The sequence below is a fragment of the Bubalus bubalis genome, chromosome 3 (assembly GCF_019923935.1).
Source record: "Bubalus bubalis isolate 160015118507 breed Murrah chromosome 3, NDDB_SH_1, whole genome shotgun sequence".
Taxonomy (NCBI): Eukaryota; Metazoa; Chordata; class Mammalia; order Artiodactyla; family Bovidae; genus Bubalus; species Bubalus bubalis.
In genome coordinates, this window is record NC_059159.1 from 2049264 (window position 1) to 2161321 (window position 112058).

Sequence of the window (112058 nt, forward strand, 5' to 3'; positions counted from 1 at the left end):
AGAGAACCCACCTGCCAATGCAGGAGACCCGGGTTCCATCCCTGGGTCAGGAAGGTGCCCTCCAGCGTTCTTGCCTGGGAAGGCCCATGGACAGAGGAGCCTGGCGGGCTACAGCCCAGGGATCACAGAGTCGGACACGACTGTGCACTGAACGACAGCAAAAGCCCAAAAGGTCAAAGCACGAACATAAAACAGTCCCCAGGACAGGTGCCAGCCTGCTCTCTGAGGTGAGACCGGGCTTTGCGCTTCTCACCCTTGAGAAGCTCCGATCCTTACCCGAGCTGCCTCACCTGCGTGATGCGTCTCTGCCTCGGGTTATCGAGAGCTGGACTTCAGTGACCTCTAATGGCTTTATTTAGCAAATGCTATGACCCTGGCGAGGTCCGTGTGGAGACATGGGGGAAATAATTAATTACTATTTTTGATAATAAATAATAATTGATATTCTTTGGAAGTCTGCATTTAAGCAAGAGTGGCAGCAAGACTTCTAATCATGTAGCTTTGTGTATGTGCAGCTGTTTTTATGCTGCATAAAATTAATCTAATTAATTAGATTTGCAAGAACTGCTTAGGTCCTTGAGAAACATTGGTTCATTAAATTCAAAATCTTATCTAAGTGTTGAATCAATTTATTTAAATATTCTAAGGAAAATGATATATATTCAATATTTGGAAATAATTTAATCTGTTAAATGTAATAAAATGTAAGCAACAATGATTGCTTTATATTTTTACAAAATAGATTTGAGATAAAAAAGATCTACAAGAATGTCTAGTTTAAAATATGAATGTGAACTAAAACACAGGTGACTGTCAATGCTGGGCTGGATGAAGCACAAGCTGGAATCAAGATTGCCGGAGAACTATCATCAACTTCAGATACACAGGTGAAGGTGAAGTCGCTTAGTCGTGTCCGACTCTTTGCGACCCCATGGACTGTAGCCTACCAGGCTCCTCCATCCATGGGATTTTCCAGGCAAGAGTACTGGAGTGGGGTGCCATTTCCTTCTCCAGGGGATCTTCCCAACCCGGGGATCGAACCCGGGTCTCCCACATTGTAGGTAGACGCTCTTACCGTCTGAGCCACCAGGGAAGCCCTTATAATTAGTTTTATTATAAAGGATTCAAACGAGGATCAACCAAATGAAGACACATGGACGATGAGGTAAGGTCTGGGAGGAAACGCAGAGCTTCCACACCCTTTCTTTGTGGAATCGAGGCTCATTGCTGCTGCAGGTGAAGGAGGAGAGTGAAAAAGTTGGCTTAAAACTCAACATTAAAAAAAAAAAAGATCATGGCATCTGGTCCCATCACTTCATGGCAAGTAGATGGGGATAAAGGGGCAACAGTGAGAGATTTTATTTTTTGGCTCCAAAGTCACTTCGGATGGTGACTCCAGCCATGAAATTAAAAGACGCATGCTACTTGGAAGAAAAGCTATGACCAACCTAAACAGCATATTAAAAAGCAGAGACATCACTTTGTCAACTAAGGTCCATATAGTCAAAGCTATGGTTTTTCCAGGAGTCATGTACAGATGAGAGAGTTAGACCATAAAGAAGGCTGAGTGTCAAAGAATTGATTCTTTTCCAACTGTGGTGGTGGAGAAGACTCTTGAGAATCCCTTGGACAGCAAGGAAATCAACCCTGAATACTCTTTAGAAGGACTGATGCGAAAACTGAAGCTCCAATACTTTGGCCATCTGATGTGAAGAGCTGACTCACTGGAAAAGACCCTGATGCTGGGAAAGACTGAGGGCAGGAGAAGCAGATGACAGAGGATGAGATGGTTGGATGGCATCACCAACTCAATGGACATGAGTTTGAGCAAGCTTGGGGAGAGAGTAAAGGACAAGGAAGCCTGGCATGCTACAGTCCATGAGGCTGCAAAGAGTCGGACATGACAGCGACTGAGTAATAACAACTATCAGTGTTCCTTCTTGAACATTCTTGAAAACACTGAACAGATACTAAAAATAAATTACTAACAATTTCAGGGCCAGGTTTTTCCTTCATTTTTAATATACGCTAAGTAACAAAGTATCCATTTCGTACAAAATGAAAAGCTGTGTTAAATTTTCAGTTCTTAAAGCTTATTACTAATACTATAATATTTACTTTTCTTAAATGGGTGCATTGAGAATTACATGTAACGAATTATGAATAAAAAAGAAGTAAACTTTTACCTTATAAGAATAGCTGATATAAAAATTATTCACCTGAGAACAGATTTTTTCATTTTATGTAACATATTCTTTCGGGAAAGAAAATGAAAAATCATTTAGCAATATTACAAATACATTAGAGAGGAGCATTTCTATTTTTAAAAGATGAACATCTATTAATGCATTACATAAAAATACAGCATGTTTTGTCAGATTCTTAGTACAACCAGAAGAAAATGTGTAGCCAATAGAACAATAAAAGCAGGACACCACTAACCCTCAGTAGAACTGTGCCCCAACAAAATATTGTTCAGCCAGCAAAGCACCATCATATTGTATCAGAGTTAGGACCCAAGTACCTGGGGGCTTCTCTGGGGGCTCAAGGGTGAAGAACAGGCCTACCACTGCCGGAGATGCAGGTTCCATCCCTGGATCAGGAAGATCCCTGGAGAAGGAAATGGCAACCTACTCCAGTGTTCTTGCCTGGAAAATGCCATGGACAGAGGAGCCTGGTGGGCTGCATTCATGGGGTTGCAGAGTCGGACACGACTGAGTGCTAAATAACCGAAGTTTCTAACGTCCTCCTACTGGACTGTAAGATCTTACAAGGCCAAAGTGGAGAGTTAACAGTTTTATCCAAAGACCCACAGCTTGAAACATGATCACTAAAATGTCAGTGGAATTAAATTACTCTAAAAACATTTTAATGATAAAAATACTGGTTTTAGATAGTTTGGGGCGATTTAAAGGAAAGAAGGCGTTTAGGGGAACCTGCAGCCTTTTACTGAGAACAAACCCGCCGGAAAGCTAAAGTGGCTCAGGGAGGGACAGAGTGGAGTCTGCGCATTGCTGTGCTCCTCCCGCCTCCTTCCTGGGGCTGCAGACGGACCTTTGCCAAGTTGGTCACTGACCACCGCCACTCCGTGAAGTCCAGCCTTTACTGTTAAAATCTGACTGTGGACGGAAAACATAAGCCAGGGCGTGTGGCTTTTTTCCTAGCTTCTTCCTAATATATGTATTTATATTTATTTGCATTGATACAAAAAAAAATAAGCTTTGAGGTTATAATTTAAGACATTTGAACTGTACAGTCAGTAAAGCTAAACTCTGTATTTGACTTGCTGTGCCCTTTTCTTCCTACTCCACTCACCCTGGTTTTCCTAAGCAGTAGTTAAACCGTACTTCTGATTAGGAAAAATGCTCCTACTGTGAAAAAATGGGAACAGAACATTCCTATGAATAATGCATGACCAAGATGTATCCACTCGAAGTATGTAAATACTTAAAAAAAATTTTTTTTTTAAATGCTTACAAGAGCACAATAACAGTACAATAATGAACCAGACAGATGCGAATTATGACCGGTGAGCACAACTGCAAAACTGTATCCCCAAAGAGAAGCCCCGGGTGTTACATTAACATTAGACACTAAAAGATATCTCTTTAAATTTACAGCAACCAATTTGCCATGACTTGCTTAGAAAGTACAGTGTGTTGCTTATTAATTTATCTATAAAGGGAAAGGTCTTCCCTCAAATGTTTCTGGACTTGTATTCATCATGCAGTGCTACAGTTTAAAAGTGACAGCTTTTACTAAAGATTCTAAGAGTGAGATTCTCAGGTGAAGAACCAAAGGTTAGTAGCGGGAGGTGAGTGCCGTGATAACAGGAGGTTAGACCCTAGTGCCAACTGAATCCTACAAGGAGAAATAACTTTGATGTGGGTTGCAGATGCCAGTGGAGGCTCTAAGACAGCTCGTTTAGTTAGAAGGAAGACCTGAGACACCAGGCAAGGTCCCTGTACTGTTAGGAATGTGACGGGAACAGCAGAGGAAATTGCCAGTCGCGCACTTGTCCTGAGGCTGAGGAAGGTGCTCCGCTGTATCCTCAGCTGCACAGCCGGACTCACAGCTGTCTCACCGCACAGCACAGCGAAAAGTTCAGGTTCACCACGTGAGTTAGCAGCCTCATCAAAGGGTTTGCATCTTCAGAGAAACTCGGCACCAAACCCTTCTGTTGTGACTGCTGTTCTCTAAGACTCTCTGTCACACAGTATAGTCACACCCCAATATACCTGTTTTCCCGAAGTTGGTAACTCTCATTCATCTGGTTGAGATATAATGTCAACTGGGACTTCCCAGGTGGCACAGTGGTAAAGAACACGCCTGCCAACGCAGGAGACACAAGAGACACAGGTTTGATCCCTGGATTGGTTAGATCCCCTGGAGGAGGGCATGGCAACCCACTCCAGCGTCCTTGCCTGGAGAATTCCATGGACAGAGGAGCCTGGTGGGCGACAGTCCAGGGGGCTGCAGGGAGTCAGACACGACCGAGCAACTGAGCTCACAGCACAGTATGCTTTACATTATATCCCTACCGTCCACACACGGGGTCTACACAGAAGTATTTGTACGGATACCTTAACCAAAATCTCACTTCAACTCTTGTCATACAAGGAAACTGGTTTCTTATTAAAGAGAATTGTGTAGAATTTACTTTTCCTTAATTTAATGACCACAAGTTTATCTATGTTCCACCATATTCCAAAGTGAATCTGAGGTGAGTAACTAAACAAATTCACAGTGATATACTTAAAACTCTACAAAGGAGAGATATTCAAACAACAAAGTTCATTTATAGACTAAAACATATTCTTTGTAATGAAGAAGACAAAAGATTTCCATTTTCCGTCAGGGTGGAGGAGAAGGTATGGATTAATTCTTGCAGCCCTATAGATGTCTGTCATTCTAGCCCCAAACAACCGAAGGATCAGATTGGTACATGGTAAGAGTCTAGACACAGTCTTCCACAATAACTGAAACATCTCTGAATTTTACCGTAAGCAAAGGAACTGTACCTGAGTTACTTACGTCTACAGTCACCTACCAGAGCAAGGTCTCATTTCAGTTATTTCGGCGAATGCATCTCGCCCAGTGAACGCCATGGCCTGCAAACCTCTCTCTGCAAGCAGCCTGTCCAGTGTTTAGCTTTTTAGGAGGCCAACTTCCATTCAGTTTCTCTTAGAAATTAAAAAGGAGAGTGGACTTTCGCTTTATGCCTCTGTTCTACGTACTTGTCTTCTTATTTAGATTGGGGCATTACATGCTTATGTAACTAGATGGTATAAACTTACAGATAGCTACTCAAAATAAAATGATTCTATCACTATGTCTTCAAATCATAAATTCACAAGCACTGCTTCTGAAAAGTGAACAAGGACATAGCCAACTTCACGCACAGACTATAGCACCACACACTGCAGACGCCAACGCGCAGGCTCACGTGGCTGCACGCAAGTTTATTTGAAGAAAAGCGAAACACACAGCTGATGGCATCAAGGGAGTGAGGGAAACCCCAAGTGCTCTCTCGGCTCTTCGACTATTGTTCAAGCAATAAACTGTTAAACCAAAAACTAAATCGTAAACGAAAGAAATGCGGGAAGCGGGGTGAGCAGCATGAATTCAAAACACGACTCTGTCCTCCTGCGCCCTTTCCCACCAGAGCGCGCTGCTCAAGGTGCCACACGTGTTGTCTTCCTCCTCCTGCGCTTTCGTGAGTTCCACAAAAACCTACGTGGAGATAAATGAGTACAGTATTCTGCACTGCGATTATCCTAGGAACACTTTAACTACATCAGCAGTGGCATGAGGCTGTACCTAAATACACGAACCACTCAAGTATCAAGAGATACACTTAATATTATTTAAACAGAATGATCCCCACTAATCTATATACTGATGAATGTCATTTTAGAGGATTAATAGATCATTTTTTTTGACTGATAAAGTAGCACTGTGGTAAAGGATAATTTATAAATATTTAAGCAATATAATTTCAGATGTGCCAATATGAATGCCATCCATCATGACTCATTTTCTTGAAGCTAAAAAAAAAGAGCTATTCAAAACAAACAGATGGAGAACCTCAAGTTGTTGAAAATTCACACAGTTGAGGAACACTCCACAGTAACCGGTCTCTGGCTCACAATCTCCTTCCCTCTCCATAACAAACCTAAACACTTAGATACTGCACTCTTTCTTCTACAGAACTTTTAACAGTTAACTTTGGGGTACCTGTTCCAACGTTGCTTGAGAAAAGCTGTACTCTTCAATAGCGAATGTATGTTTAGCTGTGAAAACACAAAAAGTAGTATTTCACTTAATAATATTTTTGAATAATCAAGTGGCAATACCTACCGAGTGACTAACCACTTGCGCTTTTTTCCTCTCTCCGATCGGCCCACTCAGCTTCAGGCTGTCAGTGACGTCACCCCCTACCGGCCTCCCCTCCCCCGCCCGCGGCCGCCGCACAGCCCGGGGCCCCACAGCCCGGGGGCGGGCTCACGGGGGCGCGGGCTCACGGGGCCGCCGCACAGCCCGGGGGCGGGCTCACGGGGGCGCGGGCTCACGGGGCCGCCGCACAGCCCGGGGCCCCACAGCCCGGGGGCGGGCTCACGGGGGCGCGGGCTCACGGGGGCGCGGGCTCACGGGGGCGCCGCACAGCCCGGGGCCCCACAGCCCGGGGCGCGGGCTCACGGGGGCGCGGGCTCACGGGGGCGCGGGCTCACGGGGCCGCCGCACAGCCCGGGGCGCGGGCTCACGGGGCCGCCCCACAGCCCTGGGCACAGGCTCATAGGGCCGCGCAGGGTCACGAGACCGCGCAGGCTCACGGGGCCGCCCCACAGCCCTGGGCACGAGCTCATGGGGGCACGCGGGTTCACGGGCCACACCACAGCCCGGGGCGCGGACTGAAGGCCGCGTCCCGCTGCCCATTCTCCCAGCAGCTCCTCGACCCCTCCTCCGCTTCTGCCGCGTTACTCCTTTTGGTTCATGCTTCTGTTGATCCCTGCTCTCTATCTCCCACCCCCACAATTCCAGCACAGTCTGTCCTGGACTTCTGCAACTAGATTCCGGATATCAGTTCTGTGTCCATATACTTCTTTATATTTATTTTAGATCCTTTTGCAATCTAATCCAGTATCAAAGTTCTGGTTTTCTATTCACTCCCTTAATTCTCCCGCATTACTTCTAATGTCCCCTTTAATCATAAAGCAAGCACCAGGAAACATAGGCTGCTTCATGGTTTTCAGGTACTTTTTTATAAACTGACCTGGACCTGAACACATGCCCGTCCAGAAGATGCCTCTCTCTCCTGGTGAGGGGTCTGTATCCCACCTAACATTTATCTTTAAAACGCTGACATCCCACAAACGTCTCTGCAGGTCGGTTCAGGAAGGCCCACCCTTCTGCACCATGAACTCTCCTCTCCTTTCTCCTGCTGCCCCTGGGTCTTGCTCCCATGGCTCCTTCCATGGCCTAATACAAAGTGAGGACTCAAGAAATCCAATGCTCTGGCTTCTGGACTGAACTGCTGCTGCTACTGCTAAGTTTCGTCAGTCGTGTCCGACTCTGTGTGACCCCATAGATGGCAGCCGGTGCACCAGGCTCCCCCGTCCCTGGGATTCTCCAGGCAAGAACACTGCAGTGGGTTGCCATTTCCTTCTCCAATGCATGAGAGTGAAAAATGAAAGTGAAGTCACTCAGTCGTGTCCGACTCTTAGCAACCCCGTGGACTGTAGCCCACCAGGCTCCTCCATCCATGGGATTTTCCAGGCAAGAGTACTGGAGTGGGGTGCCATTGCCTTCTCCGCTGGACTGAACTAGTGCGGGCTAATTAAATTGAACTTTCTCAGACGCAACGTAAAAGCTGGGGTGACGTCCTCTCAAGAGGGTGAAAGGCTTACACGACAACACAGCTCATCGACAAAATCCCAGGCTGTATTTTCCTATAGCTTAGATTCAGTTAACAGAAGGTCATCTTACTGTAGTTTCTGCAGTAAACTGAGACCCAACTTCTAAACTTTTTCATAAAATTCCCTCATAATTTGAAAGCCACCTCACAGTGTTTTTCAAATTATTACTCACCTTCTTCCAGCTTAGAAAAAGACTGTGAAAGGGACTGAACGTCTTCCTTAGGAACTTTATAAGCCAGAATAGTAGAAAAACTGAAAGCAAAGATGAAGGAAAATTCAGAAGTGACCACTAACTGTGTGTTCCAAAGCCAAAATTCAATACTTTAAAACTTCAAAATAAAACTCCCATAATTTGACACTTATTTAGATAAAAATCATTTTAAATCTTAAAATATTTCCACACACAATAAAATAACTCTTTCCTTACTACCAAATAAAAGCTGTCAAAACTTTAAATACTATCACATATTGAAAGATCTAACATTAAAAATAAGTTAAATGTGAAGGCCATTCATCAAACTACATTAGTCCAATAATGACAGCATTTCCCCCCCAATCCTTAATACAGTAACCAATTTTCATGATTACTGCTCTATAGAGAAATGCAACTACATTTTTAAAAACTTCACCTTTCCTGACGGCTTGCGTTTGGGAAAATACACTGAATTTCTCTTTGAAGACGGTCTACTTCCAGGTCTTCTATCCAATCCTTTAATTTGATTTCCAAAAAGTATCCTTTTCCATATTTACTCTTCAGATGCTGGACTGTCCCAATACACCTGTAGTGAATTTTAAAAGAATGTATAGATATGAAAGAACCTGATAGTTTCAAAGGTATTTCTCACTTAAGGATAATTTAGGACTTCTGTGGTGGTCCAGTGGTTAGTCTGCCAGTCACCGCCGGGGACATAAGCTCAGTCCCTGGTCTTGTTCCAACTAAGCCCGTGGCCGCAGCAAGCCCGTGTGCCTCCACCAGAGAAGCCACCGCAGGGAGAAGCCCACACCCGCCGTCGAGTAGCCTCCTCCTCACAACTAGAGGAAGCCTGCTCACAGCAACAGATCCAGCGCAACCAAAAATAAAGTTCATTATAGAGAAAAGAACAGATGAGTAAAATTCTTATGCTGGAGTCCTTGGCCAATTTATGTAAAAGTTGCAAAGGTTAGAGAGAACAGGGAGTCTGCACCGGCAGAACAGCTGGCCAATTTTTGGGAGAAGTAACACATTCCCAAGTAATTCTATGGAAAGCTGATTAAACAAGGAAGCATGTCTCAACACTTAAACTGATACGGATCATACGACCTCTCTGAAATGCCGCCGCCGCAGCCCATACCCCGCCTCCCACCGGCTGACGCCCACCTCAGCCGCCCAGACACCATGATGGCCACTCGGTCGCAGACGGCCTCCGCCTCCTCCATGTAGTGAGTGGTCAGGATAGCGGCCCGCTTCCTGTTTTTGAATGCGGTTCTAATCGCTCTCCTACAAAATACAAATGAAACGAACAGAAGGGAAGATGGCACCTGAATGTTAACGAAAACACCCAAGTTTTTAAAAATCCAGCTCTTGGGGTCACAGATTTACCAAATATCAACTGCTATACTTATTATACTCTGCCCAGCTATGATTCCTCTATCCTAACTAATTTACCTTATTTCTGAAAGCCTGTCAAGTGGAAAGAAAAGTTCATGATTTCAAGTGTCCCTATGGGTTGAAAGTGTGTTAACCAACCAGTTATACAAACTGAAGAACTTTCATGTTAGAAGAACATAAACAGCCACAGAATCACAGGGAAATCTTAACATGTGTCTGACCCAAACCTCACATTTCACAGACGTGGAAACCTAGGCTCAAACAGTCTGTCAGCTACTTAGCAGAGAGTTTCAATGCACATAATGTACATTCTAGACAGTAGGTTATGAGATGTTCACTTACGTATGTTACTTTAGACGAGAAGAAAACCATGTAAAAACTATTCAGACAACACTATTCTCATTTTGGTCCCAGAATACATAATGTATTGTTAACACTTCATGAAAAATATGATTAAGTTTAAGGGGATCTCTAGAAACCCTTAATCACAATTTTTCCTTCCGTGCAGGACTTTGAATGAGTATGTACCCGTAACTGACAGGAACCCGAGTGACGGCGTCCCCGCCTCCCCGCCTCACACTCACCACATGTGCTGCTTGGCTTTGGGATCCATGCCTGTGGATGGCTCGTCCAGCAGCGTGACCGGGGGGTTCCCCAGCATGCTCAGGGCGAAGCACAGCTGGGGGACGACAAACACGGGGGGCTGTAAAACACTCGCCGGCGCGGTGCTGGGCGCTGGGCTGCACGCGCGCGGTCTGCAAACGCACCTTGCGCCTGATTCCTGCAGGAAGTTTCTTCACCGTTTTCTGCAGGTGTTCTTTTAGATCAAGTGCATTTGTTATTCTGCAAAAGAAATGGCATGAAATGAGCATGCCATGATACCCACAGATACAATTAATAATACAGACTGTGGTCCCTGAGGCTGTTTTTTCTTCTTAAAACAGTTGGTGGAAGCTCATTTCAAATAAATCAACATCATGACTATAAGTTTCGCTTTAAATTAAAATAGGTTTCGTGGCAATTCATAAGTACATTTATTCTATATTCAGAAACAGAAGTGTTTTCATTTTCATAGCTGTCATAAGTTGGTAAAAGAATACATGGAAAAGTAATGATCTTTTTCCATGAAAACTATGATCCAGGGAAATGCCTGTTGTGAAATTTTGAAACTGTGTGTCATGACCTTCCGCAGGTGACAGAGGGTGCTGAAGGCAGGGCCTTACCGATCCGTGACCTCCTGCACGTCACTGGCTCTCATCCCTTTCACAGCTCCGTAGATCTGGAGGTGCTCCTGCAGGGTGATGTCTCGCCACAGGGGGTTGATCTGGGGACAGTAGCCCATACACCTCACAGAGTCGTCATCTTCAGCTGGGTGTGGAGAGTAGTCGCCTAGGAAGACCTGCAGAAAGACAAACTGAGTGCAAGGACTGCTTCTGGTTCACCCAACGTCAAAAAGGAAGTGGCCGGTGGATTGACTGACTCCTTCCCGGAGTCAGGATAACGCCAGGTCAGACTCTCTCTCCTTTCTGAGGAAGATGGGACCTACACTGCTGAGCTGGAGGTGAGTGACCTGGTCAGAAACGGGGACCAGGGATGCAGGGCTTGAGGTGTGGGGGAAAGAGGCACAGATTTAACCACGAGGGTCAGGGGCTAGTTTTATGTGTTCATTTATTTATTTATTTATTTCCGGCTGTGCTGGGTCTGTGTTGCTGCAACAGCCTTTGCCCAGTGGCAGCGAGCAGGTTTCTTACCACGGTGGTCTCTCTTGCTGTGGGGCACCGGCTCGAGGGCACGTGGGGCTCAGTAATGTGGCTCCTAGGCTCTCGAGCACATGCTCAGATGCAGCGCACGAGCTTAGTTGCTCGGCGGCACGTGGGATCTTCCCAGATCAGGGATCAAACCTGGGTCTCCTGCATTGACAGGTGGATTCTTTACTGCTGAGCCACCAGGGAAACCCTGAAAGGTGCTATTTGGGCCAAGGAAATAAGTGAACTTGATCACCTGGTTTTCTATGGGATAAGGAATAGCCAACATAAGCAACACCCAAGGCAACAGAGTCAGGTGTGCTGGATGTTTTCTGGGAAAGCAGTGAGCCAGAGCCGCTGGCGAGGAGGAAGCGGGAGGTGGGATCAGGGCAGTCGTGCAAAGTTCATGCAGAGAGCTCAGGAGGCGCACCCGTCACCAAAGGCTGGCTGAGGGCAGGCTCAGCTCCGCTCCTCCACTTCCTGAGGTCAACACAGGGGTGGTTGTTAAAGTCAGGGGACGAGCCACCTGGGCTTGTAATCACCACAAAACAGGAACACTGTATACATGTGTGCTCTGCATGTCCACACGGAAAGTTCACTATGTACAGTATTCTCACAAAGAGAGCATAATTTGATCAAGCTCTCCTAAAAAATTAACACCAAAACCATAAAATTTGAGCACTGAAATCCCATTTGTCACTGTCATATTGTTAGTCTGTCACTAAGTCGTGCCTGTTTCTTTTCGACTCCATGGACTGCAGCACGCCAGGCTCCTCTGTCCTTTACCATCTCCCAGAGTTTGCTCAGATTCACGTCCATTGAGTTGGTGATGCTATCTAACTATCTCATCCTCTGTCATCCCCTTCTCCTCTGGCCCTCAACCTTTCCCAACATCAGGGTCTTTTCCAATGAGTCGGCTCTTCTGATCAAGTGGCCAAAGTATTGGAGCTTCAGCTTCAGCATCAGTAGTTCCAATGAATATTCAGGACTGATTTCCTTTAGGATGGACTGGTTTGATCTCCTTGCTGTTTCAGGGACTCTCAATAGTCTTTTCCAGCACCAATTCGAAAGCATCAATTCTTTGATGCTCAGCGTTTTTTATAGTCCCAACTCTCACAGCCATACATGACTACTGGGAAAAAAACACAAACTGTATTCAATATAGGCCACACCCTAGACCATACCTGGCCTGAAGTTGGCTCAATGTCACCAACCAGGATATTAATAATCGTGCTTTTGCCTGCGCCATTTGGACCCAACAGTCCCAAGATCTCTCCTGAGGGAATGAGAAGAAAAGTCATCAAATGCAAATCAAACTGAAAAATGAGAATTACTCTTCTGGGAAAGTTATTTAAGAAAAAAATAATTAAATACCAGCCTTTTTTCACACAGAAGGAGACATATTTATTTGCCACTTTCTTTACTTTTCTTGTAGGAAGAAAATCTTTCTTGTCTTCATATTCTTTATGCAGATTATTGACCATAATGGCTGGTTTCTAATAAGGAAAATAGGATTTTAAAAGAGAGTTATAAATCAAATATCTATCACTAAATGAAAGGCAGTATACACCTCATGTCCATGTCATAAGAACTGTATTTCCTAATGAGGGGTACTATACAAATAAATATCCCATTTATGGCTGAAGTAATGGCTTACTCAAAAGTAAGTGGACAAAAATAGTTTTTCAAAGACAGGACTTTTTCCAGATTGATGCATATGAAAGAGGACTGTTTTTCCAGGTTAATTCCTGTGCGCGAGGAGCTGACCATTGCTGACCACTGCAGACAACCCAGCGCTAAAGACTAACTCACCTCCTCACAACACTGACAGCTCATCAGCTCTTTGACCTTCAGCCTTTCAGCTTTGACATCTTCATCTTCATCCTCATTGTTGGGTGGTTCTGAAAACTTTCTGTGTTTGGACTTTGTCGAAAGAGTCCTAGAAGTATAAACAGATTTTCAGGTAATACTAAGAAATTCAAGCACTAAGTACAGAAAAGACCGGGAAGAAAAAAAAACAACACATCAACATGAGCTCTGATGTTAGAGAGAGCTCTGTTAACCAGGTAAGGAAACTGGAGTGGATTGCCATCTCCTCCTCCAGTGGATCTTCCCGACCCAGGGATCGAACCTGCATCTCTTGTTTCTCCTGCATTCTATACGGCTGAGCCTCCTGGGAAGCCTCTACAAGGTAGCATCACTTGGCAAAAACAAACAAACAGGTAGTGACGTCCTGCCACCAGCTTCAGCGTGGGTGAGTTTTCAGGACATTATGCTAAGTACAAGAAGCAGACAGGAAAAGGCCACGCCTTGTGTAAGTGCACTTATGTGACTGTGAAACTGGAAGACGTGCAGACAGGAAGCAGGTGAGCGCTTAGAGAGGCTGAGGGGAAGCTGAGGGGGAAGGAAGTGACACCTAACGTGTACGAGGTTTCTTTTTGGGTGGGGGTGATGCAAATGAGAAAGTAAAGTGAAAGTCACTCAGTCATGTCCGACTCTTTGTGACCCCATGGACCATACAGTCCATGGAATCCTCCAGGCCAGAATACTGGAGTGGGTAGCCTTTCCCTTCTCCAGGGGATCTTCCCAACCCAGGGATCAAACCCAGGTCTCTTTCACATTGCAGGCAGATTCTTTACTAGCTGAGCCACAAGGAAGGCCAAGAAAACTGGAATGGGTAGCCTATCCCTTCTCCAGTGGATCTTCCCAACCCAGGAATTGAAGCAGGGTCTCCTGCATTGAAGCCGGATTTTTTACCAACTGAGCTATGAGGGAATTAGATGACGGTGTGGTTGAACAGCTTTGTCAATATGCTAAAAAAAAAAAAAAACCATGAAAATTAAAAACTGACCTGAAAAAGGGATCCTTCCTTAACGATCTGCCACCATATTTTTTCTCGTAGTACTGCAGGAGAAAGACCCACAGCACACAGTGCAGGTACGGCTGAAAGAAAAACAGCTCGTGACTGGACAATTGTTGGTTATTTTTTCTCCTGCCTGTACCAACAAAACCGAAAACCACCATCAATACATCAGGTTCCTTACCATCACTGAGAACATTCATCATCTTTTTTTTGCATGTAATACAGTGAGGCAGAGATGAATGTGAATGCAAACCAAGGCAGACCTTTAGTAACGATCTCTGTGTAGTTTTCTACTGGAAGGTTCATTTGCTGTCAGCTTCGTAAATTATAGAATTTTTCTAAAAAAGCTGTTTTTTGCTTCTATGGAAGCCAGATTTATTGTTAAATAGAATTAGTGGCATGTCAAAAAGCCCAGTGTATTAAAGTGGGTGTGTGCAACATGCAAAGCACACATTAGGCAGCAGAACTCACACGCCTAACTCCCCATGTGCCTTGTTTCTATGCAGCGGGATAACAGCTGAACACAGGGTTAGGACCTCTTGACCAAACTATGGTCAAGTGACTTCTTACCGATATAACAGCCACCAGAAGGCTATCCCACGGGTCGTAGGTGTCCTCATTTCTCTGAAGATTCTTCCAAGTAATCTGAGACAAGAATGTTTGGAAATTTGTATGCAGCTGTAACACTGTGATGCAATGCGATCTGGTGTCTGTCCACAGTCCCTGGCACAAAACTTCTAAAGCCCTTGGGGTTTCCCAAGTGACAGGTGAGGAGAACCAGCCCCTTCCTGCTCACGGAGTCTCTGCTCCTGATGGGACCCTCCGGGGACGCAGGCTGACCGCCAGAGGAGCCAGCCAGACCCGAGAGCTGGCACTGCCGGTCTGGGCCACCGTCCCGGAGGGGAGGAGGGCCTGGAGACTCATCACTGCCTCCTCGCCAAGGGACGGAGCCACCCGGGGCTCAGGGAGCACCCCAGGCGGGGGGCGGCTCACCGCCGACGGCACGGGGGCAGGAGCCCTGCCTGCGGCCCTCGGTCCCTGGGGTCTACTGCAGGTCCACTGTGACACTCTGGGACGGGAATCCAGGGCTCCCCTGAGTTCTGGGAGCCGCTGGGGCAAATCACCGAACCTCCTAGAAGGGGGTCCAAGTCAGAGAGAAGGTGGGTGACGGGGGGCACCCACAACCTGCGTCTGGAGTCTGAGGTGGGGGGCAGCCTGCAGGATTGACCCCTCGACCCCCTGAGTCTGCACTAACTCTGCTCAGGGTCAGAACGGCAGCACGCGAGGGAAAAGCCCACATGTTTGGTGTTAGAAGCACTGTGAGTAGAGGAGACCATTTTCTTTGCTGCAATGTGTAGAAATAGTTGGATTAAAATTTTTAAAAAATGTATTTAATAGCAAACATGTCTCCTCCATAAACTAGCTAGCTATTCATATTAATGGCCATGTTTTGTAGTTAGATGAAAATCTTCCTCACTCCAAAATATGCCTGTCAGGGCAGGTATAAATTAAACCTATAAACTGAAGCTAAAAAAGGGGAGGGGAGGAAAGTAGATACATGGGCAGAATTAATCAGCAATCATCCCAAACTAAGAACTCATCACTTAATTTTTTTCTAATCACATAGCAATTGTATTCAATTAACTAGGCTTAATAAAATTTTTATATATTTTTCCTCAAGAAAAATTCTCTCACCCCTTTAATACAATGTTTAATCTTTGAAAAACTCCTCCCAGACAAATACTGACTGCAGTCAGATCATCATTCTAATTTAGGTACATTGTTTTGGGGCATAAAAGATGTCATAATGAATACAATCCTTCTCCTTTGAGAACTGACAGCTTAAATATATGCCTGAAAAGATTCCAGTCATTTTAAACTGCTGCATTAATAACATTTTAATCAAGTAGAAGCAGCTAACTTGATTTTTTTATTATTTCAGTACAAGAATTAAGATCCCAAAGATTTAGGCAGTATTCATTTATGCTTTTCTAAAAATATTCAAACATCGAAGAGACCTACCTTTATGAAACTAATCAGGCAACCTAGAAGCGGATAGATTGGAATGGTAATGCAAAAGATATAATGAAGAATAACTGTAGCTGTGTTTCCCATGAAGTAAGTTATTTCGGTGACTGCAATGCAAGCCAACGCTGTCTAGAGAGAACGACGAGAGAACAGGTGAACAGGTGTTTAGAAATTTCATACAAACTTCCTGTGTGCCTCACCATTAACTGAGCCTTGACTGCTCAAATAAAACAAGGAACCATAGTAGATGTTTGGCCAGGAAGCACCAGTTAGCTGATACCAGCTGTTTGTGGCTGGCACCTTGGCATTTGGTTGCTGTTGTTCAATTGCTGAGTCTGTCTGTGTAAGTCTATACTGTTGACTCTCTGCGAGCCCCGTGGACTGCAGTTCCTCCACTATCTCCCGGAGTTTGCTCAGATTCATGGCCATTGAGTCGGTGATGCCATCTAACCATCTCATCCTCTGTCATCCCCTCTCCTTTTGCCTTCAACCTTTCCCAGCATCAGCGTCTTTTCTAATGAGTGGGCTCTTCACATCGGGTGACCCTGGGCATGCTACGTGCAGAATGCAACAAAATACCATCCTGTCTTGGAATGGATGGGGCTGAAAACAAGCAGATACACAGACAGACGTTGCCAGCCAGCTATCTAAGTTCTGTGCTTAGAAAAGACACAGCAACCTTTATGAATGTAACCACAAAAAGGAAAAGAGCTTGTGACTCTCAAATTGTGTGCTATGGAAAGCTGAGACAAAATAGTATAAAATGTGACTTACCACAGAATAGATAAATGACCAAAATTCTTTGGTATTTACAATTTTTTTAAAGGTGAAAGACGTAATGTAGGTAAACAGAACAACTGATGGAACATAACCGATAAGACAAAAAACCTGGAAAACAGAAATTTGTATTTTTATTTAAAAATGAGTAGCTAACCATACATATGATGTAAAATACCAGTCACATTAAAGTATCAAGGAATAATTATTTTTCAAGTTTTACTGCTCTACAAATCACTCCAAAAACTGAAATTGTGGTAACCTAAGGTGTTATCATCCACCCATCCACATTTCTCCTAAATCAATAAACCTCATGTTTTCAACTGTTCATACAACCTTGAATAAGTCATTTAAAATGAAATACTATTTGTAGTTCTTTTTTATGCCAAGTAAAATACTAGTTCATCATTTTATTACAAAAAAAAAACAAGCATAATGAGTTACAATTAATCTCAAATAAACTATTAGCTTCTACTTTAATATACAGCACTTAATGCATTTTATAAATTTGTAAGAAAAACATTTATTAATTTATAAAGTAGAAATTAACATGCAAGGTCAGTATGGTCCCTGGTTAAAGCTGCCATGTTTATTTTCAGCAAATCTAACTGACCAACCTCTGTCTTCCCTTTTTCCTAATATAATTCACAGGAAATTATCCAGTATCAGTCACTCACTGACATACAAATATGAATCCAAGTCATTTTCCTCCTTAGTATTTTAAGCCATATTTTAAACTATGGAATAAAAGAGCTTCCTCTTCATGAAATTATTCTCAGGCACAGAGACAAAGGAAATATTTAAAGAAAAAACTGTTTACGTGTTCCTGACAACGTACCAGTAGGCCCTCTGCATGAAGGATCACCTCAGCTCCGAGGAATTATTTTATAATGGTGAAATCATTGTTTTTAAAAGCCACTTAGGGCAATACAACCTGCACTGGTTATAGGTACCATATACAATAATTAAACAGACACTGGTTCTGTTTTCTGGAACATCATAATTACTTAATCAGACAACTGTCACATCTATAAACATTTAGCTTTTTAAGATAACATTTTATTTATAGATAGCATAAGCACAACTGATGTTAACTTACCACAGAAAGGAACTTGACAGCATAAAAATATAATCCATAATGAAATGCAAACAAACTGCCTATCATCAAAGTAAGGACCACAAAAAATAAGGGGATGTCAACAATAGCCTGTCCGAGCCAATATGCAGAAGGCAAGAGACCTGAGAGTTTAAGCTGAGTATAAGCTTTGATCTAAAAAAAAAAAAAGGAATAATTGATTATAATTTGAAACATACTACAAACAAAAATCTCTAGCAAATGATTGCAGAACTCCTAATTTTACATCAACAAGAAGGGTCACATTGCATCAGTAGGTAATAAAAGCCCTCTGACAGCTAAATATAAATTCCATTTAGCCTTTAATCTGGTTCATTGTTTCTGAGAAATAACAATCTCAGCAGCATTTTTCAGCATCAGAACGCAGCAGTGCCGCTAAGAAACAAAGCTAAAATAAAATAAAAGGGCCACGGGAGTCACAGTTGAGCAAACAGCGAGCTGCCGAAATGAGACTGTTCTGAAATTCTGTGAAACAGAAAAAACATGTTTAGGAAACAGGATGCTTACTTTTAAACATTGACCTTTCATGAAAACACTAATAAATGGCCGAGTATCATCAGACTTACACAGGGCTTTCAGCTTAAGTGTGAAACTTGTACGTGGATGCATCTGAAACCTCTTATGCATTCGTGTGTAGAACAAGAGTGTCAATTGTGATTATTACCACGAGGGAATACCATTTTCACCTGTATGAACAGGTGAAAATTTAAACAATCATTGTTTTCCTAACATTCTCATTATATAATTTGAAATTTTAAGATCTTCCATAAATGCAAATACCTAACAATCCTGTTCAGGTGATTTTTGTCATCTATAAAAACATCTACTCATAATAAAAAAAAATCTACTCCTAGTAATTCAATGTCTGATATGAAAGAGCTGGCCACAGAGGATGAAAGAGGGATATAAACATTTGTTAAGAAGAAGAAATGATTTTCTGGGCTATAAACATTAGTTAAAAAGAAGAAATGATTTTATAAGCGGACAACATTAGTGTTCAATGAACACAGGAACAAAAATATTAATTCCAATATACATATAAAAACATAAAGCACGTCAAATACAATCATTTTTTGAAAATTCACGTTACTGTCCCTCATACGCTGCTGGTGGGAGTGTAAAAGGCTTTTATCCACCCTGAAAAACAGATCAACGATGTCTTATGGAACTAAACATGTGATCACCATGTGACACGGCAGGTGTGCTCACAGGCGTTCACGCCAGAGAAAAGAAAACACGTTCACCCAGGAGCCTGCAGCAAACGTCCAGAGCAGCTTAGTTCATAACAGTCAAAGCTGAAACAGTTCAGATCCGCACCCTGGAACACTTTTAAAGTGCACGACAAGCGTGCAAATAATAAGTGACAGTTGTTACTCTTACTGTAATAAACATACTTATGCTCCATTTACTTACTCTCGAAATAACAGCTGCACATAAGTCTTGCACTCACACAGAAAAGCTCAGTCTCTTGTCTGAGAATTCTTTTTTTTTTTTTTGTCTGAGAATTCTTAGCAGTCAATTGCACCTGTGATTTTTAACTGAGTCATTACCTTGTGATTCTCTGCATTTTCCATGGCGAAGTAAGGAGGCATTGCGGTAACAATAACCCCAAGTAAAGCTGCTTGGAAGTACAGCTCGATTTTGAAAACGATGTCTGTGATTTCCTGAAAGACAACCTCAGAGTGAGAAACAGAATGGAGGATCACTTTATATCAAGTTACTAAATACTTTCTAACAGCCCATCAGAACTGAAGAAACACACCAGGGTACCAGCCCTGGACAAAGTCTCTGTGAAGAGACAGGTGCAGAGTAGTTAACATGCAGCGGCTCCAGTGCCAACTCCAGTGCAGTCGCTCAGTCGGGGGCCGACTCTTCGCGACCCCATGAACTGCAGCACACCAGGCCTCCCTGTCCATCACCAACTCCCAGAGTTTACCCAAACCCATGTCCATCGAGTCGGTGATGCCATCCAACCATCTCATCCTGTGTTTTGCCTTCTCCTTCTGCCCTCAATCTTTCCCAGCATCAGGATCTTTTCAAATGAGTCAGCTCTTTGCATGAGGTGGCCAAAGTACTGGAGTTTCAGCTTCAACACCAGTCCTTCCAACGAACACCCAGGACTGATCTCCTTTAGGATGGACTGGTTAGATCTCCTTGCAGTCCAAGGGACTCTCAAGAGTCTTCTCCAACACCACAGTTCAAAAGCATCAATTCTTCAGGGCTTGCTTTCTTTATACTCCAACTTTCACATCCATACATGACCACTGGAAGAACCAAAGCCTTGACTAGATGGACCTTTGTTGGTAAAGTAATGTCTCTGCTTTTGAATATGCTGTCTAGGGTGGTCATAACTTTCCTTCCAAGGAGTAAGTGTCTTTTAATTTCATGGCTGCAATCACCATCTGCAGTGACTCGGGAGCCCCGCAAAATAAAGTCAGCCACTGTTTCTACTGTTTCCCCATCTATTTCCCATGAAGTGATGGGACTGGATGCCATGATCTTAATTTTCTGAATGTTGAGCTTTAAGCCAACTTTTTCACTTTGCTCTTTCACTTTCATCACCAACTTGGTGCTCATTAAATAGCTGTGTGATCCTGGGCAAATTATTGTACTTTTGTGTTCTTACAGATGTATACAGGATAATATAGCATATTAATTAACATTCACCATTTATTTAAAAACAATAGTGCACGTGAAGTGCAGTTAACCTGTGCCCGAGTGGTTCTAGCAATGAACGTGACTCTCACAAAGTCTTCACTGATGCCTGGACTATAAGCCAGCAGGCATCCTGGAGACTCCTCTTTTCCACTAGGAAAGTCACGCCCAAGCTCAGTTACCGGTGGAGCCAGGAGCTTCATATTCCCAGCAGGGTGGATTGTGGCTCCGTCAGGCCCGTGGATCCAGGTGCAGACAGCAGATGCTTCAGACAACCTGGTAACCAGCGGGTGCCCCAAACAAACTACCCAGAACCACTCTCAGCAAAGCCGTCTTCCAACCTGAGCCGGTCCTGCAGCAGACCCCAGACCCAGGATGTGAACCACCCCCAACTCAAGTTTTAAGAAGAGGAGACATCACAAGATGAATGTCTATAGGTTTCATTTGTTATTATCACTGGTTATTTCATACACACACACACACACACACACACACACAAGCACACACACACACACACACACACACACACTCTTCCACATTTGCTCACCTGAAAGAATGGGGTATTCCAGACCTGGATGCTTTCAGTGACGTTTGAATGGTAAAGATAGTAGTTACTAATGATATTCATCAACACGGGTAAAGAGTAAACCATAGAACTGTTGAAAACAGCAGTAAAAACATAGTCCTACAATTCAAAAAAAGAGAGTTGTTATACATAGCATATATGTAAATGGATGTATGATGCTGTGTACCCAGCACATGAACATGATTGCTTTTCTCACCAGCTAAGTTAGAGAAGACCCTACACGTGACATCACCAGATGGTCAACACGGAAATCAGACTGACTATATTCTTTGCAGCCAAAGATGGAGAAGCTCTATACACTCAGCAAAAACAAGACCAGGAGCTGACTGTGGCTCAGATCATGAACTCCTTATTGCCAAATTCAGACTTAAATTGAAGAAAGTAGGGAAAACTACTAGACCATTCAGGTGTGACCTAAATCAAATCCCTTATGATTATACAGTGGAAGTGAGAAATAGACTTAAGGGCCTAGATCTGATAGATAGAGTGCCTGATGAACTATGGACAGAGGTTCGTGACATTGTACAGGAATCAGGGATCAAGACCATCCCCATGAAAAAGAAATGCAAAAGAGCAAAATGACTGTCTGGGGAGGCCTTACAAATAGCTGTGAAAAGAAGAGAAGCGAAAAGCAAAGGAGAAAACGAAAGATATAAGCATCTGAATGCAGAGTTCCAAAGAATAGCAAGAAGAGATAAGAAAGCCTTCCTTAGCGATCAATGCCAAGAAATAGGGGAAAACAACAGAATGGGAAAGACTAGAGATCTCCTCAAGAAAATTAGAGATACCAAGGGAACATTTCATGCAAAGATGGGCTTGATAAAGGACAGAAATGGTATGAACCTAACAGAAGCACAAGATATTAAGAAGAGGTGGCAAGAATACACAGAAGAACTATACAAAAAAGATCTTCACAACCCAGATAATCACGATGTTATGCTCACTCACACTCACCTAGAGCCAGACATTCTGGAATGTGAAGTCAAGTGGGCCTTAGAAAGCATCACTACAAACAAAGCTAGTGGAGGTGATGGAATTCCAGTTGAGCTATTTCAAATCCTAAAAGATGATGCTGTGAAAGTGCTGCACTCAATATGCCAGCAAATTTGGAAAACTCAGCAGTGACCACAGGACTGGAAAAGGTCAGTTTTCATTCCAATCCCAAAGAAAGGCAGTGCCAAAGAATGCTCAAACTACTGCACAATTGCACTCATCTCACACGCTAGTAAAGTAATGCTCAAAATTCTCCAAGCCAGGCTTCAGTAATCCGTGAACTGTGAACTTCCAGATGGTCAAGCTGGTTTTAGAAAAGGCAGAGGAACAAGAGATCAAATTGCCAACATCTGCTGGATCATTGAAAAAGCAAGAGAGTTCCAGAAAAACATCTATTTCTGTTTTATTGACTATGCCAAAGCCTTTGACTGTGTGGATCACAATAAATTGTGGAAAATTCTGAAAGAGATGGGGATACCAGACCACCTGACCTGCCTCTTGAGAAACTTATATGCAGGTCAGGAAGCAACAGTTCGAACTGGACATGGAACAACAGACTGGTTCCAAATAGGAAAAGGAGTACATCAAGGCTGTATACTGTCACCCTGCTTATTTATTTATTTATTTATTTTTATTAATTAATTTTATTTTATTTTTAAACTTTACATAACTGTATTAGTTTATTTAACTTATATGCAGAGTACATGATGAGAAACGCTGGGCTGGAAGAAGCACAAGCTGGAATCAAGATTGCCGGGAGAAATAGCAATAACCTCAGATATGCAGATGATACCACCCTTATGGCAGAAAGTGAAGAGGAACTAAAGAGCCTCTTGATGAAAGTGAAAGAGGAGAGTGAAAAGGTTGGCTTAAAGCTCAACATTCAGAAAAGAAAGATCGTGGCATCTGGTCCCATCACTTCATGGGAAATAGATGGGGAAACAGTGGTAACAGTGTCAGACTTTATTTTTCTGGGCTCCAAAATTACTGCAGATGGTGACTGCAGCCATGAAATTAAAAGACGCTTACTCCTGGGAAGGAAAGTTATGACCAACCTAGATAGCATATTCAAAAGCAGAGACATTACTTTGTCAACAAAGGTCCATCTAGTCAAGGCTGTGGTTTTTCCAGTGGTCATGTACGGATGTGAGAGTTGGACTGTGAAGAAAGCTGAGCGCCGAAGAATTGATGCTTTTGAACTGTGGTGTTGGAGAAGACTCTTGAGAGTCCCTTGGACTGCAAGGAGATCCAACCAGTCAATTCTAGAGGAGATCAGCCCTGGGTGTTCTTTGGAAGGAATGATGCTAAAGCTGAAACTCCAGTACTTTGGCCACCTCCTGTGAAGAGTTGACTCACTGGAAAAGACTCTGATGCTGGGAGGGGCTGGGGGCAGGAGGAGAAGGGGACAACAGAGGATGAGATGGCTGGATGGCATCACCGACTCGATGGACGTGAGTTTGAGTGAACTCCGGGAGTTGGTGATGGACAGGGAGGCCTGTGTGCTGCGATTCATGGGGTCGCAAAGAGTCGGACACAACTGAGCGACTGAACTGAACTGAAGTTAATTCTCACCAACTATATTTAAAACTGATGCAACAAATCATAGAAATAATACTTAATGATAGATAAAAATAACCTAATTTGGAATCTAGATATTCTGATATTTTAAGCAAAAAAAATATGATAAATATAATTGTATTCCTCATAGCTTTATATATTGGTTTTCCATCATGGCATAAAATATATTACAAGTAAACACAGCAAGCTATTTCCCAAAGTAAATTTTAATTTCCAACTCATAAGGTCAATCAGCAAACGATTAATTTTAGAGGAAAGACTTCAATCACATGCAATGCTCTCACCCTTTCTGACCGCACCACGTTCAGAGCTGCGCTGTGGGGAGCGGCGGACATGTAGTCAGTGTCATTAAACATCGTCACCATTATGTTCTGATTTGTGAAAAAGCTAAGAAGGTCACTGATATCCGAGTCTGGTATCAGAAAAGAAGCAAATGATAAACCATTAGCTTAAATGAAAAACAGACATGGGCTTTTAATAATGTTGCAAAGCGCTCCTTTCTGAAGACCTTTTTCCTGTTAGGTAAGACGTGAGTAAGAACACTGGCTCTGCAGCCTGTCTGCTGAATCCAAACCCACATCGATGCACACTGACCTCAGAGCAGAGGCTGACACGCAGCAACTGTGCCACGCTCAGCTGCTGCTGCTGCTGCCGTGACTCACGCTGAAAGTGGCCCATCACATAAGAAATCCGGCTGAAGACTGCTCCAACCAGACTTTTGTGAGAACAAAAGTCCACCTGGCAATTTTATGTAACGAGGTAACCTACCAGGCTCAGAGATGCCGAAGCCAGGGTCAGGGTTAGGTAACATCCCACCTGGAGGGCTGCTGAGTGTTCTGAACAAACTGTATGGACGTCAACTGCCTTCAAACAGTGACACTCAGATGCAGGTCTCCATCTACAGCCTTCAGGACGCGTGGAGCCCAAGGGAGATGCCGTGTCCTGCCCGAAGCCTAGCCTGTACCATAACACCTGGGGAGTGGGAAGAGTTCTCTGTCCATCACCGGAAAGGCCAGGATTCAAGCAAGAACGAGTGTGAATTTGAGAGGAACCAAAATCAAACAAATGAAAACTCTATGGGTGACTGAGTGGTACAGCCGGTAGCTCAGACTCAGCAACAAGTGTTTTAGTGTCAGAGACGGGCGCTTCTGTGACATGATCTCTACTGATTCAGTGCGTTAACAGCACATGATTCAGAGTCAGAGAGAAGGGCCCTTCCTGTGATATGGTCTCTACTCCAAATCCAGTGTGTTAACAACACAAGTTTCAGGTTCAGAGAGACGGGCGCTTCCTGTGACATGGTCTCTACTCCTGATCCAGTGTGTTAACAATAAGTGTTTTAGTGTTAGAGAGACAGACGCTTCCAGTGATACGGTCTCTACTGATTCAGTGCATTAACAACACTTGATTCAGAGTCAGAGAGAAGGGCCCTTCCAGTGATACGGTCTCTACTGTAATCGAGTGTGTTAACATGCATTTTAGTGTCAGAGAGACGGGCGCTTCCTGGGATATGGTCTCTACTCTAATCCAGTGTTAACCACCTCCCATTTCCAAATACTAGAGCGGTTCTGTCTTCTCGAGACAGCACTGCATCACCCATGATACAGAAAGCCTCGCCAGGAGGGTAGGGTGCCCACCAAGACACAGACTCAGAGGCCATGATTCCTAGAGGAAATGAACCTTTAGGACCAACAGCAAGGCCTGGGAGATGTGAGATAGACAGATAAATAGACCGATAGGTAGATGGCTGGGTGGATGGACAGATACGTGGAGAGACAGACAGACTGATAGTGTAAGTAATTCTAGATATACTTAAAAATATCAAATGGGACAAAACCTTGAAACCACTAGAATTTTTGGAGATCAGTGAGAGTGAAATCCAGGCAGAAATACTTGAGATGACATACAATTCCTCAAATACCAAAAAACGGTCACAGCGTCACAGTGTAGGGCTCCATGTGGTCCTGCATTTCAGCAACGTGGAGTGGATATTAAAACCAGAACAAGAATTCTAATGAAAGAAATGAAAAACACAACGCTTTCTATTCAAGTGTGTTTTCTATCACTACATACCTTCTTCCTCCAAAAGAAGAGAGGTTACATCATAAACTGATAGTTAGAATTTAGGAGCGATGATTTTAACAGTCGTCTGTAATCATCCCAAACTGTGATTATAATGCAGGGCAAAAGTTTTTGGCTGATAGTGAATCAAAAAGGAAAGATATGAGAATATAGGTGAAGTGCTGGGAAGTGTTAAACTACAGAGAATTTGTGAGTGTACAAGGAGTCCAAGAAATGCAACTCTCCAATGTGTTTCGGCAAGATAAGCAAAGAAGCCGCTTGTGTTGTACTGAAAATTTGTATTGTTAGCTCACTTTAACTTCCTCCTCAAGAACCTTGGGACAATAAACCATCTACACAGATAGGAGATGTTGTAGCAACATCTAATTCACGTCAAATTCTGAATTAGGTTTTAACGTTTTGAAAATCAAAGTCTTGTTTATTGGGTTTTTAAAATTTTATTCTGAGCTTTGCTCAAAGCCATGGGCTTTAAATTTTCTTTCATACTGGATACTTATGTGATAAAAATAATAACAAATCCAAAAATATCCACTGTAAATTCAGTGTATTTGATTATAGAGATTTCCATGACAACTGTCCTTTATTCTAATTTTTCAGATAGTCCTTAAAAACTGTTTAAACACTTCTTTGTAGATATGTAAGTACATTAAATATTGTATGTCGTAACTCTAAAGAGTTTTCAAGTTCTGAAGTTTCTTTTGCTCATTATAAACTTTTGAGATGAATTACGCTGCTCTGAGAATAATGCCACTATTAAAAAAGGAAATTTTATGAGTATCAACAACATATATCAAGATATTTTAAAAAGTGTTTGATCAGTCCTGGGTGTTCACTGGAAGGACTGATGCTGAAGCTGAAAGTCCAATACTTTGGCCACCTGATGTGAAGAGCTGACTCTTTTGAAAAGACCCTGATGCTGGGAAAGATCGAGGGTGGGAGGAGAAGGGGACGACAGAGGATAAGATGGCTGGATGGCATCACCGACTCAATGGACATGAGTTTGAGTAGGCTCCAGGAGTTGGTGATGGACAGGGAGGCCTGGCGTGCTGCAGTCCATGGGGCAAAGAGTCGGACATGACTAAGCGACTGAACTGAACACTTAAACCAAAATTTCCTTAATCTATTACTCAGCATCAATGAGGGGTTTTATTTAACGTAGGTTTGTGCAGACAGACCATGCCTTTATCTTAGGTGTATTTCTAAAATCCAAATCTCTGACCTATGTCTACCCCTCACCCCAGGCGGACAAGCACACGCTCACAAACCTTCACACACTCTCACCAGTGGAGTTCTGAAGGAGCAGACTGGTTCTGTATTTATCGGGTTGATCTCCGGGTTTGAGGAAGTATAAGTCTGGAACAAGTCTGATGGGAACCACAGCATTTTTCAAAGAGTGATGTACCAAAAACATGAAAATCTGAACTGTGAAAAATATTAAAAGTAGAAGCAACCTGAAAGGAAAAAAAAATACAATTGAAAGCATATTAACATGTAAATATACAAAATAATCTTCCTTTCCATGACAGTTAAAAGGTACTCATTTGAAAAAGAAGCTTCTCACCAGCTCTCTGCTTCCCACGAGAGTACGTGATGTTGGGGCCACTCTCTCCCCTTGCCGCCCCGCCCCGAACCTGCGTCTACAGGCCCGTCATCTGCATCTGGGCCTCTGCTCCTCCCCTGTGAGCAGGCTCATCTGTGCCACGTTTCAGGATTCCACAGATATGTGTTACTAGCGTTACTCGCGTTTCTCTTTCTGACTCACTTTGCTCTGTGCAACAGGCGGAAGGCTCTCCCACCTCATAGAAGCGACTCAGTGTGTTCCTGTTACGGCTGATACAGGGTGGCTTGGAGGGAGGGGACTTATGTATACTTAGGGCTGATTCAGGCTGTGGTACAGCAGAAACCAATACAACACTGTAAAGCAATTTTCCTCCCATTAAAAAATAAAAAAAGAAAAAGAAAGAAAAATCTTAAATTGAAAAAACCCCAGCTCCTCGGGCAGGAGAGTGCCTGTGCTTACACAGATCTCAGGGACTTGCTTTCACGTCTCAAGTTGAGGAAGTGAAACCTGGCGATGGTGAACACCTGCTGCCTCCAGAGGCCCTTGGCGCTCACCAGAGCAGCCTTACTTTCGGAGAGAATAAGCAAGCTCTGCTCCATCTCGTCGAAGGATTTTGAATCCAACTCTTCCTCTTGCGGCTGCTGAGAAAACACGCTGTAATCTATGTGCCGAAACAGAAGGATGGAAAGTTATGTTATCGCCCTTCAGAAGATGGAAACCTTCTTGAAGCATGTAAATTTCAAAGCAGCACATGCCTGGTGGGGAGCGACACGGGACGGAGGGGCTGTCACGGACTTTGGCTACAAGATCGAAACTGAACGTGTGCACAGCTCATGACCAGGACGTGCTCTCTCTGGTAGGAGCCCAACAGAATTAGATGCAGAGGCTCACGGAAACACACGGACAAGAACATCTGTAGCCAGTGCCCTACCCAGCAGCCACACGTGGGACGGAACCCACATGTCCATCAACAGGCGAGAGCATAAAAAGCCATGAAGTTCACCTGTAACAGAACAGTGTAAAGCTACGAAAGTGAACAAACTATTGTATAACTGTAACAGCTTGATCTTACAAGCATTATATTAAGTAAAAGAAACCAGAATATATATAAGTAAGAGACACGTTATATGGTTGATGCCAAGAGACTGAAACCAGGTGAAACGTCTTGATGGGGATAAAAAAGAGTGATTCAAAATTAAAAGATGTGAAAAATAATAAAAGGAGATGAAGACTGGCTTCAGCATGAAGAAGGACTTAAAGGTGCTGTAGAAAAAGCCAGCAACACCTGAACAGAGCACAAGCCTCTTATCTCCATTCCCACGACACAGACATTTTCTAGAAACCGCCTTGTGTCCCTCAGGCTGTTAGCACCACACACACGAGCGCCTTCCGCGTGGCGTGCTCTGTCAGCCCCAGGATCACACCTGCTCACCGACAGCGCACGGCGTCCTGACGCAGACTCCCTCTGTCGCCCCTGCTCCCACACCTGTGTCTCTGCTCAACTCCATCGAACTGACGAATGCCCGCACCTCTCCAGCTGTCTGAGATCTAGAGACTTCCTGTGAGCTTTCCTTCTCTAATCACTATATAAAGGAGGGACTTACAGACACAGTGGGGGAAGGAGAGAGAGGGACAAATGGGGAAAGCAGTGTGGACATGCATAGCTACCACGTGTAAACAGGCAGCTAGTGGAAGAAGCCGCACAGCAGGGAGGCTCGGCTCGGGGCTCTGCGACGACCGAGAGGCTGGGCCGGGGAGGTGGGGAGGGGCACACATGCACTCAGCTGATCTACCTCATGTGCAGCGGACACAGACAACACTGTACCGCAACTTCCCTCCAATTAAAAAACCAACAGGAAGATTACAGTCTGACACCACGTTCTCATCGTAAAGTGACTTTCCTCCACGACCGAGAGGACCACCCCACACCCACCCTGCTGCGGTCAACCCTCCACTCAGCCTCACCCTGAGACGCACTCATCTCAGCCGCGCCATTGACGGTACGTCAAGCTCACGACCGGCTTCCGCACTTCCAAGTTTCTCCATCTTCTACGTTACCAAAACCACCCTTTCTGTTATCACCCAATTCTCACAGCGATCAGCAAGAAGCAACCGCCTTCTTTCCTTAAACACCACGTGGTCCTGGTTCCCGCCTCTCTTGTGAAGAAAGAAAGCGCAATAATGGTGCCTTCCCACCAGCGCTTCCTGCCCTTCACTGCCCACGCTCGGGCGGCCCCTCTACTCCGTCTAAGGGGCCGTCTACACACAAGGGGCCGCAGAGTGCGTGTCTTTGGCCCTAGCAGCCTCTCCTGGCTCTAAGCATGTGCGTCACAGCCCATGGGCATCTCACAGGGATGTCTACCAAGCGTCTCAAACAACACAAACGAAATCACGCCTGGAATCCTTCTTTCCAGGAACTGGCTGCTCCCCTTTGGTCAGGAAACGGCGATTCCATTTCCAATTCTCAGGCTGAAAGCTTAGACACCTTCTTGACTCCACCCTTCCCCAGCCCCCGACAGGAGCCCAGCAGTAGGTCACCACCATGCCTCTAACAGGACCCAAATCTGTTTGTGTTTCCCAGTTTTCACAGCCATCCAAGTTCAAACAAGGATCAGCAGTAATAGCTTTCTGACCGCTCTTCCTGCTTCCAGACTTCCTTCAAAATCCATCCATCATCCAACAGCCGGAATGTGCTTGTTGAAGAAGCGTATCAGCTCATGTTGTCCCTTTGCTCTGGAACTCTCTGCGAGCTGCACATCACACAGCACAGAGCCACACGGAGCGCTCTTGCAGAGCTTCGGGGGCTGCACATGCCCCTCCCTTGCCTGCACCTCCGAGCTCCTCACGCCATGCTCTCCCTGGCGCTCTGGCAGCCTTTCTCTGTCACCAAAAACATCCAACCCATTCCTGAGTCAACACTGCTATGGCGGCACTCCCTCTACCTGGGAGGCTCTGCAATACAACCTGACCTTTCCTGCCTCTGGATCTCACTTTAAGTATCGTCTCCTCACATTCCCCTGAGATACAACCTAAGTTACCTGCTTCCCCAGACCGCCCCACTTTCCTTCACAGCGCCTACCACTACCCGTAAACATCGGAGCTACTTATTTACCTGCTTACTCCTACCCTTTCTTTCCCCAAGTAGACATTCCACATGCTTACACAATCACTGTCTGGATCACTACCTGTCTCGTTCACTGCCTGAAATGTTCTGTTAGATTTGTTTTTACCTGCTTGGTCAATTTCCGCTTCAACTTCTAGCTTTAAGAATACATCTTCCAAAGTCGTCATGGAGACACCATAAGAAATAACACCTAAGTTTGAATGACTGTCTAGAGCAGAAAATAAGCCTAAAAGGAAAAAAATGAAAGAACTTTGTGTAGCTAAGCATGCCGTCACGAATGATTCTCGAATGCCCTTTAAAAGTAGAAAAGGACGAATTTACTGTGCTGCCACCATGGTTCCCAAACTTTCTGGTCTCAGAACCCCTTCAACATTCCTAGAAATTGCTGAGGGCCCCACAGAATGCTGCTCAGGGACACGTACCTGTTAGATGTGAACCATGACATAAATTAAAACTAAGGAATGTTTTACAGACAGAATGATAGGCAGAGTACACTACGTTGACATGTACACTTAAGTTAATTAGTGATTCCTTTTCTTCAAACTAATTCAACTAACATAGAAAATTTCTACCTAACTATAGGAATGCGATGGGATTTCTGTATAACTTATATTCAGCAGTAATATCCTTATGGTTATTAAGAGATCCCTCAACAGATAAAGGAGACTGAGCTTGAGTTCCTCATCAGAATGCAGAAAATTAAGGCTACAAATAAGATAATTCAAGAGTTTACTGTATAATAATGTAATTCGTTATGAAATCATGAAACTGAAAAGGCAACTGAGGGCTTACACAACCATATATATGTGTGTGTTGTGTGTATATGTGTACACATTTGTGTATATACACATTTGCATGGGTATATATGTGTGTACACATTTGTATGCGTGTGAGTGCATGTGTGTATGTATGTGTGTACATATTTGTATGCACGTGTGTATGTATATATGTGTGTATATTTATATTCTTATTCCCAGGGGACCTACAAAGGGAGCAGTTTCTTTCCTGATAACACAAGCAATTATTTACATAAGTTAACATACTAGTTAGGAATTTCTTGCATGACATTTATGAAAAAAAAAAGAGACGCTGGCTTACAGCATTTCTGGTTGCCAAAAGTAAAATAAAAACAGAATATTAACTCTGGGTACCTGGGAGCATGTAAATATTACACAGAAAAATAAACCAAGTAAAAAACCAAGTAAATTAAGAGTACTGGTTCCCAAGGCAGGATCTTAGTTTAGCAATCATGAAACCAGAAGTAGGGAATACCTGAAAATTTGTCCATGTCCTTGAAAGGCAAGCTGTACACAAGTTGCTGCTCATTCTGTTGCAACAAAGTGGCCGCAGGTATATGTTGTTTAACCAGAGAAGAAAGAGATTCTGTGGCACAGTATCTGTCTATGTACATGCTGGAGAAAACCAAAACCATGATTTCTTATGATGACTCTGAACAGCCCAAAGTAAATTCTGAATGCTTTTAGCAAAAGTCTGTGCCACAGGGCTTCCCTGCTGGCTCAGTGGTAAAGAATCCAACTGCCAAAGCAGGAGACACGGGTTTGATCCCGAATCCAAGAAGGTCCCCTATGCCCGGGAGCAGCTAAGCCGTGCGCATCACAACCACTGCGCCCGTGCCGAGGAGCCGCACTACTGAAGCCTGCGCGCCCTAAAGCCTGAGCTCCGCACGCGAGGCCACGGCGATGAGAAGCCGCACACCGCGCTGAACAGCAGCCCCTGCTCGCGGAAAATGGGGGAAGCCCGCACAGCAGGGGAGACCCTGCAGCCAAAAATTTAATAAACAAAAATAATTCAAAAAAAAAAAAGAAGGAACGATACCTCAGCCGGTAGCCAATTCCCCATTTGCTTTTGAGAAAAATTGAAGAACCAACACATTTTAACATTCCTTGTGATATGACAGCCTTCCTATCTGCAAAGAGAGATTGGCGTTTCAATTTTACCATCTGTGACAGCATTAATAACTAGTATTTGCATTTTCTGGATTATCCTATGAGACACCAATGTTAATACGGTAAATTATCACATTAATTATCATTACATTGTTAAAACAACTTCCCACACGGTGGAACTGCGTGCGTCCTGGGCGATTCTGTGGGAGGGGCCCCCTGGAAGTGTGTCTGGTTCCCACACAGGGTCAGCAAAGCCTCTGCTCTCTGCTGACCCTGCCCTGCACCCTGTCCGCTTCACTGTAGTAACTCATGCTGGGAGTGGGACTGCGTGGGGTCCTGTAAGCTTTCGTGGCAGATTGCTGAACCTGGAGGGTCAGGGGCTCGCCCCCAACATGAAAACGTGATTTTAAAAGCAGTATAATAATACCTTTTTGGTAAAAAACGCACAATTTATTTACTCCTCAGAATTTAGCATTTCTATGTCTAATTCCCATTTGGCCCCAAGACCTCATCCTTTAAAAAAGCAAGTAACAAATCTCACCAGCAAGAATGTCGGCTTCATCCATGAAGTGAGTGCTAAGCACTGTCACCCGGTCCGCTTTTCTGTGTTTCAGAAGATTCCAGACAATGTGACGAGAACACGGGTCCATTCCAGCTGTTGGCTCGTCCAACAGCAGCACCTGCGTGCAAAGGGGTGGGGGAGGGAAGGAAGCCTCAGGAAAATGAAAGTATATAAAATCTATGTGGACCCTGAAAAGCCTCCCCATTTAAAGTTACTGTATTAAAATGTATTAGATCTGAGTTTTTCACTCACACGTGAGTTAGCATCAATTTAAAAAGTCATCAGTTTGGCATGTGAATCCTTTCTTGGTCTTAATTTTAAAAGACTAGTGTCTGTAATATATAAGTTGTAAGTATAACAACAACCAGATAAATAAACTGAGAAACAAAACACTGAAAAATAAACTGAGAAACAATGTTGAGTGTATCGCTTTTGGCTAAACAGTTAAATTCTGTAGATGTAACAACTGCTCGTTAGAGGATTATGTTCTACATTACCTCAAGGAAAGCAGTTTAAGACTATTTTTCATTTCAGAAACATGGAGGAGGAGGGACTGCCATGAGCCGGGACCCCGGGTCCGCCCCGGCCACAGCAGCGGGGTAAACAGGGCAGGGTGGAGGACCCCAGGGCTCCTGGCTGCAGGCGGGCACGTGGAAGCCTTCTGACCCAGGGCCCAGCCCAGCTTCTACAGGACTGAGAACAGCACGGAACAGACATGAGCAGAAGCAGGCCAACAGAACAGTGGACGAGTCCTTCAATTCTGTCCAATAAGGACAGAATTAGATTATTACTGTAACCGTAACAAACGTACAGAAAACTGCAGAGAGGAACAGAACAGTACTTCTACAGCCACCACCGAAATGTAACAAATGTTAGTTTACTTCAGATCTTTTTTCAGAGAAATAAAAATAAGTGAAGTCCATCTGACCCCTTCCCCTTCTGAGAGATGACTGCTGTCTTCAAGAGGTTGTGTATCTTTCTGACTTCAGTTTTAAAACTTTATTATTATAATTACATCCATAATAATGTATAGTATTTTATGTACGTTTCATATACTGTGTCTATGTATATATTTCTACAACTTGCTTTTTTATTCAAATTAATTTAAAACTATCTCATCGGCAACACTATTATCTGCTCACCTTTGGGTTCCCGAGAATAGCGATTCCTAAAGACAGTTTTCTTTTTTGGCCACCACTTAACTTTTTAGCCTGATTATCCTTGATAGCCTGCATGTCTAAATCCAGTAAGACTCTCTGCACCTATGAAAGGCAAGTGTGAATAAAAGTTGTTTAAATCTCATTATTTACATAATTATCAACACTACTTTCTAAGTGTTCCAATTTAATATCAACCTTTAAACTGTTCTCCCGGTATAGAATTTAACTTTGACATATCGCTGCTGTTGTCTAGTCACTAAGTCTCATCTGACTCTGCAACCCCAGGGACAGAGGAGCCTGGCGGGCCACAGCCCATGGGGTTCTCCAGGCAGGGACCCTGGAGTGGGTTGCCGTGTCCTCCTCCACGGGATCTTCTCAACCCAGGGATGGAACCCATGTCTCCTTCATTGGCAGGCAGATTCTTTACTGCTGACCCACCAGGAGAAGCCCAATTTGGACACATACCCACCTATAATTTTGAAATAAAAAAAAGATTCCTGATGGGAGGGCCTGTTTTACTTCTGTAATCCCTGGCCAGTGGGGAGAAGGGGGTCAGTGCATAGGCTCAGTGTGTATGCGTTTGTCTGGCAGGGGAAACCGGTAGGAGTGAAAAGAAAAGAAACCCACACGGAGAGACTGGAGTCCTCCAGACGGAATGAGGACGTTTTCTATGCGTTGCAACTTTTGCTCCAAATTCCATCTGATTCTTTATGATGACTTTCTGCTCACTGGCTCAGAAGAGGTTTTTATATTTAGATTTTCAAGCATATTTTCATTACACAGGTTACTGCAAAAGGTTACTAATTTATAGTGAATAAGAGTAATGGTTTCTACACAGATAACATACTTCCTGTATGACATCATTGGCTGGTATTCCTTTGATTGATGCCAAAATGGACAAGTTTTCCTCTACCGTCAGGACATCAAAGTGTATGTCTAGCTGTGGACAAATGCCGATCATTTTCCTGGCTTCAAACATTTCATCTATTTCTGAGACTCTGTGTCCATATATGGATGCGAACCCTAAAAAGCAAAAAATACATTTACATTAAATATATTAAATACTAATACGTATGTTTTCAGATCAGATCAGTCGCTCAGTCGTGTCCGACTCTTTGCGACCCCATGAATCGCAGCACGCCAGGCCTCCCTGTCCAACACCAACTCCCGGAGTTCACTCAGACTCACGTCCATTGAGTCGGTGATGCCATCCAGCCATCTCATCCTCTGTCGTCCGCTTCTCCTCCTGCCCCCAATCCCTCCCAGCATCAGAGTCTTTTCCAATGAGTCAACTCTTCACATGAGTGGTCAAAGGACTGGAGTTTCAGCTTTAGCATCATTCCTTCCAAAGAAATCCCAGGGCTGATCTCCTTCAGAATGGACTGGTTGGATCTCCTTGCAGTCCAAGGGACTCTCAAGAGTCTTCTCCAACACCACAGTTCAAAAGCATCAATTCTTCGGTGCTCAGCTTTCTTCACAGTCCAACTCTCACATCCATACATGACCACTGGAAAAACCACAGCCTTGACTAGATGGACCTTTGTTGACAAAGTAATGTCTCTGCTTTTGAATATGCTATCTAGGTTGGTCATAACTTTCCTTCCCAGGAGTAAGCGTCTTTTAATTTCATGGCTGCAGTCACCATCTGCAGTGATTTTGGAGCCCAGAAAAATAAAGTCTGACACTGTTTCCACTGGTTCCCCATCTATTTCCCATGAAGTGATGGGACCGGATGCCATGATCTTCGTTTTCTGAATGTTGAGCTTTAAGCCAACTTTTTCACTCTCCTCTTTCACTTTCATCAAGAGGCTTTTTAGTTCCCCTTCACTTTCTGCCATAAGGGTGGTGTCATCTGCATATCTGAGGTTATTGATAATTCTCCCAGCAATCTTGATTCCAGCTTGCGTTTCTTCCAGTCCAGCATTTCTCATGACCTACTCTGCATATAAGTTAAATAAACAGGGTGACAGTATACAGCCTTGACGTACTCCTTTTCCTATTTGGAACCAGTCTGTTGTTCCATGTCCAGTTCGAACTGTTGCCTCCTGACTTGCATACAAATTTCTCAAGAGGCAGGTCAGGTGGTCTGGTATTCCCATCTCTTTCAGAATTTCCCACAGTTTATTGTGATCCATACAGTCAAAGGCTTTGGCATAGTCAATAAAGCAGAAATAGATGTTTTTCTGGAACTCTCTTGCTTTTTCCATGATCCAGCGGATGTTGGCAATTTGATCTCTTGTTCCTCTGCCTTTTCTAAAACCAGCTTGAACATCAGGAAGTTCACGGTTCACATATTGCTGAAGCCTGGCTTGGAGAATTTTGAGCATTACTTTACTAGCGTGTGAGATGAGCGCAATTGTGCGGTAGTTTGAGCATTCTTTGGCACTGCCTTTCTTTGGGATTGGAATGAAAACGGACCTTTTCCAGTCCTGTGGCCACTGCTGAGTTTTCCAAATTTGCTGGCATATTGAGTGCAGCACTTTCACAGCATCATCTTTCAGGATTTGGAATAGCTCAACTGGAATTCCATCACCTCCACTAGCTTTGTTTGTAGTGATGCTTTCTAAGGCCCACTTGACTTCACATTCCAGGATGTCTGGCTCTAGGTCAGTGATCACACCATTGTGATTATCTGGGTCGTGAAGATCTTTTTTGTACAGTTCTTCTGTGTATTCTTGCCATCTCTTTTTAACATCTTCTGCTTCTGTTAGGTCCATACCATTTCTGTCCTTTATCGAGCCCATCTTTGCATGAAATTTTCCTTTGGTATCTCTGATTTCCTTGAAGAGATCTCTAGTCTTTCCCATTCGGTTGTTTTCCTCTATTTCTTTGCATTGATTGCTGAAGAAGGCTTTCTTATCTCTTCTTGCTATTCTTTGGAACTCTGCATTCAGATGTTTATATCTTTCCTTTTCTCCTTTGCTTTTTGCTTTTCTTCTTTTCACAGCTATTTGTAAGGCCTCCCCAGACAGCCATTTTGCTCTTTTGCATTTCTTTTCCATGGGGATGGTCTTGATCCCTGTGTATACTAATAATTCAGTTATTTGTATGTATTAATAACAGACATAAAATAAGAGTTAGTATACAGCTGGAAGACACAACACACCCTGATTTCTATACAAATGGTGATCTGCTTCCACTTATATTCCAGCCTCATTTATATTCCCTATAAATGGCCTTCATTTTCAGGGCATATTACAGAGCAGAGAGAGCAAGGGGTCAGAGGTTTCACACTAACTGCCCACTGATGCATGACTTACACTATTAACAATACTCCAGCAACAATTTCCCCTCATTTCTAAGCACTACGCAGTGGCAAAGAGAACAAAGAAGTTAAAATTTACCCCTGACCAGCTGCGTGACTTTGGGAAAATCACCTGATCTAAATTCGAGCCTTGTTATCCTATAAGCTGAATATTAATACATCCCGCTTTACTTAAGAACTAAGTAAATCAGTGTGATAGTGTGGGAAATTGTATCAAAAATACACAAATCCTTACATCAATGAAAGATATTATAAATACCATCAGAGAGTGACACAGAGATAAGAGACAAAATCAAACTAATTTAAAAAGTCAAACCCCTGCTGGTGTGTGGCAGAGGCCGACACAAGATGGTACAGCAGTTACCCTCCAATTTAAAAAAAAAGTTAAACCACATCTAAAAAGATGCAGATTCGATACACGGACACTCGGCCCCTTCTTAAAGTGAAATATTTACCGCCCTGCAGCTCTATGTGATTGTGGAAAACCGGAGCTGCTGTACTAGATTCTTGCCTACAGGGCAGCCGCACGCAGCAATTACACATGTGAGGTATTGCTCTAAAAGCTAAGGAGACTGTGCTGACATTCGTCATTCTTTCCTTCTGAACTGACTGGTGCTCACTTAGAAATGTTCATCTTCTCAACCAAAATGTCTATAGGCCTCATTTAATTTCCAATTAATTGGTTTAATCCTTCCTTGAAAATGAACAATAAATATAAACACAAGTAAAACATCTGATAAAACAGGCACAAAATTAGATCATTTTTACTTAAATATGACTGAATCATCTTTATTTTCTGCTGAAGAACAAACGAGTGTAATAAAAAGGAGAAAAAAATGAACACAGAAGTTGATACCAAATCACTGACAAAAATCAATCAGTACATATTTCAAGGATAAGTAAATGATCACGGTCCCTTAGTTACTAACCCTAATAAAACAAATTAACAGATTCTTAAGTCAGAAAACTCTTACCCTCCGAGGGCGGGCACAGCCCGCACAGAATATTCATCAGGGTGCTCTTTCCTGTTCCGCTGTGGCCAAGCAGGGCAGTGATCTGGCCCTCGTATATGTCAAACGATAAACCTAGTGCAGGGAAAAAGGACATTCAAATGTGATCTTTATTTGCTGAGTCTTGCACAATAAGATAAATCATAATACTTGGGCAATCTTGAAATAAGTCAATAGATTTAAAGACAGAAGTTACCAGCATATTTAATAATATAAGATTTAATATTGTAATACAACAATAATTCTTTCTTATAGTCAACAGTATGAACAGTAAGAAAAGGTAACACAAAATAAACTTTTATTTTTTTGTTACACTGACAGAGTCAGAGGGGGCACAAAATATCGGGAGGGAGGTTTCTAGGTACCCACTTTTGGGAACTCCCGAGGGTATTAAGAAAGCCCATGGACAGAAGGAGCCTAGTGGGCTAGTCCATAGGGTCACAGAAGAGTCAGACACGACTGAGCGACTAAACAACAAAGGGAATTAAAACAAAGAGAAGAACAAAAGTTTGTTTCCAAAGGTATTTAGAGGCATGTTAAAAATATTGGCAAAAAATTATGAGTTAACCAACAGCATTTTGTTGGACTCACTACGTCGAGTCTGACTCTGCGTCCCCGTGGACTGTAGCGCACCAGGCTGCTCTGTCCATGGGACTCTCCAGGCAGGAATGCTGGAGTGGGTTCCCATGCCCTCCTCTAGGGGATCTTCCCGTCCCAGGGACCGCAGCCGAGTCTCACGCCTCCTGCGCTGGCAGGCGGGCTCCTTACCACCAGTGCCGCCTGGCAAGCCCTGTGTACACATGCGTGACAGTAAGGTTAAGAAGGACACAGATTTGTTTTAAGAATTGACAACTTTTCATCTTAGTAGATATTCCTTTTTTCTTTTACTACTTTGACGTTGAACTTTTCATCTTAGTAGATATTACTTTTTTCTTTTACTACTTTGACATTGTTAAATTTATTCTGAACATTAATCACATAAAGAAAGTATCTCTAGAGAAAAGATAGAAAATTGTGGTAAAGGAGTTTAAATTTTCCATTTGTACCTTAATCCTACAGACTGAACACTAGGAGAGTTACTCACTTCTCAAAGCCTCTACATTTTCACCTTTCTTTCTGTGGGTCTTCTGAATACCACTGATTCTGAAAAACACCATTTACTACTTTAAGTATTTAAAGCAATCTCCAAGTGTGTGTCTCTGTGCATGATATTTTTAATCAAAGCTGTCATATTTAATGGGAATGAAGTATCTTCCTACTAAAACAATAAATCAAAGAAACCTGGCAACAATAATAAAAGTATTTTAAAGAAACTACAAGAAAAGAGTATATTACTTCTCTCCATTTTAAGTGTAATTCATTCATTTTTCATGACAAGCCAACCTCTAAAAAGAAACGGAAACATTTGACTTAAGCAATTTACAGATTTCTTATTTCATATTTGATTCTTTTCCATTTGTAATTAACACTTGTCATGTCGGTTAAGGGAGCTTAAAAATCAGATGCTATTTCACATCAGTACATGTTTCAAACTGTCTTGAAGTGATTCTCTCATTGCACTTGAAATGTTTTACATAATTTTTTAAAGAATTAACAGTCTTGCTCATTAGTTTAATTTTTACTCTTAAGAAGGCTGACCACCAGTCCACTGATTGCATCTTAAATACCTAATTCTCCTTTGCATTTATATGTTTTTCTTAAATTTAAAAAACACAAACTATACTCTACTTTTTCTTTCACTTTTCTCTTTTCTCCTTCTCCTTATTTTTTTAAATTTGGTTTTGACTGAACTAGTAAGGAATAGTTATGAATTTCTCTGGTTCTCTGAAATTAAGCCGGTGTGACAAGTTAATTATGTCACAGTTTCTAAGGGTCTATCAAATTAACAGCACAGTTTAATGTCTGGCATGTCTCAGACAATGCAGCTCGAATAGAAATAGAAAACTAGTATCTATTGCTTTAATTTACATGGTTTTAGTAGCTAAGTAGTGTCCAACTCTTGTGACCCCATGGACTGTGGCCTACCAGGCTCCTCTGTCCATGGCATTTTCCAGGCAAGCGTATTGGAGTGGGTTGCCATTTCCTTCTCCAGGAGATCTTTTCAACCCAGGAATTGAACCCAGGTCTCCTGCATTGCAGGCAGATTCTTTATCAACTGAGCTATGAGTGAATCCCTCTTAATTTATATAATGAAGAAATTTTAAAATGGCTTAATTTTATAAATACTAGATTTTATTACTTAAAAAATTTTCTATTCAAACGTAAAATGTCAAACCCAGCAGAAAATTTATTCTAAATGGTTACAAAGAAAATAAAAACTTAAAAGAGAATTAGCCCTTGATACTGTTTTTTAAAAATCACAAAATGTGCACCAAATCTCCTAAAATACCATGCTTACATACATTACATAAAAGACAGGATTTACACATGGCATGTCCCATGAGCAGTTCTTAAAACCTAAACTGCCAGAGATTAAATCATACCTGATGGCTTCTTTTCCTATAAATTCTGAAGAAACAGGCTCAACAATTTCACTAAAACTAACATTCCCATTCACGTTGCCCTCTGATAACTCCTTATAATTCCTTTTGCTCTTCGACCAATATGATGGCTTCAGAAAATAAAATGATGATCTCCGTAAGCCAAATTCTCCTGAAAAATAGAGGAAAAAAAAACACACACACACACACACACACAACTGAGTTAACCTAACAAATTATTTCTGAAAACTAGTGTTTAAATCAGAAAGGCAGTCTGTGTAAACTAAGACAACCTAAAGTTCAGACATAAATTACTAAGTCATCAATGTGAGAGAAAAAGAAGTCTTACTGACAGATAACTCTTATCCATAAAGAGTTTCAGGGCTGCTGCGAGTCCATGGAATGTAAAAGGTAAGCAAAGCACATTTTCCAGCCTAGAGACTTCCCTCATCACGAGGACACGCACACACCTAACGGCTAGCACGCGGCGCACCACGTGCGGCATGAGCGCCGGCAAGAGCTCAGAAGGGGAAGCGTGCACATCGCGGTGTTGTGAAGGCTTGAGTCAGCATCAGCTTAGTCTTTGGGAGCAGACAGTATTTGGAAAGGCTGCTACAGCTCACAGAAAGGACTTTTTAGATGCAGGAGAGTAACAGGGCAGGACCAACACAGGAGACTCCAGTCTAGCTAGCTGCCCACGGCACAGGCGGACTTTCTCCCTTTCTCCCCAAGGAACCAACATTCCCCATCCTTTCTAACACGCCCCCCACTGATGACCACATTTCAGAGGGAGCCGCTCCCAACTAGAGAGAGTCCAGTGGACCAGATGGGCACCATGCAGGCTCTGGTGACTCCTCTGCTTCAGCCACAAGCAGGCACCAACTAAAGAGAAGAGAAGGGCTTGCTGGGCACAAGTCTCCTGTCCCTCTCCCACTGGATGTGAACGAAGAAGTGCAACCCTGTGCAGGCACGAGGAGATAAATCCACCAGACTCTGAGACAGGAGCAGCAACATGGAGAAGGTGGCACCCTGATGACACAGCCAAGCAAGGCAACCCACTGGGAGCCCACCCTGACTCTGGACTCTGAATGAAGAGATTGATTTCCTTCTTGTTTAAGACAATTAAAAAAAGGTCCTCTGTTACATGAGTAACTAAACATAATCTAACTGATACACTGGAGATGTGTTTAAATAAACAGGACTGAATGGATGGATATAAAATACAATAAGGAGAGGGTAACAGTGGTAACAAGGGACTGAATGTATAAAAGCATCGTGCAGGACATCAACACTCGACAAGTTTCTTTTTAATTCACCAGGATGTGCTCAGCAAGGTTTCTGAGCAGGTGATCAGTTTGACTAAAGGCAATGGCAAGGTTCTTAGACAGACTTGAGGTAGGTAATTAGATGAGCACTACTGCAATGGTCTAGAACAGTGCAACCAAACAGGACTTTCCAACAGTGGACAAGACCTCGTCTGCGTTGTAACCAGTGACCAGGCGCAGCTGCTGACCCCTCGGCAGGTGCCTGCGCTGCTCCCTGGGGGCTCAGCTGGTAAAGAATCTGCTGGCAACGTGGGAGACCTGGGTTCAACCCGTGTCAGGAAGATCCCCTGGAGGAGGGCGAATCTGCCAGCACTGCGGGAGACCTGAGTTCAACCCCTGGGTCAGGAAGATCCCCTGGAGGAGGGAAAATCTCCCGGCACCGAGGGAGACCGGAGTTCCATCCCTGGGTGGGGAGGATCCCCTGGAGGAGGGTGAAGCTGCCGTCAACACAGGAGACCTGGGTTCCATCCCTGGGTCGGGAAGATCCCCTGGAGGAGGGCATGGCTGTCCACTCCAGTATTTTGGCCTGGAGAATCCCGTGGACAGAGGAGCCTGGCAGGCTACAGTCCATGGGGTCACCAAGAGTGGGACACGACTGAGCGACTGAAACAACATTCGCCCTGCTGAGGAAGGAATTGCTCATTTGTTCAATTATAAGTAATTAAAACTTAAAAGTCACGTGTGTCTTGTCATGTAAGACTGCAGATCAAGAACACAGACAAAATGAACGAGGAACTCAAGGGGGAAAGGAAAGAGGGCAGGAGTTATTTAACAATATTTTGAACCTGCACAGGTTTGAGGTAGGTGGAGGATAAGAGACACGGGGATGGGAGAGGTTACAAGGTTGCTCCACTGTCTCAGACCTTAGAGGGTACAATAGTGAAGCGCTTCAGCCACAAAAGTGGACATGGGGAAGGACTGAGTTAAGAAATTCAATTAGGGATTTAAGGCTTTCAAAACACTGGTCTCTTTTTGCCCAGTCTCCTTACATTCACTGGAAGTTAAGGTATAAGGTACAAGATACAATTACAATTAAATTAAAAGCTGTTAACAGTGAAAACGACTTAGAGTGCTGCTAAGTCACTTCAGTCGTGTCCAACTCTGTGTGACCCCACAGATGGCAGCCCACCAGGCTCCCCCGTCCCTGGGATTCTCCAGGCAAGAACACTGGAGTGGGTTGCCATTTCCTTCTCCAATGCATGAAAGTGAAAAGTGAAAGTGAAGTTGCTCAGTTGTGTCCAACTCTTAGCGACCCCATGGACCACAGCCTACCAGGCTCCTCCATCCATGGGATTTTCCAGGCAAGAGTACTGGAGTGGGGTGCCATTGCCTTCTCCACGACTTAAGAGTACTCAGCTAGAAAAAAGCTAAAATTAGGTTAACCCACAGGGAGCTCAACCTGGTGCTCTGTGACAACCCAGAGGGGTGGGATGGAGAGGGAGGTGGGAGGGAGGCTCAAAAGGGAGGGGACATGAATACATGTGGCTGATTCATGTTGACGTATGGCAGAAACCAACACTATATTGCAAAGCAATTATCCCACAATTAAAAATAAATGAATATTTCAAAAAGAATATTAAAAAATCAAAAACAATAAACCATTAATCTTGTAAGAAAAAAAAATTAAGGTAACTTTAGGTGGACAAAAACCTGAAAAATCTTTCAAGTAAAATTCAGTGACTATCTGCGTACCTGGAACAACTTGATCAAGATAAACAGCCAAGAGGGCGTAGAAAATGCTGTTAAGAATCAGCATCATAATAGCAATGATTAGAGGACACGGGCCTTCAGCCAAATTAGAAACTAAAGCACCTTCATCAACGTCTTCTAAATGCATGACCTGAAAAACAGAAATGTCCACCCGATAATACAAAAATAGTCAAAAAATAAGCAAAAGCTAACATTATGTCCAGAGTCAAGAAACTGGGCCGCTTAGGAGATTAAATGGTCTAGCCAATGAGTAATATGAACTTACAAAGAAAACAATAAAAACTTGACCAAAATATGAGTTAATCACAACCCTTTCTGATCCTGTTTTTAAAGCTGTGTGTCGGTTCTTGCAGCATGTCTCTTTAGTGCTATGGCTATCAAATGAAATGAAAACTGATGCTAGCAAAAGGGTTTACGGTCCAGAGAAGTCAAACAAGTTATCAGAGGATAAACTTATGGTCAGCACCTTTCAACCCTGAAAAAGGAGAAGGTTCTATAACTAATTAACGCTATTAAATTATTCATAGCAGATGTACTGACAGAGCAGGGGGAAGGACAGTAGTGCTGAGGTCTCGCCCAGGTTGCAGGCCCACCATGAGGCAAACAGACTCTAACTGCACATGGAGGGTTTCAGCATCCCCGTCCGTGAAATGAAGGTGGATTATGTGGCACCGAAAGTCCTTCCCACTCAACACAAACCCGTGAACCTATAATCCTGTCTTCCTCAGTGAAGGGGAATGCAGTGGATACTCAGAACATGCAACACCAGCTTTGAGGTCTCAAATAATTCACATCCGTTAGATTTGATATTCACCAACAATTCAAGTCCTGCAAATAGAAGTCTATCCAGCCAATGTGAATAATCTCTTATATGAAGTAATCACATTTTTTCTTATTTACACATTAACTAAATATATGTTCTAATATATAAAGCAGTTTTTTGTGAGAATTTTCCTCTTAGAACCTCACTGCTCTTAAAAAACTAAGAAAAATCACATTATAAACACCAATGAAAATGAAAGAGAAAGTTGCTCAGTCATGTCCAACTCTTTGCGACCCCATGGACTATACAGTCCATGGAATTCTCCAGGCCAGAATACTAGAGTGGGTAACCTTTCCTTTTTCCCAGGGATCTTCCCAATCCAGGGATCAAACCCAGGTCTCCCGCATTGCGGGTGGATTCTTTACCAGCTGAGCCACAAGGGAAGTCCATAAACACCAATACTATTCAGGTAAAGACAATCCCCTGAGTCCTGGACTTATAAAATCCACCAGGGTTTCCCTGGTGGCTCAGATGGTAAAGAACGTGCCTGCCAATGCAGGAGACCTGGCTTCAATCCCTGGGTCAGGAAGACACATTTTTCATGACCGTAGTAGTGAGATAAGAACTGTGGTTGTCCAGGTACTAAGTCGTGTCCGACTCTTTGCAACCCCATGGACTGTAGCCTGCCAGGCTCTTCTGTCCATGGGATTTCCCAGCCAAGAATACTGCATGGAAGAGGGTTGCCATTTCCTCTTCCAGGGGATCTTTCCAACCCAGGGGTCAAAGCTGTGTCTCCTGCGTTGGGAGGTGAATTCTGTACAACTGAGCCACCTGGTGTTTTAACCAGTGACTTCTAACAAGCTGAGTTGTTCCAATGAAACAGACTACTGAGTTTCATTAAAACAAAAAGTGGAGAGCTCGTTGATAAAAAGGTCATACAAATGAAAACCTTAAAAATGGAGAAAATATAAATGAAATCAATATAAAACGTTCTCTGGTTTTCAAATAGCATCCTTTCCCATGTTTATTGTAAAATAACTTTTTGCAAACCAAAGGCAGGATTCATGGTAGTATAATACGCTGCATGGAAGTGGAGAGAAAGCAAGCATCTGGGAAAGCAGGATTAAACACTTCACGTACCTGTGCGATGCCAATCAGGAAAGTGCACTGACAGAAGGGACTGAGGAGCCACACTAACGATGGGGGGAAACTTTCCATGAGGACTATCAAGAGGCCAACAAATCCAAAAGCCACCGTGACTAAAAATTCAACTATTCCCACATGCTTTGATTTTTTAAAAAGAGGCGTCAGCATTAAAGCAAAAAATACCTGTAAGATACAAATGTTAATGTTAATGCATTGTTCATATACACTGATGTAAAAACAAGATTAAATTTTTGCTTGTGAAAATACAAGCTATTTTCATTAGAAACTACATTCACTAAAATTCAATTAATTTCTAATTAATTCCTTGGTGGCTCAGTGGTAAAGAATCTGTCTGCCAATGCAAGAGACACAGGTTTGATTTCTGGGTTGGGAAGATCCCCAGAGGAGGAAGTGGCCACCCACTCCAGCATCCCTGCTCGGGAAATATCAAGGACAAAGGAGCCTGGTGAGCTATAGTCCATGGGGTCCCAAGGAGTTGGACACACATGTCTTAGCAACTAAAGAACAACAAATTTCTAAAGGTCATGCTGAGATATTTAATTTTCATACAAACAGTGCTATACATTAACAATATAAACTGACAAATACTTAAAACTGCTCTTTATCTATGTAATAGGCAAACATGACCATCTCAATTCCACAGAAACCAAAAATTATCAGGCATCTCTGCAGTTAGACATGTTCAAATACGAACAAAACAATTCAGCAAGCTTTCAAATACAGGACCCAGCTTTTAATGTGTTGATAAGAAACAGAGGCAGTTAACAACCATGAAACTATATAGAGAAGCATACACGTTATTTGAGGCAGGCTTCCATGCTGGCTCAGCTGGTAAAGAATCCACCCGCAATGCGGGAGACCTGGGTTCAATCCCTGGATTGGGAAGATCCCCTGGAGAAGGCAAAGGCTACCCACTCTAGTATTCTGGCCTGGAGAATTCCACGGACTGTATAGTCCATGGGGTAGCAAAGAGTCAGACACGACTGAGCAACATTCACTTTCACATACATGTTATTTATAAATTATCATGTTAAAGAGCAGAGATGATAATCAAAATATTTCACAACTGATACAGCATGGGCACGTGAGCCAATCAGAATGGAAACTAGGACCACGGAAAACAAAGGCTGGGGGCTTCTCTGGTGGTCCAGTGGCTAAGACTCCATGCTCCCCATGCAGGGGGCCCAGGTTGGATCCCTGGTCAGGGAACTAGACCCCACAGGCTGCAATTAAGACCCAGCGCAGCCAGATACATCCTTAAAGATTAAGCAAGCAGCGCCTGGTGGTGCACAACCACATTTAGCCAAATACCCGGCCCGTACCAGCACTGTCAAAGAATTAAATTTACAAGGACATATCTTTACCCAGCATCATCCTGTACACATATTACCTTGAAACGTTTAGGATTTCACGAAAACAAAAATACAGTCTAGTACAAGACCATCTTGCTGCTGCTGCTGCTGCGTCGCTTCAGGCGTGTCCGACTCTGTGCGACCCCATAGACGGCAGCCCACCAGGCTCCCCCGTCCCTGGGATTCTCCAGGCAAGAACACTGGAGTGGGGTGCCATTTCCTTCTCCAATGCATAAAAGTGAAAAGTGAAAGTGAAGTCGCTCAGTCGTGTCCAACTCTAGCGACCCCATGGACTGCAGCCCACCAGGCTCCTCCGTCCATGGGATTTTCTAGGCAAAAGTACTGGAGTGGGGTGCCATTGCCGTCTCCACAAGACCATCTTAATGGTGTATAAACCCAGTTATATGAAGATCATAAAAGACAGACTCAGAGGAAATATGTGTGGAATACATCATATGAAAACTAGTTAAATTTAAACTTGAGAATATTTTGTAACTTTCCTAAAAATGAGGAGGTACAATGATACAGCTCATTCATCAGAATTAACCGAGGAACAATCCTGTCTTTCGTGGGAAGTCAACTGGAAGTAAATCAAAACATAAGACTTTACTGTATTAATCAAATATTTTGACAGTTCTTTATTCCCATTTCAAGTGAAAGTACTTACAGATGATAAGCCATAGAGGAAAAAAAGGAGAAATATCACAAAGCAGCTACTCTGAGGGAATAAGGAAGACGCTGTTGCGATGACTGCCATGAGAAGGGACATGAGAAAAATCAAACTTGTGTAGAGAAGAACCCAGGAAAGCCTAAAAGGGGAACAAAGACACAGTTATGGCTAAATACACGGGCCTTAATAATTAAAAAAAATCATTTTAAACAAAACTTCAGCTTTATTTTAGCCGTTTCATTCTTAAATTTAAGCCAATCACTTCATTTCTATGTATGCTCATGTACTGAAAATTAAAGCTCTTGTATGTAATGAAAAATATAGTACTGGTTAAGCTGTAGACAAAATTATCAAGTTATCATCTCATATAGAGATAAAATGGTGATTATCTTTCCAGGAGTCAAAAAAAACTTACAGATTTATAGCAAATCACAATTCATTTAAATCTAGTACTTTCAGAAGTTCAACAATGCACATTCTGATTTTCTTAAAATACAAAAGAGTTTAATGACTGACGATTTTCTTTATGGTACATGCAACAACTGAACTCTAATGGCTTTTGGTACTTTAGATAGTTGTAAAGGCCACCTTGCTAAGCAACAACGTTATTACTATGGAACTCAACGTGAGACCAAGATCAACAACAGATTCATCACAGGACTCAACATTTTCCCTCAAATCAGAGCTCAGGGGAACTGCCCCACAGTCTATTATTTTGCTTTTGTTTTTCAAGTTAGCAGGTAACTTACTGCACAGTATCATAAAAACCACCAAAAGAGGGCCAAAAGATACCTAAACTACCAAAATTAAATCTAGCATTTTACAGAGGCAGAAATGAAGCACTGAGAAACTGATCTGCCTAAATTCTTCCAGCTACTGTCTCCTCACAAAACATTTAATATTCCAGTGTGTCTCAGAGACTGACCATTAGTGATACCCCCAGAGTAAGAAATGAGCAAAGACGATGTCACATGGGATAACCCCATTTGTAATACGGTTCAGCTGCTGCATTGAGCTAAATGGAATAAAATGGTTAATAACAACTCATATTTGATAGTACTAACATCTCCGTCTAGTCAAGGCTATGCTTTTTCCAGTGGTCATGTATGGATGTGAGAGTTGGACTATAAAGAAGGCTGAGTGCAGAAGAATTGATGCTTTTGAACTGTGGTGTTGGAGAAGACTCTTGAGAGTCCCTTGGACTGCAAGGAGATCCAACCAGTCCATCCTAAAGGAGATCAGTCCTGGGTGTTCATTGGAGGGACTGATGTTGAAACTGAAACTCCAATACTTTGGCCACCTCATGTGAAGAGCTGACTCATTTGAAAAGACCCTGATGCTGGGAAAGATTGAGGGCAGGAGGAGAAGGGGACGACAGAGGATGACATGGTTGGATGGCATCACCAATTCAATGGACATGGGTTTGGATGGACTCCGGGCGTTGGTGATGGACAGGGAGGCCTGGCATGCTGCAATTCATGGGGTCGCAAAGAGTCGGAGACGACTGAGTGACTGAACTGAACTGAATGTTTCCCCCAAAGTAAGGTCAAAATAAATGTTCTTACCACATAGTGGGGAAAGTACGGAAAACATACTTGGAATTGTTTAAAAAATTTCATGCCTCTATAAAATTATCATTGTACAAAAATGTTAATGTGCTCATTGGTGAACTTTTTCATTTGCTTCTCTGGAAATAATTATTTGCTGGAGCTTTGTGATGAGTCTCAAACTCCATGACGAAGGTGGGAACTGCAAGAAAAGAGGTTCAGGACCTCGTCGAGTCCAGTGAGTAACAAAACTGCAGTACTGAAGATTTGTAGAACTTTCGCAATTATTAACCACACTAAATAACAAAGTTTTATTAACATACCAAAAGGCCGTGTCATGAAGTCCCATTATCTTTAAAAACTCTTTTAACTTCTTCTCTTTTTCTGCTACGATATGAATTGCCAAAAAGTATCCAAAAGGTGAAAATGCTATAACTAGGTATATTAAAATTACTCCTCGGGGAAAGGTGTCTATTTCTACAACAGCCGTTTCTCCCATAAGAACAGCTTTAGTTGACTCCAGCTCTTTCCAAAAAGAAACATTGGTCTTCATCTACAATCAGAAAATGTAAACACACTCAATTAACTTAGTTCTGAGAGCAGCCCCTGAAATAATGAGACAATCACATCCCCAGAGTTAGTCCATAACCTACTGCAAACACAAGCCTCAAAACACTACAGACCAGAAATCAAGTGGCCGACCCCAGTACCACAGTACTGCATAGAACACTGCTTTCACTCATTCTGGAAGCATGTTAGAAAGTTTAAAGTTTGAAGTTGGGAAGTACACATGTTTTTATTAAATAATTTGTGAAAGAAAATAAAACTGCACAATAACCATCTTTAGTGACAGCTATGTATGCAACTTAATAAAAATACATGTTTATAAAATTGAGGAGTTAAAGAATGATGACAAGTGCCATGAAAGAATAACTCTCTTTTTAAAAAATGTTCGTTTAGGTAGTAAGTTCTTCTATTGTTTACAAAAACATATACATATGCAGCATGCATAGAGACAGGATAATAGAACTGTGCATGCCCTATGGCACTCTTCTGCCTCATGCTCACGTGAGCGGCCACAAGGAGCTCTGCCCCACGTGTTGGGGTGGTGTGGCCTGGGCTGTGGCTCCACCTGTTGGTGTGGTGCGGCCTGGGCTGTGGCTCCACGTGTTGGGGTGGTGTGGCCTGGGCTGTGGCTCCACCTGTTGGGGTGGTGTGGCCTGGGCTGTGGCCCCACCTGTTGGTGTGCTGTGGCCTGGGCTGTGGCCCCACCTGTTGGTGTGGTGTGGCCTGGGCTGTGGCCCCACCTGTTGGTGTGGTGTGGCCTGGGCTGTGGCCCCACCTGTTGGTGTGGTGTGGCCTGGGCTGTGGCTCCACGTGTTGGGGTGGTGTGGCCTGGGCTGTGGCTCCACCTGTTGGGGTGGTGTGGCCTGGGCTGTGGCTCCACGTGTTGGGGTGGTGTGGCCTGGGCTGTGGCTCCACGTGTTGGGGTGGTGTGGCCTGGGCTGTGGCTCCACCTGTTGGGGTGGTGTGGCCTGGGCTGTGGCCCCATCTGTTGGTGTGGTGTGGCCTGGGCTGTGGCCCCACCTGTTGGTGTGGTGTGGCCTGGGCTGTGGCTCCACGTGTTGGGGTGGTGTGGCCTGGGCTGTGGCTCCACCTGTTGGGGTGGTGTGGCCTGGGCTGTGGCTCCACGTGTTGGGGTGGTGTGGCCTGGGCTGTGGCTCCACGTGTTGGGGTGGTGTGGCCTGGGCTGTGGCTCCACCTGTTGGGGTGGTGTGGCCTGGGCTGTGGCTCCACCTGTTGGTGTGGTGTGGCCTGGGCTGTGGCCCCACCTGTTGGTGTGGTGTGGCCTGGGCTGTGGCTCCACGTGTTGGGGTGGTGTGGCCTGGGCTGTGGCTCCACGTGTTGGGGTGGTGTGGCCTGGGCTGTGGCTCCACCTGTTGGGGTGGTGTGGCCTGGGCTGTGGCTCCACCTGTTGGGGTGGTGTGGCCTGGGCTGTGGCTCCACGTGTTGGGGTGGTGTGGCCTGGGCTGTGGCTCCACCTGTTGGTGTGGTGTGGCCTGGGCTGTGGCCCCACCTGTTGGTGTGGTGTGGCCTGGGCTGTGGCTCCACGTGTTGGGGTGGTGTGGCCTGGGCTGTGGCTCCACGTGTTGGGGTGGTGTGGCCTGGGCTGTGGCTCCACCTGTTGGGGTGGTGTGGCCTGGGCTGTGGCCCCACCTGTTGGTGTGGTGTGGCCTGGGCTGTGGCTCCACGTGTTGGGGTGGTGTGGCCTGGGCTGTGGCTCCACGTGTTGGGGTGGTGTGGCCTGGGCTGTGGCTCCACCTGTTGGGGTGGTGTGGCCTGGGCTGTGGCCCCACCTGTTGGTGTGGTGTGGCCTGGGCTGTGGCTCCACGTGTTGGGGTGGTGTGGCCTGGGCTGTGGCTCCACGTGTTGGGGTGGTGTGGCCTGGGCTGTGGCTCCACCTGTTGGGGTGGTGTGGCCTGGGCTGTGGCCCCACCTGTTGGTGTGGTGTGGCCTGGGCTGTGGCTCCACGTGTTGGGGTGGTGTGGCCTGGGCTGTGGCTCCACGTGTTGGGGTGGTGTGGCCTGGGCTGTGGCTCCACCTGTTGGGGTGGTGCGGCCTGGGCTGTGGCTCCACGTGTTGGGGTGGTGCGGCCTGGGCTGTGGCAGCCGAGGTCTTTGGCCAAAACACAAATAGGCACTTCAGCACCGTCGATGCAACACGCCCTCTACTTATTTCACCGTCATCAGCCTGGGCCTGTGTGTTACTGAATACTGTATCTACGATACGTTTCTACCGTGCTGGGAGAGCCCATAGGACACTTGTGTACTGTCTCATGTGGCTCTAACAGCGACCCTGTCCAGTAAGCATTACTTCTGCAGTCGTTTCCCGCATAGCAGTCTAACCACCGACAGTGACAGGGCTCCTACCCAAGGTCTGCGGTTCATTTCTACTCAAACGAGAAACACTGGGTCAGGTCTTCAGAGTCTAAACACAACATTTATACACAATGTTAGTGGCAGTATACTACTAAAACACAGGAACGAGAGCCCAACAGCCACAGTCTGAACTAGCTCTGCCACTGATCCACTGAGGTTTGGAAAGTCACTTCATCTTCCTGTGTGTCAAGTGCATAAATGAAATGCAGATGAGCACCAGCCTCACAGAGGTGTCAAGACTCAACGGGCTGGTGCTAGAACACAAGGGGGAAACAACGTTTTGCAGACGAGTGCCAAATATCTGTTAAAAATAAGATCGACCGCTATGATTAAGATAATAAAGGTGACTTCTTTAAACTAAGTTATTCTTATTCAAGGGGGAACACCTGCAAATACAGGCCTTTCATAAATATTGCCTACAGACAGCACAGACAGGATAACACAGGTATAGACTGCTGAACAGTGTGCTTGGAGACCATGAAACAAAAGTGGGTTTCAAAAAAAATTAAATCAGAAAATATGACTTCTTCCTTCTCTTTTTTTGTAAAGGAGCTGACCTGCGCGATGTACTTTGGTACACGTGACCGCGGTGAAATAAGCGTCAGTGGTGAAGGCGTGGGGCACGGTGTGCACCCTGGCCTTCCTCCAGCACCTTTACCTGTATGATGGCTGCGTCTATCGAGGCCTGCAGAACCGTGAACCCTGAGGACCAGAACTGGACGGCGTCACATGATGGGGAACAGCCAGCTACAGAGGAGACACGTGAGGGGCAAGGCTCAGCACAAGCAGGCAGCACGCAGTGGGCCGCCACAGTGACACAGCTGGCCCAGCTCTAACAGAAGCGAAGGAAAGAAGCAACTGGCCTCCAAGGCAAACAAAGTCTATCACATCCCTTACCGTTTATTTGAAATGTTTGAAATCAGAGAGTTACACGTTTTAGGATACTGAGTAGTAAATGCACACAAATGGAAGCAAAGAAATCAGTGGCTGCTGCTCAGGTGCTAAGTCGTGTCTGACCCTGTGCAACCCCAGGGACAGCAGCATGCCAGGCTCCTCTGTCCTCCACTAACTCCTGGAGCTTGCTCAACTCGTGTCCTTTGAGTCTGTGATGCCGTCCAACCACCTCATGCTCTGCTGCCCCCTTCGCCTTTTGCCTTCAATCTTTCTCAGCATCACGGTCTTTTCCAATGACGTTTTTTAAAACAAGTCACTTTTCTGGCTTAAGGTAAGTCATTCTACAATGAATTATCAGCTTTAAAAGCTTTCCAGATGCAAAGGCAGGTCCCAGTGAAGAGCACAGAAAAAAAGGAAAAGTATCTGAAGGCTTTTTGGAATCAAGTCACAAATGTAAAACTTAATATGGTGACTTTAACATTGTTTCAATAAATGTTTTTGGTTGATAATTATTTTTTCAGAGGCTTAGGCATTGAAGGCTGTTTTCCATGTTTCAAACATAGAATTAATAAAGTTTATTGGTGGAAGAACTTGAGATTTTAAAATATGTACCATACCATGTACAAAAACAATTATGTGGAGAAAAGAACATAGACTTAGAAAGTCATATAACTCAAGATAAAATTGTTTAATATAAATTACGCGTGCATGACTGCTAAGTCACTTAAGTAGTATCAGGCTCTTTGCAACCCCATAGACTATAGCCTGCCAGGGTCTTCTGTCCGTGGTATAATCCAGACAAGAATACTGGAGTGGATTGCCATTCCCTTCTCCAGAGGCTCTTTCCAATCCAGGAATGGAACTGCAGGTGGATTCTTAACCAGTGAGCCACTGGGGAAGCACAATATAAATTATACTTCATATTATATATGTAGCTGTGGATACAAAGATATACACACATGTTCTTATGCTAGAGTTGACAGTCTTCTGATCTGAATAATTATAGTTGGAAATTTCAATGTAGGACTCCATCAAAATTTGCATTTGAACTATGAGCAATAAAAACATGCATTTAATTGATTTTCATTGACCATTTAGGGCTACTTGCCTCTTGAATCCATATAAACAGAAGATACTGGAATTGTATCAGGAAAAAACCGGAGCTCGTAGGACATGAAGTCTTTGAACACAACGCCTACAAAGGTGTCAGACTTGGAAAGACTAGATGTTACCAATTCTTTTTCATCTGCATATTCTTCAATAGTTACGACTATAAAATAACAAAACAAAATCAGCTCAAATACATGAATAGTTTATTATAGTACAACAGACCAAATTTACCTTTATACTTGATGAATGTAGTATTTTATAAGCATTTGTTGAATGCTCTAACTTCTTAGATAATGAATACAGCGCTTCTAAAAACCAAACTAAAAAGTAACAAATATTAAAGTTGTGCAATTTTACAGACACTATTTCTTTCTTATCTGTCATTTGACTATACATAAGTTATGTATCAGTGTAACACATAAGCTATTAACATGATAAATTAGAGCATACACTTTACATGTAATATATGTAGTTCATTTACCTATCTCAAGTGAAACCATGAAATAACTCCTTGATAAATGAATGGATATTTTATTTTCAAATATTCCTTCTTAGGAAGAAAATTCCACAATCCTTCTCAGAAACAAAATGCATATTTTAGTAACTATGATACAACTCTTCTTTGAATAAAAATTGACATTTAAACCCAATATTGCTTCTTTTATCCTATACGAATATGCTTACTTGATAAATGGCCCATGATATAAAATATTAAAACATAAAGTATGCTATAAATGAAAGTTTCACAAGAAACATAGGCCAGCAGAATCAAATGACGTTAACATTTTTATAAAATTCTGTTATGGTGAAAGGATATATACCTAAATGTTAAGACTGGTATTTACTCAATAAAGCAAACAGCACAACACAGAAGAGGCTGTCTGTAAGGGACAGGCCCCACGCCAGCTCACAGTACCGTCAAGAAGGTGATCCACAGACACTTTCTGCATGATGCTCCTCGTGATGTTAGTCGCGGGCGTGAATCCAAGCACGACATTGGTGAGGACGGACGCGTCCAGGGCACTGAGTTCTACATCAGGCACTTCTTCATATTTCTTATTTGGATGCATCATGCTAATTAATATTAACCAAAACAAAAAAAACAGTGGAAAAAGAATTTCCTGCAACAAAGGAAACAAAATGATTACAAAGCATAACAAAGGCAGCAAAAATCATCAAGCTTTCTATGAATATAACTAATACTAAGAAAAAAACATGAAGAACTTGGGTCTCCTTTCTTAAGCACAAAAAGTAAAAGCACTTCTATCCTAAAAGATATATTGTGCTGAACCAAACCCAACAGCAATAATTTTTCCTTTACATTCAATTTCACTAAAATATTTTAAAATTCAAGTCACCATAATATATTTAAGTGACATAAAAGCTAGTATTTAAACATCTGAGATTAATAATATCAAATATAATAATAAATTTATTCATGTATAACTTTAAAGTGACTTACCAATTATCTGTAACTCAAAGACACCATAAAAATGTTTTTGAGTCTGAATTAAGACTTATGTTAAATTATACCTAAATTTCTACTCCTAAAACTATACTCAGTTACATTCAATAGCTGACTTTAATGGGGATGAACTATTGACTGTTTCATCTTGCTGTTTAATTGTTCTGCCGAAAGAATAATACCATTCTGTCCTTTAAAATCATTATTGACTGGTCGTCCAGAGTTCTTACTTCCTTTTATCTCTTAGACCAATGTATGCTAAACAAATAAATATACAATAAAGTGATGCATGCTTGTGGAGACGGATATGTGGCATAATTGTAGTAATCCTGGCCAATTCAACCCAGAGTCCGAAATATGGGAGGCCATGGGGAGGAAATGTGGAATAATGTTCCAGGAAGTTATTTGCAGAATTTATTTTTCACCTCATGAAACAGGAAATACATGAAGTTCAAAATCAAGCACTGACATGAAAAAGTCACTAAATTTGGAAATTTATCAACATTTTTGACATTTAGAAAACGTTGGATAATTTAGGTATTTTTTTCGGAGGCTAACAGTAAGTTTTCACTTCGCAAGCAACATTATGATAAAAGTGCATGCAGCAGAACAAATCATCTCTTAAAGATAGGACATAGTCAGGTGAAACACGCTGCAGCGATGCACGGCGGCCGGGCAGCTCACCTGAGCACTGCTCTTCTTGGTCCTGCATTTCACCAGGTAATTCTTGAGGAGCAGCGTTCTCGTCTGCCTCCAGACCCCGTCTTCCCGAACTGTAGTCGCCATGTTTTCTAGGCTAGTTTAATAGAGAAGGGAGAGTAGAGGGAAAAAACACTGCAACCACACAGTCACGTCTAGGCCATTTTTAATGTTAAAAACAGACAGACAGACAGACAGACAGATGTCTGAGTCGCAGATCAGATAGTTAAGCACACTCCACACCATCTCTCCCACCTGGACAGGATGCACTGAACAAAATGAGAAGGTTCTGAAAGGTAAACAGCAGCACGTGAAACCAGCGAGGGCCCACCAGGAATCTGAAAGCAGCAGGGAGGGCAGATGGGCAGACGAGCTTGGGGAAGCAGACCACTGCCCATGCAGAAGGGTAGCTGGGTGGCACACTTGGGCAGATCCCGGCTGCACTGCAGAGGCTTCTGAAAACTAAACTGAAATTAGACCTGCAGCTCACAGACTGTGGGCAGAAACTTAAGACCCGAACCTAACCAACCAGGTGGACGGCATGTTCGCAGGAGACACCAATGCTCTCTACAGGATGGAAACAAAACTCGAGGTCTCACACCACCCAGCGTCATTCCACTCATGAGGCGTGTGGAAAACATCAACTCTGTTAGGAGAAGAAAACCCATAGATGTCAATACCAAGGTGACGCAGATTTTCAAATTATCTGACAAAAAACCCTAAAGCAGCTGTTTAAGAGGTACTCCAACAAACAATGGTAAGAAGACAATGAAAGAAAACACTCATTTCACTCTCGAAAACGACCCAAGTGTCAGCAAAGAAACAACACTTTAAAAGCAGCACCAAATAGTAATTTCAGAACAGGAAAACACAGTAACAAAGCAAATCCACAGAACGGGCGCAACAGCAGAATGGAGACAAGAGGAAAACAGTCAGTAAACTTGACATAACAAGAGAAGCTATTCAGTCTCAAAAAAAAGAGAGAACAAGCTGTGTGTGTTGTTTTTAAACAATTAACAGTATCGTTTCTCAGAGAACTGAGATAGTAAGAGTCTAACATTCAAATGGCCAGAAAGGGAGAAGTGTGTTAATGCTGGACAAATACTTAAAGAATTAATGGCTAAAAACTTCCACGATGTGGCCAGAGATGAAAAGCCTAAGAGTTTCAAGAAGCTTGACAAAGCCCATACAGGATCAACTGAGGGAGTCCACACTTAGACACATCATAGCCCAACTGCTAAAAGTGAAAGAGAAATCCTGAGAGCAGCCAGAGATTAACCACGTGCTTTGCTACAGGGCAGTGATGCTCCGAATGAGAGCAAATTTCTCATAAGAAACTCTGGGGCTAACGGGGGGCGGGGGCGGGGCAGTCCTTGTACAGAGCTGGCGAGGAGTAGAGAGGTTCCGCTGCTGAGACAAATGCTGCGGCTGGTCCCCGAGGGGAAACCAGAATTCCTGTGTGACTCCACTCCTCCACTTGTAGGTCTTCACCCAAAAGAACTGGAAACAGGGGCACAGACAAATGCATGTGCACGCAGGGCCAGAACTGCCAAGACACGGAAACAGCCTGAATGTCTATCAACAGAGAGGGGGACAAGTGGAGGCGGTGCGCACACACGACTCACTGTTCAGCCGCAAAGAGGAGTGAAGCACTCACACACGCTATGACGTGGGTGAGCCCCCGGAACACTGCAGTGAGCGCTTAACAAGCCAGACCTGAGAGGTCAAGCGTGAGCCCATCTACACGACATTTCCAGAACACAGACATCCATAGACAGGGAATGTGGACAGCTGGTTGCTGGAGCAGAAGGGGAGAAAGCGCTTAGTGAGTCAGGGGTATTACTCTGGAGCAACAGATACAAACCTCATCTCTTTTTTTTTTTTTGAGCTGTATGACCTAAACCACCGCATCACAGGCCCAGTATCCCTCTCCCAGGGTAAGCTGATCCTCTGGGGGCCCTTCTGGGAGTGGACCTCTGTTGGAACTATCTCCGCTCTTCAAAGAGGCTATGTGAAAGCAGCAATCGGAGTGGCCAGCCCCCACCAGTTCCCTCCAGGGGCCCTATCCCCATCTGCTTGCCCCCGTAACCCAGAATGCCTGTAAACTAAAAGGCATTGAGCGGGCAGCTCAGAGGAGATGCTGAGAAGGTTCTGCTAAGCCTCCTTCCGGGGCAGAATTCGCTGCCTTGCTTTATATAAACGCGTCTGATGGGAGCCACTGGGGTGACTCCCGTCCACAACAAGCACCACCTATTCCAGGCTGGCTGGCCACCGCCTCCTAGATAAAAAAGCAGGCGACTTTTTAGAGGCAGCTCATCTTAACCCCCAAAAGTCAATATACATAACTAAAGTTGGGATCAAATAAACATCCTCTTTACAGGTACAGAAGACAGACAAAAGGGTTATTTTTTAAATTTAACGACTGGATTACAGACAACTTTTCTCTGTGCTTTTTTTCTATTTTCCCATCAATATGTGTTCTTTAGACAGTGGGGAAAAAAAACAAATTACACAATTAGACATACTGTAAAAATATGAAATGAGTAAATTAAAAAAAGCAAAATTAAAGCAGTCAGGAAAGGAAGATACACTAAAAATAAATTCTTCTAACAGCCTCATGGATGTTATATCAGATTCTGTAAAGAACTGGTAATCTTCTCGAGGCTGATGAAAGAAAAGAAGAATGGAAGGAGGGGGCTGGGAGGGAGACAGGCAGATGGGTCATACTTGTTCAAGGATGACTTCCTACAAAACAAACATAGAAACACTAACCAGCGGAGCGGCAAGAATGGCCTCAAGTCCTCTGCAAAGCATACTGATTTAGCGTAGTGGGCGCCACTGAATTATTCCTTCGAATTGAACGCTGCATGCTTAGTTCTTTGTTTTTAGAGAATGGGCCCCTCATAAGGCAGCTGACGGACTCCCAGTAGTTTTCCTCCTTTGAGAAGTGCTCCCTGAACTCAATTAGAGTTGATGGCCTTGCCTGAAGTCCAGGAATCTCTGCACCTGCCCACCGCAGTCAGGGCTTCTTAAACCATCACCGTCACCCCTACTGCCACTGAGCTGTGCCAATTAAATCTTCTTCTGGCAGCATGGAAGTTTTAACTAAGAGAGCAGGGCTTGGGGATCGTGGAACAGAGTAATAAAAACATCTAAGAGAGTTCATACGCTCTTGGTACTAAGTTTTCCCCTAAGGTTTGGTACCTACTGTGCCCAAAACTTGATTCTTCTTCCTTGGAGTATGTGAAATGCCCTGATACCCACCCAAAGTACTTCATTTTCCCTGAAGGCAGCCAGACCAGACAGTTCCTGTCTCTGCTATCAATGGACTCAACCAGCGTAACAGGATAATGTGCTCCTAACTCCGTGGTTAGGACACTCCCAAGGGTAACCAAGACTGTCCAAGTGAAGCACGGCAGTAACCCAGAGAGACGCTCCACGCCTGCCCACCTCCCCACCACGAAGGGCAGGGCACTGACGGGCTGAGCGTGCAGGGCGGCAGAAAGCTGAGGACTGCTGCTGCAAAGGTTTTCAAGTGGCTTAAAAAGTGAGATTAACAGGGACGCATCTCTACAGAAGGTGACACAAGACAACTAAGCAAAGAAGTCACGCTGGTGTCTGTTCAGCCTATTTGCCCCTTTCTTCCAAAGCAAAGTCCCAGGGCTTCCCTGGTGGTAAGGTGGTTAAGACTGTGTGCTCCCAAGGCAGGGGGCCCGGGTTTGCTCCCTGGTTGGGGAGCAAGATCCTGCATGCCACAAGTGCAGCCACATACACACACACGCTGACACACGCACAGACACATGCACACACACAGTCCTGCACACACATACACACAGACACACACACACACACACAGTCCTGCTGCACACACACAGACGCGCATACACACACACACACACAGTCCTGTACACACATACACACAGACCCACACAGACACACACACACACAGTCCTGCTGCGCACACACACAGATGCACATACACACACAAACACAGTCCTGCTGCACACACACAGACGCGCATACACACACACAGACACACACAGTCCTGTACACACATACACGCACGCACACAGACCCACACAGACACACACACACACATGCTGACACACGCACAGACACATGCACACACACAGTCCTGCACACACATACACATAGACACACACACACAGTCCTGCTGCACACACACAGACGCGCATACACACACACAGACACACACAGTCCTGTACACACATACACACAGACCCACACAGACACACACACACAGTCCTGCTGCACACACACAGACGTGCATACACACACAGACACACACAGTCCTGTACACACATACACACAGACCCACACAGACACACACACACAGTCCTGCTGCGCACACACACAGACGCACATACACACACAGACACACAAACACAGTCCTGCTGCACACACACAGACGCGTATACACACACACAGACACACACAGTCCTGTACACACATACACGCACGCACACAGACCCACACACACAGACACACAGTCCTGCTGCACACACACACACACAGATGCACACAGACACATACACACAGTCCTGCTGCATACACACACACACACTGACACACACACAGACGTGCACACACACAGACACACAGTCCTGCTGTACACACACACACACACACAGATGTGCACGCACACACTGACACACACAGTCCTGCTGCACACACACACACACACACACACAGATGTGCACGCACACACTGACACACACAGTCCTGCTGCACACACACACACAGTCCTTTCTTCAGCAGGTGCTTTCCCCCTGTCCTCCTCCCGCCCCGAGCTCCATCCCAGATGGACTACCTCCCTATCGCTCTTCCTCAGCCAGAGTGCCCTCCACCACTTTGTGCTCGAGTCTCTCAGGGAGCACGGCTTCCCAAGAGGCTCAGTGGTAAAGCATCCACCTGCAGTGAAGGAGCCCTGGGTTCGACCCCTAGGTCGGGAAGATCCCCTGGAGAAGGAAATAGCAACCCATTCCAGTACCCTGTCTGGGAAATCCCATGGACAGAGGAGCCTGGCGGGCTACAGTTCACACGGCTGCAGAGAGTCAGACATGACTTAGTGACTGAACAACAACAAGAAAAATCTAATGGTTCTAATATTCTAAAACTCTAATCATGTGAAAAATGTAAATGTCAATAACTTTGATGTTCTATCTACTCAAGTTATTAAAGTGAAACATCCTTTTTTTGTTTTTGGTTGTTTACAAACCAGCTGACATTACTTTCTTTGTAGCAGCCTGAAAAAAGACACACTACTCTGAGAATGAAAACATCTTTTTTTTTTTTTTCTATTTTTAAAAAAATTTATTTATTTTACTTTACAATATTGGTTTTGCCATACATTGACTTGAATCCGCCATGAGTGTACATGTGTTCCCCATCCCAAACCTCCCTCCCACCTCCCTCCCTATTCCATCCCTCTGGGTCATCTCAGTGTACCAGCCCTGAGCACCCTGTATCATGCCTCAAACCTGGGCTGGCAATTCGTTTCACATGTGATATTTTACATGTTTCAATGCCATTCTCCCAAATCATCCCACCTTCGCCCTCTCCCACAGAGTCCAGAAGACTGTTCTATACATCTGTGTCTCTTTAGCTGTCTCGCATACAGGGTTATCGTTCAGTTCAGTTCCGTTCAGTTGCTCAGTCGTGTCCGACTCTTTGCGACCCCATGAATCGCAGCACGCGTTACCTTCTTTCTAAATTCCATATATATGTGTTAGTATACTGTATTGGTGTTTTTCGTTCTGGCTTACTTCACTCTGTATAATAGGTTCCAGTTTCATCCACCTCATTAGAACTGATTCAAATGTATTCTTTTTAATGGCTGAGTAATATTTCATTGTGTATACGTACCACAGCTTTCTTATCCATTCATCTGCTGATGGACATCTAGGTTGCTTCCATGTCCTGGCTATTATAAACAATGCTGCACCCTTCTGGTTTCCTCAGTGTGTATGCCCAGCAGTGGGATTGCTGGATCATAAGGCAGTTCTATTTTCAGTTTTTTAAGGAATCTCCACACTGTTCTCCAGTGACTGTACTAGTTTGCATTCCCACCAACAGTGTAAGAGGGTTCCCTTTTCTCCACACCCTCGCCAGCATTTATTGCTTGCAGACTTTTGGATAGCAGCCATTCTGACTGGCGCGAAATGGTACTTCATTGTGGTTTTGATTTGCATTTCTCTGATAATGAGTGATGTTGAGCATATTTTCATGTGTTTGTTAGCCATCTGTATGTCTTCTTTGGAGCAATGTCTGTTTAGTTCTCTGGCCCACTTTTTGATTGTGTCGTTTATTTTTCTGGAATTGAGCTGCAGGAGTTGCTTGTATATTTTTGAGATTAATTCTTTGTTGCTTTGTTTGCTATTATTTTCTCCCATTCTGAAGGCTGTCTTTTCACCTTGCTTATAGTTTCCTTTGTTGTGCAGAAGCTTTTAATTAGGTCCCATTTGTTTATTTTTGCTTTTATTTCCAATATTCTGGGAGGTGGGTCATAGAGGACCCTGCTGTGGTTGATGTTGGACAGTGTTTTGCCTATGTTCTCCTCTAGGAGTTTTATAGTTTCTGGTCTTATGTTTAGATCTTTAATCCACTTTGAGTTTATTTTTGTATATGGTGTTCTATTTTTGTATATGGTGTATATAAGTGTTCTAGTTTCATTCTTTTACAAGTGGTTGACCAGTTTTCCCAGCACCACTTGTTAAAGAGATTGTCTTTTCTCCATTGTATATTCTTGCCTCCTTTGTCAAAGATAAGGTGTCCATAGGTGGGTGGATTTATCTCTGGGCTTTCTATTTTGTTCCATTGATCTATATTTATATTTGTCTTTGTGCCAGTATCATACAGTCTTGATAACTGTGGCTTTGTAGTACAGCCTGAAGTCAGGCAGGTTGATTCCTCCAGTTCCATTCTTCTTTCTCAAGATTGCTTTGGCTATTTGAGGTTTTTTGTATTTCCATTAAAATTGTGAAATTGTTTGTTCTAGTTCTCTGAAAAATACCATTGGCAGCTTGATAGGGAAATGAATTGCACTGAATCTATAGATGGCTTTGGGTAGTATACTCATTTTCACTATATTGATTCTTCTGAGCCATGAACACGGTATATTTCTCCATCTATGTGTCCTCTTTGATCTCTTTCACCAGTGTTTTATAGTTTTCTATATATAGGTCTTTTGTTTCTTTAGGTAGATATATTCCTAAGTATTTTATTCTTTTCGTTGCAGTGGTGAATGGAATTGTTTCCTTAATTTCTCTTTCTGTTTTCTCATTGTTAGTGTATAGGAATACAAGGGATTTCTGTGTGTTAATTTTATATTCTGCAACTTTACTATATTCATTGATTAGCTCTAGTAATTTTGTGGTGGAAAACAAAACATCTTAAAGAAGGAAAATCAACTAACTGCTTGTTTTCTTTGAGATATGAAGTGCCTGGCTGGGCTGTTTGAAAACTCAAAAGAAACATTCTTAATGTCGATTAACTTTTCATGTGCATCTAACTGGGAACTTCAAAGCTGGAGTCGGGTTTTTGTGAGCTGACACAACTCTGATCTTACCTGCCCACCCCTGCGCCCACGCGCGCAGCCATGCTGGTCTAACCAGGTGCACCGTGAAAAGGGCCAGGGGGTGGGGGTGGTCAAGCCGGGAAGGGGGCTCTGCATCGGGATGGGAAGCACCAAGGGCCGTGAGAGCTGCCCGCACATCACAGGTGTGGGGAGATGCCCTGCAGCTTCTTCAAGTGTGAGGACCACAATGTCTCTGGGGGTTCCCTTCTGTCAAGAGGACAGAAGGAAAAGCAACAGAAGAAGGGAGCCTACGCCAGACTGGCAGGATGATCCCAAGTCCCCAGGGTGCCCCCTTGTCCCCACTGTTTAGCAGGTTGGGAAAGAGGGTTCAGGGTGGGGGTGGAGTGTGGGAAGGCAGTGCTGTCTACACTGAAGATCTGGGCCAAAGATAGAGAGACCTGTCTGAGCTGAAACCAAGCCCTACAGGTTGGCGGGGCAGGGAGGTTTCCTGAAAGCTGGGAATCCTCCCCGCAGAGAGGACATGAAAGTGGTTCTTCTGACAGGAGGGCACAGCTGGAAAGGGGGCTGAAAAGCTAGAGATGAGGCGTGGCCAGTGAGGGGATGTCTGTAAAAGCTTTAAAACTTGTGCTGCACCTGTTCTTGGTCCCAAAGAAAACCTGTGTTTAGCATCAAGTTCTAAGTTCCTCCTCTTTCTACACTATGATGCACCTTGATTATTCAAAACATTATAGCCTACGTGTGTATACTCAGCCATGTCCGACTCATTTGCAACCCCATGGACTGTACCCGTCAGGCTCCTCTGTCCATGGGATTCTCCAGGCAAGAATACTGGAGTGGGTTGCCATGCCCTTTTCCAGGAACCTGAGTCTCCTGAATTGACAGGTGGAGTCTTTACCACTGAGCCACCTTGGAAGCCCACAGTCTACGTGGTGGCCTTCAAAAGGACAAAAGAGAAAGGGACTGATGGATGCCTGGCCTGCCCCCCATTTATCACTGGCTGCAAGTGGAAAATAAGCAGAGAGCCAACATCCAGAAGTTCCCCCACTAGGAACACAGTTCACACAAGCCCCGGGCATCCTAAAGAGAGGACAGACAACCACAGAAAGTGGCTTTTTGAGTAGACACCACACCTAAGACCTTCTCTTTTGCAACATATACTAGAAGATGATCCTTAGAAGCATAAGTTGACAATTAAAAGGACAATAAGTCTTCTCGTGGCATGTTTTTAACAAACTGTACTTTTTTGGAAAACTCATAATACTTGATCCAGTTCCCAAGTCTTTCCAATACAGTACCTTGAAAACTCTTTAACAAAGGCAAATTCTCAACTAAAAAAGAACTGGCTAAAGAACTATGACAAAGACAAGGAAATAAGAGCACAAAATTATTTTTATAAACCTCTGAAGTTACTTTCCATTGCTCCACAGTATGTCTGGGGAATGTATTGATACGTTATAGAGCATGAAATGATAATTAAGTAAGTTTTAAACACCCAGTATCCCTGAAGGTGTAATCAAACATTCAACTTCCTGTTGAAGGATGGAGGGGACAAAAAGTGCTCACAGAACCAAGAAAGCTATCTTGAAACCAAGAAACGAGGCAGGAAGCTCTGTGTCATCAGTGGATCAGTTTGTTACAGGGTAACTTTGTCACATGGTGGGCCTGGGGTCAGGAGAGAGGGTGGCAACCTGGAAGCATTTGCAATTTGCACTCCTGGGGCGAGAGGGACAACTTTACAGTTACCCTAGAGTGGTGGTAGGTGGGGCTTCCTTGGTGGCCCTGCCTGAGATGCAGAAGACTCAGGTTTGGTCCAGGTGGGGAAGATCTCCTGGCGAAGGGAATGGAGGTAGGTGCTCGGATAATGGAACGTGCATTTCTAAGTCAAGATTCACGAATGAGTGACGAGACTCATGGACTAACGGAGCACACAGGGCACCTGATCCTAATGATTACTAAACAGTTTCTAGTAACTGCAAAGCCCTTAACAACAGAGAAGTGACCCTCTGCACAGTTCAGTCCTGGGTCAGGGAGGGGATAGCACAGGATCGACTGTAACGGTACAAGATGGCATCAGTGATGCTAACGGCCATATATTTTTCCCAGAGAGAAATGACTCAGAGTAAATCTAATAAGTAGCAAGGAAACTGAAAGCCCACTAAAGCCATCTTCCTTTTCTAATGCATTAATAATTGACTTAAGGACTAAATGTTACAAGGCCCAAAATTCAATATCAGAAATTCATTAATGTATTAAACAAACATTGATTACTACATTAGATGCACTATGAAATATATTTCACCTTTTTCAAAGCAATAAAAAATATGTGCATGACCTTTGGAAATAACTGTTAGGAAAAAAATCATTTGGAATGTATTAATTTTATTTCTGAGAATAACAAATGAAATTACATCCTACAAAACAGAGGAACTGAATCATCTTGAAGTTCATAGCCATCCTGGCAAAAGATGTGGTCAGTCACCTTCTCATCAAGTTTGCAAAGATTCTTGGAAAGGATCTTAGCTGAAGATGTTCCGAAGTCCGCAGCAGAGGACCATTAGATGTGCCTTCTGATCTAACCAAGCAGAACTAGTTATGACTCCTTCGCTCCAATCAAGAAACTGTAACTGCAGTTACCATGCTGTGTCATCGTTATCTGTCTACATCTTAATCTTGAACTTGACCATGAAATCCTTGACAAAGAAGACTGCCTTCTTTATCTTTGCTTCTCTACCACTAATGTTAATACTAAAACCAGTATCATCTCACTGCAAATCCCTCTATCGAGATTCATTGTCTTTACAAATCAAAGGTCTGCAAAGTACAGTGGAGGATGCGGGGGTGAAATGCAGCCCAAAGCCTGCGTGTGTACAGCCCGGGAGCTAAGCCTGTTTTTCACTTGTTTAAATGTATGGGGTTGAGGTGGGAGGGAATCAAAGAACAGTAATATTTTGTGACATGTTAAAATTATATGAAATTCAAATCTCGAGTCTATAAATAAAGGGTTCTTGGAATGGAGCCACGCTCACTTGTTTCTACGCTGCCTACCCCTGCTTTTGTGTGACAATGGCAAAGTCAGGTAGTGAAGAGAGAGACAGTACAGTCCACAAGATCTACAGTATTTATTAGCTGCCTCTTTACGGGAAAAGTCTGCTGACCGCTGTTTACAGATTAAAGGAGGAAGAAAAGTGGCATACTCATTAAACATTTACTGAGGGGTTTACTCAGCAAACATTAAAAAAAAGGAAGTGTTAGACACTGTTACTGACTTTGCAGACAAGATTTAATATAATGTGTTAAGTGCAACTGGGGAAAGCGCTTGGGGACGAGTGGAATGCAAATTCCAGGCAGAGAAAAAAGAATGAAAAAACTAGACTCTGCAAAGTGGCTTGACCTGTGTAAAGAACAGTGGAAGTGTTAGTCGCTCAGCCCGCCAGGCTCTTGTGTCCATGGAATTCTCCAGGCAAGAATCCTGGAGTGGGTAGCCACTCCCTTCTCCAGGGGCTATTCCCCACCCAGAGACCAAACCCAGGTCTCCTGCATTGCAGGTGGATTCTTCACCATCTGAGCCACCAGAGAAGCCCAAGAATACTGGAGTGGTTAGCCTATCCCTTCTCCTGGGGATCTTCCCCAGCCAGGGATCAAATTCAGGTCTCCTGCATTGCAGGTGGATTCTTTACTGTCTGAGCCACCCAGGAAGCCCCGTGTAAAGAACAGGGGGACCTGCCAAGAAGGCAGAAGCCAGGCAAAGTGAACCCAGGACATGGATGGTCAAGTACCTTATGTGCAAAGTTAGATTAAATACTTTTATTTTGCTCATCGCTACTTCCCTGACTTCACTTTTCACATCTGAGAACCGTTTAATTACCGGAATATCCCATATTTCACTCGGAGAAGGCAACGGCACCCCACTCCAGTACTGTTCCCTGGAAAATCCCATGGACGGAGGAGCCTGGTAGGCTGCAGTCCATGGGGTCGCTAGGAGTCGGATACGACTGAGCGACTTCACTTTCACTTTCATGCATTGGAGAAGGAAATGGCAACCCACTCCAGTGTTCTTGCCTGGAGAATCCCAGGGATGGGGGAGCCTGGTGGGCTGCCATCTACGGGGTTGCACAGAGTCAGACACAACTGAAGCGACTTAGCCCATATTTCACTAGCCCTTTCACTCTAATCTCCAAACCTCAAACTTCCACCCACGGCACCACCCTCAGATTATGACTTTGACTGCTACTTTACTGAGCAACTGAAGCCATTGGGAGAAATTTCCTAAATGCCCCATGACCCCTTCTATCCACCCACCTACAGCCATGCCAGAGGCAATGTAACCCATTTCAGCAAGTTACCATTTCTGCCTAAACTAGAGACTCTGTTTCCACTAGGTCTCTGAGCAATAAAGCCTAAATGGAATCTGGTGTTAATGGTACCTTTAAAATTTAAATTTTGGAAGAAGAGGTTAAGAACATCTTTGGCAGAGGACTTGAAAGAAATTCCTGCCCCGCTACACATACCACTGGCTTCTCCATTAATAAAATAAAAGCACTACTGAAATCAAGCTCCTTAACGGGGGATAAATTATAAATGTTCTCTTCTTCTCTAGCATTTTAAAATTTACTGAAAGTAGCGTAATGATAAAAGAAAATAATAACCATCAATATGATTTAACCTAAATTTTTTGACAGTATTTCTCACTGAATGGGAAAATAATGCCAAGGTACCCACATGATAAGTCACACAGTACCTTTTCTTACACAGAGTGTTAGCTGCTCAGTTGTGTCTGACTCTGCAACCCCATGGACTGTCCCTGGAATTCTCCAGGCAAGCATACTGGAGTCAGTTGCCATTTCCTTTGTCAGGGGATCTTCCTGACTCAGGGATTGAACCTGGGTCTCCCACACTGCAGGCAGATTCTTTACTATCTGAGCCACCAGGGAAGCCCTTTCTTATACATAACAGGTTCCTAAAAACTTGTGCTTAAAACTACTCTAATCTGGTTAATTCACACACTAGCAAAGATTCCAATTTATTAGAATACTATGAAATTCTTTTATACAATCATCCCTCTCAAACTCAAGGGCAGAGGTTACAAATTGTCTTTATCTTGGTATTTCTGGCACATAGTTTAGTATATGGAATATAAAAGACACTTGACTAAATCTGTATTAATAAATTTGTTCTTGCCTTGAATGTGAGATTTCTCTATACTAAATCCTGTCTGAAGGAAAATACACTTAAACATCACATATTCGAGGATTAATTGATTTCCTAAAAGAAGTGAACCTTAAATATCCATTGGAAGGACTGATGCTGAAGTTGAAGTTCCAATACTTTGGCCACCTGATGCAAAGAGTAGACTCACTGGAAAAGACCCTAATGCTGGGAAAGTTTGAGGGCAGGAGGAGAAGGGGTCGACAGAGAACGAGATGGTTGGACAGCATCATTGACTCGATGGAAATGAGTTTCAGCAAATCCAGGAGATGGTGAAGGACAAAGAAGCCTGACTTGCTGCAGTCCACGGGGTTGCCAAGAGTCGGAATACGACTTAGCGACTGAACAACAACAATAATGCCTTACAAGTTAGCGTTTAACCCAAATACGCCCAAAGCCCTAACTGCCTAAATAATGTCCTTTTGTATGGAATCTTCCCTAAAAACATGTAATATTGCTCTCTGGTTGGAAGCAAAAGAATTTTGCTAAATTCCATGAGAATTTAGAGTCTGGCATCCCTGGGTTGGAATCTCAGCCATTCTTGCTAGTTGGGACCTAAATAAGTGACTTAATCTTTTGCGGGGACCGTTTTCCACATCTGCCCCGTGGAATAAAACCCCTCCGACCTCAGAAGGATGCAGGCGAGCCTGAGTAAGATAATACTGAACCTCGCCTACGGCCGGGAGTTCAACATACACTCTCTGACTCCCCTTCTGCTCCTGCAGAACCAGCACGTCCTCCCTGGAAAGTCGATTCTTCCAGACTTATTTATTTAGAAACGCCTTATGAATACATTATGACACATTCATGCAACAGAATACCAGGTAACTGTTAAAAAGTTACATATCATATGTACATATGAAACTCTTTGGCCAGGATATCAGAAGAGCCAGAGGTTAAAGCGTCTGCCTGCAATGCGGGAGACCTGGGTTCGATCCCTGGGTCGGGAAGATCCCCTGGAGAAGGAAATGGCAACCCACTCCAGTATTCCTGCCTGGAGAATCCCATGGACGGAGGAGCCTGGTGGGCTACAGTCCACGGGGTCGCAAAGAGTCGTTCACGACTGAACGACTTCACTCATCCACTCCTTGGGAGCCAGGAGCAACCTTGCTGCAGCCCCGAGAGCCTCCAGCCTCCTGAGCGTTCGTATTTTAAGTACTTTCACGCCTGGAGCCCGTCCTGGCGTTTACGGAATGAGAATCGGGTGTTTCTCCCCTGACTGCGCCCGGGCTCTGCGCATCTCCGCAGTCCTCCTGAGGCGCGGGGTGGGGGGGCAACCAAGCCCCCAGGGGACCCCGTTCGGGGCCGGGTCAGAGGACCGTCCTTCTCCACACGTCCCCTCCTAACGACGCCGGAGGATGGAGACCGTCCGGCCGAGCCCGGGGGCCGTCCCGCGGCCGGACGCCCCGAGCCCTGGAGGGGAGCGGGCAGCACCCCCACAGGACGCACCCTCGAGCCTCGGGGCCCATCCTGCCCCCCAGCGCCCGCTCGGCCGCTCCGCGCCCCGGACCCCCGGCTCGCCCGCCGCCCCTCCTCGAGCCCTCACGCCTCCCCGAGGGGTGACAGCTCCACGGCGGGGCTTCCCACGCCGCAGTCCCCAGCGCCCGCCTCACCTCACGGACGGGCCGCGGGGTCCGCGAGCACCTCAGCTTCTAACTGGATCCGAGAGTGCGGCCGCGCGCGCGCCCCCGACGCCGCAGGCCCGCGAGAGGCGGGGCGGGGCGGGCGCGGCGCCGGAAGTCGCGCTCCGCCCCGCGCCCGACGCACCTGGGGGCGGGGCTACCCGAGCACGCAGCCTGCGGGCGCGCGCGCTCCCGCCTCTCGGCCCCGAGAAGCGTGTGGGCGGGGCTACAAGGAGGCGGGGTTACGGGGGAGGCCCTGAGGAGGCGGGGTTACGGGGCGGGGCGAGTGGGCCCGCCCGGTCGCGCGTCCCCGGAGGCCCCTGCTCTTGGGATGTGGGTCCTCCGCGGAGACCTCGCCCCGCTCTCCTTGGAGGCTCAGGCAGAAACCACGGGTTGAGGTCAGGCCTTCAGTTTGAGCCCAAACCCTGCAGCCTCCTGGCGGGTGACTTTGGTCCACACTGCCCTTTTATCTGCCTCCAGAGCCACATCTACTTCAAGACTCCTTTATTTTCTGCTTCCCGGCTTTTGAACGGTCCTCTCCCAGGTTTTCCCAGGAGGCTCAGTGGTAAAGAATCCACCTGTCAATGCTGGAGACGCTGGTTCGATCCCTGGGTGGAAGAGATCCCCTGGAGGAGGAAATGGCAATCACTCCAGTATTCTCACCTGGAGGATCCCATGGACAGAGGAGCCTGGCGGGCTCTAGTCCACGGGGTCATAAAGAGTCGGACACTACTGAGAACTCACTCATGCTCCCACATCTGCGTCCAGCAGCCCCTTTATCCTCCCGTCGCCCGCATGGGGTGCAAGGTGCCCCTGTCCCCACCAGACCCAGACCTAGGACATCTGGACGCCAAGGATGTGGCGTCCTGAGAGTCTGGCATGTGGCAGATCCTGACTCTTCCAAATGGCCTGAGACATATGGCATCTGTGGGAGGTTCTACACTGCAGTTATTTTTGGTAAAAGTGTAAACTGGTGTTCTGAGTTTTATTGCCCAAGTGACCTAAATGCTGGTCAAAATTATTGCAAAGGAAAGAAAAGCTCACAACAGACTTTGTCCCCCAGATTTCTGTAGGGTCACATTTCTTGGCACAGTTTTTCACTTTTGGGGAATTTAAGTTCTAAAAAAATTCCCTTGATCCTGTATACATCAAGTAATTTTTAAAAATCTTATCTTAGTTTTTCTGCTTCTTGAATTTAAACCAAATCTCCACCACAGCCACTCTACTAAGTTCTACCCAAAATATACATAAATATGTATGTGTGTGTGTGTATATATATATATATCAAGAAAACAAATGTTATTTCTCCTATTTAATATGGATTAAATAGGAAATTCAAAGAGCTACAGTGAAATCCATGTTGATTGAAAACCTGACAGTGAGACATGGAAGAAGGGAGATAGAACGTCCTAGGAACTAGGACGTTGGAGAACCGAGGAGGACAAGTAGTGAAAACTATACATGATACATTTTTTTTTCTTGAAATATCTAAGACATTCTAGTTACAAATTCAGAAGAGTACATTCTTAATGCCCTAGGATTTGTGGGCAAGTAAATAAATGGAGGTCAAAAATAAATCTATTAAATAAACAAACCTACCTGTGAAAATGTGTTACTGAAAATATACATTCACCCCAGTTCTCCAGCTGTACTTCTCACTAGTAGCTTCAACCAGCTTTAACATCAGAAGTCTAGGCATCGTTTCTACCGCTATTCTAGACATTTGTTTCCTGGTTTCTTACCCTTGCAATGTTCTCTGTCATTCAGTCTGCTCTTACTTCTACTCTTGCTTCAAGATACCATGACCAAAACCCTAAAAAACTCATCACCCTAGACAAAATGATCTCACTTTCCTCTACTAGACACAGGCAACCCTCTTGTTCACATGGTTTTCCTTATGTACTCTCCCTTCAATTGTATAGATACAGTCTGAGATTAACAACTTTTTTTCCCGCTTCCTTTTTCTTGATTTACTTTTAATTGAAGGATGATTACAATATTGTGTCGGCTTCTGCCATACATCAACATGGATCAGCCACAGGTTTCCATATAACAGCTGTTTCTTGTGCCAACTTAAATCCCCAGGTCTATGTGCATGGTAACAGTGGGCAGTAAATGTTGCGGCTAACCCTGCTGATGAGAAAACGTGTCCAACAGTATGCAAACATTGTCATTAATATTTCCACAAAAGGTCACACCATGCACTGCACAAAATCTACCTAATAAAAGCAAGACATTAAACTCCTCTCAGGGATGGATGAAAAGTTATGATGATGACACGGTTTCTGGAACCCTATAACAGAGAGAATACTAAATAAGACCTTTTTAATAAAAAGACGACTGCAAAGTGATGCACTGGTCATACCATGTTCCACCGTCTCTTTGAGCCAGCTGCTTATCAGCCTGCGTGTACCTTGTAAACAATTTATTCACATCATCTTGATCTACATTTCCATGGTTACCAGGTCCCAGGACTCAATAAGTAACTGCAGGGACGATGTTCCTTTCTGAGACTCTGTCTCTAGGAAACAGCAAACAAGCTATACTGCCTGGTTGTCATGGTGGCAACCCAAATGCCCATATCTCATTAATAGATTTCTAGACAAACAAGTCACACGGGAACACACAGAGCGTAGAAGTCGTAGACTGAGATGCAACAGGTTGCTGGTCAAACAAAATAAATGAGGACACAAAATTTTCATGCATTTAATGTAGAGAAAAAGAATTTGTTTTGCTTGCTGAACACCAGACCTGCTGCTGATGAACAAAGGAGTCTATTTATGTTGCCTTTTTACTTGCTAGAGACCAAAGCCTTTCTTCATGGCTTTTTCATGCTAAGAATTTAAGAACAAAACTGCTAAGTTGTTAGGGCATTTTTTTTCTGACATCAAATCAGTACATTATTTTGCATGCTATCGATACACTGAAATTACACAATCCATTATGTAAATCTATTACTCTGAAACAATTTACTATTATTATTTGTTTTTAAGCGCTTATCATTTCTACAAGCTAAAAAGAGTGCCAAGAGAGAGATGTGGTTTCTAAAGTTAGGGTTTAACTCAGGTGTAACTTTGAAGAATTTCAAATTGGTAGTTTTTTCTAGAGTACAGCAAAAAAAATCAAGAAACACAGCTTTGACCAACAAAGCTGAAAGAGAATCTCTTTAACAATAGATTTAACGATAGTCTTGAAGGATAAATTTCCAAACTACCATCTTTATTGAATTTGTACAATATTGTTTGTTTTCTGTTTTGGTGTTTTTTTGACCATGATGCATGCGGGATCTTAGCTCCCAGACCAGGGACTGAACCCACACCCCCTGAATTGGAAGGCAAAGCCTTAACCCCTGGACCGCCAGGGAAGTCCCCACACTGCCATCTTAAATGGGGCTGAGATTGTTAATAAATGGCTTAGGGAAGTGACTAATGATTGGTGGAAGGTCAGACAAGGGAATGACTTCCAAAGGTAGTTTTAGTTCATTTGGCTTTTAATACTTGCTATTATTACTAATTACCATCATTGTTTTCATTACCTTGAGAAGGATTTCAAGTATTATATTCTTTCTTTGTGTTTCCCCAAATGGAAAAATTACTCAAGAAGATAAATATTTGAAAACCTAGCCAAATTTGATATGTAAAAACTCAGTCAACCAACAGTTAACTCTGGAGTGGCTCATTGTCTTGCTTAGCAAGAACCCCAACTTTGCAGGGGAACCAAAAATGTCAACAAATCAACAATTATTCTAAGACCAAATAATAATAGTAATATAAAGAGGACCCCCTGCTCCATTGTTAAACCACGTGGTACAAACGATAAAGTACCATAGGAAAAAATCACTGAGAGCTAGAGTTACCAGGTGCCCCAGAGGGGACGATGGGCAGATAAATTTAACCAGAGTGGAGAATATATCAAAGGGCACAGAGAAATAGGCCTGCATAGGTTTTTATAAGCTCTGAATTATCAACTTACCTAAAGAATACTCTATGCGCGGAAGAAGAGATGACTTAGTCTGTGCGTTCTCTCCCTCTACAGTAAGGAAAACGGGCTCGAGTGCTGAAGGCAAACCAGCACAGGAAGAGAGCTGAAACTCCAGATGGCTGAGGAGACAGTAAGCGAACACCTAGCTATTTCAAATAAGTTCATGTTTCTGGGCACAAATTACATCCCACAGCTGCTTATGGGAACCTGAGACCTACTGCATTGCTGATAAGCTCAGTGAAACTGTAAAAAATGAAAAAATGATAGATCAGCTTTCTAAAAAAAAAAAAAAAATCATTAAAAGACAGTGAAAACTTGAAAACAGAAAAGTAAAACTCCAGAGTCCTTCATTAAATATATTTTATGAATGTTTAGCGGAGAAGGCAATGGCGCCCCACTCCAGCACTCTTGCCTGGAAAATCCCATGGATGGAGGAGCCTGGTAGGCTGCAGTCCATGGGGTCGCTAAGAGTCGGACACAACTGAGCGACTTCACTTTCACTTTTCACTTTCATGCATTGGAGAAAGAAATGGCAACCCACTCCAGTGTTCTTGCCTGGAGAATCCCAGGGACGGGGGAGCCTGATGGGAGGCTGTCTATGGGGTCGCACAGAGTTGGACACGACTGAAGCGACTTAGCAGCAGCATGAATGTTTAGAAGAGAGTGGTCGCTAAGAACCAGTATAACTAAATTAAAGCTAAGTCATACTATTCTTCTGTTTTGATCCTCACATTAAAAATGGGAATTATATAGTCATGACATAAATTAATTTCAAAGCATTTAATCTGATCCTTCATGATATTTGTGGATGAGGCTCTAAAATAAGGTTGTTGTTGTTGTGAATTTGCTAAGTCATGCCCAACTTTTTTGCAACCCAATGGACTATAGTACGCCAGGCTCCTCTGTCCATGGAATTACCCAGGCAAGAACCGGAATGGGTTGCCATTTCCTTCTTCTGGATCTTCTACCTAGGGATCGAACCTGTGTCTTCTGCATTGACAGGCGGATTCTTTACCACTGAGCCATCTGAGCTAAAATAAGGACTCAACATAATTATAATTAGGTACACTCAAAGTCTGTTGGATAACTGTAGCCAATTTTTGTTGATAGTTTTTGATAACTTACATAGGTTTGGATGTAGAAAATCATTTTCTGGTCAAATCACAGTATGAAACAAAACCTATATAGCATAAAAAACAGGACTGAAGGCAGTACTGGGGAACTAAATTATTTTAACAATTTTAACACTGAGCCAAAACCTAAATATAACACTTAACAGAAATATAGAAGACTCTTGAGAGTCCCTTGGACTGCAAGGAGATCAAACCAGTCAATCCAAAGGAAATCAACCCTGAATATTCATTGGAAGGACAGATGCTGAAGCTGAAACTCTAATACTTTGGTCACCTGATGCGAAGAACTGACTCATTGGAAAAGACCCTGATGTTGGGAAAGATTGAAGGTGGGAGGCGAAGGGGGTGACAGAGGATGAGATGGCTGGCATCACCAACTCAATGGACATGGGTTTGAGCAAACTCTAGGAGATGGTGATGGACAGGGAGGCCTGGTGGGCTGCAGAGTGGGACACGACTAAATGACTGAACAACAGCAAGGAACAGTGACTTTAAAGGACACGAGTGTGTTAGCTTAGAGTCCTGCAGGTTAGAAGTCCACCACGTAGTCCCTCTGGGCTAACACTGAGGTGCTGGCCCAGCTGCATGCCCTGCTCGAGGCTCTGAGGCAGAGTCTGTGTCTGATCTCTCCTGTCCCTCCCTGCATCTTCATGGCCAGCAGTGGGGGGTCACATCCTCAGCCTGCTGACAGGGCTCCGTCTTCCTCTTCTACTTTTAAGGATCCTTGAGAATACACTGGGCCCACCCAGATGATCCAGGATAATCTCCCTATTTTAAGGCAGGCTGATTAGCAAATGTAATCCTCTTTTTCCATGTGAAGTAACATATTCACAGGTTCTGGGGGGGTCAGGACGTGTATGTCTTTGGATGGATGGGGGTATTATTCTGCCTGTTCCAGAGGCAGGTGAATTCCAAGGGGGAGCCTGGCAAAGGGATCCTCAGGTGAAGCAAGGGAAGTGTTAAGAGATGTGACGGTCAGCTCCCCGAGTGGACTAGTAAACGCCCACTGGGAAGATACTAACACCTCTGGGTGGTGGTGACGTGGCTACACCAGCATCCAGCCTATTTTGTGTTTCTGCAGCTTTTTTGTTTTTTTTTTTTTAACTGGAACAAATGTTGTAATTCAGTCGCTAAGTTGTGTCCAATTCTCTGTAACCCCGTGGACTGCAGCACACCAGACTCCTCTGTCCTTCACCTTCTCCCAGAGCTTGCTCAAACTCATGTCCATTGAGTCGGTGATGCCATCCAACCATCTCATCCTCTGCCATCCCCTTCTGCTCCTGCCCTCAGTCTTTCCCAGCATCAGGGTCTTTTCCAGTGGGTCGGCTCTTCCCATCAGGTGGCCAAAGTATTGGCGCTTCAGCTTCAGCATCAGTCCTTCCAATGAACATTCAGGACTGATTTCCTTTAGGATGGACTGGTTGGATCTCCTTGCAGTCCAAGGGACTCTCAAGAGTCTTCTCCAACACGACAGTTCAAAAGCATCAATTCTTCGGCGCTCAGCTTTCTTCACAGTCCAAATCACATCCATACATGACCACAGGAAAACCCATAGCCTTGACGGACCTTTGTTGACAAAGTAATGTCTCTGCTTTTTAATATGCTGTCTAGGTTGGTTATAACTTTCCTTCCAAGGAGTGAGCGTCTTTTAATTTCATGGCTGCAATCACCATCTGCAGTGATTTTGGAGTCCTCCAAAATAAAGTCAGCCACTGTTTCCACTGTTAAGGACTTGAAAATGCTAACGCACCAGAAATGACAAGTAAATGGGCTTCATGGGTGGAGTCAACATACAATGAAGAAATGCGTTTGAAGCAGGGGGACTCCCCTGCTTGGTCCAGCGATTAGGACTCTGCACTTCCACGGCAAGGAGCGGGGTGCGATCCCTGATCAGGGGACTAGATCCCACAGCCCCCCCACCCCAAAAAAGCTTTTTTTCTACTAGTACTGTTTTTTTTTTTAAAGATTTTTCTTTATGTGGACCATTTTTTAAAAAGTCTTTATTGAATCTGATGCAATATTGTTTCTGTTTTTTTTTTTTTGTTTTTTTTTTTTAATCGGAGAGGGATGTGTGGTCTGAGCTCTGGACCAGGGATGGAACTCGAACCCCCGGCAGTGGAAGTCAAAGTCCCAACCACCAGACCACCGGGGAAGTCCCTCTGCTTGTAGTTTCCCTGAAAACATTCTTTTTTAATTTAAGCTTTACTGATATCAACTTTCAATATTTGTTCCTTGAACATTTCCACCACATTCTTCTCTTCATGAATCCGTCCCTTCATTTTGTCAATAATACGCGCGGGGTGCCTATTATATAGCCCGTACATATTATATATCCCTAAGCGTTAGGGATAGCAAAGTAAACACCAATAGCATGGGCCAGCTGTTCAGGAGTTTAAATTGTACTGAGGTCTATCGATAAAAGCGGGAAGTGGCAGGGCGGTGTGGTCAGAGCATCGAGGAGAGGGTGGTGGTAAGAGGACCTTAAGGGATTCATGTAGTACAGACCCGAGAAGTCCAGAAGTCACTGTACATTATTAATAAGATCTGAAGGCAAAGATGGAATTAGGCTCAGGGAAAGAGAGGCCGTTACCTTCAGCATTTCAGCCTCTTCCTTCTTTACATTTTTCGTTCCCTCGACTCTCTACAAGCTCAACTAGATCCTGCTTTAAAGTTCCTTCCAAAAGACAATTTGATGTCAACTCCCTTATGTGAAATTTTCAAAGGTTTCCTATTTGAGAAGCCCTTTGTCTATCATCCATGTTTATCCAACCCAGTATTCTCTTAAATCAATGATCAAAGTTATTTCAGAACACTTGATTTCTCTATCCAGTTAGGCATTTTTATTATGGGCACTTTTATTAGCTAATCGTGATACAATTAGAAAGTGAAAAACACGTTTTCTGGAGTTTCATTCCAGTGCTTATCTTCCTTGGCCGCTAGATGGCGCTCGCATGCCTGAGAGACAAAAATGCTGATTCCGTTTACCTTGGAAACAAGTGAACCTGAGCAATCAGGACCCGAGAAGAGGAAGCAGCCCAGACTACATTGTAGGTGTTCCTGGCTCTTAAATTTATCCTTAAAAAGTAAAACCGCACACCCGCCAATCAGTCCAGTGGTTAATACTCCACACTTTCAATGCAGGGGACACAGGTTCCTCCCCTGGTCAGGAAGCTAAGATCCCACATGCTTGCCCTTTGGCCGAAAAACTAAATTAAAAAAAAAGTAAAACAAGCATATTCCTTTCTTTCAGGAAAGTAAGAACAGTAAGAAATTTTAAATTAAAATACATGCCCATCTTGTATCACCTCATCCTGACCCAAGCTTTATTTTCATTTCTTTTATTTTGACATTCTAGTAATATACTGTCTTGTAACATCCTAGCCTGGCAAATGGGCTTCCCTGGTAGCTTAGCTGGTAAAGAATCCTCCTGCAAGGCAGGACACTCGGGTTTGATCCCTGGGCTGGGAAGATCCCCTGGAGGAGGGCATGGTAACCCACTTCAGTATCCTGGCCTGGAGAATCCCAGGGACAGAGGAGCCTGGCGGGATACAGTCCATGGGGTCACAAAGAGTTGGACCCGACTAAGCCACCTGGCAAATGGCACTACTTGCTTGTTTGTACGCCCCCCTCTCCCATCTTCTTGTCTAAATGGAGGCTTTTCTCTCCATCTGGAAGCCCCACTCCCTCCCTCCTAATCCCCCACCTCTGTTATACTTTTAGAAACCCCACTCGTTCTCCCAGACACACTTCAAGTGGCCCCTCTTCCAGGACACCACTACTGCAAGAAGATGCTTTCTTTGGGTTCCATTTCCCCCCTTTTAGCAGGCTTATTGTTTTGTTTAATAATAAATGTAGCATGCATCACTGCACCATGATATGCACTTCTCTAGCACGTAAAGATTTTCTGCCTTACGATTATTTATGAACAGTTTTTCATCTCTGGGCTATAAAATGTTTGCCTCATGCGTGTGGAGACTCTCTCAGTCATCTTTATATTTCCTTAAGTATTTGTGTGCATGCTCAGTCGCTTAGCATGTTGGTTGACTGAGTGGTGTCTGAATCTTTGCAATGCTATGGACTGCAGCCCGCCAGGCTCCTCTGTCCAGGGGATTTTCCAGGCAAGAGTACCAGAGTGGGTTGTCATTTCCTCTGGCTCTTCCTGACCCAGGGATCGAACCTGCATCTCCTGCATTGGCAGGCATGTGGATTCTTTACCACTGAGCCACCTGGGAAGCCCTCATGAAGTATTTAGCACAGTATTATTTACTAAGTTGATTTGAACAATATCCATACATTTCGTTGCCCAGAACTCATAAGAATCAAAGTGAGATGATGATTCTTCATGATGGTCTCTTGAATAATTTGGATAAAGTTCATTAAGCAGGACATGTGGAACCGAATCATCTTTCCATCTAGAAATGACAGTCATGACATGAGACACCAATGTTTTAGAAATGACAGGAGCAGTGTAACTATTTTAAAACATAAAGGTGAGCTCAAAAGAGAGAAAGCAACAGCTTCAGATGCTAGAAATGAAGAAATTCAAATTCACAGTAGTAAAAAGGTCCAGAAATTGAGGTTTTAACTCCATGTAGATGTGACCCTCGAGCCACTTAATGAGAAGCTGGAGATGAAATTCCTGTATAAATCAGGATCCAAAAGAGACTGTCAGTGTTTGAAGGCTCAGGATGTTGCCAAGCTTATTCTCTCGTAATAGCCTCAGTTGGGTAGGGAAAGTAATCGTTCCCACGAAAATTCCAAGTCCCAGTCTTTGGAGGTCCAATTTTACATGTTGGGGGAAACTACAATACACAAATGTTGATTCTTGTACAACCAACTTTGATCATACGTTATAACTTTGATCACTGATGCAGGAGAATATTGATTTAAGAAATAATGCATTCTAATGAAGAAAATTAAAATGTTGTGACATGAAAAAAAGGGAGGTTGCAGTTGAAACATTCTGTGTTTCTCAATTCTGGTTTTTCTGAGAGGAGGTTCAATCACCGGTTAATTTCGGGTATTATAAAATCAAGTATGCAAGTTAAAAACTTATAGTCGCCTGTTTGTTGCAACATTTCAGTTCAGTTCAGTTCAATCACTCAGTCGTGTCTGACTCTTTGTGACCCCATGAATCGCAGCACGCCAGGCCTCCCTGTCTATCACCAACTCCCGGAGTTCACTCAGACTCATGTCATTGAGTCAGGGATGCCATCCAGTCATCTCATCCTCTGTCATCCCCTCTCCTCCTGCCCCCAATCCCTCCCAGCATCAGAGTCTTTTCCAATGAGTCAACTCTTCTCATGACGTGGCCAAAGTACTGGAGTTTCAGCCTCAGCATCATTCCCTCCAAAGAAATCCCAGGGCTGATCTTCTTCAGAATGGACTGGTTGGATCTCCTTGCAGTCCAAGGGACTCTCAAGAGTCTTCTCCAACACCACAGTTCAAAAGCATCAGTTCTTTGGCACTCAGCTTTCTTCACAGTTCAACTCTCACATTCATACATGACCACTGGAAAAACCATAGCCTTGACTAGATGGACCTTTGTTGGCAAAGTAATGTCTCTGCTTTTGAATATGCTGTCTAGGTTGGTCATAATTTTTCTTCCAAGGAGTAAGCGTCTTTTAATTTCATGGCTGCAGTCACCATCTGCAGTGATTTTGGAGCCCCAAAAAATAAAGTCTGACACTGTTACCACTGTTTCCCCATCTATTTGCCATGAAGTGATGGGATCAGATGCCATGATCTTTGTTTTCTGAATGTTGAGCTTTAAGCCAACTTTTTCACTCTCCACTTTCACTTTCATCAAGAGGCTTTTGAGTTCCTCTTCACTTTCTGCCATAAGGGTGGTGTCATCTGCATATCTGAGGTTATTGATATTTCTCCCAGCAATCTTGTGATTCCAGCTTGTGCTTCTTCCAGCCCAGCGTTTCTCATGATGTACTCTGCATATAAGTTAAATAAGCAGGGTGACATTTAAGAACGCTCAATTCTTTCCATCTGCCTGCAATGCAGGAGACACGGGTTCGATCCCTGGGTTGGGAAGCTCCCTTAGAGAAGGAAATGGCAACCCACTCCAGTATTCTTGCCTGGAGAGTCCCTTGGAGAGAGGAGCCTAGTAGGCTGCAGTCCACGGGGTCACAAAGAGTCGGACACGACTGAGCAACTTCACTTTACTTTCACTTTCAATTCTTTAATAGCAAATGGAAGACACAATTAATAGATACAAAGATATGTTGCTACAGAATATATGGATACTGAACACACAAACAGAAAGGGATGGACGGACCAGGAAAGTAGATTCATGAGACACACAAGACGCCAAAAACCCATGGAGGTTTACTGTGGCCCCACGCGTCCTCTGCTCAAGCCACTGGGATAAAAATCCATGGATGCTCAGCAAGTTATCAGCGATGGGTTACAACTGTAGCTAGACATCCCAGTTGCTAAGTCTGGTAGAGAAAGGACGAATTGGCTCCAGACACGTTCCATCTGCTCTTCCTCAACGCTGGTCCTCCCAGCCACAATGTTAGCAGAGAAAGATGATGCAGAAAAATGGGAGACGGGCCGCACGAGCATTTCCTAACACGGGATTCAGGTAACCTGGTCCTTCTATCTCAACTGCAGCCCTCCCTAAGGACACCCTGAACATACTCTTTTCCCTTGCCTCTGCTGTTGGCTTTAAATGGATTCAGCAAACCATGGGCTTCCAGCATCTTAATTTGCTCTGTGAGCCTTTCTGAGCAAACCCCTTGGTAGTGACCTTGGAAGCTTCCATTGCATCACAAGAATTCCATAGGGCATACCACTAAGGAGAGATAAACATGTGCGTGTGCATGTGTTCAGTCCTCTCTGACTCTCTGTAACCCCCTGGACTAGCCTGCCAGGCTCCTCTGTCCATGGGATTCTCCAGGCAAGAATACTGGAGTGGGTTGCCATTCCCTTCTCCAGGGGATCTTCCCCACCCATGGATTGAACCCAGGTCTCCTGCATTGCAGGCGGATTCTTTCCTGTCTGAGCCACCAGGGAAGCCTATATATATATATATATATATATATATATGTCTGTTATGACTGTTAAAAAAATGGTATTTCTCACATTGCAGTGGGCACAGAGGAAGAATTAAATTTGAGCCTAATTTAATTCCAAGTACATTACACACTTAATTATATATTTTCCTGTTCAATGTAAACAGCATTTGACATTTAAGAAATCAGAATTGCTATACCTGCACTTCTAAATTGAACAAAACAAGCATCGCTGAATTGACTTTTTTAAAGAACCACAAAAGTTTTTTTTTTTTCCCCCTGAAATAGCACATTCTTCTATATGAAGAACTGGAATTTTTACTCTATACCCTGCCCACTCATCACTCTGCTCAGATTAGCATTTCAATTCCTCAACTCAGAGGTCTGCTGTTATTGTTGTTTCTATTTATGGCAGACGAAAACCAGTACTGATGCTATAAAAATAACATTAAGATACAAACTCAAAGCTCATAAGAAAAACTTTCTGTGCGTACTCAGTTGCATAAGTTGTGTGGGACTTTTTGAGACCCCCATGGACTGTAGTCTGCCAGGTTCCTCTGTCTGTGGGATTCTCCAGGCAAGAATACTGGAGTGGGTTGTCATTCCCTTCTCCAGGGGATCTTCCCCACCCGTGGATCAAAGCCAGGTCTTCTGCATTGCAAGCAGATTCCTTACTATCTGAACCACTAAGATACAAATACAAAGTTCTTAAGAAAAACTTTCTGAGCTGAGGGCATCTCTAGCTGGGTTTTCTATACAAAAGTCCCTTAAGATTGACTTTCGAAATATCCTTTAACATTGGATCACTCTCTTTCACTCACTTGGTCAACCCGAGTGAATGTAATTTTCTCTTTCCTTTGTTGGATTATCAGCTGTGCAGGCCACCCTTCCACAGAAATGCAAACAGCTTTAAGAAGGCCCAGTGGAGCAGAACTGCCCTTGAAACGCTAAAATGGGGAAAACAGCTTGAGAATGTTCTGAAGCTCGACTGACGTGAAAGATATTTTCATCTGCACTCGCTTGGTGCCAGCTCCAGGCAAAGTCAGGGAAACAGAGCACTGTGTACTGTAAAGTAATCCTGAATGGAACAGGTGAGCCACAAACGGAGAATGGAAAAGTGAGTCAGACTCATGCCACACCACCCCGAACCCAACCTCAGGAAGAACCGTCCCTGGCAAGAACTGGCGACGTTCTGCTCCTATTTCACAGCAAATGAACTTAACGCTGGGAAGGTCTGCTTCCGTGCGGAGTACAGTATGATGTTCTCAGCACAGAAGCAGAAAAGAATGAACTGAGTTCTCAGTTCCAGTCTCTTAAGTTCCTGATCTCTGCTGTAAGCCGAAGCAAAGGAAATTTTTGTACAGGGAACAGTCACAACTGAAGGAGAGCGCGCTCTGCTCATAAGGGCTGCGTTTAAACGCCTGATAAAAAGTCACTAAGGGAGAGTGTAGTTTCTGTGTTTGTGACAATCTTTCTATGTTACTCTTTACTAACAAAAAGACATCTTTTGCTGCAAAATAGGTCACGGCTTTACACTGAAGAAAGCCTATGTGTGTGCACGCGTGTGCTCGGTCGTGTCCGACTCTTTGTGACCCCCGTGGACTGTAGTCCGCCAGGCTCTTCTGTCCATGGAACTCTCCAGGCAGGAATAATGAAGGGGGTTGCCATTCCTTTCTCCAGGGGATCTTCCCTACCCAGGGATTGAACCTGCGTCTACATAAATCTAATTTATTCAGCTGGGGCTGCTGAATGGAACACACAACCAGCCTCCTTTTTTGTTTTTTTTTTTTTTCATCTAACATGTTATGCTTTGCCTTATTTCTGACATTGGGATCCTCCAATTTTCTAAACACAGCTGAATTTCAAGTTTCAGTGGAAATAAAAACACACCTGACTTACTACAGCTGGAGAAAACTCTTCCCGCTTCTATCCTTAAGCTGGACGCGGTCCCTTCTGAAATTAAAGTTTCATTAGGATGACAAAAAGTTTGGCATGAAACTATAATGTGACGTTTGCTCTTCTGAACTGGTTTCTCTTTGATCTGACGCCTCTGCTCCTCACCTCTTTCTACAGAAGCACATTCAGAAGTAATTTATATGTATTTGCACCGGCAAGTGATAAATGCAAATACTCCAAAATTATTTTATGTTTTACCCTTACATAATAAATACCATCATGCTTTCATTTTTCAAGAAAAGGGTGGTTTTGTTCTGAAGCAACAATCTGTAGGCTTTTTGGTCTCTGAGTTACTTTACACTTTTAGGATGGCGTGGGTACCCTAAAGAACTTCTGTCTCTTTGAGTTATAATAATCAAGTCTTAATGTTTTGGAAACTGAAATACTGAAAAGTTATTTGATTGGCTTGAAGATAGCACCAATGAACACATTGCATATTAACGTTAACATCATCTTAGTTTAATGAGTATTATTTTGATATTATACCCTAACAAATGCAGAGCTGACTCATTGGAAAAGACGCTGATGCTGGGAAAGTTGAGAGCTGGAGGAGAAGGGGGCGGCAGAGGATGAGATGGTTGGATGGCATCACTAACTCGATGGACATGCGTTTGAGCAAACTCCGGGAGATGGTGAGGGACTGGGAAGCCAGGCGTGCTGCAGTCCACGGGGTCACAGAGTCAGACACAACTTAATGACTGAACAACAACAAGGAACTACTATCCCAAAATGTCAGGTTGTTCCAGAGAATAATTAAGCACTAAACTTTGAAAGTGAATTTATCTGCTTTGATTTATTATACCCGAGTCTCAATAAAAGCCACAAAATATTAAAAATTATAACAAAATTGTCTAAATTCTGATGGGCCAGCTTCACTGGTTTACCCATCACCTTCACCTACAATATCAGAGTTTTTGTTGACCTGATGTGTAGTCTGCCATGGACTGAGCCTGGTGGCCTACAGTCCACAGGTTCGCCAAGAGTCGGACACGACTGAGCGACTAAACACACTTGGTCCACACGCAATCTGCCTACAAAGCAGAGTCTGCCTCTAACAGAAATACTTTTCTTCATTTTTATTGGCTTTATTATGGACTTGATCATTCAAGAAAAAGAAACACAAAGATCCTCGATTACAAAAGAGCTTTAAGGTTCTGTACATAATACTATGCCCATGCTTTTTAAAAATGTATTTAGTTATTTAATACAAAATGGAAATGAATTTCTCACATACTGTATTTTTGAGGGGCCACTTCCTGGTTCATAGATGGCCAATTTTTTTATTGCTTTTCTTTTTTTTTTAGGTCACGCTGTGTGGCTTGCGAGATCTTAGTTCCATAACCAGGGATTGAACCTGGGCCATGCAGAGAAAGCGCAGAGTCCTAATCAATGGACGGCCAGGGAATTCCCATCTATGCTTATCTTTAAATGTTACATTGTCCCATTGATTAAATAGTTTCTCAGATTCCCATTATTCTATCTTAATTAAATCCCCAAATTTCTTTCGACAACATTTTTAACAGCCTTCCCACAATTGGATATGAAATATAGATTTTTTTAAAATTCAGGCTATCTTTTATAATAAAACTATCTTTGACGTTCCCTAGAGGGCCTCTGGAAAAGCACAAAGGTCTATTACTTTATGAAAAGAGAGATGCTAGAAATAATTTGGTTAAGTTTGTTTGATGTGTTACAATAGGAAGAGTTGCACAGGAATGTTTCTCAAAGTCGAAGTGCACAGAGCCTAGCCTAGGTTAAATATGTCTAAGTATACTCTTACAAATATTCCTGAAATCAAATGGTTTATGGTTACAAAGAAAAAAAATCCTGGAAATTTGTTAACGCCTTTGCTGATCATGTTTTACACAGAGAGTGAAAACAGACAATCAAAATTCTCAAGAAATAGTAATTTAATGTTCCCTGATAGAGAAATCCAGTACTTTTCATTATAATATTATAGTTCAGTTCAGTCGCTCAGTCGTGTCCGACTCTTTGCGACCCCATGAACTGCAGCACACCAGGCCTCCCTGTCCATCACCAACTCCCGGAGTCCACCCAAACCCATGTCCATTGAGTCGGTGATGCCATCCAACCATCTCATCCTCTGTGGTCCCCTTCTCCTCCTGCCCTCAATCTTTCCCAGCATCAGGGCCTTTTCCAATGAGTCAGCTCTTCACATCAGGTGGCCGAAGTATTGGAATATCATGGTTACAGCAATGAATTACGACCATGGCTTGGATCAAAGTGGTTCGGAGGTGGTGACAAAAGTCAGTTTTGGATAAATGCTGAAGGTGGAGCCTACAACGTCGTTCATGGACGGGATCTTCACGCGTGAGAAAAAGAGGGGCTATATGCACTCCGCCAGCTAGACATGGAACTCGGAAGGTCTCTGCATTTACTGAATTATTAATACTAACTCAGGACCTAAAAGTCATTTTTCTCTTCTCTAGAATTAATCCCAGTGTCATTTAACCTCTATAGTCTGTGTCCTTAAGTCCCCATTCACAATTTTAATAGCTTTTATACAGACCCAAAGTGTTCAATATAGCATTCAGACAGTGGCCTCGAAAACTCATCCTGGTACTGGAAGGAAAACCAATCCGAATGGCAAGGACAGAGACGAGATTTCACAGCAGCCCCTCCTACATTTCTGATTTTCCCAAACTCAAGATGGACCTGAAGAGAAAAATCTCATTATGTTGGGAAATTCTGTGCCCTTGCCAGCACAGTGATTTTTTTTTTTTTTTTTTTTTAGCCAAGCATGTATTCGTCCAGGACAGATCTCTATTCCAAAGAGAGATTGCAACACCCTTTTTCCTTGTTCACCAGATGTGCTCCAGCCTTTAGGTCATGTAATAGCTAAACAGTCTTTCTCCAACACTGCTGCTGACTGATTAATCACGACTTTGATCAGAGGAATGCTTTCTGCAAGTCAGAGGGAATGGTTTTGGAATACGGGCATAGAGTAAGTCCAAGAAACACAGTTCTGTGGCTCAACAGCTTTCACGTATTCCCCACGACAGTAAGTTATCGTATCTGTTTACTTACTGTTATACGGGCAGGCAGGTCTCATTTTATCATGTTTCCCAGATATTGCACTTTTTCTTTTCTTTACAAATTGGAAGGTTTGAGGCAACTCAGCATCCATCGAAGCAATCGGTGTCATTTTTTCCAACAGCAATATTTAAAATTAAGTTATCTACATTACATATCTACATAGATTACCTATTTGTTTTAGATGTAATGCTTTGCACACTTAACAGACGACAGTATCATGTAAACATAGCTTTTATTTTTAATTTGTGCTTTTATTTGCCAGTATAATTTAACTGCAAACATTTCTGATGCAAAAAATACATTTAACATCACAATCCAACAAGTGAAAGTGAAAGTCGCTCAGTCGTGTCCGACTCTTTGCGACTCCATCGATGATACAGTCCCCATGAAGTTCTCCAGGCCGGAATACTGGAGTGGGTAGCCTTTCCCTTCTCCAGGGGATCTTCCCAACCCAGGGATGGAACCCAGGTCTCCCACATTGCAGGTGGATTCTTTACCAGCTAAGCCACAAGGGAAGCCCAAGAATCCTGGAGTGGGTAGCCTATTGCTTCTCCAGGGGATCTTCCTGACCCAGGAATTGAACCGGGGTCTCTGGCCTTGCAGGCGGACTCTTTACCAACTGCACCACCAGGGAAGCCCAGATCCAGCAAACAGACACACATAAAAGTGAAACAAAAGTTGAGTCGAAAACATCTACCCTGAGTGTTATTTATGTTTTTTGAGACTTTTTGTGAAAGCAGTTTTAGGTTTACAACAAAATTGACAGGAAGGTACATCAAGTCCCCATTTTACGTGCATAACCATTATCAACAGTTTCTTTCTTTTAAAAAAAATAATAATTTATTTATTTTCATTGGAGGCTAATTACTGTACAGTATTGTAGTGGTTTTTGCCATACATTAACATGAATCAGCCATGGGTGTAACAGTTGCTGTTTAAACCAGAGATGAAGCGCATTGACACTTCGTAATCCCCAAGGTCCTCATAAACATGACTTTTACATGCACTGGAAAACCAAAACATCCATGTGACGCATTTTATTCTAATATTTGCTTTATTTTAGTGGTCACGTTATCCCTGAGGTCTCCCTGTCTTGGCAATGTCAATCTGAGTAAGCAGATCACTGGATTTCCAGGACTTTCCCACTTGTGAAAGTATGTTACCTCAGGCTGTGTTGATTAGCTGTGTTTACATTTCTGTAACTAAAGAAACACTGCAACCAACTGATTTGTTTTTACATATATGAATCAAAACTGAACATGACTTGACTTTCCATTTAAATATTGTAGCACTCAGGTTGGCGTTCTGTTGCATTAAATGTCAGGCACATTGTTAATTTGCCAAATCAGTGTTCGAGTCTGTAACTGAAGTAATCTCTTTGATCAGTGTCCTTAAGGCAGGGGAAATACCCTGACTTAATTAAAAAGAGAACTTCAGGTGATGAGTAGTCTTTTCAGAGAATGTCTCCTTGCAGATACAGTGAATCAAAAACAACAATAATCAGTTCAGTGAAATCTTAAGGTTAGAGGAAACATTTGTAATTTTAAAATGAACATACCATTCGTGTCATTAGGCAATGTGAGTTCATTACATTTGCTCTGATGGGATAAAATAAGTTTTCTGATACCAACATAGCCCTTGATTTTATCCTGAACTACGATCTCAGGGGATTCTCGTAATTGATAACTGCTTCAGTTTATTTCTATCATAGTGAAACTGAGTCCCCCTAAAACAGTTCCCCTGCCAAGTTTATGATTAACTTCTTTATCCAAAACTGAATTCCTTTTCTTTTGCATTCTAGTTCCCCTCAGGATTGAGGAGTAGCAAAGAAAGAGGGGGATTAAAATTGAGCAAGATCCTGCAAGGCCCACCTGGGTACAAAGCTCCCCAGGTACCCCACTTCTTGTTTGCAGAAAGAGCCGTTGATCTCCTAGGCATTCTGAGCTCCAAGGAGCAGACTCAAGGAGTTAGTAATTAGGGAGGCGAGGGAACGTAGAAATAAGGAAAATCGGTCAGGGAGTAAAAGGAATGGCGGCTTAAACAACAGTTCAGGGATGGGTGCAATGGATAAGAACCCTCTGCCAATGCCGGGGACGTGGGTTCGATCCCTGGTCCAGGAAGATCCCACATGCCGCAGAGCAACTAAGCCCGTGAGCCGCAACTGCGGAGCCTGTGCTCTCGAGCCGGGGACCGTGACTACTGAGCCCTTGGGCCACACGCCCTACAGCTGGTGCACCCCAACAAGAGAAGCCAGCCCAGTGAGAAGCCTGTGCACAATAAAGAGAAGCCCCACAATAAAGAGGGTCCCCGCTCACTAGAGAAAGCCCCAGCAAAGCAGCAAACACCCAGCACAGCGGCAATAAACAAAAAGCAAAATTATTAAAAACAAAAAACAAGAGCTCAGTGATAAAACAGACTCCGAGCTCCTCCTCTGGGACGTACAGAACAATCTGACACTTTGGAGTCCTTATGTAGATACTAAGCCACCCGCCTCCCTTGCCTCCCCGCCCTCTGCTGCCCCGGTGCCACCCCCCACCCCCAGGTGGAGGAAGGTTCAGGCACACGGACCCCAGGCTGGTTGGGACAAAAAGGATGATGATTAAGATTCCAGAAACATCACCCTGTGACCTCACTACCAACCAACCAGAAAGGCGTGCACCCTGCAGGGGTCACTGGAAATGCTGCCTTTAAATGAAACCTCGCTTCTTCAAAAGCCATCGGGGAGTTTGGGCCTTCTGAACAGAAGCTGCCTGTCTTCCTTTCAGGGTGGCCTGCAATGAACACTGGACTTCCCTTCACCTCAGCCCAGGGTCAGCAGACTGGCTTTGCTGTGCATGCTGGAAGTGCCTGAAAGAATCTGCCTGCCAACGCAGGAGATGTGAGTTCGATCCCTGGGTCAGGGAGATTCCCCTGGAGGTGGAAATGGCAACCCACTCCAGTATTCTTGCCTGGCTGGCTACGATCCACTGGGCCGCAAAGAGTCAGACACGACTTAGTGACTAAAAACAACAAACAGCAACAGAAATGCCTGGAGATGCAGAGGCTCAAGAAAAACAACGCCTGGAAAAATACGCAGTGGAGTTTGCAGGGTATTCACTCCACTGCTCACAATTCTGCCCCTGGCAGAAGTCACCCTCTTGCTGAAGATGCATTAACAATGCGGGGGAAATAAAAGAAGAAATGGCAAATCAATGGATCTAAATAATGAAGTTGAACTTTCAGCTGCCCTACCTTTTCCCTCCCAGCCTACTTTACCATCTAAATAGATAGACTTTGCAAAGCAGAGTGAAAGATATTTTATTTTAGTATGTATTTCTATGTTACTCCATGGAACAAAGAAACCTGAGCTGACGATGATGAAAGATATAGCTTGGATAAACTGCTTTACAAGGAAGGAATCCTGTTTAGAAGCTTATTACAGGCTGGAACTGGTTGGCTGCAAGTTTATTGCACCCTTGTAACAGGTTTTCTAGGAACAAGACTGGCTTTCATCAAGCTATACGGAGGTTGTTGGAGAAGATGGAGACAGAAGGATTGAAGGGGCAGAAGAAACATCGTCAAAGAATTTCTCTCCCTAGATGTCATGAGCAAGACAAAACGAACAAAACAAATAAGTCAGTTCAACCAACATTAATGAAACGCGATGTGCCAGGAGCTCTTTTAGCCAGAAAAATCTCTGCTGCCCTCGTGAAGCTTACCTTGGGAGGCAGCAGAGCAGGACAGAGTCTGTGAATCAAATGAAGAAATACATGTACTGTGTATTAGAAAGTGACAGATGCCAGGGAGGAGAGACAAAAACAAGGATTCAAAGAGCTCGGTCAGAGAAGGTCACTTTGAGGTGATATGTGAGCAAAGGTTTAAATAAAGAGAAGAGGCAAACCCTGGGCAGAATAGAAGAATAAAAGGCCCCGAGGCAGGGAACCCCTGGGGAGCCTGGGGACCAGCAAGGAGGCCAGCGGGTCTTGGTAGGAAGAGCTCAGAGGAGCGAACTGGACCAGGTCGGAGCTGAAACAGGGATGAGGACTCAGGCACAGCCTAAGGGCCAGCCAGGCTGGGAGAGCCTTCAGCTTTCCCTCTCTGAAGATGGGGGGCGGGTCCACTGGGGAACTGAATGGAGCAGTGTAACCTGGCAGGTTTGAAAAGGACCACCGAGCTGGGGATGGGGGAGGACAACTCAAAACAGTCAACAAGAAGGCTGTGCCAGTGGTAGAGAACTCGCCCGCCAGTGCAGGAGACGGAGATACGGGGTTCAGTCCCTGGGTCGGGAAGATCCCCTGGAGGAGGAAACGGCAGCCCACGCCAGTATCCTTGCCTGGAGAATCCCGTGGACAGAGGAACCAGGCGGGCTGCAGTCCATGGGGTCACAAAGTCACAGGACTGAAGTGACTTAGCTGCATGTAAGAGAGAGAAGCATTTAGTTTAACTCCCGGGCTTCCCCACCCAGCCCCCTATAGCCAAAAAGCCATCCTGAAAAATCTCCCCCACCCCTAAACCTGGATCAAGTTGAGTGGGTTCACTTTACTTTTTTTCTCTGAGGATTAGTAAAACAGTTTCTTTTGGGTTCTGCACCCAATTCCAATGAGTGGGCAGGGGGCGGGGGTGCCAGCCGGGGGCACTACGGCAATCCTGATACTACAGGCACACCTCCCCTTGTTGCGCTTTGTTATTTTCTACAAATTGAAGGTTGTTGGCAATCCTGCATCCAGCAAGTCCGCTGGCACCATTTTTCCAGCAGCATCTGCTCAGTGTGTGTGCCGTGTTCTGGTCATTCTCACGTCTCTGCCGTGTTTTGGTCATTCTCACAGTATTTCAAAGTTCTTCATTATTATAATATTTGTAAGGCTGATCTGTGATCAGTGATCTTTGCTGTTACTATTGCAAAAAGATGATGACTTGCTGAAGGCTCTGGTGATCGGTCACAATCTTTAATAACAATAATATATTTTTAAATTAAGGCATGTACTTTTTAAGGGCTTTCCATGTGGAACCATGGCAAAAAAATCCATCTACCAATGCAGGAGACGCAGATGTGGGTTTGATCCCTGGGTCGGGAAGATCCCCTGGAGAAGGAAATGGCAACTGACTCCAGTATTCTTGTCTGGAGAATCCCATGGACAGAGGAGCCTGGTGGGCTACCGGCCATGGGCTTTGTAAGAGTTGGACACGACTTAGCGACTCAACAACAATAACTTTTTAAAGGCATCATGCTATTGCACACTTAGTAAACTGCAGTATAAACATAGCCTTTTATGGGAAACCAAACATCCGTGTGACTCACTTTCCTGGGATAATCAATTTATTGTGGTGACCTGGAACTGGACCTGCATTACCGCTGTGGTCTGCCTGTACCTTCCTGGAGACAGCGTGAGAGTCCATGGGATTCCACAGAGGAAGGGCTCCGAGCCCCAAGACCGTCCTCCACTTCAGGTGCCAACTGCAAGCCCCGCTGATCACCTGGGCTTCAGACCAACCGGCTGTCAATCAGACGTTTCCACATCCTCCTCCTGGGGTTCCATTAATTTGCTATGGCGGCTCACAGAACACTGGAAGCCCATTGGCTCACTAGGTTACTGGTTTATTACAAAGGATATTAAAGGACTGAGTCAGCAGTCAGGGGAAGCAAGAGATACACAGAGTGAGGCCCTGGGCAAAGGGGCGGCTGCCCTCCTGGAGGCTGGAGCCTAGTGATACAAGTGAGCATTCTGGCTCTGCAGCCTGGAAGCCCCCCTAACCTCCTCCTGTTTTTGGCTTCTTATGGAGGCTTCATACACAGGCACGGTTGATTAAATCTCGGGTCATGGGTGATTGAACTTCCTCCTCCCTCCCAGAAATCAGGGAGTGGGCCCGTTGGTTCCCCTGGCAACCAGCTTCCAACCTTAGGTGCTTTCCAAAAGTCACCTCGTCAACATAAACCCAGCCTCCGTGAAAGAGGCTTGCCACGAATAACAAGACGGCAGTTCCACTTATACGCCTCTGCAAGTTTGTTAGGAACTGAGGACAAGACACTGAACATTGTTACAAAAACGCTGCCGTTTCTCTCATCACTCAGGATGCTGCGTCCAAGGGTCTGGGGCAGCAGTGAGCCGGGAATTGTGGATGGAGGACAAACACGTGTGAGAAATATATTTTGGTCATCCGAGGGGCCAAACATGTATATTTTCCATAAATCACGATATCACACGGCTGTCAGGGTGAGGGAGTGAGATCAGAAGAAGGAACGAGGAACCTCACTTGGGGACGAAGGCTCCAGGGCCACGCTCTGCATTTCAGAAACGGTCCAAGTGTTGAATGAACAGGTATGATGCGTGGTGGGAAGAAGTTGAGAGGTTACCACGTTACATCTGGTGAGACGGAGGCACCCCAGCCTTCAACAGCCTTGTACTGCTTCATAACTATGCAAACATCCTACAAAGGGAAGAGGAGTATAGCCTGCAAGGGGCACGGAGCCACCTTAGAAGAGACGCAGCTCGAGAACAGAATACAAAGGGAGTTTTATTGACCAAGGAAAACCATCACGAGGTTTGAAGTATTAGTCGCTCGGTCGTGTCTGACTCTTTGCAACACTATGGACTGTAGCCCGCCAGGCTCCTCTGTTCGTTGGATTTCCCAGGCAAGAACACTGGAGTGAGCTGCCATTTTCTCCTCCAAGGGACCTTCCCGACCCAGGAATCGAACCAGCTTCTTGATTCTCCTGTATTGCGGGTGGATTCTTTACCTGCTGAGCCATCAGGGAAGCCCCTTTTAAAAAGCATAATGTCTCTAATATATTTTAAATATATTTTAAATATTTTTAAAAAATTTTAATATTTTAATATTATTTTAATATTTTAAAAATATTTTAATATTTTATTTTAAATTTTAATATTTTATAATATTTTAAAAACTCACACCTGTGCTTTAAAAAAAAAACCTTAGAGATATGTTTCAGGAAATGAGTTTCCTTGTGGTAAAGAGATGTGAAGTCCAACAATTCCTTCAATTTCACTTCCTTTTATTTTTCTTATATTAGATTCAATAAAATCTACTATTTTAATTACAATAACATTTATGGTTACCATCTTTACAAAAGTAATTTTCTCTTTCAATCTACTCATCCATTATCAATATTTTGCCTATATGCAAAAAAAGTTTCCTATGCATCAGTGATGTATAGAACATTGATGAAGGTTGACAACAGAAGTTTTAGAATACTCACATATTTACACTTTTCTTGTCTAAATTACTTCAAAATAGCATGGATAATTTTAAAGATTATTTTATTGTTCTTCTTATTATATTACTTATTTTTATTTTTTTGCTGTGCCGTGAGGCATGTGGGATCTTAGTTCCCTGATCAGGGATCAAACCCAGGCACCCTGAATTGGAAGCACAGAGTTTTAACCACTGGACCATGAGGGATATCCCAGCACGGATAATTTTTAAAAAGTAATATAGCAAAACAAATATGACAGGTTATTTACATAATTAATTGTAGGTGATGGAAATAAAGGCTCATCTGCACCCTGGACACACATAGCTCGGATGCACCAATGAACCCCAAGCCTTCAGGTCAGTTTGAAGTGTTCCGCAGTTGGTAAAACACTCTCGGGTCCTGGCAAATCTCTTTAGAAGGCCACCATCCTGAGAGGCCCTGGAGAATGGCCACCAAGGTTTTCAAAGACAACGACCAGCATTCCATCAACAATAACCAAGACCCAAGGTAACAAGGAAACATGAATGATATCCAGCAGAAACAGCCCCACAAATAGCCAGATACAGCTTATAAGACAAACATCCGCAGCATTTAAAGGAATAAATGACACACTTGGAAAATATTTGCAGGCAACAGGCAAGTAAAAGCATGACCTTGCAGTTCTGAAAAAGAACCAAGTGGCATGTCTTAAAATAAAAAATATATATATAATGGCTGGAACTAAAAGCTCCATAGCGAATTCCCTGGTGGTCCAGTGGTTAAGACTCTTTTGCTGATTTTATTGCTAAGAGCCCAGGCTGGATCCCTGCTCAAGGAACTAAGATTCCATGAACTGCACGGTGAGGTCAAAAAATAAAAACAAGAAAAAACAAAACAAAACAAAACAAAAGCTCAACAGATGTGTGAAGAAGCAGATAATGCAATGTAGAAGAATTAGTTCATGAGGAGATTGAAGCATTTACCCAGAATTTTAATACAGAGTAAAAAAAAAAAAAGTGGAAAATACAGAAAAGAGCTTAAGAAAGGTGGAGAACTCTATGTTTGATTAGTTATAGAAGAAGAAAGAAGACGCAGAGGCCAATAAAGAGATAATGGCTGAGAATTATCCAGAACTGATGATGAGGTCACCAAGTCACAGACTCAAGTGTCTCAGTGCATCCCAAGAAGTGTAAACAAGATAAACACACATGTATAGTCATATATATATATATATATAGTCTGTATAATATAACACATATAAGAAAACTTATGAATTTTTGCCTAGCTAAAAAGTTTATGACATTTTGACTCCACTTGTTGGACTTAGTATGAAGAGAATCATAGATTCTAATTTAAAAAAAATAGATACAAAACAAGCAACAAAGGTTTACTGTATGACCCAGGGAACTATAGTCAAAATCTTGCAATAACCTACCATGGAAAATAATCTGAAAAATAATATATGTGTACATATATAACTGGAACATTGTAAGTCAACTATCCCTCAATAAAATACATATATTAAAAAAGAAGAAGATAAATATACTCATGCATTTAGAGTGTGTAAACTACAAGCAAGCTAGGGTAGCCAGACTGATTTCAAAAAAACACATTTGTTGTTCGTTGTTCAGTTGCTCGGTGGTGTCTGACTCTGTGACCCCAAGGACTGTGGCCCGCCAGGCTCCTCTGTTCATGGGCTTCTCCAGGCAAGAATACTGGAGTGCATTGCCATGCCCTCCTCCAGGGGATCTTCCCGACCCAGGGATCGAACCCACGTCTTCTCCACAGACAGGTGGTTTCTTTGCCACTGAGTCACCAGGGAAGCCCGTGTGTAGGCATGAGCACCGTACATCCCAGGACTTAATTCCAGAACTTCTGAGATTAAACTGCTGGCCAATGTGGGATACATCTTGATCTGATACCAATCTTCCTCTTCCTTTATTGTTCAGGCTCCAATCCTGTTTTGTGTCCTTGTTTACATTGATCTATGACAGGTCTAGTGAAGAACTTGTCTGCCAATGCAAGAGACATAAAAGATGCAGGTTTGATTCCTGGGTCGGGATCCCTGGAGGAGGAAATGGCAACCCGCTCCAGTCTTCTTGCCTGGAGAATCCCATGGACAGAGGAGCCTGGCAAGCTATAGTCCATGGGGTTGCAAAGAGTCAGACACGATTGAGGCGACTGAGCATGCATGCATGCACACGACAGGCCTGTCACTTCTTTGCTCCAGGAAAGGGCATCTCAGACTACAATGACTCAAAGTTCACGCAGTCTTGACGGCATTTATTTTTTGGTACCGTTTTCCAAACCTCCCTACCACGTTCATTCCCTTCAGGAATGCATTCTCTTCCGAGTTGTCTGATGCAGCTGCTCCTGACCTTGGATGTGACAAGTCACCTAGATGGAAGGTGACATCCAGGAAGCATTCACAGAGGGGGTTCCATCTCAGTGTAACCTGGAAACTTGCAGGCAGGGCATTCCAGGAGCGAAGAAAAGACTGCAGGAGTCAACTCAAGAACACATTTTGCCTGGTTAGCATGAAGGGCTCTTTGGAGGGTGTGCTGTGCCGTGCTTAGTCGCTAAGTCATGTCTGACTCTTTGAGACCCCACAGACTGTAGCCCGCCAGGCTCCTCTGTCCACAGGATTCTCCAGGCAAGACGACTGGAGTGGGTTGCTATGCCCTCCTCCAGGGGATCTTCCCAACCCGGGGATCGAACCCATGTCTCCAACATTGCAGGCGGATTCTTTACCGTCTGAGCCTCCAGGGAAGCCATGGTGGAGGACAGAGGGACAGGTTAGTGCAGGCAGGGAGCGGATTAGCACCAGCCTCACCTTCCAGGGTGAAGAGTGAGCGTTCCAGCCGGCAGGTGAAGGCGTGCAGGTGAAGGTGTGCAGTGGTGAGCAGTCGCTGGTGTGTGAGAAGGTTTGCGTAGCAATTCAGGCTTTATTTGCGCTGCAGCAACAATGGCACCCCACCCCAGTCCTCTTGCCTGGAAAATCCCATGGACGGAGGAGCCTGGTAAGCTGAGGTCCATGGGGTCGCTAAGAGTAGGACACAACTGAGCGACTTTACTTTCACTTTCCACTTTCATTCATTGGAGAAGGAAATGGCAACCCACTCCAGTGTTCTTGCCTGGACAATCCCAGGGACGGGGGAGCCTGGTGCAAGGCCGTCTATGGGGTCGCACAGAATTGGACACGACTGAAACGACGCAGCAGCAGCTGCAGGCGATAGACTCCATCTGAGCGGGAAGAAAGACCACTTTAAGTATTAACCCTTCACTCCCCCCACTTCCACTCAACACACTGCAATCTCTTACAGATATTTTTAGTGTGGACTGTTTTTAAAATCTTTATTGAATTTGCTACAATATTGCCTTTATGTTTTGCCTTTTTTTCTTTTGGGGGGGCTGTGTGGCACGTGGGCTCTTAGTTCTCTGACCAGGGATCGAACCTGCATCCTCTGCATTGGAAGTCTCAACCACTGGAGCCCCCAGGAAGGCCCCCCACTACAACTGTTCCCGCTCCACCAGCCCCTTCGATTCCTGTCTCGTTCCTGTGTTCTTCTCTTCGCCCCAGCCTCTCACTCTGCAGTGCTGACTTACTTACATGCACGTGTCCTCTACAAGACTGTAAACTTCTCTCTTTTTTGCGTAGGTGAAAGATTTTATTACTGAATTCTTTGAAAAAGCAACTATACCCACTGCAAACCTACTGAATGAGAGGCTATTAAACCATTCAGTGGGTTCTATGTGTGGGGCTGTGGTTGGAATTTCAAGCTCATGGTAGGGGTTTGGCTCGTGGTTGCTACTGACACCGTTCATCATTGATTGCGGATGTGCTAAGCAGATGGTAAGCTTCTCGAGGGCAGGAAAAGTGTTGCACTCACTTTCCTATACTCGGTGTTCATCCCTAGGCCCAGAGGAAAGTAAGTGTTCAATACACTCAACATCGCATGCATTCAATATTTATTGTGTGCCGACTATGTGTTTCCTGGGCTTCCCAGGTGGCTCAGTCGTAAAGAATCCACCTGCCAATGCAGGAGACGTGGGTTTGATCTCTGGGTGGGGAAGATCCCCTGAAGAAGGAGATTGCAGCCTGTTTCAGTATTCTTGAATGGAAAAATCCCATGGACGAGGAGCCTGGTGGGCTATAGTCCGTGGGGCTGCAAAGAGTCAGATACAACTGAGCACGCACGCACTATGGATTTCTGAGAAAAATGCTAAATGCACTGAGCGTAGGACAGCGAGCCAAACAGGAAAATCTCCCTGCCCTGGAGGAATCCACAAACGAATTCCAAGAGACACGCAATAAATCAGGAAGGGAGTCAATTAATAAATGGGTAAAAATTTAGGATGTCAGATAGTGATAAAGGCTACGGTAAAAAAAAATAAAACAGAATCAGAAGAGATGAACTCAGGGTGTGATTTGAAATTGGGTGGTCAGAGAAGGTTTCGCTGTGAAGTGGATCTCAGAATGCAGACTTGAGAAGTGAGAGGAAGCCAGGTGGACCCCCGGGTGGGGCGGTGGGGAAGTTGCGGAGACAAGGGCTGCCAGGAGGCCCTGAAGCAGGACGGGCAGGGTGTTCAAGTCGCAGCAGCAGTTAGTGTGGCTGGAACAGTGACGGGCAGTCGGAGGTCAGCTGGGGCTGGCAGTGGGGGAGGGCAGGTGGGGCGCAGCTTGTAGGGCTACTCTGGGGTCGCTGTAAGGACTCTGGCTTTTATTCTAAGTGGGACTCGAGGCCACCGAGGGACCCGAGCAGAAGAGAGACGTGACGGAACTTGCTAATTAGGGACTCCCCCCTGCCCCGGCGGTCCGGGGTGAGGGCCTCGCCTTCCAGTGCAGGGGGTGTGGGTTTGCTCCCTGCTCGGGGAGTTAAGATCCCACATGCCTTGGGGACAAAAAACCAGAACATAAAGCAGAAGCAATGTTGTAACAAATTCAACAAAGACTTTAAAAATGGCACCCATCTTCCAGGTGTGGGGAGAGCTCCTGTTGCAGTGTTATTCTGGTTGTTGGTCTGGCTGACTCAATAAAGAACTCTTCCTGCCAATCCCTGCCCCCCAAAAGAGGGTCCACCTAGAAAAGTCTTTAAAAGAAAAAGCAAACAACAACACCACCACCACCCTTGGTAATTAAACAGGACAGCTCTGGGGACTTCAAGAGGGAGACAGGTTCTTTTGGGTGATGGACAGGAGGTTGGGCCAGTGTTCGGCAGTGGATATGGAAAGAAGTCTGGGGCCTGTGCACGGCCTCCAGGTGCTTTTCTTAGACTGGATTTGCTCCCAGTGAACCAGGGTCTCTGAGAGGAGGAGAGGAGCGGAGACGCCTCCAGAGGTTGGCAGGAGCGACCGCAAACTTGGGGCCGCTGCTCTCAGAGACATACCCTGCGATCCTGTGATTCCCCGTCCAGGTGACGACCCTTCTGAGAGTGCAAGACATGCTATTTGGGAAACCGTGTCAACGTGGTTTATCTTAGAGAGGTGTCCACCATTGAGCCGTGTCCACAATCAGGGGTGTTTCCCTCCAAAAGGTGGCTCAGGCATTAAAGAACCTGCCTGCAATGCAGGAGACCTGGGTTTGATCCCTGGGTCGGGAAGATCCCCTGGAGAAGGGAATGGCAACCCACTCCAGTATTCCTGCCTGGAGAATTCCATGGACAGAGGAGCCTGGCCAGCTACAGTCCATATAACAAAAACCTCACACTAGCCGACCTAAAAGCATTCTTTTAGTCCCCGTTTAGGTTCTGGCATTTTTATCCTCCCCTTCTTTTTTTTCCCTGCCAGTTAAATGAAGTCACAGAATGAGGTGACTGCGATTGTTGGCTATATCTGAATAAGCCTGCTGGCTTCTGAGCAGCCAGAAACAGAAAGCAATATCTCAACAGCTGAGCTAATAGGAAATGAAAACTTTAAAACCAGCCCTGATTTTCTGCATTCGGGTCTAACAGACAAGGGTGCATGTCTGCTCCAGTCGCGTCCAACTCTTTGAGACCCTATGGACTGTAGCCCGCCAGTCTCCTCTGTCCATAGGGATTCTCCAGGCAAGAATACTGGATTGGGTGGCCAATTCTCTCCTCCAAGGGATCTTTATGACCAGGGATCGAACCCACGCCTCTTCTGTCTCCCGCACTGGCAGGCAGATTCCTTACCCCTGGGCCACCTGGGAAGCCCAAGGGCTAAGAGTGGAGGCTCTCAAACACTCTCCTGTATCAATTTCCTCTGTGATCTCATAATGGGGTACTAAGCTTTAGCAAAATGGGCAAAAGCAGCTTTCTGCCTAAAATTCTGAGACCACAAGGTCCTGTTTTTGGCGGGAACTGTACCAAGGCTGGGTTGTGGTCCAGCCCCTCCCTGCTGGTGGCTTACACACAGGCACACCGGCGCATTTCCAGCTCTTACGTAACAGGGGCAGCGGGCGAGGGTGAGCGTGTCCGCATCCGAGCACTGTGTCCTTGGTCTGGAATGCAGGAGCAACAAGTTTAAGCAGGACTGTGCCCCTGCACACGGGGCCCTGCGGGGGAGCAGGTGCGGCCGGTCGGCCGCCAAGCTCAGCGCTCCCTCGGGTCAGATGTCTGGAAAAGGCAGGAAAACTGGAAAGGATCTGTGATCCCTGAAACCTGCGGATTTCCACCTCCGATTATTTGTCAGGCAGCTACGAACGTGCTAAACACAAACACTGCCTCTACCTACGTCGTGAGGCGAAATAGTTGGCCCGTAAGGCACCCCTGGCGCCTTGAAGAATAAACAAACCCGTGTAAACATTTGAGGGGGAAAAAAAAAAAAAAAAAAAACACGATAGACGAGCACACACACGGGGCTGCTTCTGAGCTCCGGAGTTCCCCGCGCGCCGGCCGCCGCCACGGGCGTCACATGAGAGGCCCGCGCGTCTCCCCGAAGCGCAACAAAACAGGGGCGCGAGGTGCCAGGGGAATTAATACGCTGTCCTCGGCCGACCTTCTCCTCACTCCCGTCTGAAGGGAACAGGTGGCTCATTCCGGCCACACAGAGCTTCACGTCCCGAGCCTGCAGCCGGGACTCTGGATCCCAAGCCATGAGCGGGACACCCGTCTGCTCAAGAAGAAAAGACGCTCCGGGTCCGAAGCGGGCGCAGCGTCCTCCCATCATCCTCCCATCTTCTACGGTCTCCCTGCTCATCACTACTTGTCCACGCTTGTCAAGCATTAATTGCCTAGGGGCTTCCGTGGCGGTTCGTCGTGGCTGAGAATCCGCCTGCCAATGCAGGAGACACAGGTTCGATCCCTGGTCTGGGATGATCCTGCATGCCCTGGAGCAACTAAGCCCGCGCCCCACAACTACCTAGCCTGTGCTCGCGAGCGCGGGAGCCGCAGCTACTGAAGCCCGCGCGCCTAGAGCCCGCGCTCCGCAGCAAAAGAGCCACCGCCCTGAGAAGCCCTCCCACCGCAAGCAGAGAGAGGCCCCCACTCGCTACATCTAGAGAAAGCCCTCGCGGCAAAGAAGACGCAGCACAGCCAAAAATTAAAAAAAAAAAAAAAGATAAAAATAAAATTACATATAAAAGAGTAATTGCCTGAGTCCACTTTCAGAATCGCGTAATAAAAGTGACACGCAGCGGGCATCCCTTCTGAGGCTCCTCGAGGAGACTCGAGAGCCCAGGGCACTTCATTATCTCGATGCGACAATGTGACTTGAAAAAAATTTCTTTTTTTTGCATTTGTAAAATTGAAGAGTGCTCATAACCTTCAGGGAAATTGGTCTTTGTTCTTGGAGTCTCACAAGCGCACTGCATAAATTGCCCGCTCCAGAGAATAGAAATAGAAGAGGGGGCGCATATGTAGCTTCCTGAAAAAATGATTTCACAGGACTTGTTCCTCTGCTTCCAAAGCATTACACAGAATTGATGGGGCGGATACCTGGAAGAGCGTCCACCACAGCTCTGCTCTGCATCTCCCTTATGATTTATTTTTAAAATACTTAAAGGCTCAATTCATCTTTTGGAAGGCACTCTGATATAGACGTTTGCTCAGCTCATGCCGCAGAAACTTTTTTTTCTTTGAAGGACTCTCAGTCACTGGGAGCATGGGATCTTAAAAATGCTTTATTTTCTTCACTTTCTATCTACATCAAAGTAGCACTGACCATAAATGGCTAAAATAATTCACCCAGATCAATTAAAGTTAAAAGGCTAAAAGGCAGACACTTTTAGTGAAGCAAAAAATGCAGCTTTATGTCTCACAATGTTGTCGTTGTTGTGTTGTGTGTATGCTTAGCTACTCAGTTGTGTTCGACTCTTTTGCGACCCCAGGGACTGCAGCCCGCCAGGCTCCTCTGTCCATGGGATTTCCCAGGCAAGAATACTGGAGTGGGTTGCCATGTCCTATTTCAGGGAACCTTCCAGACCCAGGGACGGAACTGGAGTCTTGCATTTCTGGCATTGACAGGCAAGTTCTTTACCACTGAGCCACCCGAGAAGCCCTATATCTCACAACGCCTGGAGAAAATAGTAACAACATTATGCAAAGAGAGCAATAGCACGTGTTACTTACTGGCCAGGCTTTAGTGCTTCTGAACACTGAAAACTTCAGTACAAACCCACCAATCCTTTTGAAATTCTGCAGATTCTGACAGGATGCTTTTCATATCTGGATCTCTAGTAACACTAACAAGGGAAGAATATGTACTTCTTTTCTACATACTTTTAAAAATGCATCATGATGGAACATAAAATTTTCCAGCTAATAAAAAAAAATAATTTGTCTTCATTTACTGGCTCTCTCCCTTTATCCCTGCCTAATTCCAAACACTTTACATGAATCATTTTGCATAGGTATTGAACAATTATTTTAAACACAGATTCAGTTAATAAATAAGAATTTAAAAATACTTAATAAGTGAGAATTTCTCTATTTTAAAGTTATAAAATATCTGCAACACATGTTTAAATTCTCCTGAAAGTGAAAAACGAAAGTGTGTCCAACCCTTTGGGACCCCATGGGCTGTAGCCCGCTAGGCTCCTCTGTTCGTGGGATTTTCCAGTCGCAATACTTGAATGGGTTGCCATTTCTTTCTCCAGGGGATCTTCCCAACCCAGGGATGGAACCTTCATCTCTTGCACTGCAGGCAGATTCTGTAGTGTCTGAGCCACCAGGGAAGTCCTTAAACTCCTCTTCTGTTTAGTTATTAAGTAATGAGGGTTTTAAAAATATACTTAATGTAAATGTTTAAGTCGCGTGATTAGTTAATTAGTAAAACAGCTAGCAACTGGAAGAAACGGTTACAAGAAAAACGTTAGCACAAAGGCAATGAATCAGAAATATGTAGATAGAATAAATACAACAGAAGGGTTTAGAATATGAAGGTCCCAGTGCATTCAAATGCCTGGAAAGAACTGAAATGCTATTGGCATATTTCTTCATTAAGGAAAGCCACATCCTAGGAGCTGATCACTGAAGTCTGACAACCGTCTTCGCTTCTCATTAACTACCACTCTGCCCCCTGCTGTTAGCTTTACAGAGCTGTGACTCTGTGGTCAAAGGCCCACATAATTCATGCCCCAGCTATTTAGCTGTCCTCAAATCCAATCCACACAGTGGAGAAGAACTATTTTCTCCAGATGGTCCCCATTTCCTCTTCACGAACATCCAACAGAGCTCTGATTTGCTGCAGTAATAAAATATTTCTTCTCCCTCTCTCCCATGCAACTGATAAGCACTTCTGTCCCTATCTCCTTATACCCATGGAAACATTCCTGTTGTGTGTTTTTTTTTTTAATTTTTTTATATCATTTTAACATTCTTATCTCTTGTCTTAAAAGGTTTTTTAAAATGTTTTTTTCTTTAATCACCACTTGCTAGGACACATGTTGTTACATCTTCTGTGTACGCGGGCTAAGTCGTTTCAGTATGTCTGATTCTTTGCGACTCTGTGGGCTGTAGCCCACCAGGCTCCTCTGTCCATGGGACTCTCCAGGCAAGAATACTGGGGTGGGTTGCCATTTTCTCCTCCATGGGATCTTTCTGACCCAGGGATTGAACTGGGGTCTCCTATATTGCAGGTGGATTCTTTACCGTCTAAGTCACCAGGGATGCCCACGTTTAGGAAACGAACACAAAAAATTTCCTACATTTTTCTTTGAGGTTTCCACGAGCATTCTAAATCTCACCAGGGTGCTGGATGGGCTGACCACAGTCCACATGGCTTCCTTACGCAAAGCAGCATCCGATGTGGCATCATACCCCCAACACATTCAACACATGCATTTTGATATTTACTTGGATTTAAAAAAAAGAAACCAGCAACAAAAGGAGAGAAAGGGCCCTGTAAAGCGGAAACCTGTAGTTTTTACCAAGTGAGCAGGATCTGGGGTTGTCTTCAATTCCCACCTAAATGTCAGTAGGTTACGCTGCTGGACGAGGGCTCTAGAATAATTTCCAAAGATTTCCAGAGTTCCGGCAGGTACAGTCTAACATATCACTACTCTTTCACTCCTTAGACTGCAGGGTACAAAGTCACCAACAGGTTTGCAGCATGTGGCTCACAGCAGTGCCCAGTCCATAAGATACCATCAGCCGTTCAGTAGAGCCCCAAATAGCCAACGTCTAATATTATGCGTGTGTGCATGCTAAGTCGCTTCAGTCGGGTCCAGCTCTTTGCTGCCCCATGGACTGTAGCCCACCAGGCTCTTCTGTCCATGGGATTCTCCAGGTAAGAACACTGGAGTGGGTTGCCAGGCCATCCTCCAAAGGACCTTCCCAATCCAGGGACTGAACCCACATCTCTTATGTCTCCTGCATTGGCAGGCGGGTTCTTTACCACAAGCACCACCTGGCTATTAGCCCATCTAATATTATACAGTTTCATAATACTTATACTTTTGATGTGATGCTATAAATTAATTTAAAGAAGACACTGAGCCTGTTTTTTTTTTTTTTTTTCCCAGTGAGGCTAGGGCATATCATTTAATAGTGAAATTACATAAACATACATCTGTCATTTTCCAACTGAGCATATTTGTGTATAGTCAGTTCCATGGTGACTGCTGAAGGCTTGTCTATACAGATTCAGTTCCCTATCTGAACCAATGAGAATCTAGTAAGACTGTTTTTTTTTTTTTTTTCTTTTTAAAATTTTATTTATTTATTTTTAAGCTTTTTTTGTATTTTGTATCAGGGTATAGCTGATTAACAACGTTGTGACAGTTTCAGGTGGGCAGCAAAGGGACTCAGTCGTACATACACATGTATCCCAAATCCCTTTACCACTCAGGGTTCCGTGTTACATGGAGCAGAGTTCCCTGTGCTATACAGCAGGTCCTTGTTGGTTACCCATTTTAAATATAGCTGTGTGTACATGTCCATCCCAAACTCCCTAACTATCCCTTCTCCCCATCCTCCTGAACCAGTTTTATGAGTTTGTGCCAAAAATAAAATGATTAATCTACCTACATCAAAAAGAGAGTTGGAACTTCCCAGGAGGTCCAGTGGTTAAGAATTTGCCTCCCAACGCAGGGGGCATAGGTTCCATTTACAGTTGGGAAAGTAAGATTCCACGTGCCTTGTTGCCGAAAAGCCAAGACTTAAAACAGCAGCGATACTGTAACAAATTCAATAAAGACTTACAAAAAGGCCCACATCAAAAAGACCTTTCAAAAGAAGGGTAAATACGATAAATATGAAAAATCAGTAGTTTTTCCTGTGATCTTGCCACAGGTTGTTGCCAATAAAACATTCTCTTTGGCCACTAATCCGAATGGAACAATTTAAGAACCAGCTGATTTATTATACTGTCTATAGTTACTTCTATACCACAGTAATTCAGTTTCTTACTTTCCTGTGGACTTTCTATAACTTGCATATATTACCTACCTAAAATATTTCCCAGAATATTTTATAGTTTTTTAAAAGTGCAGCAGGTCAGTCTGACCTGAATTATTTAGGCCTGTGACTGAAGCCCAGAACCATCTATTAATATCAATGTAAACAGATCAAGGAGATTTGAAGGACACAGCATTGCCTTATATCAGTGTTTCTAGCTCATCCTCAGATAGCACAGCAAATACCCAATGGGCACAGTGCATTGGCCGAGGTACAGAGGGTAAAGGAGATACACAGATTTATCCTGAACTGAGCTTGTCCCACGAATAACAAATAGAAAATGAGGTAAAATGTTACCAGATTACTCTCAGCCTGAAAAAGGCACTTCTCCAGGGCATTTTAAAGAGTTACCTAGCTTAAGACTAGATTGGACAACTTAAAGGAAGGAACCAGGAATCAGAAGACACGCTTTCACATCTGCAGTCAAGACAGTTTTAAATCACATGATTTTCCACCTTGGCCAAAGGAAGCAGTGCCACGAGGTGACGAGGATAAACCGGGATGCTGGAACAATGCTGTCCAGGGTGTCACTGTGGGCATAAAACGACAGAGCAGACGGAAAGAGCTTGAAAGCCTTAAAATATCACAAAAGTGTTATTAAAACAGCCACAGGATTTTAAGCTTCTCAGACCGGGGATCATACTCTGTCCATTTTCCTAACCTACATCAGACCTGTTATAACTGTGAAGTGAGTGAAAGTTGCTCAGTCAGCGCGACTCTACTGTTACCCCATGGACTGTAGCCTGCCAGACTCCTCTGTCCATGGGATGATTCTTCAGGCCAGAATCCTGGAGTGCGTAGCCATTCCCTTCTCCAGGGGATCCCGACCCAGGGATTGAACATGGGTCTCCTGCATTGTAGGCAGATTCTTCGCCGTCTGAGCCAAAAGGCAAGCTACTATATATATATATATATGCATGTATGTGTGTATATATGTGTGTGTGTGTATGTATATCATATATATAAGTAACAAGAGATTGATTGGTGAAAGGCAGAGGAAATATACAATTGACACTCCACCCTCAGGTTCAACCAACCTCGATGGGAAATAACTTTTTTTAATTCCAGAAAGTTCCAAAGAGCAAAACTTGAATGTGCCACACACCTCAGCAATTACTGACATAACACCGACATTGTATTTACAACTATTTACATAGCAGTGACAGTATAAGTTTTCTGGAGATGATTTAAAGTATATGGGAGGATGTGCATGGCCGCATTTTATCTAAGGGACTTAAGCGTCTGCGGATTTGGGTATCTGTAGGGGGTGGGGCAGGGGAAGGGTCCCGGAACCAATTCCTTGCAGATAACAAGTGACAGCCGTATGCATAAGTGAGATCAGACAAGATTCCAGTTTCCTGTCTTGACCTGGCAGGATCTGAAATCTTTTTTGTTCCCTGTATTACTTAAATCTGGGCTTCCCTGGTGGCTCAGTGGTAAAGAATCCTCCTGCCAGTGCAAGAGACGTGGGTTTAATCCCTGGGTCGGGAAGATCCCCTGGAGAAGGAAGTGGCAATCCACTCCAGTATTCTTGCCCGGGTAATTCAATGGAATTACCCAGGAGGAGCCCGGTGGGCTATAATCCATGGGGCTGCAAAGAATCGGACACGACCGAGGAACTGAACGACAACACAGATGGAGTAGTTGTTAAAGCCACAGCCTTTCATCTTAGCCACCAGCCACACTGCCTCCGGATGAATGAACTCTGCTTTCCAGGTACTACTTAGCAAAATGTTTCACACCTAATACGTTCTCAAGATAGATTTGCTGATAGACTGGATAAACAAAATCTGATGTTTTGTAGTGATAATTTGTCTGAACTTGCAAAATGACCTGAAATGCCGAATTTTACAGCAAGATACTAGTGGACATATGGCTTATAAGAGCTAACAGGTGCTGTCAGAATTTAAAGGGAGGGATGCTCTTGGATGGCTTCCCTGATGGCTTCCCGCTGCCAGTGCAGAAGACACAGGAGACTTGGGTTCAATCCCCTGGAGGAGGAAACGGCAACCCAGCCCAGTGTTCTTGCCTGGGAAATCCCATGGGCAGAGGAGTCTGGTGTGCTACAGTCCGTGGGGTCACACAGAGTCGGACATGACTGAGCAAACAAGACTCTTGGATGGCACAAGAGGATGTGATCAAAGACAGCTGGGCAGAGATGACCTCGAACCTTCAATTAAAAGTAGAATTTGGAAAAATCAAGGCTTCGGTGGGGGCTAGAGAAGGCTGAAGACAGAGAACAGCAGAAGTTAACACACTGAAACCTGTAAATTCATGTCCTAAGTTAAGACAAGTAATCCTGTGTTGACCAGACTGTTTAAACAAAGGAAGCTTGGAGTAGATGAGGGGGAGATAAAGCTGAACAGGTACGGTTGCGCCATATGGGGAAGAGCGCTGAAAGCCACGCTGAATCTATTTGGGGATTTCTAGAATTTCTGCCAGTCCTCATAATACACGGTCATACTTTGATACAGTAAAAAAAAAAAAAAAAAAGGACTAAAAGATATTGTGTAACCACAACTCACCAGCCAGTCCCCTAAACCATCTCCCATGTGGGGGAGCCCCAATATACTTAGTTATATATCATATTACATTGCTGTTGTTTAGTCGCTAAGTCATGTCCGACTCTTTGTGACCCCATGGACTGTAGCCCTCCAGACTCCTCCGTCCATGGGATTCTCCAGGCAAGAATACTGGAGTGGGTTGCCATTTCCTTCTCTAGGGGATCGTCCTCACCCAGGGATCAAATTAGGATCTCCTACATCAGCAGGCTGATTCTTTACCACCGAGCCACAAGGGAACCCCATATATTAATATGTAACACACCTGTTTACATTATAATTTTCTAAAACCTAGAAAACCAGATATCAGCCCTGAATTCTTAGCTCTACCTTTGATGTCGTGGCTTGCCTTGTTCCAGAGACAGAATGGACGCAGTTGGAAAACACTCATAAATGTCAGGCGTGGGTGAGTTTTGCCTCCTGGGAGACAATGTTTCAAGCTGTGATTTATTCCTTGTCTCACCTCCGAAGAGCTTGTGACCATGGTCCTTGGTTGCCTTGCTGGAGCGGGGAAATAGGAACTCTTCTAATTCCTGAACAAAACGATATTTAGGCAGTGTAGAAAAACAGAATGCATGATTGCAGCTCTCTCTCTCTCTGTTTTAATCCTTAGTGGTTCTAATCAGATACGTGAGTGAGCTGGGTTTAGAGGTATGAATCGGAAGGGCCCTTAGTCTGATCCTCCTTATTTTAGGAGAACAAAAAGAGGTTCAGAAAGGTGAAGTGACTTCCGAGAGAAGACTCATCTAACTTTTTCTCAGTGGGCTTCCCAGGTGGTGCTAGTGGTAAAGAACACGCCTGCCAACGCAGGAGATGTAAGAAACACAGGTTTGATCCCTGGGTCAGGAAGATCCCCTGGAGGAGGGCATGGCAACCCACTCCAGTTCTTGCCTGGAGAATCCCATGGACAGAGGAGCCTGGCGGGCTATACAGTTCATGGGGCCACAGGGTCGGACACGACTGAGCACGCACGTATACCTGCTCACAGTAGCACCCGGCAGGCTTTCTCAAATGCAGTGCTGTGGACATTTGGACCAGACGCTTCTTTCTGCTGGAGGCTGCACGTGGACCGTGGTACTACGGCCACATCCCTGGTCTCTACCCACTGGATGCCACGCTTAGCATCACCCCTTGGTTGTGGCGACCCAATCCACCTCCAGACACTGTCACACTTTCCCTGGGGGTCGAAATCACTGCTGGTGGGGACACTGTACCCCCACCCTTCACCTTGTCCACCCCACGTAATCCTCTAGAGCAGTCCCTCCAGAGTCAGGCTGCCCTAACCTAAGGGCCTCTTTCCACAGTCTCCTCCCTCTCACCTGACGGCAAAGGGCCGGCAGAGGGTCCCTCCCAGGGGCTCCAGTTTCCCCTGCAGCTGTGAACTCTGGTCTCTGGAATCCAGTTATTCCAGGTCATCGTGCTGACAGGTCTCCTCTATCCCTTACTTACAGCGTGCATTTGAGTGCCTACTGTATGCTCCATGCTGGGCACGAGGGATGCAGAGATCAGTCTCCGTGATCTCCAGCAGGTCAGTCTCCCAGGGGAGACGCAGGTGGCAACAAACACCTGTCTGCCTCCAGGGGAGTGTCAGGAGGGTGTTGCAGGCAGGGCAATAGAAGGAGGGAATTTGCTCCTCGCCCTGAGGGCGGCCATAGGGATGATCCCAGGAGGGAGCCAAGAGGCTTAGAGCATCTTCAAGGACAAATCTGAAGGAGCTAAGAAGAGAATGGATAAGGCGGGCCAGGCAAAGGGAGAGGGGTGTGGGCACAGGGCGGGAAGGAGAGGGTGGGACAAATCAGGAGAGTGCTATCGACATACGTACCCTGCCACATGTGCAACAGGGCTCCCCAGGTGGCCCGGATGGTGAAGAACCTGCCTGCCATGCAGGAGACCCGAGCTCAGCCCCTGGGTCGGGAAGATCCCCCGGAGAAGGGAATGGTGATCCACTCCAGGATTCCTGCCTGGGCAATCTCTTGGACAGAGGATCCTGGCAGGCTATAGTCCATGGGGTCACAAAGAGTTGGACACAACTGAGTGACTAACACTTCATACACGGGTGAAATAGAAAGCCAGCGGGAAGGTGCTCTAGCACGGGGAGCTCAGCTTGGGGCCCTGTGATGACCTAGAGGGGCGCGGGGAGGTCCAGGAGGGAGGGGGTACGTGTGTGCATGTGGCTGATTCACTTTCTGTGCAGCAGAAACTAATGCAACATTGTAAAGCAATTATACTCCAATAAAAAAATTTAAAAACGAAGGCCAGATTTTTATTATTAGAT

At 44.3% G+C, this 112058-nt stretch overlaps 1 protein-coding gene and 1 non-coding gene across 5 annotated transcripts; both read right to left on the reverse strand.

Annotated features, from left to right (window-relative positions):
* Nucleotides 1–1020: 1020 nt before the first annotated feature.
* On the reverse strand, nucleotides 1021–1093 carry TRNAC-ACA. Its single transcript has one exon. It is a non-coding gene; the product is annotated as a tRNA-Cys (tRNA).
* Nucleotides 1094–5421: 4328 nt separating this feature from the next.
* Nucleotides 5422–71165, reverse strand: ABCA5 (ATP binding cassette subfamily A member 5). Of its 4 annotated transcripts, XM_025279379.3 has the most exons (39): nucleotides 71033–71165; nucleotides 56642–56753; nucleotides 55409–55613; nucleotides 54491–54652; nucleotides 53147–53235; nucleotides 49873–50102; nucleotides 48000–48141; nucleotides 45954–46142; nucleotides 44033–44180; nucleotides 41019–41187; nucleotides 39620–39678; nucleotides 38500–38610; nucleotides 35108–35283; nucleotides 34243–34362; nucleotides 33080–33218; nucleotides 32468–32558; nucleotides 31904–32043; nucleotides 30738–30857; nucleotides 27967–28168; nucleotides 27228–27397; nucleotides 24149–24276; nucleotides 21255–21392; nucleotides 19603–19716; nucleotides 18017–18187; nucleotides 16915–17028; nucleotides 16135–16269; nucleotides 14683–14757; nucleotides 14101–14192; nucleotides 13062–13188; nucleotides 12628–12745; nucleotides 12434–12525; nucleotides 10728–10903; nucleotides 10272–10347; nucleotides 10089–10183; nucleotides 9274–9393; nucleotides 8546–8695; nucleotides 8089–8168; nucleotides 6238–6293; nucleotides 5422–5733 (listed from the first exon to the last, which is right to left on the reverse strand). In XM_025279379.3, the coding sequence occupies exons 2-39, from the start codon at nucleotides 56741–56743 to the stop codon at nucleotides 5626–5628; spliced, it is 4929 nt and encodes a 1642-aa protein (XP_025135164.3). In that variant the 5' UTR covers nucleotides 56744–56753; nucleotides 71033–71165; the 3' UTR covers nucleotides 5422–5625. The 4 variants fall into 4 exon arrangements, with proteins under 4 accessions (XP_025135164.3, XP_044794440.2, XP_025135166.3 ...); XM_044938505.2 differs by lacking the exons at nucleotides 39620–39678; nucleotides 41019–41187; XM_025279381.3 differs by lacking the exons at nucleotides 49873–50102; nucleotides 53147–53235; nucleotides 55409–55613; nucleotides 56642–56753; nucleotides 71033–71165 and having other exon boundaries at nucleotides 54491–54623.
* Between the last annotated feature and the right edge of the window lie 40893 nt (nucleotides 71166–112058).

Excerpts from the sequence above, each read along its gene's own strand:
- ABCA5 (XM_025279379.3), bottom strand. The coding sequence starts at position 56,743 with ATGGCGACTACAGTTCGGGAAGACGGGGTCTGGAGGCAGACGAGAACG. Across the intron at positions 41,188-44,032 it reads TCTTGATCAAGTTGTTCCAG|GAGAATTTGGCTTACGGAGA; the intron begins GTACGCAGATAG and ends TCTATTTTTCAG. Across the intron at positions 32,044-32,467 it reads GGAATTGGCTACCGGCTGAG|CATGTACATAGACAGATACT; the intron begins GTATCGTTCCTT and ends GGTTTTCTCCAG.